The sequence below is a fragment of the Rattus rattus genome, chromosome 5 (assembly GCF_011064425.1).
Source record: "Rattus rattus isolate New Zealand chromosome 5, Rrattus_CSIRO_v1, whole genome shotgun sequence".
NCBI lineage: Eukaryota > Metazoa > Chordata > Mammalia > Rodentia > Muridae > Rattus > Rattus rattus.
Genome location: NC_046158.1, coordinates 156,967,789 through 157,110,422, shown reverse-complemented (window position 1 = coordinate 157,110,422; position 142,634 = coordinate 156,967,789). Strand labels below are relative to the sequence as shown.

General features: G+C 49.2%; 2 protein-coding genes across 2 annotated transcripts in view; one reads left to right on the top strand and one right to left on the bottom strand.

Annotated features, from left to right (window-relative positions):
• Positions 1-42,597: 42,597 nt before the first annotated feature.
• Positions 42,598-107,511, top strand: Taf4 (TATA-box binding protein associated factor 4). The gene is given in 21 exon segments (XM_032902658.1): positions 42,598-42,912; positions 42,979-43,249; positions 43,537-43,677; positions 43,680-43,931; positions 43,934-44,020; positions 44,023-44,171; positions 44,173-44,404; positions 80,793-80,953; positions 82,050-82,169; positions 84,539-84,658; positions 85,378-85,500; positions 87,481-87,570; positions 87,986-88,231; positions 90,710-90,857; positions 94,057-94,171; positions 96,021-96,190; positions 96,496-96,626; positions 97,543-97,668; positions 98,528-98,584; positions 99,007-99,126; positions 106,086-107,511. Coding segments are annotated over 21 exon segments (3,342 nt in total). The 3' UTR covers positions 106,254-107,511.
• A 16,082-nt stretch (positions 107,512-123,593) lies between these two features.
• Positions 123,594-142,634, bottom strand: part of Cdh4 (cadherin 4) — a 471,463-nt gene continuing 452,422 nt past the window's right edge. The window contains exons 9-16 of the mRNA XM_032904917.1: positions 138,423-138,608; positions 134,484-134,737; positions 133,755-133,897; positions 131,236-131,469; positions 129,801-130,034; positions 128,396-128,532; positions 127,521-127,685; positions 123,594-125,819 (exon numbers count right to left, since the gene is read on the bottom strand). Of these exons, the coding sequence (XP_032760808.1) occupies positions 125,613-125,819; positions 127,521-127,685; positions 128,396-128,532; positions 129,801-130,034; positions 131,236-131,469; positions 133,755-133,897; positions 134,484-134,737; positions 138,423-138,608 (1,560 nt within the window). The 3' untranslated portion in view covers positions 123,594-125,612. The remainder of the gene's footprint in view (positions 125,820-127,520; positions 127,686-128,395; positions 128,533-129,800; positions 130,035-131,235; positions 131,470-133,754; positions 133,898-134,483; positions 134,738-138,422; positions 138,609-142,634) is intronic.

Below are 142,634 nucleotides of genomic sequence, written 5' to 3'. Positions count from 1 at the left end.
GACCGTGCTCACTCAGACATCCAGGTTGTACTTGATGGGGTGGGTGGATGGGTGGGCCTGTAGGCACTTCAGTGACCTGGCTGGGAATCCCTCTGTGTAGCCCCTACCTTTCAAGATCACAGAGTCACAAGCCTCTGGGTTGGAAGTGTGTGCATTCTTCAGTTAACATAGGCTGATTCTTCCTGAGTTCTAGAACTTGAGATGGAGGAAGGGGGTTTGGCTCCCAGCTACCTCAAAGTGCCTGCCAGACTCCTGCATCTGCAACTGGGTGGTTCCCGGAGGACAGTAGACACAGTCTAGATGGCCAGAGTGCAGAGGCTAAAAATACATACACTGCCCAGGTCTAGGAATACAGGCTCTGCCATTGATTCCTGATGTCCTGCCCAGCACCAGGAATGGAGGATCCTTGCACAGTCCCAAGAAAGGGAATAGCTGTGCGAGATTGAAATTTGACCCATGTATCCACTGGAGAAGTGTTTCCTAGCTAGCACATCTGCCCAGTACTGCTACAATGTAGCTCTTCAAAAGTGTGCAGGTCGGGCTGGGGATTTAGCTCAGCGGTAGAGCGCTTACCTAGGAAGCGCAAGGCCCTGGGTTCGGTCCCCAGCTCCGAAAAAAAAGAACCAAAAAAAAAAAAAAAAAAAAAAAAAAAGTGTGCAGGTCTTGAGAGCCTGCTGAGCTCACCCATTTGATAACTGTAGAGCCAGTGAGTGGGGAGTTCTACAGAGAGAAAGCAGGGCTTCTGAAAAACTCCGACCATGTCAGATTCCCTAGCTCAGTTTCTCCTTTCCCCAAATGGTGATTTAGCTACTCTGCCCATCTTACTGGAACACTAGAAGTCCCAGAAGATAATGCCCGCAGGAGGCTTTGAGAGTGGCTAGGTTAGATGTGTGTAGAACCTGACGTAGCTGCAGAAATCTGCACTGTAGCCATAAGCTGCATGGGAGTAGGGTGCAAAAACTTCCAGGGCGGTTAGAAGGCAGGAAGGTGAACCCCCATCCCACACTTCAGTGCTGGCCAGCTGGGGTTACACTAGCCAGTAATTCGGTAGCAGGTGATTGTGTGTTGCCACAGAAAATCATTCTGTAACTCAGAAGCACACCTGAGAAAGAGTGGCCAGCTCACCGGATCTCACAGGTATACTTATTTCAAAGAATACAAAACAAGAATTAGAGAAAACCATAGCTAGGCTGGTGGTCCACAGGTAAAGGGGAATTTAGACCCTGGTCTGATGTATAGAGATATGCCAGTCTTGACCCGGCCCCTCCCCACATTCAGAATCTCATCACCGCAATGCCAGAAAGTGTTCTGTGATCCCCAGTTGGTGGAGATGGAACAAGGAGGCACAGGTGGACTGGGCAGGACGCAGAGAGAAGAGGGTGAGCAGCCCAGGGTGCCTGCCTCCTAGGTGCCGCATGTGCGACTGACTGCACTGTAAGGAGGAGGTCTGCATAAGCAGCAATCCTCCTGAGGTCTTACCTGCTGACCCTGGTTCCAGATGAACTCTAGTTCCCACTGTTCAACAGACCTGCTATCCCAGAGTGTGCACAAGTAGGTCAAAGTTCAAGTGTTTGACCCGCCCCCCCTTTGTACCCCCTTTCTCTTCCCCTTTCCAGTCCTGTATCCTTCTGTGAGACAGAGCCTCTCAAGTAGCCAAGGCTGGCTGTAAACTCAGTAGCTCAGATGACTTTGAAACTCTCGACCCTCCCGCCTCTGCATCCCGAGGTCTGGGGATCACATGCATCTGCCACCACATTAAACACAGGCTTGACCCACACTAGGCAAGCACTCTGCTAGCTAAGCAACACCCCCCAGCCTTCCTGATGCTCTTTCTGACCCTACCCTTTAAAAAAAAAAAAAAGGTTACACATATTGATTGTATGTGTGCATGTGAATTTGTGTTGGGGGCCACTGCACATGTGTGATAATCAAAGGACATTGTGGGCTTTGGCTCTCTCCTTCCGCCATGTCGGTTCTGAGGACTGAGCTAAGGTCACCAGGCTTGGCAGTTGCCTTTTTGCTAAGCTCATCATTTTTCTGTCCCTACTCTTGCCTACCTCCTCCCCTCATCCCTGGTGGCTTCTTGTCCTCTTTGTTGCCTTTTTCCTCTTCCCACCCCACTTCCCCGGCACCCAGGTTTTCCAGGTTTGGAGCAGTGCAGCGATGAAGCCATACTACAGGGAGGCAGAGAGAAGCAAGTGAAACTCTTGACACAATCACTAAGGCTCGGCTACTCTCACAGGTGCAGCCGTTTGGGGCCCGGCCGCCGGTCCGACCTGATGGGGTTACAGGCAACCCTAGGTGCCGAATCTCTAAATGTTGGAGAGGCAGAAACACAAAGTGCTTAGAGAGAGCACTGCGTGGACCGAAATGGACCACTACTTGGAGGCAAGCCTCTCTGAGACCTTAGGAACAGCTTAGGGTGAGGGGCAAATTCCTTGGGCCTCTGTTGTTCTTGGATAGAAATAAAAGCTCACTCAGAGCTAGTCTCCCAAGCGCTTACTAAGTGCCTATCAGCACACAAGAGCCAAATCTAAACAACCCCATATACGCCATCTCAGCACACCTGGCCACATGGTCTCCTTGCCAGCCCTCTGAGGTGAGGTATCACGCACAGTTTCCTCCTGAGCTGGGTGACTTTGCCAGAGTCACACAGCCAGGGATTGGTAGGTAAGGGCAGAATTCTGATCCAAATCTTCTGACCTCTGACCCTTGGTTCTCGGCCTCTGGGCATTCTGACTTGTGGATCTGTGTAATTAGATGACAGAGGCCAGACATGGCTTTGCCTGAACACAGGCTCTCCCGATGTCCAGAGGCAGGCTCCCTGAGGCTGGAGCAAGACAGTGAGAAAGAAGCAGCAGATTCTCCAAGTGCTTTCTCTGGCATTTCATCCTAGCTTGGCTCCACAGGAGACGCAAGATGCCTCCCTCCTAGGTAGTTGCCATGACAACCCAGAAGCCTACCTGGGAGCATTCCAGCCAGCCTGGGCACTCTTGGCACCTGCTTGTTGGGGAAGGAGCACCTGCTGGGTAAAACCACTACCCAAGGAACAAGGTCATGTAGATGAGAGATGTCCAGCTTCCCCCGAGCTGGTCCTCAGCTGACCCAGAGCACTTGTCCCCTGTTCCGAGGCTCTGTCACTCAGCCCAAGGCTGGCACACAGGGAAGCGGAAGATTCTATTTTTACTCATAAGCAGGTCTGACTTAACAAGCACAGTCCTTTCCTTCTGTCCCCACCCCAAGAGCAAAGGGCGAATTAGTGCTCCTTGTGACAGAATTGTCATGCGCCAGCAATGGAGGCCTACAGAGTAGGGCACTGTCTGTGTCTGGGAAGCCTGGTCAGGAGTAGGCAAGGTCTGAGAAGAGGGCTGTCACCAGAGGAGACTGGTTTCCCAGCCCAGAGCTTCTGTGCTGTTTCAGCAGGTACCAGGCACTAGACAGGAAAGGTAGCCATGGGGAATATGTTCCCTACGTACTAAAACTCTTGCCTTGAAAGTCCTGCAGAGTCAGAACACTCAAGGGACGGTCATCAACAGCGGTGACATTTCTTTCTCCACACTAGGCTGGACCTGAATAATTTCTGACCTACCAACGGTTTTACTGAGAGAGTACTTACTTGCTACGCTAGTACTCGGGTATACGGTTCAGTGATGTTTATGTTCAGAGTTGTATAACTGTTACCCCGAATAGAAACCCCATACTCAGTAGTTTTGCTCCATTCCCACTTCTCCTAGTACCAAACAGCTTAGGTGTTTTTGCTTCTGTTGACTTGCCTAGTGTGGACGTTGAATAAAATTCCGTGTGAGTGGAATCATGCACACCCCTCCCCCCTTCACTTGGCATAGGCTTATGTGATTTCCAGGCTCCCCTGTGACTGATGACAGGATAATGTTCTGTTTTATGGCGTTGCTTGACTCGCCACCACCTGACAGGCATTTAGGTTATTGCCACTGTTCAGGTGTTACAGTTCTGCCGCGAACACCTGTGTCTCTGCCCGGCCGTTTTCTTTTCTAATTGATTCTCTTTACATCCTGCTTACTGCCTCCACCCCAGTGCACCCCCCCCCCACAATCCTGCCCCCCTGGGCATCCCCCCAACCCTGGCACATCAAGTCTCTGTGGAGCCTAGGTGCATCCTCTTCTGTTGAGGCCAGACAAGGCAGCCCAGCTAGAAGAATATACCCCACAGACATTGTCTAGCGGTTTTAATTGTTCTCAGGACTACGGATTCCGGATCACGCGGTAATCTATACTTCACATTGTGAGAAACTGCTGACTATTTGCCAAAGCATGGAGTCATTCCTGCTCCCGTAGGTAACCCCCTCCCGTATTCCTGAAAGCAACCCTGGTACAATGCATATCCCACCGTCAGCTCTGTGTGAGATGGATCCGGTTTTTACAGTGCCGATTATGGTGGAGGACAGGGTGTTGACACCTTAGTGACCTATCCTTCCTTCCATTCAGGCACAGGGCCTCCTGCTCATCTGAGCATCTCAGAACTAAGCGCCCACTCTCCCCGACCACATTTTGCCAGGCTCAGGTGACCGAGGCAGATGGAGGCTTCTCCCCTGGCGGAGACAGGACTTGAAGCCTCTTTCAGAGCTGACTCCTTACTCTTGCTAGACAATCCTCAGGGTTTCTCTTTTACGTGCTCGTGTGGGAAGTGGGTAGCAAGATCCTGGAACCCAAGGACTCACAGACACTTGAGAGAACTCCGTCACTATACTACCTCTGGTCATTTGTCCCTGTGTGAAGAGAGATAACCCTTACGTGGCAGGCATCTCTCATAGCTGTGGGCAGCTCAGTGTCTGGAGCCACAGCGTAGCTCCTGTTTGATAGACTTCCCCTCCTATCTCCGTTCTCCATGCCCCACTGTAACCCAGCTGTTAGCACCGCAGTCCTCCCGGTCGAGCTTTGGTCACTGTACCAGACTAGGGAAGCCGCACTTCTCCATCCACAGGAAGAACTTGTGAGGGAGACCTGTGGCCCCCGAGGAGCCCACACACCCTCAGAGTCCAATCCCACAGTTCTTCACCACCAGCCCAGCATCTCACCTGCCGGATTGTGCCTGGACAGGTCTGACTACAGAAAGAGAATACATACAGCGACTCCCACCTAGAGAAAAGGTTGTCCATAGTTAGTCACCCCCACCTGGAGCGGGCTAGACAGGGAGAGGGGCCTGCTTCTGTCGCTCATGGGCTTCAGGGGTATCTGAGGGGTCAAACTATAAACTCCTTGGGATGTCCACCTATCTGGGCCCCCTACTCCCCTGTTGGGTGGCCTGACTTTGGCCTAACAGCTGTGCTGATTGAGTGCTCAGCCATCTTTGAAGTCTGAACTTGAATTTTCTCTGTTCTTTCTAGGGGTGGGGGAAGAGGTTTGCAGTTGGGAGGTAACTGGCTGCTCTTGCCCTCAACTTTCAAGTTGTTAGCCGATTGCTCTCAGTTCCTCGTTATCCAGCTGCAAATGAGTTAACAGCCCTCCAAAGCCATTATCCTTCCCTCCACACAGTCCTGGGTTGGTTTGACTCTACTCCCTGGAACAGCCCCTCGCACCAACCCCTCCCCCGGAATAGCTCTTAGGCCATTCTCAGGAGAACTGTCAACTTCCGGCCTTGGCTTCGAGGTATGACCACCACCCGCAACCCACTGCCTCCCTGATACAGTCGTGGGCCACCTATCTGTGGTGCAGAGCCCACCTCATTCCATCCCCCTAGTTCCTGCCTTCCCCGAAAGCAGTGCGCTGAAGCCACCAGAGGTTTCTTGGGAAATCACATCTTTGAGAGGAGGAAGGAGGGACATGAAGATAGTGACTGGAACCCAAAGAAGTCTGAAGCATCTCTCCCTGTGTGAAGAAGCGCAGGCTGCCAGTCAGAGAGGCCATGTGGGCAGGGAGACTGCGTACCGCTCCAGCTATGCACAGCTGGTCTCTGGGGACCCCTCACAGCAGGGCAAGCACGGCATCTGTGTCCGCCACCAAGGGCATGTTCAGGCACATCCTCCTGGGAGGACTATGAGTACTCCCTCCCTGAGTTACTCTGTGACACTTACAGAGAATCCAGTTGAATATGGCTTCCAGGGATCACCTCCTCAGATTCTCCTGGATGGGAAGGTAATCTGACCTGGAGCTTTTTCCTAGGTCAGACCTGCCAGATCTCCAGCCAGGGAAGGGTAGGGGTCGATGGCTGAGGTCACTGTAGCAGGGCCCCCACACAGAGAACACCCAGTGGAACTGTGTCAAGCAAGGCCTCATGGATACATGTACTACGGAGCAGCAGAGAGGCCCTCAATCAGAAGAATGAGGGGACGTCCCACTAGCTGTCACTCCAGATGAGGGAGAGGGTATCACTGAGTACAGTCCATGCCACCCAGCTGGCAGCAGCATTCAGCCTGCAGTGGCCTTCAATGGCACTTGGAGTCTTCACAACCCAGACCTCTGGATTGTATACCTAAGGGCAGAGTTCGTTCTGTGTTTGCAGGTCGCTGCTCTTCAGCATCCCGGATAGATAACAGATTGCTGTTCCTGTAACATTTGAGCGTCCAGGAACCACAGATGATGGTGGTGATGGGGGATGTGTCCGGCCACTCTGACTGCTCCAAGACTGGGCAGGTCATAGATACTGGCTCAGGTGTGTGGACATGTGGTGGAGGAGGATCTGTGACTTTTCCCACTCAGATGAGGTATAGCTTCTCTCCCCATCCCCAGGGTCTTGGCAGCTGGTGAGTGAGGCTGGAACTGCACTGGGAACGAGGCCTCCCTAGGTAGGATACAGCCTCCAAGCAGACGTGGGCAGAGACCTAGAAGCAAGTGGCTGCCCCAATCCAGCAGGCCCTTGCCACTTTTGTTTTGAGATGGCTGGCTGGCTGGTGTGTTTCCAACTGTGACAGGCAAGAGTTCATTGTCAGCTTGATAGAATCAATCGCCTGAAGAATGGGCCTCTGGGGTGGGGGATTATCTTGATTGCCATGTGAGGACCCATCTTCTGTGCGGGCAGAATTGTGTCCTGGGGAGGGGATTCTGGACCTCGTGAGAAGGTTTGACCAGCTGTTTGGACCTCCTGACACCTTGGCTTCGTGGCCATGATGGACTGTACTTGGAACTGTGAGCTAAAGCAAACCCTTCCTCCTTTATGTTGATTTTTATTTTCTTGTTTTTCTATAATTTATTTTATTTTATGTACATTAGCATTTTGCCTGCATGCTTGAGGGTGTCAGATTTCCCCTGGAACAGGAGTTACAGACAGTCGTGAGCTGCCATGTGACCTGGTCCTGGAAATTGAACCTGGGTTCTCTGGAAGAGGAGCCAGCACTTTAACCACTGAGCCATCTCTCCAGCCCCCTTAAGTTGCTTTTTAAAAAATTATATTTATTGTTGGACAGTGGTGGTGTACCCCTTAAATCCCAGCACTTGGGAGGGAGGCAGATGCCAGCAGATCTCGGAGTTTGAGGCCAGCAAGTTCCAGGACAGCCAGGGCTACACAGAGAAACTCTGTCTCAAAAAATCAAAAACCAAAAACCAAAAAAGCAAAAACAAAAACAAAAACAAAAAAACCCCCCAAAACCAAAAAACCCACAAAGAAAAAACCCATATATATAAACATGTACGTGTATATACATATATGCATATATATACATTTATTTGTGTGTGTTTTTCATATATTTGTGTTCACATATTCCATTTATTTGTCTTTTTCATATATAAATATATATGTGTTTATATATACCATTTATTTGTGGGGGTGGGGACAAATGTGTCAGCGCATGTGTGGAGGTTAGAGGATGCCTTGATGGAGTTAAGTTTTTCCTTCCGCCACACAGGTCCTGTGAGAAACAAGATCCTCATTTCCTATTAAGAGTCTGGGGACCCAGAGGAATACGACCACGGCATTTCCTCAGTGAGCAGCCTCAACAGTCTACAGACTGGAGCACAGTATCTCCTCTGTTCCTGTCTTGAATAATCCTGGGTGACAATCTTGGAGCCACCTAGCTCTTACCTTTCCCTCTCTTGGCTTACTGTGTCTTTTCCTCAACAAAACCTGTAGCAAGTTCATCTCTGCATTTTACTTCCTGTTTGTTTTAGAGCCGATCAGACAGGTGATCTTGTAGTTAGCGTTGCTGACTTTTCTACTCTAGACTTCTAGTGATTTTCTTTTTTGTTTCATTTATTGTATTTAGCAGGGGTCTGTGTGGCTAGACTAGCAGGCATTAAGCAAGGGGCTTACTGTTTTCTACTCATTTGTAGCTGGACCTAAGCTAGCTCAAGGCACATTTGAAAACGAGCGGTCAGATTTTACTTCTGACAGTCCTGGGTCTCAGACCCAGGTTGTCTGGCCTGGTGACCATCACCCTTACCCACTGAGCCCCTAAAATCACCCTTTTCAGAGTATTTTGTCATAATAACAAGAAAAGAAACTAAGATGTCAGCGGAAGAGACTCATATGACAACCCTCCTGCCACAGCCAAACCTGACCTCGGGGATTGCCCAGGAACCAGCCTAGCCTAAAAGACTTAAAATGATGAAAACTTGATCAGCATTTAATTCAAATACACAATAACAATAACGTACCCGTTTAAAATAAACACTTCAATGTCTTGGGACTATGTTGACCACCATTATGGTTTAGAATGGTTTGCACACCCAATCAAGGAACCCAGCACCGACCCTCAATGTCTCTCCTCAGGCCCCTCCCACACCAGGCCACCCCCACACCAGGCCGCTCCCACACCAGGCCGCTCCCACACCAGGCCACTCCCACACCAGGCCACTCCCACTTGTCTACTCTCAGGTCTTTATGGAGCAACTCCTCTAGACATTTTGTGTAAGATGCGGGTTTTGTCCCAGGCTTCTTCTTAAAACATAAAGGTTTCCAGGTGACTCTTTGTTAAGATGTGTGTCAGCAATCCATTCCTTCACATGGCTGGACAATAATCTATCATAGTGATATGCCATGTCTTATTTTTTTGTTGTTTTAAGATTTACTTTTGGGTTGGGGATTTAGCTCAGTGGTAGAGCACTTGCTTAGCAAGCGCAAGGCCCTGGGTTCGGTTCCCAGCTCCAAAAAAAAAAAAAAAATTTACTTTTAGTACAGGCATGGTGGCACACACCTTTTAATACCAGCACTTGAGAGGCAGAGGTAGGTGGATCTCTATGAGCTCAAAGCTAGCCTGGATTACACAGTGAGACCCTGTTTTAACTGCCTCCCCTCCACCAAAAATTGTTTTTAATTGGTACTTAAGTATGTATACAACATGGTATGGGTACCCACAAAGACCAGAAGAGGGCATCTAGATACCCTAGAGCTACACTTACAGTTGGTTGTGACCCATCTGATGTGGGTGCTGGGAACCACACTGAAATCCTGTGAAAGAGCAGAAAGTACTCTTAACTGCTGGGCCATCTCTCAAACCTCTAGGTTTTTGGTGGTGTTGAAATTGTGTGTGTTTGTTTGCTGGTTTGTCTCATTTTATGACAGGGTCTTGTTTTGTATCCCAAGGTGTCCTGAAATTAACCATGTAGCCCAAAGTGGTCTCAAACTCGTGACAATCCTCCTGCCTCAGTCCTTTCAAGTGCTAGAGTGACAGGTGTCCTCAGCAGCAGTGTTGTGCTGGCTAGTCTCCTGTCGACTTGACATACAAGCTAGAGTCATCTGAAATGAGAGCCTCAGTTGTGAAAATGTCCCATAAGATTCAGTTGTAAGACATTTTTTAAATTGGTGATTGATGGGGGTTGAGAGCAGCAGCCCATTGTGGGCAGAGCCATTCCTAGGTTGGTGGTCCTGGGTTCTATAAGAAAGCAGGCTGAACAAGCCAGGGGGAGCAAGCCAGTAAGCAGCACCCTCCATGGCCTCTGCGTCAGCTCCTGCCTCCAGGTTCCTGCCTTGTTTGAGTTCCTGTCCTGACTTCCTTTGATGATGAACAGTGATATGGAAGGGTTCAATAAACCCTCTCCTCCCCAACCTGTTTTTTTTGGTCATGGTGTCTCATCACAGCAATAGAAACCCTAACTAAGATAAGTATGTATTTTTTTAATATAAAGGACTAAAAAGAAAAAAATTTAATTTTGTTTTATGCTTATGTTTGTGTACCTACCTGAGTTCATGTGCACCACATGCATGCATGCGATGCCCATGGAGGCCAGAAGAGGGTGACAGAAGCCATGGATCTGGACTTACAGATATCCGTTAGTTGTTATGAGGATGCTGGGAATTGAACCCAGGTCCCCTGGGTGAACAGCCAGTCATTCTTAACTCCAGAGACATTTCTATAGTATACCATATAACATTATCTTAATTTTGCTTTTAATTTGTTCATCAGGACTATATAGAAGTAAAACTGATTTTTTTTTGTATATTGATTTTATACCTTGCAAACTTGTCAAACTCATTTATCATTCCTATGAACTTTTGTTAGTTTGTTTGAGGCAGGGTATCACTTTATAACTCTGTCCTGGAACTCACTCTGTAGACCAGGCAGGCCTTGAACTCATGGAGATCTCTTCTTGCCTCTGCTTCCCAAGTGCTGGGATTAAAGGTATGTACCACTATGCCCATATTAATAGATTATTTTAGTGGATTCCTTAAGATTCTCATCTCTCATCATATTTTCATTCTCTCCCTCCCTCCCTCCCTCCCTCCCTCCCTCCCTTTCTGCCTGCCTGCCTGTGGTGGTTTGAACAGTATGGCCCCCATAGACTCATGTGCATGAATGTTTGGCCCACAGGAGTAGCACTGTTAGGAGGTGTGGCCTTGTTGGAGGAAGTGTGTCACTGTGGAGGTGGACTTTGAGATCTCACATGCTCAAGCTAAGCCTAGTGTGTCTCACAATCTCCTCCTGCTCCCTGTAGATCAAGACGTAGAGCTCTCAGCTCCTCCAGCACCATGTCTGCCTTCATGCTGTCATGCTTCTCATCATGACTAAGCCTCCGGAACTGTAAGCCCATCCCCACTAAATGTTTTCCTATAGAAGAGTTGCCATGTTCATGGTGTCTCTTTTGAACAATAGGAACCCTAACTGAGACACTCCCCTCCACCTCCCTTTGCAATAACAGCAATCTAAGCATACTAAGCAAGTGCTATCTTACTGAGCTATATTTCTGGTTCTTTAAAAAAAAAATATATATATATATATATATATAATGTTTTGCTTTTGAGACCCAAGTCACTAAGTTGCCTGGGCTGGCCTTGAACTTGAAATTCTCCTGAGTTAGTCTCCTGATTAGCTGGGATGATAGACCTGCTACACCAGGCCCACTTTCCCGGGGTTTTCAGCGTAGGGGATCCTATCCTCTGCAGGTGTCTTGCCTTCTTTCTTGTGTCTTAGTCTTTGTAAGTTGGGGACTTGGAGAAGAAGAGAAACTCAATAAGGTATACTCCTTATTGGTGTCAGAAACAACACCTGAGCCTGAAGCCCTATGGAGCAGGAGACGATGGTGTCTCCCTGGCTGGTTCTTCCTGCCCAATCTGGGGCTGCTACTTATCATTCCTGAGCTGTTTTCTGGCACCTGGGGCTCAGACCAGCAAGTCTGAGGTCTAGTTTGGTCATAGGACTAAGGTTGCTTGGCATTTTTCCGTGAAATCTGTGAAGGCCCCTCCATTCCACCTTAACAGGAGCTTCCCTGATCTGAATGGCCTGCCCTCGGGAAGCTGGCCCTTCCTTGTCTTCTCAGAGCAGGTTGTGTCCTCAGCAACCACGGACACCTCCAACATCTCTGAGGCTCCTTAACACGGAACTCTACAACTCTGGTCAATTCAGCGCCAAAGTGTTTTCTTTTCTTTTCTTTTTTTTCTTTTCTTTTCTTTTTTTCGGAGCTGGGGACCGAACCCAGGGTCTTGGGCTTGCTAGGCAAGCGCTCTACCACTGAGCTAAATCGCCAAAGTGTTTTCTTTGTCTTCTTGGAAGCTGAATCAGGGTCAGAAGCAGACCTGAGCCTGACTCTGGGAAGGCAGGGCTCAGCAAGAGCATGGAGCATCCTGACCCTCCCCTCGCTCCTCCCCTTCCCCATCCCCACTCCTGGCCCAGGAGCCAGACAGCAGCAGAATCCAGCGCAAGCTTTCTCTCTTTTCCTCAGGGGCACAGAGTCGGGGAGAGCAAGCTGGGACTGCCCTGGGGAGGGGGTTGGGTCTAGTTGAGAGGAGTTTGGGAAAAAGATGGAGGAAGCAGATGGTCACCTAAGTGACTGGGATGAGAGCAAAGAGCAGGAGCACACCTTGGCCTGATCCTGACTAGGGTGGCCCGGATGTGATAGCGGAGTTGCAAACTAACATATTAACCAAATAAAGATGGGATTACAGGGACGGGGTTAAAAAAATGGGATTACGAATGTGAAGTCCCCACGGAAGGAAGCAGACAGGCGCGGAAATGCGAAGGAGCTCGGTGCCATCACTTAAGCTACTTCAGGAGGATTTATTTCCGTGCGTGGGTGCTCTGACTTCCCCCATCCTGGTGGGGAAGTCATGGTGGCAGGGACCTGAGGCAAAGGTACCTGAGAAGCAGAGAAAGAAAATGTTGTCACTCAGTTCATAGTCTCCTCTTTGTTTAGTGTGCGAGCCCAGCCCATAGGATGGTGCCAATCACACGCACGATGGGGTTTCCCCTGCTCGGTCAAGCCTCCCTGGAAATGCCCTCACAACACACACCTAGAGGTATATTTTCTAGTCCTTCCAAATCTAGTCTAGTTGGCGGTTGAAATCGCCTACTGTGAACGCTCACCCAGGGGTTCGCACAGCTGAGGGGGATCATGATAGTGTCAAAGACACACACAAGCATCTGGCTCTCTGAGGATTGCATTACTTGAAGGGATTATGCAGCCAGCAGGAAGGTGGTGGAAGCAGAATGGGTGGGGGGTGTCCTTCATCGGGATACCTGAAAAGGGTTTCCTGAGGAAGGAACCAGGGGCGAAAGGGCTTCCTCACAGGGTTCTTTGGGAACCCAGATGCCTGGGAGAGACCAATCCAAGGAATATTCAAAGCTGCGTGAGGCTCTGGGACCTCTAAGCCGGAACAAGGGTGGCCAGAAGATGTGAGATAATGGACCTCAGAAGGTTTATACTTAGTCTCAGGCCAGATGGGGCCCCGAACAAAGCTTAACAGACGAGCTGTGGACTCGGCATACTATACCGAATTCGATCCACAGGCCCCAGAACTGGCCCCAGAGCACCTGCTGGCAAACACTTCACAAGGAGGAGCAAGGTGCCCCAGCAAGCAGGTCTCCTTCAGCTTAGCACCGGCAGGTGGTCACCGATACCCTTTTCTTCCTGCATGTGCAGTGATTTTGCCTGTAGAGCTGAGGAGAGGCACTGAGTATATCTAGCTCTGTTCCCATAGGCAACCTGTAGACCCAGCCTAGGACTGCCCACAACCTAAACTGGTCTGTCTAGTCTCCAGTCCTTCCACTGGGGGCTTTTGCTTAGCTCATGGTCCTGCCTGGAAGGGCAGTCTCTCTTCTTCCAGGAAGCCCTCCTTGACTAGCACGTGGGGTGACCTGTGTATCTCAGAAGCTGGGAGAAGTTGGTGACTGGAAGAAAGCTGCACTCTCTTTCACAGGCTGTGAAGTGACATTGCCTTTGGTTTTGTCCCAGGCTACCATTTGGTTCTGGTGAGCTTCAGTTAAGTTACACCTAGGTATGTGGTGGCACCATTTCTTGGATTGCCTGGCACCTGTCCGAGGCTAAGCCCTTTTTCTCTCTTCCCACCATGAATGTGTCCTCTCCCAGCATTTCCAGCTTCCCTTCTCCACAGTCACCCTTCAGTTTTGGGACTCAAATGTTTTCCCACTGCTCCCTGGCTAATTTGCCTCATTTCTCTCATTCCTTTACAGAAGTGCTCCTCCAGAGGCCACACGGCTCTCCTCTGTGACTGCCCACCCACCTCCACTGTTCAAAGCAGGCTTCTACTAAGACAGATATAGCTGTCAAGGTTACCAGTGACCTCCAGGATGCTAAGCCCCTTAAGCCCATCTCCGGGGAGGGAGCGGGTGCCCAAGCATGCTTTTCCTCTCCTTGCTGGCTGCCCTGTCTCTCCTCCTCCTTGGATTTCCCTGGAACATGGTACCCTGTCCTAACCTGGCCCTGATGCTTGCTGAGAGATCTCTCCTGTGGGCAGACAGCCCTGCAGCTCCCAGGATGCAGGCTTCTCATTTATGACTGGTACACAGGGGAATCATACAAGAATAAGGACCCTGAACTGTCTTCATTACTTTTTCTTCTCTCCAGACGAGGAAATCCCAGTGTCTGGCTTTCTATGTGTATCCAGAATCACGTGGACCCATCTGAGGGAAGGCTCCAACCTCACTTTTGTTTACATCAAGTTACATTGACCTGGCCTCTGCCCCTCTGGGTGTGGGTGGGCGTAATCAGACTTTTGCTACTTTGTGGGTTCTTTGTTATTATACCCTTCTCCATCCTTTCAACCTCTAAACACTAGATAGGAGAACAAAATGACTACTTCCTTATGATTAGGGAAGTCAAGTTCCTGGGTCAAGTTTGATCTTCACTATCAGGATATCTAAATTCTTCTTTCTTGTTTCTTCTTTGTGCACAACTACTTAACAGACTATAACCAATCAGCAACCGATACAACCTCTCAGGGCCCTAGCATTACATACTTTCTGAGGAGTCCCCAGAATTCCAAACATCTGTAGCTGGCAAAATCGCAGTCCTGCTAGAGCACTGGGCGAATCATAGTCAGCTGCTGTGGGCGGTCTGAAGCAGCCCCATATCCCACATCTGGGATTAAAATGAAAACACATTCTTAAGAAACCAGAATTCTGGGGTTGGGGATTTAGCTCAGTGGTAGAGCGCTTGCCTAGCAAGCGCAAGGCCCTGGGTTTGGCCCTCAGCGCAAAAAAAAAAAAAAAAAAAAAAAAACCAGAATTCTCACTACAGGTGAGGGTCACTACAGGTGAGGGGGTGGGAGATTCTTACAAAGACTTGTTCCCTTGGATTCTTCTTAGTCACACAGCCGTGGGCTGTCCTAGTCTCGGGGACAGGGGCTTCTGTCTCTGTTTCTTTTTTCTTTTTCTTTCTTTTTTTTTTTTTTGTTTTTTGTTTTTTTTGGAGCTGGGGACTGAACCCAGGGCCTTTCGCTTCCTAGGCAAGCGCTCTACCACTGAGCTAAATCCCCAACCCCGTCTCTGTTTCTTCATGTGGTGTTTCAGGGATGGCCCTCCTCACTGGGGTCCTTCCCCTTTTGCCTACCCCATTCACTGGCATAGAAGTCCTGTCTGGGTCCCTCTCTGCCCACCTAACATCAAAGCTCTGGACATTAGGTAGCTCATCAAGAAGATTTTACTTAAGGGCTGATGGGATGTCTCAGTCAGTAGTTGCTTGACTACATGCTGAAGGTGACTTTGAACTTCTGCCTCTGTGTCCTAAATTCTGGGAGTACAGGCGTGTGCCACCAGGCTGAGTTTACGTGATACTTGGCTGGTACGCAACTGAGTACATGCCCAGACCCTCGTGGATTCTTTAATGAAATAGTATGTGTTTGTGTGTGCACATGTGTGTGTGTGCACATGTATATGTGTGTGTGCACATGTGTGTGTGCATGTGTATATGTGTGTGTGCACGTGTGTGCACATGTATACGTGTGTGCACATGTGTGTGCATGTGTGTGCGCACATGTATACATGTGTGTGTGCACATGTGTGTGTGTTCCTGCTTCAGAATATATCCATACCATGGCACACATGGAAGTCAGAGGACAACCTCAGGTGTAAGTCTTTGTCTTCCACCATGTTTGAGGCAGGGGCTCTCTTGTTTGCTGCTGAGATATGTATTCAAGTCTTGCTGACAAGATTCTAGGGGATCCTTTTGTCTCTGCTGTCCATTTTTCCACAGCAGCACTTGGGTTACAGACATGAGCCACAGCGTCTGACTTTCATGGATTCCTGGAATTGAGACTTAGGGCATCTGGCTTGCCCTTTTACCTGCCGAGACATACCCCCCAACCCCTGGTCCTTTGACTTCTTTTCTATTTTGTATTTTTAATGACGTTTTTATTTTATGTATATGGGTATTCTGCCTGGATGTATGTCTGTGCAACCGTATGTGCTGGGTGCCTATGGGGGCCAGAAGAAGGCATTGATCTACTGCAACTGGAGTTACAGGCAGTTGTAAGCCACCATGTGGGTGTTAGGAATTGAGCCCAGGTCCTCTACAAGAGCCAAGTGCTCTTAACCAAGGAGACGTCTCTCCACCATTCACCTTTTATGTTTCATACTCAGCTCTCCTGTCCTCATTGAACCTGAACTTGCCTCAGATACCCTGAGTATTCTGGAAGCCAAGGTGACCAGCATGGTCATGTTTTCTGGTCCTGCAGGCTGAGTCCTTTGCCCTTTGGGCCTCACTGAGCCACCTCAAGATCCTTCATTGTTCGAACACTTAGGGAGCTGCCCAGAGTTGAATGGATGAAACTACCATTTATTTATTTTCACTTATTTTCCTGCTTCATCCTGTCCTCATGATATCCTCTCACATCTACTCTGGGACCGTGATTCATCCAGTCAGTAGTTCTCACCCTGTAAGCACAGCCTCTGAGAATTGACTGCATGGCAAGGCTAAGCTCCTCCCCTGCAGCTGAAGGCTCATCGAACATTGCCTCCATAAACATGCAAACCACTTCCTCATTATGCCTAGCGTCAGGGACACAAAAAAGCTTCGGTCAAGGTTGGGCTGCATGGACAGTGGAGGTACCATGAGACTATAGGGTTGATGAAAAATCCCTGCAGCCCAGTGATATCATAACCATCACAGGACAGTGCCATCCTTCAAGTTTCTGGTGGTTTAGACCTTTCACATTGGCTATTAAAAACACATGTAATTTGGTACAGTACCTAGTCTTTGATAATGATAATAAACATTGGTTTATAATTTACTATACTGCACATTTTGCCACTAGCACACATCCCTTCTATGTATAAAAACTAAATATGTAAATAGCTTGTGATATGATATAAGCAGTAACCTCATGTATCCATATATGTGACATGTCTCAGTATCATGGGTTAGCCTAATGTCTGGGAACATATGTCACAACACACACACACACATACACACACACACACACACACACACACACACACCCCTTATGTATCCAATAGCATCTACACAATAAAGAAACGATCTAAGGATGCCTTGCTCAGATTGCACCCCTACTACTTCTGGGTCTCCTGTTTATTCTGAAGAACCCGGTGATGGAACTTGGTTGTTATCTTGCTTGAGTTATGACTAAAAGACTAAAAAGTCGACTAAAAGACACAGCTCTTGGAGGGTAGATGCCCTAGTTTACCTTTTACTGTTAACTTGACACAGCTTAAGAAATGGTTCTGGGGTTGGGGATTTGGCTCAGTGGTAGGCGCTTGCCTAGGAAGCGCCAGGCCCTGGGTTCGATCCCCAGCTCCAAAAAAAAGAACCAAAAAAAAAAAAAAAAAAAAAGAAAAAGAAATGGTTCTGGGGTCTCAAGAAAATGACCACACAAACCAAAGTATTTGGTAAGACAAGTTTTATTTCTGCAGAAGGGTGTGTGGCCATGCTTATGCAAGCAAGCACACCCAAGAGACGTCCGGCCAGGAAGTGTTAGCCGTACCTTTAATTCCAGCACTCAGGAGGCAGAAGCAGGCAGGTCTCTGTGAGTTCCATGCCACCATGGTCTCTCTAGTAGGTTCCAGAACAGCCAGGGCTACACAGAGAAGCCCCGTCTTGGAAAACAAGAGAACTCAGTACATTTCCTTACATTCTCACACAGCTTCCAGTTATCTGGGAAGGGAAGCTTCAACAGAAGAATTCTCTAGAGCGGAGTGGCCTGAGGGCTTGCCTGAGAGGCGCTGGCTTGATTATTGATGCAGGAGGGACCACCCCACCGTGAGTGGCACCATTCCTCAGTCAGATGGTCCTGGGCTAAATTAGAAAGTTTGCCAGCAAGCAGAATGCCTCCTGCTTGAGTTTGAGTTCTTGTCCTGGCTTTCCTCAAGTGGGATCTCAAAGTGTAAATAAACCATATAACCCCTTTCCTCCCTAAGGTGCCCTTGGTCAGAGTGTTTAATCACAGCCACCAGAAAGGAAGTAAGAACAATATGGGAAGGTAATTTCCGGAAGGATTAAGTAAGGAGGAAACCGCCTCCCAGAGGGTTCCTGTTCCTGCTTCTATTATTCTGAAGTTAGAGCCCAGCTTCTTCAGCCTTCCCACAAAGACCAGCTGTAGGTCTTCAGCACCTGCCTGGGACCTCTGAGACACCCAGCCTTGTGGACTGAGGAGATCCTCAGTCTCTCCAGCATGCAGATAGCCACTGTTGGACTATGCAGGCTGTGTGTGGAAGCCAGCTTGATAAATCTCTGTGAGATGTTCATTCTATTGTCCTGTTCTTCTCGAGAACACCAACTAATACAAACCCTATCATATCATACCACCTTTATGCCTTTATTTTGATATACCATAGACCTGGCTCATTCCCGGATGCCCTCACCTTCTGTTATGTGGTCATCATCATCATTGTTTATTGAGTATCTATTAGTCACGGCTCCCAGAGATACAAGTCAGGAGCTTTTCTGTGAGTGTGTTAGCTGAGGAATAGCAGAACGGACAGGGAAGATGGGAGAGCCTAGGTGAATGCTGAGTCACCAGCTGGAGGATGGAATGGTTTGTTCAAATCATACAGGGAATCTTATCCAACGAGTCCAGACTGACCTGTCATTCCTTGGCTTCCAGCTCCCATTGGCCAACACCTCCCATCTTATGTAGTGCCTAAGTCACACTTTGGTTTTGGTTTGGGAATTAGGGTAAGAAACGATGGCAGCAGGACTAGAGGCTGCAGCTGTGAGAAACCATCAGCAGTCTGCTTTCAGTTGTCCTATGCAGCTGTCAGGGGAATGCAGGGTGTGGCCATGAGAATTTGAAGAGGTGCCCAAGAAATGCCAACCAATAGTTAATGTTTACTTACATGTTTATGTGCCTATATGACCTGCATGCTTATTAGTAAAATTTCAATATGAAGAAGGAAGGAAGGAAGAAAGAAGAGGAGGAGAAGGAAGAGGAGGAGAAGGAGGAAGAGGAGGAGGAGGAGGAGGAGGAGGAGGAGGAGGAGAAACAATTATTCTTTTACAGTTCTGGAGGCTGGAAACCCCAGATCAGTGGTTGACTCATACTAAAGGCCCTGAAGGAGAAGCTATTCCTTGAGTCGCCCAGCACCAACCACCAACCACTCAGGCAGGGACACTCCTTGAAGTCCCTGTTAATCTTATCTCTTTTCTTACAATAACAGCTGATTCTCTCTCTCTCTCTCTCTCTCTCTCTCTCTCTCTCTCTCTCTCTCTCTCTCTCCCCCTCTCTCTCTCTGTGTGTGTGTTTAAACTTTTTTTAAAAAAGATCTATTTTATGTGTATGAGTACACTGTAGCTGTCTTCAGACACACCAGCACACCAGAAGAGGGCATCAGATACCATTACAGAGGGTTGTGAGCCACCATGTGGTTGCTGGGAATCGAACTCAGGACCTCTGGAAGAGCAGTCAGTGCACTTGACTACTGAGCCATCTCTCAAGTCCACTACAAAATTCCTTTAAAATAGCTAACAATAGGGGCTGGGGATTTAGCTCAGCGGTAGAGCACTTACCTAGGAAGCGCAAGGCCCTGGGTTCGGTCCCCAGCTCCGAAAAAAAGAACAACAAAAAAAAAAAAATAGCTAACAATAATCCTATTTTCTAACAGGTAATTTTCCTGCTGCTTCAGCATTTTCCCCTCAGACGACACGAAAGTTTTAGAACTGAATCACTCAGACCGTTTTTCTCTGTTTCCCACAGTTCAAGCACCACATCTCTGAAGGCCAGCATCTCTGGGTCTTGCAGTTGGTCTGGACATGATCTTCTCTGTAGTTTTGGGCTTTTTTTTTTAATTAGCTTTGTTTCCAGGCCTACCACAACCACTCTGCATCCATATTCCTTGGGTCATTTCATGAAGCTGATGCTTCTGATACGTGCCACATTCCTTATAGGAGCAGCTTTTCCTCAGGTTTTGGGTACATTGACCTTCTTTGCAGTGGAGGCTTTTACAGGAAGCAAAAAGAGACTCAGTGACTGGGATCACCACCGGCAGACTGCTTGCACTGAACATGAGCGATCTCAAAATTGATAAATGAGGTGCGACGGCTAATGCTTATAATTCTAGTGCCGGAAAGGCAGAGGCAGGAGGATTGCTGTGAGTTTGAGAGCAGCTTTGGCTACTTGAGACCTTGTCTCAAACAAAGCAAACAGAGTAAAATTTGCAAGAACATCTACAAACAAGCCCCTGTTCACGGATAACAGAGTTAGGACTTGGAGACTTTAATATGTATGTATGTGTGTATGTATGTATGCATGTATGTATGCATGCATGCATGTATGTGTGTATGTGTGTATGTATGCATGTATGTATGCATGTATGTATGTATGCATATATGCATGTATGAATATATGTGTGTATTTATGCATGTATGCACATATGCATGTATGAATGTATGTATGCATATATGTATGCATGTATATGTTTGTATGCATGCATGTATGTATGCATGCATGTATGCTGCATGTATGTATGTATGTATGTATTCTCCTCCTCTTGGTCCCTGTGGATCACAATGCTGTTTTATGTTTCTATGGATCTGGTGACCTCAGACACTGCTTTAAATCGCACAGTGTGTGTGGCTTGATGATTGGTTTATTTTACTTCAACACTCAGTGCTTATTTTCTATTTCTATTATTTTCTATTTTTTTCTTTTACTGAAAATAGATTTTCCCCCACATAATATATCCTGATTATGGTATTTCCCCCCTCCACTCCTTCCAATACCTCTCCACCTCCCTCCCATCTGGTTCCAATATCTTTCTGTTTCTCATTAGAAAACAAACGAGGCTTCTAAGGAATAATAATAATAAAATGTAATAAACAGATGAAACAAAAACTAACATGTCGGAATTGGACAAGAAGGAACAACCCGAGAGAAGGCACAAGAAACGGAGACCCACTTATGTGCACACTCAGGAATCCCATAAACACACCAAACAAGAAGTCGTAATATACATGCAAAGGGTCTGGTGTGGACCTGTGCATGTGGCCTCTGTCCCCATGGATGCCCTTTGGTCACGTTGATTTAGAAGACCATATTTTCCTGGTGTCCTCCAGCTCTTCCGCTGCTCTCTTTTTTTTTTTTTTTCGGAGCTGGGGACCGAACCCAGGGCCTTGCGCTTGCTAGGCAAGCGCTCTACCACTGAGCTAAATCCCCAACCCCGCTGCTCTCTTTCTGACTCCTTTTCCACAGGGTTCCCTGAGCCTCGAGGGGAGGAATTTGATGGAGACACCCCACTTAGGAGTGAGTGTTTGTACTGGCTGGTTTATGTGTCAACTTGATACAGGCTGGGGTTATTACAGAGAAAGAAGCCTCCCTTGAGGAAATTCCTCCATGAGATCCAGATGTAAGGCATTTTCTCAACTAGTGATCAAGGTGGCGGTGCCATCCCTGGGCTGGTGGTCCTAGGTTATATAAGAAAGCAGGCTGAGCAACCCGGGAGAAGCAAACCAGTAAACAGCACCCCTCCATGGCCTCTGCATCAGCGTCTGCCTCCAGGTTCCTGCCCTGTGTGAGTTCCTGTCCTGACTTCCTTTGGTGATGAACAGCAATGTGGAAGTGTAAGCTGAATAAACCCCTTCCTCCCCAACTTGCTTCCTGGTCATGATGTTTTGTGCAAGAATACAAACCCTGACTAAGACAGTGTTCCAAGCTGTCTCATTTTCTGCATAATGTGTGGCTTCGGGTCTCTGTATTGGTTCCCACCTGGCGCAGGAGGAAGCTTCTCTGAGGGTGGCTGAGAAGGGCACGGACATGTGAGTGCATCAGGGTTCAGCACGAGTCATTGTATCGCTGTGTCTTTGTTTTTGTTTTAGGACAGTAGCATTTGGTTTTACCCCAGATCCCGAGACTCGGGTTCTTGGTCACCCCATGCCATGTTGGGTGTGGGTTCCATCTCAGGGAGTGGCTGTAAGTCAAATCAGTTATTGGTTGGTTACTCCCACAGGCTTTGTGCCACTAGCACGTTATCTTTCAGGCAAAACGCCATTGCTGTTCAAAGGTGTGGCTAAGTCGGTGTTGACCTTCGTTTCGTAGCAGGAAAATTAACCTTCTTGTATGCTTCTTGACACTAGGACATGGTGGTGAAGGCTGTGTGGGCACTAGTTCAACTTCTCCACGTTCAATGAGTTGTGTAGATGTCTTCAGCAATGGAACCTTGCTGGCAGTTTGTAAGAGAGCAATATATAATCTTGGCAATAGCCTGGATTATCTGGGGATTCATGGGACCCCTTTGGCCAACAACTTAATTGGATCGCCGTGTGTGTGTATGTGTGTGTGTGTGTGTGTGTGTGTGTGTGTGTGCGCGTGTGCGTGTGTGTGCGCGTGTGTGTGTATGGAAGCTTCTACCATATTACCATATGTAATGGTAGAATGTAATCCCTTCGGCTTCCCCCTTTTCTCCTGTTCCCCACTTGCTCCTCCCCTTCTACAGTTGTTCCTCCCCTCCCCACTTGCTCCTCCCCTTCCACAGTTGTTCCTTCCTTTCCCCACTTGTTCCTTCCTTTCCCACTTGCTCCTCCCCTTTCCCACTTGCTCCTCCCCTTCTCCACGTGCTCCTTCCCCTCCTCACTTGCTCCTTCCCTTCTCCGCTTGCTCCTCCTATCCCAGCTTCCATTCCTCCCATCTAGCTGTAACTATTCCATCTCTCTTTCCTAGGGAGATCTGTCTGTCCCAGCCTAGTCCATTACTCTCTACCTAACCTCTGTGTTTCTAAGAGTTTGATTATCATTGACTTAACACCTAATATTCACGTATAAGTGAATATATACCATATTTCTCTTTCTGTGTCTGAGACCTCACTTAGGATGATTTCTTTTTTTGTTTCACCTATTTATCTGAGAATTTCATGACTTCTTTTTTTTCTTTAATTTTAATGACTGAGTAATACACTATTGTGTAACCGTACTACATTTTCTTTATTTTTCTATTGAGGGATATCTAGGCTGTTTCCAATGTTGGCTATTAAGAATGGAGCAGCAAAGAACATGGTTGAGAAAGTGTCCTTGTGGTAGGATGAAGTGCGTTTGGGTATATGCCCAAGCATGGTATAGCTGGATCATGAGATAGGACGATTCCCATCTTCAAGAGGAACCACTACACTGAGTTCCATAGTGGCTGTACAAGTTTGCACTCCCACCAGCAATGGGAGAGTGTTCTCTTTACTCCTCACCAGCGTGATCTGTCATTTGTTTTATTGATCTTAGCCATTCTGATGGATGGAAGATGAAATCTCAAAGAGGGTTGATTTGCGTTTTCTTGATGGCTAAGGATGTTGAACATTTCTGTAAGTGTTTCTCAGCCATTTGAATTTCCTCTTTTGAGAGTTCTCTGTTTAGATCTGTACCCCATTTTAAAAATTGGATTATTTGTTTACTTAATATTCAGTTTTTTGGATACTTATATATTGTGGATATTACCTTTCTATCAGGTGAGTAATTGATAAAAAAAAATACTTTTCCCATTTTATAGCCTACCACAGTGTACAAACGTCAGTGTCCTTTGTTATGCAGAAGATTTTTAGTTTCATGAGAAATTTTTGGTCTAATCACCTGTGCTAACAGTGCTCTGTTTAGAAAGTCATCTCTTGTGCCAATGAGTTCAAAGGTATCCCCTACTTTCTTTTCTATCAGGTTCAATCTACCTGGTTTGTGTTGAGGTCTCTGATCCATTTGGAGTTGAGTTTTGTGCAGGGCGAAAAATATGGATCTATTTGCATTCTTCTACATGCAGACATCCAGTTACACCAGCACCATTTTTTGGAGATGCTTTCAGGTTTCCACCATATATTTCTGCCCTCTTTATAAAAAAGTCAGGTGTCCATAAGTGTGTGGACTTATGTCCGGGTCTTCAGTTGAATTTCCTTGACCAACTTGTCTGGTTTTATGCCAACACCATGCAGCTTTTATAGCTATTGCTCTATAGTACCACTTGAAATCAGGGATGGCAATGTTTCCTGCAGTTCTTTTATCATTCGGGATTGTTTTAGCTATCTTGGATTTTTTCCATATGGACTGAAGATTGTCTTTCAAGATCTTTGAAAAATTGTGTTGGAATTTTGATGGGGATTACATTGAATCTGTCGATCGCTTTTGGTGGTGTGGGCATTTTTACTCAATTAATCCTACTGGTTCATGAGCATGGGAGATCTCTCCATCTTCTGATGTCTTCTTCAATGTCTTAAAGTTTTCATCCTACATGTCTTTCACTTGCTTGGTTAGGGTTATCCTGAGACATTTTATATTATTCCATGCTATTGTGAAAGGTGTTAATCCCTGGCTTTCCCCCCTCAGTCTCTTTGTCATTTGTATCTAGGAAAGCTATTGAATTTTGGGAGTTAATTTTGTATCCAGTTACTTTGCTAAAAGTGTTTGTTAGTTGTAGGAGTTTCCCAGTAGAGTTTTTAGGGTCACCTACATATTCTATCATATCACCTGCAAATAAAGATACTTTGTCTTCCTTTCCAATGTGTAGCCACTTGATCTCCTTCAGTTGTCTTACTGCTCTAGCTAAGACTTCAAGTACTGAATAGCATAGGTGTGGAGAGTGTGGACTCCCTTTCGTTGTTCCTGATTTTGGTAGAATTGCTTTGAGTTTTTCTCCATTTAAGTTAATGTTGGCTATAGGCTTGCTGAAGCTCCCTTTATCATGAGCTATGTCTGTTGTTTCCCAAATCTCTCTAGAACTTTTATCATGAAAGGGTGTTGAATTTTGTCAAAGGCCTTTTTCGTTCCTAATGAGATGATCGTGTGTTTTTCGTCCTTCAGTGTGTTTCTATGGCGGATTATATTCATGCATGTTTGTATTTTGAACAATTCCCCACATCTCTGTGATGAAGCCTACTTGGTCATAATGGATAATCTTTTTGGTGTGTTCTTAGATTTGGTTTGTAAATATTTTATTGAGAATTTTCATATCTATGTTCATGAGGGAAATCGGTCCCTTATGATAATTCTCTTTATGGTCCAGTCTTTGTGTGGTTTGGGTATCAGGGTAACTGTGGCCTCATAAAATGAATTGGGCAATGTTCCTTCTGTTTCTATTTTGTGGAATAATTTGAGGAGTATTGGCATTAACTCTTCTTTGAAAGTCAGGTAGAATTTCTTTGCTTTGCTAAAGCCATCTGGCCTTGAGCTTTTGTTGTTGTTGTTGTTGTTATTGTTGTTGTTGTTGGGAGATTTTAATTGCTACATCTATTCATTAGGGGTTATAGGTATGCTTAAATTGTTTATCTGACTTTGATTTTATGTTGGTAAATGGTGTTGAGAAAATTAATCATTTCTTTTAGATTTTTCAATTTGGTGGAGTACTTTTTTTTTTTTTTAGTACATCCTTGAGATTCTCTGGGTTCCTCCATATCTGATACCACGTCTCTCTCATCATTTCTAGTTTTGATATTCTCCCTCTGCCTTTTAGTTAATTTGGATATGGGTTTGTCAATCTTACTGATTTTTCTCAAAGAACTAACTCAGTTTCATTAATTCTTTATAGGTATTTTTTGTTGTTGTTTCTATTTTATTGATTTCAGCCCTTAGTTTGATTTTTTCTTGTTATCTACTCCTTTGTGGTATGATTTCTTCTTGTTTTAGATCTTTCAGATGTGTTATTAGGTATGAGATCTGTCCAATTTTTCTTTTTTCCTTTCTTTTCCTTCCTTCTTTCCTTCTTTCCTTCCTTCCTTCCTTCCTTCCTTCCTTCCTTCCTTCTGAGAAATGTTGTTTGATGATAAAGCTCAAAGCATTCCATCACCAGGACTGTCATGGAGTCACAGCAGCCTAGACAGCATGGGTGACTCTATGGAGCCTCCATGGGGAGGACAATGAGGAAGACAACCGTCAAACAAGAGCTCCATGGCCTCATATAGGACAAAGCCCAGACTGGCATAGGAGAAGAGCTGCTGCTTGAGAGATGGGTTCCTAGCATAGCCAATCTCATCAAGCTACCAAATACTGTTCCAATGACAGTCCCTGATCTAGCCACACCAACTGTGGTGGCCCTAGCACCAATAAACTTGGCTCCTGTGTCCTAGAAAATAACACTGGTCTGGGATTCCCATCTGGCCACCTAGAAGAGAGCTACTGCAGGAAGGTTGTTTAGATGAGGCCTCTGGTATACCCAGGGGGCAGGCAGACAGAGGCCTGATTACACCCTGGCACAGGATCAGATCAGAACTGGAGAAAGGAGCAGTGCCTTGGTAGTCTGCATCTTTTAATCTGCAATCCCTGCTCAATGACTTTTTCTCTTCTCTTCTCTTCTCTTCTCTTCTCTTCTCTTCTCTTCTCTTCTCTTCTCTTCTCTTCTCTTCTCTTCCCTCTCCTCTCCTCTCCTCTCCTCTCCTCTGCTCTCTCTCTCTCTCTCTCTCTCTCTCTCTCTCTCTCTCTCTCTCTCTGTCTCTCTCTCTCTTGAGATAGCATCTCACTATGTAGCCCAGGCTATGCTGAAACTCGCTTTTAGATTGGGCTGGCCTTGAATTCACAGAGATCTGCCTGCCTCTGGGTCCTCAGTGCTGGGACTAAAGGTATGTGCTACCATGCCCTTTTTAAATGTATGTGCTTAGCCCTGTTTACTTGCTTACTTGAACTTGCCTCTTCATTGTACCCCGTAGGTTTGGGCCATGGTGTTGTGTATCCATTTTCATTCAATTCTAAGAAGTTTTTAATTTCTTTCTTGATCCATTTTTCATTCATCAATGACTTGTTCAGATTCTGTGAGTTTGCAAGTTCTCTATCGTTTCTGTTGTTGATATCCAGCCTTAATGTGTAGGGGTCAGATAGGGTGCAGGAGGGTATTTCAATTTCCTACTATCTATTGAGACTTGCTTTCTGTCCAAGTATGTGATCAGCTTTGGAGAAAGTTCCATGAGGTCCTGAGAAGAACTGGCATTGTCTTTTGTGTTTGGGTGAAATGTTCTATAAATAACTCTTAGGTCCATTTGGTTCATAACGTCAGTTAGCTCCAGCATTTCTGTTTAGCTTTTGTCTGGATGATCTGTCTACTGGTGAGAGTGGGACATTGAAGTCTCCCATTTTCAATGTGTGAGGGTCAATATGTGATTTAAGCTGGAGTAGTGGGGTTTTTTGTTTCTGTTTTGTTTTTTGAACTTGGCTGCCTTTGTGTTTGATGCATAGATGTTAAGAATTGAAATACAAGCTGGGTGGTGGCATATACCTTTAATCCCAAGACTCATGAGACAGAGGCAGGCAGACCTCTGTGAGTTCAAGGATAGCTTGGTCTACAGAGTGAGTTTCAGGACAGCCAGGGGTTATACAGAAAAAAGCCTGTCTCAACAAAACCAGTCAATCAACCAAACAAAAGAACAGAAATGTCAGGGTTGGGGTTTAGCTCAGCAGTAGAGCGCTTGCCTAAGCGGCCTTGAGGCCCTGGGTTCGGTCCCCAGCTCGAAAAAAAAAAAAAAAAAAAAAAAAAAAGAAGAAATGTCCTTTTTGGTGGATTTTTCCTTTAATGAGTATGTAGTGTCTTTCCCTGTCTTTTCTGATTGGTTTTGGTTTAAAGTTTATTTCATCAGATATTAAAATGGCTACATCTGCTTGCTTCTTGGGCCCATTTGCTTGGAATATCCTTTCCAGTCCTTTACCCTGAAGTAATGTCTACCCTTGATGTTAAGGTGTGTTTCTTGGATGCAGCAGAAGAATGGCTCCTATTTTCTTTTTTTTTTTTTTTTTAAGCACTCTTCTTCTTCTTCTTTTTTTTTTTTTTTAAAGATTTATTCATGGGGTTGGGGATTTGGCTCAGTGGTAGAGGGCTTGCCTAGGAAGCGCAAGGCCCTGGGTTCGGTCCCCAACTCCGGAAAAAAAAAAAAGAAACAAAAAAAAAAAAAAAAAAAAAAAAGCAGACAAGATTTATTCATTTATTATGTATAAGTACACTGTAGCTGTCTTCAGATACACCAGAAGAGGACATCAGATCCCATTGCAGATGGTTGTGAGCCACCATGTGGTTGCTGAGAATTGAACTCAGGACCTCTGGAAGAGCAGTCAGTGCTCTTAACCGCTGAGCCACCTCTCCAGCCCGGCTCCTATTTTCATATCCATACGTTAGCTTTTCACTTTTGTTTTTAATTGTGGAAAGACCATTGATATTTAAAGATATCAATGAGCAGTGTTTGTTGATCCTCATTGGTGTGTGTGTGTGTGTGTGTGTGTGTGTGTGTGTGTGTGTGTGTATGGTTTTCCCTCTTGATTTCCCCGTTTATTTTTTGTGTTTTCTTGGGTGTGGTTGTTGTTCTTTCTACAACCTTCTATAGGGCTAGATTTGTGGGTAGATATTGCTTAAATTTGGCTTTTTCATGGAATGTCTTATTTTCGCCATTCGTTGTGATGCAAATTTTTGCTGGGTATAGTAGTCTGGCCTGGCATCTGTGGTCTCTTAAGAGTTTTTTTTTTTTTTAAGATTTATTTATTTATTATATATAAGTACACTGTAGTTGTCTTCAGACACACCAGAAGAGGTCATCAGATCTCTTTACAGATGGTTGTGAGTCACCATGTGGTCGCTGGGAATTGAACTCAGGACCTCTGGAAGAGCAGTCGGGGCTCTTAACCACTGAGCCATCTCTCCAGCCCTGTCTCTTAAGAGTTTTAAAAACTTCTGCCCAGGTCCTACTTACCTTTAAGGTCTATTTACCTTTAAGCACTTAATATTTTATTTCTTCTATGAGTTTAGTGTTTTGATTATTATCTGCCAAGGGGGCTTTCTCCTCCCTTACCTCATCCAGTTATTTGGTATTCTGTATGGTTCCTGTGCTTTGTGATAGGCACTTTCTTCTTTAGGTTGGATATATTTTAATTTCCAGATTTCTCTCAGTTAGGGTTTTCTTTATTGATTCTATTTCCACTTCTGGGTCTTAAATGGTTTTAATTCATTTCCTTCCACGGGTTTTGTTTTCATAGATTTCTTTAAGGGATTTATTGTCTCTTTAAGGACCTCTGTCATAGTCCTAAAGGCTATTTTGAGGTCTTTTTCTCGTGTTTCAGCTATGTTAGAATTCTCAGGCTCTGCAGAGACATGGTGTCCTGGTAATTGTTGATTAAGTTTTTATGCTGGCAGCTGGCATCTGGTGTTGGGATGAATGTAATTCTAGTTGCTGACATCTAGTCTTTGTTGGGTGGTTTTTTGTTGTTGTTGTTTGTCTGTTTCTTGGTTTCTTTTCTTTTTTAAATATTTATTTTATTTTATTTTTTTTATTACAGCACACTGTAGCTGTTCTCAGACACACCAGAAGAGGTCATCAGATCTCATTACAGATGGTTGTGAGCCACCATGTGGTTGCTGGGATTTGAACTCAGGACCTCTTGAAGAGCAGTCAGTGCTCTTAACCATTGATCCATCTCTCCAGCCCCTGTTTCTTGGTTTCTGTTGACCACTTTGTCTTAGGAGAGTGTGATGGCTGTGTGTTGCTTGGTAGGAAATTCTTCTGGGATCCTTATAGGTGTTGCCAATGGGGATTCCATGTAAAATGTGCTTGTATGTTTGCTGACATTTAAGAATAGGGATGGGATCAGGGAGACACTGAGGGGGTCCCCAGGAGGGAGGGAATCAGGATCTGCTTAGTTCCCTGGGAATGGCAGTAGAAAGTGAGGAGAGGATGAAGCAGAGGGTCTGTTACAAAACTAGGGATGAGGATGGGGGGTCGAATCTGGAGGAGCAGGGGGCTCTGCAGTTAGACCACCCGCTTTCCTGGCTAGAGTGGCCTAGTAGGTTCCCAGAGAGTGCCTGTTGGAGTTGTGTGTGTGTGAAAAGAAAGCCCCCGGGCTGGAGAGATGGCTCAGTGGTTAAGAGCAGTGACTGCTCTTTCAGAGGTCCTGAGTTCAAATCCCAGCAACAACATGGTGGCTCACAACCATCTGTAATGGGGTCTGATGCCCTCTTCTGGTGCATCTGAAGACAGCAACAGTGTACTTATATATAAAATAAATAAATATTAAAAAAGAAAAAAAAAAAAGAAAAGCCCCCTTGGTGTACACACACACACACACACACACACACACACACACACACACACACACACGAGTGCAAGTGGTAAATTAGGAAGGAAAGGTCTGTGTGATTCACTGGAGGTAGGGTGGTGGTGGGAAGAAGGCTGCACTGAAGCAGGTTCATTGTTGCCGAGCTGGGGGATTAGAAGGGAGAGGTGAAGGCCTGCACTTAGTCAGCCTACCTGCTTCCATGGCTGGAATGACATTTTCTAATTTTTTTAAAACTGCTAAAATTGTGGCTGTGGTGATGGCTCAGTTGACAAACTGCCGGCCGTGCAACCATGAGAAGCCAAGAATGGACCCTCAAAACCCATTCAAAGAGCCTGGCAAAGTGGCTAGTAAAAAAGTTAGACCACTTAAGCTCACTGGCTGGCCAGCCTTCCCCGCTCAAAGAGGTGCCATCGGGTTTAGTGAGAATCACTTTCTCAGAAACAAACAAACAGAAGTGGAGGGGTGGAGAGATGGCTCAGTGGTTAGGAGCACTTGTTCTTGCGGACGGCCCAGGTTGATTCCTAGTACGTAGGTGTCAGCTCACAACCGTGCATAACTCTGGCTCCAGGGAGTCAGTGCTCTCTCCTTACCTCTATGGCCACCAGGCATGCACGTGGTACCCAGATATAGATGCAGGCAAAACACCTGTATACATACTATAAAGTGTATCTAAGAGAAATAAAAACAAATGTAGACAACGATCGAGGATAGGCACCTGTTGTCAACATTGGGCCTCAACTCGTGAACACCCACAGGTGCACATTCAGCCAGGCTCACATCCCACACGTACGCAGCCCTCCACAATATAAAACTGTGATAAATGTACAGAGAGTTTATCACCCTCACGGTGGCAGTTCTCCTCAGCCGTAGGGCCATTACACGGGTAAGGTTTCGTATTTGATCCCCTGCTCCCATACAAGGGAAGGACAAAACCCTGGCCGCGTTGAGCATCTAAAATTCTATTATTGTATTTTTAATCGTCAAATAATAATTGCATGTTCTTAGGAGGTCACAGTGATTGAGTGAGGTTAATTAACCAGATGATCGCCTCTTATGCTTGCCATCCCTGGGGTTCGGTTGGGGGATGTTTTCCTGCACTGTGTATTCAGATGCTGATTGCGGTGCCCAGGACGTTGGCATTGTCATGATATCTAGAGTGTCTCCTGTCTCAGTGATGTGTAAAAATTCTTTTCTATCACCTCTAATTGGCTAAGAAAGAGCTGATTCAGCCTATCACTGGGCAGAAGAGAATAAGGGGAGGGGGGACTTCCAATCGCAGTCAGGGGGTCCCAAGCAAACAGAGGAGAGAGGAAGAAAGAGAAGGAACCAGAGGGTTCTTCCCTCGGGGAGAATTGTTGGAGTAGAACAGCCAGGGCAAGACCAAGATGGCAGACAGTGCCACGAGGCTGGGAAGAGGAAGCAGGCATCACAGCCCCATTATAACAGATGGATATCTGTCCAGCATAGTGCCTGCAGCTTGTTAATAAATTGATTAGATCTCTGTGCCATTTATTGGGGAGCTAAACCGAATGGTCAAGAGTCTATAGAAATGCCATCACCATCTGGGCATAAAGGGGTGAAGAACCCCCAGAATTAAATACACACACACACACACACACACACACACACACACACACACACACACACACACACACGGATACATATGTATTTCCTTAGGCTTCTCTAAGGGAACAGAATTGATTGAATATGTGTGTAGGTATAATATATACATATATATGTATATATATTCACATATATATGATTTATTATACTGCCTTTCCGTGGTCAGGGTTATCCAATGATGGTTGCCTCATGATGGAAAGGCTGTGAATCCCATAGTTCAGTTCATGAGTCTGGATGTCTCAGCAGCCCCAGTCTGGTGCTGGAGTCCCAGAGGATTCCAGAGAGCTGCTGGTCTTCAGTCTACATTGGAATCCTGAAGAAGTGGGTTCCAATACCCTAAGGAATGCTTGAGCAACAGGAGAGAGGGTGAGGGCAAGCAGGCAAACAGCAGATGCTGTTCCAGGTGACCCCAGATGTGGTTCCCGACCAAGGTCAGTCATCATATCCAGCTTTCCTCTCTCAGGAACATTCCCTGTAGATGCTTTAGTAGAAATGGTCTCCCTTTCTTGGACTGCCATCTGGGAGAGGGATTAGGAGTGTGTGAGAAGTGCTTGTTTAGCCATTTAGGAGGTCTCCAAGTTGTTTGAGATCTGGACCTTCCCCAAGTGGGTGTGATTGGATCTCCTCATCCTTTGGGAGGTGCGGGTGGGGTCCTCTAATGTTGGCCCTGGTGGGTGTGTAGTGAGTGCTGTTGTACTGTGGTCTTAATTTGGTTTCCTTGCAGACCAAAGGTGTGCAGTATCTTTTCATGTGCTTGACTCATCTTTTGTGAAGTACTGGTTTCAATCTTTGGCCACTGTTTTAAAAAATGTGCTTGTTGGATTTAGTAAGAGTTGTTTAAATGTACTATAAATCAAGTTCTTTGACAGGTAGAATGGTTTTAGCAATACTTAGCCTGTATTTCCTCTGTACTGACTTCCCATATGCCTCAGAGTTTTCGACTCTGTCCTGTTTATGGATTTCCTTCTGATTTGGCTATGTCCTATCAGCTTGTGCCTAATTCAAAGCACAAGGGTTTTCTTTTTGAGTTTTCTTTTAGAGTGTTTATGTTTTTGCTTTTCTAGGATCTGGTTTGCAAGAATCTTGTTAGAATTGTAAAGTAGGGTGGGTTGCAGTCTCTCCACAGTGTGTCCAGTCTAGCCCTGTCTGTTGAGAACAGTTTCCTCCCATTGGTGGCCCACTGGCTACAGAGGAGGATCCTTCTTTCTAGGACCCTGAGTTTTTACCCCTCTGCCTTTTTAAGACTGTGTGGGGCTATTCTGGTTCTTTGCCCTCATGTAAGCTCTAGAATTAATGGATTTCTGCACTTCAGTGCTGGGACCACAGGGACAGACCACTATGTCTGGCCTGTGGTTTGGTCATCATTGTGGTCACCATCCTGGTCACAGGTCACCAGGACTCACACCTCCTGCCTAGGTGGATTCTGCTCTAGCTGTCTGTTCTGCTCTCAGTCCCTTCTCACTCCCAGGTGCTGGAAATTCCTCCACAGTCCTCACTTACCTTTTTGATTGTCTTTACATTACATATCTGTGTGAGACTGTGTGGTTTTTGTCCTTTTGTGTTTGGTGTATTGTCAGCTAGCGTGACACACTTCAGGCTCACCCATGTCGCTACACTCACAGAATTTTTTTCATAATGCTGAATAGCATTCTATTGTGTGTATACTATATTTTAAGGGTTTTTTTTATGTTTCATTATGTATGTGTGCGTCTCATTGTGTGTGCACGTGTGTGCAGATGCCTAGAGAGGCCAGACGAGTGTCAGGTCCTCTGGAGACCGAGTTACAGGTGGTTGTGAGTCATCTGACATGGGTGCAGTAACTGAACGTGGGTCAACTGACAGAGCAGCCAGAGCTCTGAACCACTGAAGCATCTCTCCGGCCTTCTGCCTCATGTTTGAGATAGGCTCTGTCATTGAGCCTGGCTTGCAGTGAACCCCTGGTATCTGCCTGACTCTACCCTGTATCCATCACTGGCTTTTAAATAGGTGTTAGGATCTTGCAAGGTACTTTGTCCCCTGACACACATTTGTACCACTGAGGAGAGTAGTTTGTGGGCCACGAATCCTGAAGCTTCGGGTTGGGTCATAGCCTTCTGTTTCATCTTTAGGCTCAGGTTTCTGCTTCCTACAAAATGAATTTATTCTTGACTTTCCAGCTCAAAAAGTCAGTTTGCACAGAAGAGCTGCAGCCTACAGTGACTTTCATCCAAGAGTAACACACTGAAAAGTGTATACACAAACACACTGAAAACTTCACTCACAAACACATTCAAAACTGCACTCATAAACTCAAAACTTCACTCACAAACTCAAAACTGTACTCACAAACACACTGAGAACTGTACTCACAAACACACTGAGAACTGTACTTACACAGTCAAAACTGTACATACAAATGATCTTTACGAGAAGGAAACCCCTCACCACAGGCTGAGCAGACAGTTTCTCCACTGGCTTTACTGCTGGCAGAGACCTGGGCTGTTCCCAGTGTGTGGCTATCAGGGTGTGAAAAATGCATGTCTGTTGGGTAGATGTCCAGTTGCTGGACTAGACGTGGGTTTATTGGAATCCGACAGGCATAAAAGGGCCTATAAAGTGGTTAAGTAGATGAAACACGTAGGCAAGAGGACCTGGGTTTAAAACTCCAGAACCCAGTGAAGTCAGATTTGGTAACGTGTGTATCTGCAATCTCCGTGCTCCCATGCTGAGGTGGAGACAGGAGAATCCATGGAACCTCACACAGAACAGCAAACAACAAAAACTGTGAATAGGGAAGACAGACCCTGAGACTGTCCTGACCTCACACAGATGCTACAGAAAAAGAGCCCCCCCAACCTATGCACATGCACACGCTCGATCAGAAGCACACATAAGCGAACACACACACACACACACACACACACACACACACACACAGAGAGAGAGAGAGAGAGAGAGAGAGAGAGAGAGAGAGAGAGAGAGAGAGATCTTACAAACTGCAGCGATAGTGCCTGTCCTAGAGACATTTTAACCGTGACAAAAATAGCAGACCGTGTTTCCACTGGGTGAGAATGTGTGTGACCTGCAGCTTAACGGCTAACGCTCCCCTAGTCCCTAAGTCTAAGCAGCACGTCTCATGACATTGCCTTTCAAGAAATATTCCACTTTACTTCCATATGTGGATGCATGTGCAGGTAACCAGATAGGTCAGAAGCCCCTGGAGCTAGAGTTATAGGAGGTTGTGAACCACCCACCCAACTTAGGTGCTGGGAGCTGAACTCTAGTCCTTTGCAAGCCCAGTATGTGTTCTTTACGGCTGAGGTACCTCTCCAGCTCTGAAAACAAATTTTAAAACATCCTTCATTACATTTTGCTTTCTCTCTCTCTCCGAATGTGTTCTGTCTTGGGAACCCACTAGGTGGGAAGGATCACAAGATGTCCTCTGACCTTCACATGTGCACTGTGGCATGTGTATCACACACACACACACACACACACACACACACACACACACACACACACACACACAGAGGAATGCAACTGCAGAAGCCTGTAGCCATATCTTTGGTGTGTACAGTCCTTTTTCCTACGTGTCTCTGGGTCTAAATACTTAATGAAACCTACACCCGATAACTTTGCTTCAGCAGAAGCTACATGGCCCTGACTTCCTTTTCTGCACTGACAGTCCAGGATCTAGCTTTACTCAAAGGGAAGTTCGAAAGTGGGTGGGTTTCTTCAGGCTGGTGACAGAGGTGTATGGAAGGACTCCTTTCTTTTTTTTTTGGAAGGACTCCTTTTTATTTTAGGTGTTCGTGTCATCACTGCAAAATTGCCATAATTCGCTGCTGCCAGTTTTGCTTTAAAAAGGCAAGTGCGTTTCAAAAAAGTGAGGAGAAAAAGTGTCATTTTTGCTTATTCTAATATTCAGCATTTCTGAGACTTAATCATTTGCGTCTGGTATCCCTTTGGTCTAAACAGTTTCCTGGAGTATTTGGGGGTCTGCTGGTGGTGACTTAGCCTCATTCTCCCCCCTCTCCGCCCCCTGTACTGGGGATGGAACGCGTGGGGTGAGTGCTTCACACTGAGCTTTGTTCGCAGCCCCACACTTGTCTTTTATTTTGATAGAGTCTTACTAAGTTGGTCAGGCTTAAACCTATGGACTCCCTGCTGAGCTGGATTAAACTGGGATTCCAGGTCAGTGCCACCAGGGCCAACTTTACTCTCAGTCTTCCAAGGTCTGATATATCTAAATTGGCCAATGGGCGTCTTTCTAACACTTCAGTTTTGTTCTTTTGAGGTAGGTCTCATTGTGCAGTCTTCGGTGGCCTGGCACTTACACAGTTCAGCGTAGTACACTTACCTCTAGTTTCCTGTTAGTTTATTCTTGTGGGAGTTCGGAGAACTTTATAAAAATGTAAGTGTATATCTCTCATTAGACAGAATTCCAGCCATGATTCCCTTCAGGGCTATCTCCCTCTCCTGTTTTCTCTGTAATTCTAGTAACGAACACATAGACACTGTCACACATAGACATTGTTACACAGTAATGCACACAGACACTGCCACACAGCAATGCACACATAGACACTGTGACACTGCAATGTGCACATAATCACTCAGTAATGCACACATAAACACTGTCACACAGCAATGCACACATAGACATGGTCATACTGCCCCAACTGCTTATCTCTCCTTTTCAGATTAGATGAGTTCTATCAATACATGGTCTAATCATTGAGTTTTATCTCAGTTCCAGAATATAAACTTACAATAGTTTCTACTTATGTTGTGAAAAAAAACTTTCATTGTTTGAAAGCCTACTTTTTTTTTTTATGCCGGATATTGGTTTAGCAGTCCTTTTATAATTCAATTTTAATTGTGTTCATATTTGTGAAGGGGTATGACAGAGGACAACTCCAGGTGTTCCTCAGGTACTGTCTAGCTTTTAAATAATATTAAAAAAATGTGTGTAGAGGAGCATGTTCACGTGTGTGTGTGTGTGTGTGTGTGAATACACATGCAGGCCAGAGGGCAACTTCAGGGCTCTTCAGGACAATTTCTTTGCATGCATGGAGACACGCATGTGTTTATGATATGCACACTTACATGCCCAGGTGTGCAGAGGCCAGAGGAGGACTTTGTTTGGACCTGGATCTAGTATGTCAGGTCACAGGCCATCTTGTCTGTGTCCCTCAGAGCACTGCAGCACAGGTGTGCATGGGGACATGCCTGGCCTTTTTACATGGCTGCTGGGATCCAAACACAGAGTCTCATGCCCACATAGCATGCACTTGTACCCACTGACTTCTTTCAGCCTTTGTCTGTCTGTCTGTCTTTCTTCCTTTTTTTTTTTTTTAAATTCGGCATCTACATCCTGTGGCAGGACACACATTTTTTTTAAAGATTTATTTTATTTATTATATATAAGTACACTGTAACTGTCTTCAGGCACACCAGAACTCATTACTGGGATTTGAACTCAGGACCTCTGGAAGAGCAGTCAGTGCTCTTAACCACTGAGCCATCTCTCCAACCCAGCCTTTGTCTTTCTAAGACAGGGTCTCTCCATCATCTAAAAAATCTTAAGCTAGGCTGACTGGCCCGTGAGCCCCAAGGATCTTCCTGTCTCCAATTCCCCAGCACTGGATTATGAGTTTGTTTACTTTTAGAATTAAAAAAAATATTTATTCCTTTGTCTTTTTGAAACAAAGTTTCACTATATAGACCTGGCTGGCCTCAAACTCCTAGTAATCTACTTACCTCTGTCTCTGAGTGCCTGGATTAAAGGCATGTGCTCCCACCTCCACTTTAGGATATTATTATTTTGGTACTGGTTCTTTCAGGCTTGTGGCCTGTACATTGTGACAGTGTTTTGTCAGCTGATGGCTGACTTGTGGGACTGAGACCCAAGTCCTCATCTGTCACTGGGACAGCTGTTCATATCTTATTCTGAGCTGTGCTGTTTGGAATCTCCCCAGTATATGGCTCCGAGTCCAACTGGAGATGGAGACAGCACTCGTAAGCCTGACTTTATCTCCCCTTCGCAAGCCTTTTCTTTTCTACGATGCCCTGCACCTTCTGGAGAGGGGTGACATCTGGCTTTGACATCCAGCAATTTGGGGTTTCTTTCTTCCTAAGTGACCTGGAGCATGCTCTGACCTTAGTGGCTCCCCAGACAAGTGCTGGCTCCTTCCTAGAACCTGAACCTGAGGTCGTGCTCTGGAAAGCTGGGCAAATGTTATATCACTTCTCCCGGAGTTTGAGGTGTGACCCAAGGGAGAGCTAGTCTTGCCAAGTGGGAAACAGAAGCCCGGCTTGTCAACTTTTGTGATCAATGATTTAAAAAAAAAAAAAAAAGCAAAACAATTGAGGGTTAAACTGCATGTTTGTACCAGGTCTGTAGCTGATACTGGGGAGAAATGACCTTTTTTACAATGAGACTTCTCATTCTTTAATTTGGTATGTCCCTCTAGGTATCTACTGTGTACAGTGTAAATGTTTGCATGGGTGTGCAGGCCTGAAGTTGATGCTTTCCTCGGATGCCTCCCACTTCATTCACCGAGGCATGCTGTCCTGATGAACCCTGAGCTCACCAATTCTGGCTAGGAGGAAGCCAGCTTGATCTGGGAATCTAGTCTGCTTCCCGAGTTGGGGTTACAGGTGGCTGCCACACCTGCCTGGTTGGCTTTGTGCAGATCTGGACTCTAGCTCAAGCTTGCCGGGTAAGCACCTGGCTCACTCAGGCATCTCCCCGGCTCTCCTCCAACTTACCTCAGTTACGTTTAAGATTATCCAACTATGGATCTCGTGTTTTTCATTCGTTTCATATTGAGTTTTTTTATTTTTTATTTTTTATTTATTTTTTATTTTACATGCAACTGGGTCCTCTGTGTACCCTGTCTGCCTGCCTGCTTCTGCTGGGATTCAAGTCACCACTCAACTTGCGTTTCACATTCTAAGTGGCCGATCATTTGAACACTTGGTCCCCAGTCGCTGCTGCCTGTCAGAGGTGGAGTCTAGGTAGATGCTCAGAGGGTGGACCTTCAAGTATGGCAGCCAGGCCTCGCTTCCTGTCTTGTGGGCTACAAGCATCCTCAGGCTCTGGACACCGCAGTCCATGGGCTGTTCTCTACCATGTCTTCTCCACCATGCTGCACCAGAGTAAGCTTTTCCTCACTGAGCCTCTTTTGTCAGGCCCTCTGTCACAGCGAGGGGAAGCTCTTTTAGGGTGTATCCTCAGTGACTTAGGCATCTCACTAGCTCCCGGTCCTTCCCAACACTGCCATGACAGTCACTAAGCTTTGAATGTGATCATTCAACGTGTAATGGCACTAAGTTTTCAGGGGCGTGAGCTGAGTTTTGCTGGGGTTCTGTTGTTTATTTTTTATTCATCTTTCAAGACAAGAGTTCTTTGTGGACCAGCTGCTCTCCACATTACTATGTAGCTGGGCTGGCCTCGAACAATTTCTACCTCCACTTCTGAAGTGCTGGGATGTACACCACTATACTCTGTTCTAGATTGAGTTAGGGTTTTATAAACTGGACACGTGAGCTGAATGGGGGGCAAGTTGTATTAGAAACCATCTGATAGAGCAGACCAACACTGCACCTTGCAGGAGGTGCGGCTGGCTTTCTCTGTGAAGTGAGGCTGATGCTGAAACACTTAGGGGAGGTGCAGCCTCGGGAAGGCAGGTGCAGGCATGCTGTCGGGCTGGGCTCCCCCATGCACTCTGAGTAAGCTCCTCTGTAAACTGTAAACCCGGTCACGCAGCTATAGTTAGTCCTTTGTGGGAGTCAGCCAAGAGAGTGTTGTCATGAGTCATTCTGGAGTTTTGTAGACAGCTGGCTCTGGAGACCGGGGTCAGTTTCAGAAGGAGAAGGCAGGAGGGGCAGGCACCAGCCCCATGATGTCCATTTGTGTATGACATGTGGACAGAAGGATGGATGACCTCAGCATGAGAACAGAGTGCCGCCAGTGCCCAGGGACTTTAGTGTCCGAGACTTGGCTTGTGAGACGCAGCCATGGACTTAGCCTTCTAACCTCAGTTCCTCTCTGGCCTTGCAGAGAGCACACAATGCCTTAGTCCTAAGACTGGTGGCCACCCAAGCCTGGTTCCAAGCAAAGGAGTCTTGACTAGGCATACTTGAATGCTGTTACTTGCTTGGGAATGCAGGGCAGCAAGAGGACTCTGGTCCAGATGCTTAGGCCTGTGTCCTACTCTAGCTGCCTCAGGCTTCTGTGCAAGCATGAGAGACTGGATAGGCCAACAAGTGTCTTCTGGCTTCTTTAAGGCTTTCTCTTCTTACAGGGTCATAGCGGTGTAGAGGGATGAATAATGGCCCTTCCCTCAACTCACACCCACTCATAACACAAATAAACTTCTCTGGAGGAGAGATCTTTGCAGTTCTTATGTGTTAAAAACCTTTTGAAATCATCTTGGATTTGGTGGGTCCCAAATCCAGGGACTGGTGACATTCGAAGATCAGAGGTATCAGCTATGTGACAGGTTGACAGGATGGAATGAGCCTATCAAGGCTGGCATGTGCAACACAAGACACTGTGTCAAAACAAAATAGAGGAGAGACCATAGCCAGGTGAGTCCAGAGATGGCTGAAGCCACCACGAGGTAAGGGTGCCTGACACATTCACCTAGAAAGCAGGAACCAGCTCCAGGCCTCCAGCTACCATCTAGTCTGTCTGTCTCTCTCTCTCTCTCTTTCTCTCTCTCTCTCTCTCTGGTATGTGTGAGTGCCTGGAGGTTAGAGGTCAGCATCAGGTATACAGGTGTATTCCTCAATCATTCTTATTTCTTGAGACAGGGTGTTTCACTACACTTTCTGGGCCAGTGAGACCCAGGAATACTGTGATCCCCACCTCTCCATAGCTGGGATTACAGATGCATGCTGCTGCACCCAGCATTTTCATGTGGGTGCTGGGATTCAACTCATATCCTATCACTTCACCTTATCCCTTGGCTGTGTCTTTTTTTTTTCTTCTTCTTTTTTTTTTATTAAACAAACATCTTGAGGACCAGTGAGATGGCTAAGCAGATTAAAGTAGTTGCCATGTTAGCCTGAGATAAATTTGACCCCTTGAACCTACAGTGGCGAGAACCTACTCCTAAAAGTTGTCCTCTGCTTCTAGCAAAATGAGTGTTTTTTACTTTATACTTAGTGGTTCTTCTTCCTTTTCTCTTTTAACGCTAGTTCTGGGATTGTCAGCTTCAAACTATGGAAGTCGTAATGGCCTGTGACAATGTATGAGAGGGAGAGACATTTAAAGGAAATTTGTCTCCAGAGTGACAAAGGTTACGTCTCTAATAGTGTTTACTGCCCCTTGCATATATATAGGTTTTGAGGAGGGGAGATTTTTCAGCTCCACTTACTCCAGTCTTAAGGGCAGTATACTTGAAAACAGCTGCCTGCATTGTGGCTCCCAAACTGGGCACTGCAGCAAGGAGTGAAGAGTTTGGTGGCACAGACCCTAAACCTACACCTATAACTTAAGTCTTGGTGGCTCGGGGGCTGTGTTATCAGCAGATGCTTAGGCATGGAAGGAGGCTTCATTCTCTTTTAGAGGCTTGGGACCACACTGGAGATGTGTCTGGCAAGCCTATGGAGAGGACAATGCCTGCTCTCATGAAAGATCTTAGTACCATGGCAGCAAGGGACATGCAGGGTAGGGGTGTGGCACTGGGAATCACCAGTCACCCGAGGGCCTGTGTGCTCCAGAGCCTGGGCTTTGCTATAGGTGTTCACTGTTTTGCTTCCTGTCACCTAAGGGTTTTGGGGTACAGGCTGCTGTACACCTAACTGGTGGTTCCCATTAACCAGCATCAAGTGGATGAGTAAGAACCCGCTGAGTGTTTGGTCCACTTTAAAATCTTCAAACCATCAAGAGTGAAAAATTCCGATTTGGGTTTGGGGGGCTGTCACTAAGTGGTGCCCTACTTGCTTAGGATGCTCTTGGCCCCAAGTGTGTTCTCCTGTGTCAGAAGAAGACGCTTGGGTTTTATTCACAATTGTGAATTTCTGTTCCTGGTGTCAATCCTACACTGGCTTGTAGCACCCTACCTGCTTTCTCATTGTCTCCTCCATTTTACTGGCTTTCCAAACCTGGAGGCTGATGTTCAAGAACAAAATTTCTGTTGTCTAAGGGTTCCCAAGCACACGTTGCAAATGAGGGCACTGTGTTTTGTTATGTTTTGTTTTTTGGGGGGTGGGTGGGGGTGGGGGTTTCAACGTGTACAGTTCCTTAGGTAGACTATTGCTTAGAGAACAGCTGGGGTAGGGTGGGGTTTGTTGTATAGTAGTTATAACTCATTTAGTTTAAAAGGCTGGGACAGGATCAGCACACAGGCTGAGAGTTAGAGAGCAGCATGCTTTAGAGAGGAAGAGTCCTCACCTCACCTTTTTGATATAAGTGTCTCATGAGACCCCAAGCTGGCCTCCAACTAAATATATAACCAAGGTTGAACTCCTTATTAACCTGCCTTCATTTTCCAAGTGCTGGGATGGTGTGTATAGGTAGTACGGGCTGGTAGGAAACGCCTCTTTCAAGGCACGAAAGAAAAAAAAAAATTACAAAGTCACATTCCTCATTCCCCAGTGCTGGATCTGTGCGGACTGTGGCAAGTCTCTTCAGAAGTGACGATGATTCTGGGAGGGTCAGTTGCAGTGAGGTCCCAACAAGGAGCTTTGCCATCTGGAATTTGTTTTTGGGGCCTTTTCAAAAAATGGAAAGACGAAATCATAGCAACGTTCAATAAGACGGCCTTTTGGTTAAGAAAACACCCAGGAAGAAAGGGGCGAAATGGTAACGAAAACGTCCCCACAAAGTGCTTGCAAGCATCAGTTTAGAGGATTTACTACCCCCTCCCCCACGAGAAAAGTAAATAAAGAACAAATCAGCTTCCGGATGTCCAGCTTCGGTGTGCACGGCCGTCTTACTAACCGCTGTAAGTCAGAGGAGCTGACCCGTGGCGTCCGTGGCGTCCTCTGCGCACCTCTCCGCCCCGAAAGCGTTTTCTTGCCAGGACTCCTGCTCCTCACTGACCGCCGGGGCCCCGGGAGCGCCCGCGCAGCTGTCGCCGCCCGCCCTGGCCGCAGCCATTTTGGAAGGGTGCAGACAAAGGGCGAACCCCGCAGCCGGCTGCAGCGACCCACCCGGCACCGAGCGCCGCCGCTCTCCCCGCCCGGCTGCCATTCCCACCAGCGCTCTAACAGCCGACCAGCACCCAACACCTCGCCTGCTCCCCGGCCTCTGGCGCTCGCAGCCATTGGCCGCGTCTTTTAAGAGCCGGCCGCAGCCAATCAGAGGCCACAGAGGCGCGGGCGGGGGCGGTGCGTGTCGGAGCGCCTGCGCACTAGGCCGCCCCTCCCCTCCCTGCGCGCCGCGCCCCCGCCCGCCCGCGCACCGCCCCCCGCCCGCCCCGCGCCCCGCTGGAACCTCCTCCTGCCCAGGCGCGCTCGGCCGAGCGGCGGCGGCGGCGGCGGCGAGGAGGAAAGATGGCGGCGGCTCGGATCTGCTGGACGAGGTCTTCTTCAACAGCGAGGTGGACGAGAAAGTGGTGAGCGATCTGGTGGGCTCGCTCGAGTCGCAGCTGGCGGCCAGCGCGGCCCACCACCACCACCTCGCGCCGCGCACGCCTGAGCTGCGGGCCGCGGCCGCCGGCGCGCTCGGGAACCATGTTGTGAGCGGCAGCCCGGCCGGAGCCGCGGGCGCAGGGCCGGCCGCCTCCGCCGAGGGCGCGCCCGCAGCGGCGCCGGAGCCGCCCCCGCAGGTAGAGCGCGGCCGGCGGGTGGGGGCCGCGGCGCCTGGGCTCCAGCTCACCGCGCCGCTTGCTTGTCCCCGCAGGGCCCGCGCCGGCGCCCGCCAAGCTGAGGCCGCCGCCCGAGGCCAGCGCGGGGCCCTGCCCCGTCGCCGCCGCCGCCGCCACCGCTGCCGCCGCCGCGGGGCCGGATCCCGCCGCCGCCGCCCCGCCCGCCGGCCCCGGCGCCTCAAGCCCGGCCCGCCTGGCCCGCCCAGCCCCGGCGCCGCGCAAACTTTGAATGGGAGCGCCGCGCCGCCCACCGCGCCGCACGCCGCACCTGCTGTCAGCCCGGTCAACAACGGGCCCGCGCCGCCGCCCGCCGCCGGCTCTGTCATCCAGGCGGCCCCCGCGCCCGCCGCGCCCTCGCCGCCCGCCGCGCCCGCGCCCGCCGCGCCCCCGCCTCCCGCGCCCACAGCGCCCGTCGCGCCAGCCCGGCCGCCCGGCACCCCGCCGCGCCCGCGCCCCCCTGTCACCCGCTGCCGCCGCCGCCGCCGCCGCCGCCGCCCGCCGCGCAGAACGGGGCCGCTCCTGCCCCGCCGCGGCCTCCGGGGCGCCGCGCGGGGTTGGCCAGCCGGGCGCGGGCGCGCAGGGGGCTAAGGCCGAGGCGCCTAAGCCCGGACCGGGGCCCGGGCCGGGGCCGGCGGCGGCGGCGGCGGCGGCGGCGGGGTCGCGGGCGGGGCGCGGCGGGCGGTGTGCTGCTTGGGCCCGCCATGCCGGGCGCGCTGCCGGGCCTGCTCCCGGGACCCCCGCGGGCTGGCGAAGGGCGCGGCCGCGGCGACCCCAGCCTGCCTCGGACGCCGGCGGCCACCACCGGCGCTATCCGGGCCACGCTGACGCCCACCGTGTTGGCCCCGCGCCTGCCGCAGCCGCCGCAGAACCCGACCAACATCCAGAACTTCCAGCTGCCCCCAGGTGAGTGGCAGCGCGCGGCGGGAGGCGAGGGCGGGTGCACCAGGCGGCCCTGGCGTTCCAGGAAGTTCTGGGCTGCATTCTGGGGCTGTGTCCTGGTAGGGTGGCACGCGAGGCCGAGGGGCGGCCTCTGCCCAGGTGACCTGACAGTTTTGAGGGCTTCCCAGTTCTGGAGCTCCAGAGCCCTCAGGGAATTCTGGTGTCCCGTTGGGGTGCTATGGGCTACCACTGTGTGGTCGAGGGGCCCTTCTTTCTCCTTCCTCAGGTGAGGTCAAGAGAGGGCGAACTAACTCAGGGGCAGGATGGTGAAGTCTGTGTGGAAGGCGTGGGCTTCCCTGTTGTCAGGGAAGCTGGTTAGGGACTCCATGCAGGGAGCAGGGGTTTAGTGGTCATCGGTGCCTGAAAGAGGACCCTGGGTTTTTTTGTTGTTGCCGTCCCTGGAGGTCAGCAGGACACTCACTGCGCAGGGGTCTGCGAATGCAGGAGATCATGGAGATGTGGATGCTGGGGCTCAGAAGCTGTCTCAGAGCTTGCAGATTCCATGTAGGCTCTGACTCTGTTGTTCTCAAATTCCTCAGGGCCCTTGGGTTTGATGAGTGACTCCTTTCCCCGCTTGTAGACTGCTTTTGTTTGAGAGTCCTCTGCAGAAGTGTTCCCACTGAACCCTGGGCCGGAGCGAGCACTGAGCGCTCCACTCCTCCCGTGTTACACAGTGACATGTGCAAGCGGTAGTAGCAGCGCCGCCCGCCCGCCGCGGTGGCAGTAGTAGAGAATTAGAAAACATGCTGCTACTGTGTCCTCCTGCTTTCTGAAAAGTGGTTTGGGTCACGTTGAAAGAGCTACAGCATCTTTAGAATTCAGTTTTGCTGAGGTCAGTGAGGACCAGGAAGGCTCCGAAAAGGTTCAGAGATACTTGCCCTATCTATGGGGATACAGGACCCAGAATAGTTAGTGAGGTTGCAGGGGCTGCCATGCTCTGAGGAGGCGCTGGGTGTGACATAAGGCCTAGGAGCTGCAGATGTCTCTTGCCACACATCTGGGGCAGGGTGTGTGTGTGTGTGTGTGTGTGTGTGTGTGTGTGTGTGTGTGATTGAAAGGTCTTGTTCATTATCTTCACTCTGACCTTTGGGTGGAAAATATGGCTGATGTTATAGTTTAAGATTCATTCTGTGCTTGTAGTCTATTATTCGAATAGACTACCCAATGCAAGGATGTGCCCAGGTTGTCCTTTTATCAGGAAAGCTGTCGTAGTCAGGTGCCATGGCATCCTTCCATAGCGTCTTGACTTTCCCTGGTTCCATTGCCTTTGAGTGCCATACAAGTAAAGTCCATCTCCCCGAGAGAAATGACGATGCCATTTGCAAAGGGCATTGGCTGCCGTCTCCATCACAACTGCCTCCTTTTCCAGGTCAGGTTCAGGGTTGGTGTTTGAGCAGAAGGTAACTCCTTGGGGAAAATGTAAACAGGTCCATTATTCGCACTTCTCTGCATCTGCATCAGCCCCATGCTTGTGTCCAAGAGTAGGGCAGAGTCTGTTGTCTTCTGGGTGGCAGACACCCAGCGCTCTGCTTCAGAGTGGGCACATGCTTTCTAAGGAGAAGGCCCATCCATACCCATCTTCCCAACCGTCTGGCTCCTGTGGCTGTTTTGATAAGGAATGCTGATTGAGGGAGAACCTTACTTTAAAAACACCCAAAGCTAAGCTAATGTTTGGTGCTTAAAACTTCTACCACCAGTGCTGGAAAACCAACTTCTTTTTAAAACAGGACAGGGAGACATGGTCAGAGGACACAAACATACTAGGTCTATCCTGTATCTGAGCAGTCAGGACTTTCTCTAACTGGTGTTCCTCCTCTACTGATACATTTCATAATGAGATATATTCAGAAAAGGAGAAAACAGTTTCTAATAGAACTTTGTTTAGCCAATAGCAGCCTTTGCAGGGTAAGGCTGAGAGAGGGGAGGCAGGTTTCAAGGCTACACATAGGTGTCAAGTGGACTAGCATACTATTGGCAGAGGAGGGGAGTGTGAAAGGGGCTGAGTCCCTCCCAGTGCCCTCGAGATAGAGGTCATGCTGGGGGAGGGGAGGAACACAGGTCTCTCGAGGACTTTGACAGTTCATAGGAACTTCTAATATCATGTTGAACTTGTTTTCTTTAGCAAGCGGAGCCCTGATCTTCCCTGTCAGGACAGGCTTGTAAAGGGACAGGGCTGCTACTGTGCCTGTGATTTGCTGCTGGTTTGCTGGTGCCAGAGTCTAAGTTTGATCCACAGCTTTAGAGAGGGCTGGATGGCAGGTGCACATGTCAGGAGGAGTCCACAGTGTGACTGACGACAGTTGCTGAAGGGCAGGTGAGAGGACCTCAGAATTAGTGTGTGCTTTTGTGGCTTTGAAAGATCTGGGTGGAGGATGTTGTCCTGCCTGTCCCCCCATCCCACCCCATGGCAATTAGCATTTTCTTTTGTGTGCTCATTCTACCTTCATATTGAATTTACTCTGTGTTGCCCTAAAACTTGGCTAAATCATAGGTTCTCTGTCTAAGAGAAGACATTGCTTCTGTTGTCCTGGATGCTGTGGCTCTGGAGTGAGCACAGGTGTCAGGTGCTGGTTCCCACATGTGTGGGTTGTGGATTAGTGGGTCACTACATTTGGGCGGATTCTCAGGCTTAGACCGAGAGCTGCCCATGGACTCCATGGGCTGGGGTTCTAGACACCAACTTTGTTAGCAGCAACCAAAGGGACATTCTTGGAACTTTAGCTTTTCTTACTTAAGGTCACAGTTGCTGTTTGCCTGGGAAAAGTTCATTGCTTATGGAGCCTCAGTTTGACTGTAAAGTGACTGACTGTGAGGAGGAAATTCTGTCAGAATTAGACATGGATGGGCACAGCTGCTCTTTATTCCTAGATCCCTGATCCTTTCCCTGCTTTAGGGGTGGTGTTGCTGTAGAAACAACAGTCTGAAGGTTAGTTTTATTCCAGTGAAAATTCTTACCCAGGTGGACAATAAGTTTGGGGCAGGTTGTCTTGCTCTCAGTGGAAGGAACAATGGGCCCATGCTGGGGTGGCCACCACTCACAGAGCCACATGCTACCTACCTGTGGGAGGACCTCACCAGGGCCTGGCTTTAGGCCAAAGGTTGTAAGGTGGTTTTGCTGCTGCTAGTGGAGGAGGAGGAGGAGGGGGTGGAAGAGGAGAAACATTTTGGTAATCATAACTCGGGTAGTGGTGCACTTTGGAAGACTAGGGGTGGGTTTCCTTCCCCATCAGGTTCACAGCTGGCCTGTCATTATCATCTTTGGGCAGTGTGGTGACGGGATGATGACTGGAGTTTGCAGGTGTTTTTGGAGCTGTTCAGCACTGTATTTTGGTAGTAGTAGAGGCGCCTGTGAACATCAGAATGGTGGTCTCATCCACACTGCATGCTGTGTGTTCAAGCAAAGGCTCTGAGCTTAGGGAGAACACATCATCTCAGCTCAGCTCTGTTTTGGTTTTCCTGAGGCAGGGTCTCTCTCATTAGGTTGTCTGTCTGGGACTCTCATTCTGTAGCCCATTTAGGCCTTGCCTGAGGTCCTTCAGCTCCAGTTTCCTGGGTGCTAGTGTGTTGATGTCTGTCAGATTTGGCTTGTTGATGTCCACATACATGCACTGCACTTCTGTGCAGAGCCCTGTATACTAGGGCTGCTAGGAAGAGGGAGGGTAGATAGGTCACTGGGAAACCTCCTCACAATTGCCCCAGAGTTGCCACTGAGTGCCTACCTCACTCAGTCCCTGCCCTGAATGGAGTGAGTGGCTTGGTAGGTGGTACTTAAGTCAGGGTGTTCCAGGATGCTTTCAAAGTCTGCCTCTGTGTAAATGTGCACTTTCTTCCACCTACAATATAAATTTGGAAACAGCTTTTATAAATAGCAGGTTATATCCGGGTTGATTAAATCATAATAGCTTTTTTTTTTGCAAATCTTGAAGCAAAGATGTAAAGTTTTGTAGAAGCTCCATCAGGTCAGAAGCGGTTTGTGGAGTCTGAAGAAACAACTTTGCTTTCCCATGGCCTCTGCTGCCTGGTCTGGGACACAGCTGATGTTCAGGGCTGTTGCCAGAGTCTTCTTTTAGTCAGGCCTTGGCTATCCATAAACTGCTAGATTAAGCTAAGACGACAGAAGAGGGGGCTTTTGCATAGGCAGTCTGGGTGCTATGCAGCTTTGTGTCTGTGCTGAGGCCAGGGTTACCTGGGTGCTGGTTTGAGTGCAGTTGGGCCAATTCTCTTAGAGCATCTTGCTTGGCAGTGTTGTTTTGCAAGGCAGATCAGGCACTGCAAGGTTATGTCTAAGAATTAGGAGTTTTGTATTTTATGATAGGGCTGTGAAAGTTTTGGTTTTTATATTCTTTTGAATATTTGCACCAAAGACAAAAAGCTTGGAGAAATTTTTTTTTTTTCAGATTTATTTAGTGTATGTGAGTATACTGTAGCTGTCTTCAAACACACCAGAAGATCCCATCACAGATGGTTGTGAGCCATTATATGGTTGCTGGGAATTGAACCCAGGACTTCTGGAAGAGCAGTCAGTGTTCTTAACCTCTGAGCCATCTCTCCAGCCCTTTGAAAATCTTTAAGAGCTAAGATTGCACAGTTAGGATCTATCCTTTTCCTGTTCTTTTGTTACCATGCTTGCCCAAGCACCTTGTTGCTGCTGTATGGGGCCAGTGAGCTGCATGCAGACCTGCAGCTTGCTCCATGGTCATGTTCTGGTAGGAACTTAGGGAGGGAGGGAGGGGTTGCTGGAATCTAGGGCCCTTTTGCCATTCTGAGAGTCTGTGAAGCTAGGGAGAACCTTGTCCTTCCTGAAGCTTTAAAAAATCTTTTTTCTTTTTTCATTTTTATTAACTTGAGTATTTCTTATTTACATTTCAGTTGTTATTCCCCTTCCCGGTTTCTGGGCCAACATCCCCCTAGCCCCTCCCCCTCCCCTTCTCTATGGGTGTTCCCTTCCCCATCCCCCCTCCCACTACCGCGCTCCCCAACAATCACATTCGCTGGGGGTTCAGTCTTGGCAGGACCAAGGGCTTCCCCTTCCACTGGTGCTCTTACTAGGCTATTCATTGCTACCTATGCAGTTGGAGTCCAGGGTCAGTCCATGTTAGTCTTTAGGTAGTGGCTTAGTCCCTGGAATTTAAAATATTATTATCATGTGTGTACGTGTGTGTGTGGGTACAGACAATAGTGTGTAGAGTCCTATTTGTCCTTGCCACCTTTCTGTGGGTTTTTTGGATCACACTCAGGATTCTGGGCTTGCACAGTGTAGCACAGCCTTCACTTACTGAACCATCTCTGTGGCTCCTTCCCGAGGTTTTGAGAGACCATTTTTTTTTTCAAGATTTATTTATTTATTATATGTAAGTACACTGCAGCTGTCTTCAGACACACCAGAAGAGGGCATCAGACCTCATTATAGATGGTTTGAGCCACCATGTGGTTGCTGGGATTTGAACTCAGGACCTCTGGAAGAGCAGTCAGTGCTCTTAGCCGCTGAGCCATCTCTCCAGCCCAAGAGACCATTTTTTTTTAAGGTCCTATCCTCTGTGTGTGGTAGAGTGGCACTTGAGGAAGGCACTTACTGGTTTCTGTGGCCCCCAGACTTTTGCTGGGAGTGCACCCATGACGTCCAGGTGGGAGGTGCTGATGACCTTAGGTTTTGGAGTCATTGCTCTGAGGGACTAATGATTCTTGTGACACACCGAATATCTGGCTTTAGAATGAGACCTTAGTAGTGAGGCTGCTCTGTGGATATGAAAGCATTTGATTTGAGGGTCTGAGGTCTTAGTTGATGCTCAGGAGCAAAAAGAGCTGAGCCCACCCACCCTGTCCAGGGCTACTGCCCAGCGCATCCTGCAGGGTCAAAGTTGGGGAATGTGGCCCAGAGCAGCCACAGGGCAGAGGCATCTCTTGATCTGACAGCACTTTTGAGAAGGTGCCAGCAGGGTTGAAGGGTCCTTGGCTGGTGACCTTTCATAAAGTGGCAGAGAAGGGAAAGAGCCTACTTTTTTACTTCCTGTGTAAAATACACGGGTGCAGGGGCTCAATTATCGTTTTTTTCCCTGTGTGTACCAGTTTGTGTTTGCATGTGTGTGCATAGTATATGGTGTCTCCCCACCCCCTTAAAGACAAGGTTGCTCACTGAACCTAGGAGCTTGGTAAAGCTCTAAACTTGCTGGCCTGCAAAGCTCAGGGGTCCTCCTTTCTCTGCCTCACCAGCAAAGCTATAGTGAAGCTGCCATGCCTGACTTGTCCTAGAGTGTGCTTTGGGTTAAACTTAGGTCTTTCTGTGTGCACAGCAAGTATTTTACTGCCTGAACTGTTTCCCCAGCCCCTTGCTTTTAAATTAGCTCCCCCTCCCCACTGTGTCATGTGTGCGTGTGTGTGTGCATATGTATGTCTTACACCTTGGTAGAGAGACCAGCGGGGATTCTTGGGAGGTGTTCCTCGTGTGCCGACTACCTGTTTGAAGAAGGGTCTGGCTGGCTGGAACTCAGCAAGTAGGATGGACTGGTTGACCAACAAACCTTTGAGATCCACCTGCCAATCTATCTAGTGCTGGGGTTACAAGTGCCTGCACTGGCTGTTTATGTGGGTACTGGGACTGAAACTCAGATCCTCACACTTGTGCAACCAGCCCTCCGGATTAGTTTTTGAGAGACTTTGAGTCTTTCATAGGGAGTCCTGACTTGATGGCTGCTTCTGTAGTCCTCTGGTAAGCCTTGTGGACGAGCTCCCAAGTCACAGGATGAGGCCACTTGGTGCTCAGCTGAACCTTGTGAAATGGTGCAGAATACTACTCCCTTTGCAGTGGTTATTTGAAGGTGTTTGACGGAAAGTTGTTCTGGCTGGCTTGTTTGACAGGGTCTCCACGTAACTCAGAATGCCTTGAGCTTGCAGTTCCCTTGCCTCTGCCTCCTGAGTGCTGTGGTTATCCATATGTATCACCCCACATCTGGCTGTTTTCCCCTCCCCCAGTGTTGCGGGGCATTAGTATTTTCCAGCCTGCCTTTTCTGATTGTAACTTTGTATTTACTATAGGAAGTTGTGAAGTTCGTGGGAAGAAAGTAAGTCTTTTGTGTTGCTCCTTCCTTGCCCAGACATTCCTGTCAGGGCTGACCATTTCTGCCTCTTCTTATGATTTATTTGATTTCATAAAGTTAGAACCTTCCCACCCTGCGGAGTGTAGCTGTCCTCTCCCTGGGCTTTTCTGTGCTCTCACAGCCCTCTTTGGCTTTTGAGGCTTCGCTGCACTGCCAGCACCTCAGCCTCTGCAGACCCCATGCTGGGTTTCCTGACCTGCTGTAATGGCCCACCCTTCTGATAGTTGAGCATTTTCTAGACCTTGATAGAAATTGCTTTGCAGGGGCTAGGCCAATTTACACTTAGATAAGTATTGCCAAAATCTGGGAATCGGTAATACCGTCCGTATAGGGTCTGTGTAGTTGTGGTTTGATGGTGTCTGTGACTCAGCTGGTGTGGGTCTCATTAGTGTGGATGGGGCTGGCACTGGCTGACCTCACTTACTATGGCTTACTCACAGAACTGCACCTAAAACTACACGCTAACCGTGAGCATGCTGAGCAGGGTGCTGAGGCGCCTACCTCGGTCTCCAGCTGCAGACCCTGCTCTTCTGGCATGCCCTTGTGTGGGGCCAGGCACCTGACAGAGGAATTTCAAAATATACTTCTGGCTGTGATGGCTGTGATGGCTGTGGCTGAGAGGCAATGCAGGGCAGGGAGGACCTTTCTGGGAAGAGATGGGCCGGCCATACAGTCTGTGCAGGAAACAAACGACTGGGAAAGAGCAGGGGTGTGGGGAGAAGGGTAGTAGGAGGTGAGGCTGTGTTGGTTCTGTCTAGGAATTGAGATTTTTTTCTCACCTGGGAACCAGCTGTTGAAGGTTTAGTCAAGGCAGTGACAGAATCAAACTTTGATTTGTGGTCCCTTTTGGGTCTGTGAGCTGTGGAATACAGAGTTGTTTGTTGTGGGGGCCGGGCAGAGGCAGGACATGGGATTGGCAGGATCCTAGTGGTGGTGTGAGGTGAGCACTAGTGGGGCTTGCTTATGGCCTCGGTTCTGGGGACTGGTTAGGTGGTCTTGTCAGTGAGTCTGATGAGTGGGCCATACTGATGGATGCCCTCTGGGTGGAATGTGCAGGGTTTGACGTATGTCTGAGTGGGAAGGTTGGGTAGTGAACATAATCCGGAGCCCAGTATTTGATAGCCCTTATGGTCATGGCGGGAAGACTATGGAGTCCTCCTCCCAGGCATGCCCTGCACCTGGAAGTACTGGTCTGCTCCTGGAATGGGCTGTGGAGTCCCTTAAGCCTGGGGGTGGCTTGGGAGAAAGGCCTTCCAAGCAGGCAGGGATGAAGAACCCACCCTGGGGGGATAGGAGATGGAGACAGTACAGACACTGGGCTGGGGTTCTTTTTTTGTATGGGGACCAGTGCTGCCTGTCTGTCCCTGTGACTGGTGTGGGTGGGCTCAGGCCCAGCTGCCAGTTGTGTCTGTTGCCTTAGGCTCCGCATAGTGTGCTGATGCTCAAACTTTCAGTCTTCGAGCGGCCTGTCTCCAGGCCTTGGAAGTCTCATAGTAGGGACATTTCCTGTGTGAAGGTGCTGAGTAAGCAGGAAGATGCCCTGCCAGGGACCCAAAGACCACGCTGTAAGGAGACTTGGGGACCTGCTTGCAGTTCACATCAGAGTCTGTTTTTGTGCTTTACACATCTGTGCAGGGCGTGGGCTTCTATAGGGAACACGGCGACATCTGCATCTGCACAGGGGAAGTACTCACTGTGCTTAGGGGGTCAGGGAGCCTGTTTGGTGCAGTGACTCACTGTTCTCTGGCCTTGGCTTCTGTCATTCATTCTGTGAGGGTGCTGGTGGGCTCTGTTTCACAAGGCTCCTTTGACTTGAGTTCTTTGAGTTCTGTCCCATCTTGCCGCTCCTGTTGTAGCTGCTGCTCCCTGGCTAATAGTGTCTGTGAGGTAAGTTATTGTGGTCGTGCAGCTTCAGGAACAGCAGGCAGTGGGCAGGGGCTTCCCTGGTCCCGAGGTCTTGTCCCAGAAGCATCTTAATTTTCTTTCTCTAATTCCAGCTGGGAAAGTCTGGTAATTGGCCGTTTCTAAGTGCAGAGACTGTTGGGGCATTGGACCTGTACAGTGGGGAAGAAAGGGAGGTCTGAGGGCCACGGGAGGCTTAGCTTCAGCTTCCGATCCCCTGTGCTAGAGGTGGAGGAGTGTGTGTGTGGGCAGCAGCGCTCTGTAGTCTGGAGTGCAGTTTACCAACGAGTGTCCTCTCCATCCTAGCGACACTTGGTTAGCTGCGTTCCACAGGGCACGTGAAGTTTTCCCTGACACTTCCTGGCAAGTGGGTGGAGCCACTTTGGTGCCACTTAGGGAAGAATTTAGTTTGTCACTGAGGGAACTTGGATCGTAGAATGTGTATGAAACTTTGGGGTGACTCAGTGAAGTTCTGCTCCTGTGAGGAGCTGTAGGGAATTTCTTACTAGGCTGGTTACATTGTCTGGTTCTGGGTGTTTCTTCTCCTGGCTTGGAGGCCTTGCTAGACTTTAATTGGTTCTCGTTTTACCCTTTGGGTCCCGTGTATGGTCTGTTGCCACAGTGCCATCACTGTCGGGGGCTGATTGAGGGCCTGCTTTAGAGTTGAGAGAAATGACCTCTTCCGTCCTTGGGATGCCTTGTGGGCCAGACTCAGCTCTGTGGGCTCTGAGTTACTGCCCTGAAAGTCCCATTGTTCAGCCTGGCTTTCCCAGAATCCTGGCATCATTGTCCCATGTCTTTCTCGTCCCAGACCTGGCTCCCAGGCTGGGAAGGCCACCCTGAGAAAGAAGGGCTACACTCATGACGACATGTGACCATGACTGTATGGACAGATGAAGCATTGAGCCCAGGTGATAAACGTGCATATGAAGAATTGTGTGTGCATCGGTTGTGCATGACACACATGTACTGGGAGATGTATGAACACCATTCTTAGGTGACAGAAATCCACTAGGACCTGACCTAGTGGCATGGTCTGTAATCCCAGCTACTTACTTAAAGGCTGGTATGGAAGGATCAAGAGTTCATGGCTGCAGTATGAGCTCCTCCTGACTGAAACGCAAAGTCAAAAGAGGGCTTGGGCACAGCTTTTGAGTCTTTGTCGAGCCTGTGCAAGGCATCTTCATTGCCTGGCAGTGGGCTGAAAAGGACAAAACCAATGTCCTGGTGTTGGCATAAATAGGGTGGCCTCCCTACTCAGGGCTGTTTCTGTGAATAGAATTGTGCCTGTTGAGGTAAAAAGACTTCACAAACAGCCCTTCCAGGGAGACGAGGAGCTGCTCAGTCATTTTACTGTGGTTCTCTTGAGGAGACCTGGTGCTGGAGCTGTTGCAGTTTAATTCCCTTCTGCTCTGGGTCTTCCATGTGCACAGGGAGGTGTACTTCCAGCCATGGTGACACTGTGTAGTTACAGGTGTCTCTTTCTCCACTGTAGGGCAACTCTTTGAGCACAAGATGTGTTTCCTCTGCCAGGTACCTGGTCTGCCGAGGAAGCTCTGTGAGTTAGTTCTCTGCTGCCTTTGGTATGAAATTTAGACTCTTCAGTGCAGCCTGACCCCCCAAATTAGTCTGGCTTTCCTGCCAGCTTTGTGCTTGATAGTTAGGACCTTTTCTCTTGGCAGAGCTTGGTGCTTCCGTCACTGTCACTGGGTCAGTTTGTCATTCTGGGTTGGAGACCCAGCTGAGCAGAGTCCCTGTGAAGTACTGTTCCAGGTGGTTGCACTGTTTTAGCTAGTATACACCACTGGAGCCTCCTGTTGCTTCAGTGCTGGACTTGTAGTGGTCTTGTCTGCTGAGTGGGAGCATCCACACACTTCTACACTGTGGTGGTTTGAATATGCATGGCCCAGGGAGTGGCACTCTTAAGGGGTGTGGCCTTGTTAAAGGAGGTGTGGCTTTGTTGGAGGAAGTGTGTTACTGTGGGGCTGGGCTTTGAGACTCTCTTCCTAGTTGCCTGGGAGACAGTCTTTTCCTGGTCACCTTTGGAACAAGATATAGAACACTAAGCTTCTTCTCTAGAGCCATGCCTGCCTGCAGGCTGCCATGCTTCCTGCCATGATGGTAATGGACTGAACCTCTGAACCTGTAAGCCAGCCCCAATTAAATGCTGTCCTTTATGAGAGTTGCCTTGGTCATGGTGTCAGCTCACAGAAAACAGAGTGGCACACCCTCAGCATCTGATACAGCACCCATGTGGCTGAGATGTCCCAGGTGTGATTCAGGGAGTGTAGGATGCCATGCAGCTTGGCTAAGGGTTGATGGCTTGTGTTTAGGAGACTATTAATTAGCATGGGACGCCACACAGGGGACAGGGTGTGTGCTCTGGGATCTCACATTGTGCCCTGCCTGGCCTGCTCTCTTTTGTGTCATTTCACATAGAGTCTGCAGGAGAGCTCGGATTGAGCCGGCATCCCACCCAGGTGAGCATGTATGTCACTGTTGTCCTGGCCTGTGGTAGCGGTTTCTCTGCTTTCCCTTCCCTTGTGCTCATGGGAACTGCCTCTTCAGTATAGTCCTAGGCATGTGTATTTCATCTTGATATTGTCGAGTTTTGTTACCAGTGGCCTTTGAGGATTGAATCTTCTGGTCTGCTTTAAGACCAGAAAAGCAAGAGCTTTTCTGTTGTTGGTGTCTCCTGTGTGTGGCCTCTGCAGGTTTTTCTGTCATCCGTGTTGTTCTCTGTAGAGGAGTGCCCTGTCCGTCACCCAGGGCCTTGCTGTATGGTGGGTAAGTATGGCAGAGAGGCAGCTGTTTAGCCTTGGGCATTGTCAATTGTCTCTTATGTGTCCAGTTGCTGCTGTCCAGCAGTGAAGGTGGCCTTCTGAGAACAGGCCATTTACAGGGAGTGCAAGTTTTGAGCATCCCACAGATACAAGGTGAATCATTTCAGGGTAAGGACTTCTAAAAGATGAGTGACTTTTAAACCATGGGGATGGCCCTTCATTTGGTGTTGGGGAGAGGACAAGAAAATCAGGCTGGAGTCCAGCTCTAGTCTGGTGGGGAGGAAGGTAGGTATACAGGAGAGCCCATGGGGGACACACAGGGTAGCCTGGTGCCAGAGTGTGGTAGGAGGTACTTGCTTGCCCTAAACCTTCTAAGGAATGTGGGAGAGCATGTCACTGTAGGAATGGGGGCAAAGGGCGTTTCCTTAGTTTTTTGTTTTGTTTTGTCCTGTTTTGTTTTTGAGACAGGATCTCATTATGTAGTCCTGACTGGCCCAATACTCTCTGTGTAGACTGGGTTGGCCTTGAGCAGGGTGTCTGCCTCTGCCTTTGAGTGCCAAAGTTAAAGATGTGCATCACCACATCTGACTAAGGAGAACTTTGTGGGGGGCAGTGTTCCCAAGTAGAGACAGAGCATGGGTCACATGGGCAAATTACCATTCCTAAAAGCATATGCAAGCATCTGAGAGACACTGGTGGCACATGCCTTCAAGCCCAGCACGGCTGAGGCAGTGGCAGATTGAAGCGACTCTGAGTTCTGGGCCGGTCAGAATTACATGGTGAGACTATCTCAGCAAACAAAACTACATCACCAAACCAAACAAATGGGGAAGCCAACCTGATCGGTCTGTCCGATGTGACTGCTGTGTCTGCTGTGTAGTATGAGCAGCATCTGCCCTCCATCCTCTCTGGTGAGCCTGTGCTGCCCCTTGTGCTTAGACTTTGTGATGCTGTGTAGCAAACACAGTTGGGTAGAGGGAGAGCTCATGGCATTGGCGTGTGGAGGGAGGCCTCAGGAAGGACATAGGGAGGGCTGTGTAAGCCTAATGTGGAAAGAATAGGGCGGCAGGCAAGGCCTTGTTCTTTCCCTGGATGTATTGATCATGTGGAAACAAGGGTTCTGGGGGCTGGCCTCTGACAAAAGATTGTCCAGGAGAGGAGTGGCAGGTGGTTAGGGTAGAAGTTGTCCCATGAGTACAGACTTCCCGTAGATGGGATCCCTGGGTATCCCTGGTCTCCTCTGCCCAGAACTGTGCTGAAGTACTGCTGGATGGGAAAGGCGGGACAGAGAAGGATCACAGACTAGGAACTAGCACCAGGAGAGTAAGCCGGTACACACAGTTGGTCCCACCTTTCTGATAGGTGATTTCTGAGGTGATCAGGTATGAGGGCATGGAGTGGGGAGCCAACCAGTCTCCTCATGAGGGTACTGAGGACTGAAGGACTCTGTCCCCATGGCTGTGGTGATCACTAGTGTGTGTGTGTGTGTGTGTGTGTGTGTGTGTGTGTGTGTGTGTGTTTCTGTGTAGACTGGACCAGACAGTGAAGAGGGCCCAGGTAGTCAGGTGTGTGGCATAGCCACTGACTCAGGTAGCAGAGCTTGGCTGGTGGCCCCTGGCTACCAAGAGCTGGGTCTCAGTCCTGTGCTTTGCAGGGCCAATGTCTGTCCTGGTTTCAGGTCAGTAGGTGAAAGAGTTCTTACTTAGCAAGAGTATTCTAGAAAGGGTGGGCTGACAGAGACACCTACAGAGGGACCCTTAGCATCAGTCCGAGGTGTAGACAATCTCATTTACCAGGAGCTTTTGCGAGTGTGAAAGGGGCCACAGATCAGCCGAGCAGAATATCATGCTCAGGGCGAGTCCTGCCTTATCTTGTCATGGACATACAGAGCATGGACCCTCCAAGGAAGAGGAAGAACCTCTTCAAGGCCTGCCTCCGTGCTTCCTCCTCCTGCTAGTCTGCGTGGCCCCTGTGGAGGCTGTGAGGATGTGTGGAGAGGGCACTGGCTGTGTTGAAGAGTGGTGGTCATTTCTGGCGTTGTTTCTATGGTAGTTCCTCCTTCATGAAGCTCTTCTCTAGTCTCCAGAGAAGCCTTTTATTTTGGATGCCCGTGACTCCCATGTTTTGCTGCTTTCTCCCCCAATCTGAACATTTCCAGTGAGGCCCTCCCCACCCCTGTTCTCCACCTGGATCCTTCTTTAGACTTGGGTCCTCTTCACCTAGGGCTCACTCCTTCCTGGATCCCACCACCTGCTCCCTATGTCCCTTCCTTCAGTCAGGTTCTCCCTCGTCTACTAGCAGGTCTCATGGTACTTTTGGCAAGAGCTTCAGAACTGCCTGCTAGGTAGACAGCAGGCAGCACCAAGACAGGGGGCACTGAGAAGCTCAGGTTAGTGGTAAGAGGGATCTGCAGAACCTGTGAAGTCTAGGTCACTGTGAGCATGGGAGTGCACGTGGCATGTGGCAGAAAGGATCAAGGTAGGAATGATGGGCCTCTCAGGCAGGACTACAGACAGACAAGCTCATGGACAGCTCACGGACAGCTCTGACCCACACTGTGCATTGCCCCAAATTAGCAAGTACGTGGTTTTCTTTTGGAGATACTTTGTGCTTGTGACCATACTCAGCATGCAAGCCTGTCTTTGTGTGACACAAGGGCTCAGTTGTATCTTCTCAGTAAGTTGTACTCAAGTGACTGGACAGAGCACAGGCAGTGGCTCTGGGTAGATGGGCAAGGGTCTGACTGAGCAAGATGGCATCCACTGTGGTGATGTGGAGGTGGATGGCTGTAGCCATCATTTGGATGGGACCACATAGGTTCGTGGGAAAGTTGTGATGTTGGGCTGTAGTTAAAAACGGGCGAGGCCCAGTGAAAGATGGCAGCGGGAGGGAGGGCACACGGAGGCCACAGACGAGCCTGCGTGTGCTGGGAGGGAGGCCACAGACGAGCCTGCGTGTGCGGGGAGGGAGGCCACAGACGAGCCTGCGTGTGCGGGGAGGGAGGCCACAGATGAGCCTGCGTGTGCGGGGAGGGAGAGTGGAGCAGTGTGCAGGTGTCAGGGCTTAGACCTGAAAGAAGCACGCAGAGAGCCCTGGACAGTTAGTTGTAGAGCCTGGCTGGGATTTCATAGCTCAGCTCTGATGTTATACAGGGGAGATGAGAAGCCAGCAGCATTGCTGTGGGAGCAGGCAGGCCAGGGTGGAGGCACTCAGGATTTGTTTCCCAGGAGGTTGCTGGCAGTCGTGGTTGTAAATTGAGCTTAGAGACTGTAAATAGTGGGCATGGAAATGGGTGCATGGCACAGTGTGTATGGAGAGGCCACAGTAAAACAGGCATCCTTGGATGATGGTGGCTGGTGAGGGGTTGTGTGGCCCGGAGTGGCACCGCAGGCAGTCCGAGAGCTATGTGCAAATAAAGGCCTTGGAAGAGGACACTAGTGAGGGCGCGAGAGAGGGTGAGCCTCAGTGGAGAAGCAGGGCCTGGTTTGGGGAGCGACACTGATTGCCAGATAGCGTAGGAAGTCAGGTTCAGGGTAGTCCTGGGGGGCTGTTGGTGCCACTTCAGTGGAATTGTCTTACAGGGCTCCAGAGGGTTCACTCTGACAGGCATGTTCCTGTCCAGAATCCCCCAGCCATGTGAGAATGGCTTCTAGGTCATTGACAAGCACATTAGGGTCCTTGTGGCACTCGAGCACTGCATGAGCCCAGGGGTTTTAAAGCAGTTTTTGTGCCACATTAGAACCCTTCCATTGGTGCTCGGCTAAGCAGGTGCTGCTCTGCTCCCGGGAAGGAGCTGCCTCAGCTCTGTACTCCTTGAGCTCTCCAGGGTAGCCATCGATTGCTAGTGGACATGGTTGTAGTTGGAAGGAACCCTCTCAAGTTGTAGCTCTTGGTGTGAGGACAGGCAATTTGTGTGTCAGGATTGGGGTGGGGGGCAGTGAACCTGGTAGGAAGAGGAGCCCTGGGGCAGCCCTTCATGAGTGGCTTCCTTGGAACAGGATCACCGTGAGCCCTCCTCTGTCTGTCTTTCCTCAGAGGAATTACAGTACTTATAAAACTGGTTGCTGGCTTCTGTAACTGTGCCACTTTTGGTGTAACTGAAATTTGACACTGCACATGTGGAAACCAGGATGACCTTTATCACAGCAGAGCCTGATGGTTCCCAAATAGACTAAAGGACCTTTGGTTTGTGGCAGGACCTCTGAGTTGGCAGAGAAAGGAGGGGCTGCCTGTCCCAGTGTCTTTAGCAGGTGTCCTTTCTGCCACAGCCAACCCTGTTGTGTGGTACACTAGAGTGTGATCTTCCTAATTGGAATGGAGGCGGGAGTACAGTGAGCTTTCCCCCAAGGGTGAGCTGGCTGCCTCCTTCCTTGTGCCTTCAAGGTAGACTGTGGTGACATTCCTAGAGGGAGAGATCTCTGGAAAGCTGCAGTGCAAGGGGTCATGTTGGCCTCAGGGCTGAGTGAAGACTTCAGGAAGATGCGTGAACTGCTCCTGTGTCTTCTGACTGGGCTGAGGAAAGGCCTCAGGACGTGGTAACATCAGAAGTACCTCAGGGGATTAGTAATCTTGACTTCAAAATTAAAAGAGTTTTGGCAAAGGGTGGGTACAGGTCAAAGCACTTTACTAAGGGCTCCTATAGTTTACTGCAGTGGCGGCAAGCAGCTCTACACAAAAGAAGGCCATAGTGCTTGGAGAGACATTTTCACCATCTTGTCTAACTGCCACAGCGAAAGAAACTGTCCGTGTGAGGGGACCCCACGTCCTGCAGGGACCTGCAGCAGGGTGGGGGCAGGAGAATAATGATGAGAAGTGAGAACTTCCTCACCAGCTCATTACCTCACTCCATGTGCCCCTCCCGTGGGAATGAGTGAGTGGCCTAAAAAGACTCTGCAAGATAAAGCAGGTGTTGCATTATAGTTCTGTGCGTATGGGACACTAGGAAAGGGTGACACAGCTCAGTCATGGTAGCTCCTTGGTTAGTGTGTGCCAGTGCTGGGTTCAGTTCTTAGCACTATAAACCCCGTCCCCCCAAACAATACAAAACTTAAAGTGAACTGTAGTGGAAGTGCTTTCTTAGAGCAGAGAGGTGGCAGTGTGGCCCTGGGGACACTTGGAGTGTATGGGAACGAGTGTTCGCATCACAACAGTGTTGGTCACTGCACATATTTTCCTAGGCCATCAAACTGTGCCCTTAAGATGTGAGTGAGTTGTATTTTTGTGAGTATATTTCAGTAAAGTTGCAAGAAAGTTCATGCTATTCTGTCTTCTTGGTGCTGTGAACTATTGAAGGGTCAGGAAAGGTGTTTGCAGCTGGAACCATATTTGGGTTCAATAACAACAACAACAACAATACCAACAATAATTTCTCCTCCTCCTCCTCCTCCTCCTCCTCCTCCTCCTCCTCCTCCTCCTCCTCCTCCTCCTCCTCCTCCTCCTCCTCCTCCTCCTCCTCCTCCTCCTCCTCCTCCTCCTCCTCCTCCTCCTCCTCCTCTCATTCTCCTCCTCAGCCCCCCTGCTGCCTCTGGAAAGCAGGTGCCATGAGGCCAAGCTTGGTCTACCTGCTTAGGACTCAGTTAAAGCAGCCTTGGGACTGATGCTATCTTGTTTGTACAAGGACAGTATTGAATGTTTTGAGGAGTTGAAGGAGTCTGTTGTGTGGAGAGGAGTTACTCACATGGATCAGTAGGCTTCCTGGGATTCTGTCTCTCTTCGTTCCATCGGAGCAGAAGTATGTGTCTTTGATACCACAGGTTTGATTTCTCCTCAGGCTCTCTGGTTCCAATTGTGGCTGTTATGTGATTTCTACATTGCTCACGCTTGCATGTGATGATTGTGTGTGTGCCTGTGTGTGTGCTTGCACTCGCAGAGGAGTGAGTGTCTAGGAGCCTGCAGCACCTAAGTGTAATAGTGCTGGGGCAGGGCATACAGCTCAACATTACCTACTTAGGTTTTTGACATGGCAGCCTCTGCCACAGGGCTTTTGAAATTGTTCCCATCTCTTACACAGGAAGCCTTGCAAGGGTCTGATAGTGTATTTACTTGCCTGGTTTAACTTAGCAGATGTGAGTGAAGCTCTGAAGCTCTAGCAACAGAGCAGAGTAGGCAAGGCTTTGAGGATCTTTGCCTTAGAGTTTGTCTTGTAAGGGCACTTCTCAGGTTTCCTTTCTTGTGAGTGCCAATGTCTCACTCGCTCATCTGGTGTGCCCGTGTTAGCCTGGCTTGGTTTCAAATGTCTATGTGTTGTTTGTTTTCATTTCATGTATTAAATTTGTAAAGCACATGGTTTGGGAGGGCGTTTCTGAGAAGCACCTCTGCCCTTATTCTCTTTCCTGCCCCCAGGATAGGTTTCCATGTTTTTTTTTTTTGGTAATCTCTAAGCCATTCTTACTGTTTCTGTGTTAAAAAAAAAAAAAAAAAACAAGCCTGTGCAGACATGTAATCATCGACTCCTGTTAGTGTATACATATGTGCCTGTGCACATGTGCACACAAACATGTGCAGACATGTAAGCATTGACTCCTATTAGTTTTAGTTTAGGTTTGCTTTTGAGAGAGGGTCTTGTTCTGTAGTGTAGGTTGGCTTTGAATTCTCCTGTCTTCACTTGGAGATGCTGGGATTGCAGGTGTGCCCCATGGTATCTGGTGTGCTGTGTTCTCTGTCTTCTTGTTACCATTGGTACCAAATAAACCTATGTGTACCTTGGTGTTTTTCTCAACAGATACAGCTTAGAGGTTGTTGTTGGTGACATTTTCTTGTTAAGATTTACTTGTTTTTGTTCTGTGTGTATGTTTTGTCTGTCTGTATGACTGTGCTCCATGTCTATAGTTTAGAAGCCAGAAGAGGGGCTTTGATTCTTGGGAACTGGAGTTATCCTGGAACTGGTTCCCCTCTGGAAGACCGGCCAATACTCTTAACTCTTAAGCTATCTTTATAGCCCTGACATTTCCTTTTAATTGAAATACTTTTGAATTTATATCTAATACACTCAGAGAAGAAACTGCTTTCAGTAATGTTGTATTTTTACATAATTCAGGCACTAAAACTTAAGACTTGATTTCATGAGGAAATAGTTCAGATCATACCATCCTTTTCTAATGTCAGAAGCATGTAATAGGTTTGGTTAGTTCTGCCTGGGTGAATCTGAGAGTGGAAGTGATGGCTTCCAGGCAGAGTGAGTGGGCCTCTGCAGAGGTCTGGGTGGTGGTGAGGCACCCCTTTCTGTCATCTTCTCTTCAGTTACTGTACTGGCTAGTTTTTGTCAACTTAGCACAAACCAGAGTAACCTGGGAAGCGGCAGCCCTGATTGATACGGGAGAGCCCACTCCACTGTGAGCAGCTGCCTGCGGTTGTGTGAAGAAGCAGGCTGGCCAGTGCGTAGGGGACCAACCGCAAGCATTGCTTTCCAGGGACTTTGCTTCATATCTTGTCTCAGGTTCCTGCTTTGAGCTCTTGCCCTGACTGCCCTCAGGTGAAGTGTGATCTGGGATATGTAAGCCAATCAAACTCTTTCTTCCCCTAAGTCGGTTTATGTTATTATTTTAGTATAGCAACAGAAATCAAACTAGGACAGTCACTGTGGACTTGTGGACAGGTGGCATGGTCCCTGGAAGTTTGAGGGGGTTAGGCAAAGTCTTGCTTTATTTTATAGTTCAGGCGATCTTAACACTTAGAATTTTTCTGTTTTAGTTTCCTGACTGATGGGCTTGTAGATAGGTGCTACCACACCAACTAGACACCTTTTAAATATTTATTTTGAGGTAGAGTCTTACTTTGTAGCTCTGGCTGGCCCAGAACTTGCTAGACCAGGCTGGCCTTGAATTTATAGATATGCACTCTTTCTGCCTCCTCAATGCTGGGATTAAAAGGTTTGAGTCATCATGCTCTGAATGGCTACTTTTTTCTTTTTCTTTTCTTACGCCAGTGATGGAACCTAAGGCCTCCTGTGTGTAGCTGAGTATTCTACTATTGAGATGAGTGCTGGACTGAGTCTTCCTTTAAATATAGGCATGTATATACAACAGTTTTTTGAGGGTCATACTTTACATACAGCAACATGTCCTCATTTCAGAGTACAATTTATTTTGAGAAGCAAGTGTCTGTCTAACCACTCATCAGTCAAGACACAAGATTTCACACAGCCCACAGCCTCTCCACTGCCTGTCCTCACAGGATGAATCCCAGCTGCCACCATTAGCACAGGTCAGCTTGCTGCCTGCTCCTGTTGAGCTCAGTGGCTCTCCAGAGGGAGGGACCCGTGTGTCTCCTCTTCAGCTGTGTATTGATTGTCTTATCAGTAGCCGTTGCCGCGTGTATTGAGTAGCTTTCTATGTGTGGACACTCATGTCTGTCCAGTCAGCAGGAGGCATGCTTGGGGTTACTTCTAGCACTTGGCTGTTATGAACTAAGCCTCTAGAGACACCTGCATCTGAACCTTGTGAGAATAGTCTTTCCTCTAGCATAACACTGAGCGTGGACTAGTAGTCCTGTGGCGAGTCTCTGACCTGTTTCCTCCATAACTCACAGGACATCTTCTGTGTCTCTGAGGCCTTCACTCCACATCGTCACCTGTTTTCTAACTCAGTTATTCCCATGGTAGAGTTAGCTTCTTATCCTTTTTTCTTCTTAAATTGAGGCATAGTTGATATTGAGAGACACCATTTTTAGTGTATGGTTCTCTGAGTTGCAATGAACTCAGTTGGCCCCCTGCTGCGAAGGTAGGGAACTGACTGTGACCTCAGGTCATCTTACTGCTGTGGTGAGTGGTTCCTCCCCGTGCTCTCCCTGGCTGCCTTTGGGTCGATGTTGGCACACATGCATGCATGCACAGATTAGAGCGGCTTACAGGCTGTGCTCTAGGTAGTCCTCATGGAGAGGTCAAGAATTCATGTGTTCAGTTCATGAGTCTGGATGTCTCAGCAGCCCCAGTCTGGTGCTGGAGTCCCAGAGGATTCCAGAGAGCTGCTGGTCTTCAGTCTACATTGGAATCCTGAAGAAGTGGGTTCCAATACCCTAAGGAATGCTTGAGCAACAGGAGAGAGGGTGAGGGCAAGCAGGCAAACAGCAGATGCTGTTCCAGGTGACCCCAGATGTGGTTCCCGACCAAGGTCAGTCATCATATCCAGCTTTCCTCTCTCAGGAACATTCCCTGTAGATGCTTTAGTAGAAATGGTCTCCCTTTCTTGGACTGCCATCTGGGAGAGGGATTAGGAGTGTGTGAGAAGTGCTTGTTTAGCCATTTAGGAGGTCTCCAAGTTGTTTGAGATCTGGACCTTCCCCAAGTGGGTGTGATTGGATCTCCTCATCCTTTGGGAGGTGCGGGTGGGGTCCTCTAATGTTGGCCCTGGTGGGTGTGTAGTGAGTGCTGTTGTACTGTGGTCTTAATTTGGTTTCCTTGCAGACCAAAGGTGTGCAGTATCTTTTCATGTGCTTGACTCATCTTTTGTGAAGTACTGGTTTCAATCTTTGGCCACTGTTTTAAAAAATGTGCTTGTTGGATTTAGTAAGAGTTGTTTAAATGTATTATAAATCAAGTTCTTTGACAGGTAGAATGGTTTTAGCAATACTTAGCCTGTATTTCCTCTGTACTGACTTCCCATATGCCTCAGAGTTTTCGACTCTGTCCTGTTTACGGATTTCCTTCTGGGTTGGCTATGTCCTATCAGCTTGTGCCTAATTCAAAGCACAAGGGTTTTCTTTTTGAGTTTTCTTTTAGAGTGTTTATGTTTTTGCTTTTCCAGGATCTGGTTTGCAAGAATCTTGTTAGAATTGTAAAGTAGGGTGGGTTGCAGTCTCTGCACAGTGTGTCCAGTCTAGCCCTGTCTGTTGAGAACAGTTTCCTCCCATTGGTGGCCCACTGGCTACAGAGGAGGATCCTTCTTTCTTCTAGGACCCTGAGTTTTTACCCCTCTGCCTTTTTAAGACTGTGTGGGGCTATTCTGGTTCTTTGCCCTCATGTAAGCTCTAGAATTAATGGAATGAATTTCTGCAAAAGTTCAGGACCCTGTTGCACTTTTAGATCAGTTTGATGATAATTTTTTTGTTTATATACAGAATGTATATAAATGTATGCCTGCAGGCCAGAAGAGGAAGACAGATCCCATTACAGATGATTGTGAGCCACCATGTGGTTGCTGGGAATTGAACTCAGGACCTCTGGAAGAGCAATCAGTGCCTTTAACCTCTGAGTCATCTCTCCAGCCCCCAATAACTGGTATCTTAATGTTGAGCTTCCTGACCCCTGAGCATGGCACTTCCCTTCACGTAGTCAGCTCTTTCCAAGGCCGGGTCTATAGCGTCAGAATACGGAGTCAGGACGGTTGTGTGTCTGAGGCCTCATAGGCCACATAACAAGTGTGAGGTCCACCTGGGCCGAAGAAATAAAGCAAATTTCTTCTCAGCACTGTTTCATAGCTTTCATAGTTCCTTAACACACGTTGCTTATTCGCTCATGTATTCATATTCACACAGTGCACGTGCAGTGCTTTAGATGTCACTGTAGTTATTGTTGTTAGCACTGAGAAACGTCACCTTTCACCACTCACCTGCCACACTGTGTCCTTGCAGGGATACTTCACAGACTGCTGTGTATAAGATTTACTTCTATGTGTGTGAGTGCTTGTGTGTGAGTGTGTGCCTATATGCATGTTTGTGTGCACTTGTGTGCCTGTGCCCACTGAGGCCAGGGTGGGGATTGGCTCCTGGGACAGGAGTTATAGACAGCTGTCAACTGTCTGATGTGGGAATGGAACCCGATGCTGTCTGGAAGAGCAGCCAGTGCTCCCTAGCTCCTCACTAGCTCCTCAGCCAGTCTCTCTAGCATGTTGGCTGGTTTTTATAGCTCTCCTTTGTAGAATCTTATGGCTTTTCTTTAGACCAATGCACTCTGGTAGTAGAGGCCTCGCTCCATCCATTCTGGCCAGCAGGGATGTCACAGGAAGGGACTCTAGCATCACTTCTGCTTGGTCTTCGCTAGTTCTCCTGTAGCCGCCCTTTCTCTGTATTTCTCTCTTACCCCTTTCTAGGCTGTTTGGTCTGCTGTGATAAAACACCAAGGCAGGGCTGTAGGGGGTGGAGGTCTTCCATCTTAGCAGTGGCTGAAACTTACCCTTCAGTCATGGACTCTGGAACTCCACGACCAGGTTCCAGCAGATGGCATGTCTGTTGAGAGCCCTCTTCCTGGTGCACAGAGGGTGCTTCTCACTTTGTCCTGGTATGATTGAGGAAGGAGGCCAGGGGTCCTTTTGAACTTGAATCCTGTTCCCGAGACTCCACCCTATGACCTATGACCTCCTAACACCATCCCCTTGGGAGTTAGGCTTTGTCCTTTTCTGACTTAGTCCATGTGAAGGGCACCAGTGGTGTTAGTCCCTTGCTTCCCTCTTCATGGCATTTGTATTATAGCCAGATTTCAGAGTTCTTCAAATCCAGGGGACTCTGCTTTCCCTCATTCCTGAGCTCAGGAAATGACACCACACTGTCTATTTCCTGCTGCTCCTGGGGCTCCTGAGAAATGTATCTTTCTGCCTGGGTTTCTTTTAAGCAATTTTTTCCTTCCTGCCTGGTTACTTGGTTTTCAGTTTATGGCTCATCCTCACATTCATTCATTCTTCATTCATTCTTCATTCATTCATTCATTCATTCATTCATTCATTCATTCATTCATTCTCCCATTCTCCCTTCCCTCACTCCTTTCCTCTCTTTCTACTCCTCCCCACTCCTGTTTTCCTTCTTCTCACTTCTATTTCTTTGCTGGGTCTTACTTAGTCCTGAACTCACAGTGGCGCTAACTATGACCTTGAGCGTCTGATCTTCCTGTCTCTGTCTCCTACATGCTAGGACTGTGGATGTATGCTACTCCCTCAGATTTCTTGATGCATGTTCTGATGAATAGGCATTCCTGATTTTAATGTTTTTTAATTTGCCTGTTCTTCTTCCCCCGTAGTAAACACTTTTTTGAGATACCTGTAAGTTTTTCTAACTCCAAGACCATCGGGATCCTCTGCATTTTCCTGTAATTTTAGTTTTTGCTTTCCTTCCCTCAAGACAGGGTTTTTCTGTGTAGTCATGGCTCTCCTGGAACTAATTAGAGCAGGCTACCTTCAAACTCAGACAGCTGCCTGCCTCTGTCTCCAGAGCGCTGTGATTAACGGGGTGTACCCTCATCACCTGGCTTAGTGCTTTTTTTTAAATGTATATTGGTGTCTTGCTTGCGTGTATGTCTATGCAAAGGTTGTGGATTCTCTGGAACTAGAAGTTGTGAGCTGTCCCGTGAGCCATGGGAATCATGGGAATTGAAACCCTGGTCCTGGCAGGGCAGTCAGTGCTCTTACCAGCCCTTGCTTCTGGTGTTTTTTTTTTTTTTTTTTTTTTTTTTTTTTTAGAGCTGGGGACTGAACTCAGGGCCTTGCGCTTGCTAGGCAAGCGCTCTACCATTGAGCTAAATCCCCAGCCCCCCCTTGCTTCTGGTTTTAAGCCTTCAGTCTTCATGGTGTTGGAGCCCTGTGCTCTGTGTTGGGTCCCAGACTGCTCCGTGTGCAGCATGTACTGACCACGCTTCTTCTGTGTTCTTCTAGGCTTTGTCATGGAGGGCCTGCCTATGACTCTGAGGTTTCTTGTCACTTGTCTGCTCATCATGTCAACTTGTGCTTATGCGGCAAAGTTCCAAGTCGACTGTGCGTTGCCCCAGGTCGGGGCTAGAGCCTCCCACCCCTGGGCTTTGGAGCTAAGTCCTTAAAGGACAGATGAGTGGGAATGTTGTTGCACATTGTGAAGGAATAATCCAGTACCCATTGAACAGTGGTGTCTGCCTGTCTGTGAGTGAGCATGGCTGTCATTCAGTCTGGATCTTGTGCAGTGACTTCTAGGTAAGCTTTACACTTTCCCAGGTTAGTCTTGCACGAAGTTCTCTAGGTTTATTCTGGGCCCTGTTGAGGTTATTGCTTTGATCGCATCCCCCTAAGCCTCCTGCAGAGTTGGGAACCGAACCCAGGGCCCCATGTGTGCTAGGCAAGTCTCTCCAAACCATCAGTTGTGTTCTCTAATGGAAACATTTCTACCCCACTGAGGTACATAATCAATCCTTGTTTCTGATTGCATGGTTTTGTTTGTTGTTTGAGACAGCCCCCCCCTCAGGGATGGTCTGCAACTTACGTTTATACAGCCCAGGCTGGCTTTGAAATGATGGTAGTCTTCTTGCCCCTGCCTTCTGAGTGCTGGGTTCACACATTGAATTCTCTTTTTTGAGATATATGTGTGTATCAGTGTGCATGCTAGGAGCAACATGTGTGTCTAGAGGTCAGAGGTTGATACTGGCTGTTCTTTCATTGCTATATATTTTACTTGATTTTGAGACAGGGTCTCTTACTAACCCTGGAGCTCACAAATTCAACTAGAATGACTGGCCAGCAAGCTTCAGCTCCTCCGTGGTGCTGGTTACAGAAGCACATCGCCATGACTGGCTGTCCAAGTCGTTTAGGAAGAGGGAGCCTCAGTTGAGAAGATTCCTCCTCAAGACTGGTCTGGAGGCAGGCCTGTGGGGCGTTTGTAAATGGATGATTGTTGGGGAGGGCCCTGCTCATTGTGGGCATTGCCACACCTGGGGCAGTTGGTCCTGGAGTGTACAAGGAAGTAAGCTAGGCCATTCCCCCATGGCTTCTGCCTCTTCAGTCTCTGCCTCTGGTTTTCTGCCTTGACTTCCCTCAGTGATACCTCATGAGTAATGGCTGTACATCATGTTGTAAGCCAAAATAAACCATTTTCTCTCCAAGTTGTGTGTATTCTTGGTGTTTGATCGTAACAATAGACCCTGTCTGTTTACATAGTTTCTGGGAATCATAGACAAGATGTTTGTGCAGCAAACCCTTTACCAGATCTAATATTTTAGAGCTTTATGTGGTTGTCATGAGTGGTTGTTGGGCTTTATTCGCTTTCTTTGTGTCTTTTTACAATCTTAACAGTGCTATATGAACTGCAAACTCTTCTATCCTCCTTGGTTGCTCTCTTTTGACCTTCTCCGACATTCCAATCCCTGCAGGTCAGTTCCTTCTTTGCTACAGGAGACCACTAGAGCTGTTCCCAGCAGCTGAGGTTGTGATTAGCGTAGTCGGGGAGTGGAAGTGTGTGTGCCTCCTTGGCCCCATGTTGGTCCCAGGGCATCCGCTCAGCCTCTTGTTTGTTTCCTTTCTTCCCTCTTAACAGCCAGGTCCTATCCACCCTGTCTGTGGCCTTCACTAGAGGTCTAAGGGTTCTGTATTGTACAGAGTAGCTGTCCTTCCCGATACACACAGAACATACGGGATCTATAACATTGGTTGGGTATAGTGGGAACTGTAGAAGGGAGTTCCACGTGTGTGGGGTTCTGATGGTTGTTGGAGACCAGCCAATGAGCATGTAGGGTGGCACAGAGCAGGTTGGATGTGTGTGTGGTGGCACATGGTGGCACTTGAGTGTGACAGTAGGTGTCAGTGTGTGCTGGCTGTCAGGATGATGGGAAAGCCCATAGCTGTGTTCTCCCTATCATTGTTTGTTAAGTGAGGTTGCCAGAGAGTCAAGTTTGGAGAGTTGAAGTTTGGCTGCACATCATTTCAAATGCATTATACCCAAGTCTGGCCTGTTTTCTTGTCAGTGGCAGGGACAGAGCACCAGTTTAATACATTTCATTTTTGCCACAAGCAGAACACAAATACAGGCTTGGAACTCCTTCAGCCTGCTCTCAGATTGCCTCTCCCTACTTCTAGCCTTCTTGGGTAGAGGCTACTTTTAAAAAAAGTCAGCATGCAGGGCTGGAGAGATGGTTCAGTGGTTAAGAATGCTGATTGTTCTTCCAGAGGTCCTGAGTTCAATTCCCAGCAACCACATGGTGGCTCACAACCATCTGTAATGGATCTGATGCCCTCTCCTGGTGTGTCTGAAAACAGCTACAGTGTGCTCACATACATACAGTAAATAAATCTTTAAAATAAAGTCAACGTGCAGAAGGACAGATACACCCTTCACCTATAAGACCTTTGTCTCCAGTGCTGGAGACAGGCAAGTGTCCATCAGTGAGCTTTCCTGCCCTGTGTACTTCTTTATCTGGAGGCTGTAGCTGAGATGATCTGAGACATCAGAGGGCAAAAGTTACTGAGCCCAGGGACCTCAGGGGCTGTCACTCACTGGTCACTACATGTGAAACCCTGTGACTGGCCTTAAGTGCCAGTCAGACTGTGTCAGATGTGTTCTTCAAGTTGTAGGTAAGACGTATCAAGACACGGTAAATCCTAAATGGTACAACAGTTTCTAGAATGGAGAAGAATGGTAGTTGGGGCTGGGGCAGGTTCTCTCTGCCTGCATGGAGAGGAGTTCAGATATTGTCAGAGATGTATGTGAGTGTCCCTGTCCTGTTCCTAAGCCCAGCAGAGACGGCAGCAGAGACCCTGGCTGCCCTTTGGGGCTTTTGTTTTCATTCCATTCACACACTCCTTGCTTTAGTCAGAATGCAAGTAAGTACCTCAAACACATAGCAGAAGTTAGGGTTACTGAGAGAGTCTGAGCAAAGGGGGATAGGGAGTAAGAAATGCCTCACCTCTGTTCCCTGGCTCCTGCCAAAAGGGCAGTCGGAGTGACGACTGGGTGAGTTCTGACTTCAGAGGACAGAACAAGTGATTAGATCCTGTAGCAGTAACAGGCCTGTGACACTGACAGGATGGACACTGAGCAGTGTGTGGCCCATTGTGCTGGTGTAGCCACCCCTGGACACTTGAGACAGATGGTCCCTCATTCTGCCAAGGCACTTAGGGTCTAGGAGCTCACTCGGTGGAAGAGAGGCTGAGTTGGAAGGCAGCTGTGTAGAGGGAGTGCAAGCCACAGGTTTCCTTGCTGGAATGTGTGTATGAACTCTGGAGATGAGATGCACTGAGGGAGGGCAGCCCAAGGCTGTGCAGGAGGCACAGAGCAATTGGGAAGAAGAGTGCACGTTCTTGTTTTGTTTTGGGACAGGGCCTTCCTGTGTAGCCCTTAGCTATCCGTGTAGATCAGGCTGTCTGTGAACCTGGAGTGTGTGTCATCATGCCTGCCTGGTCCTCTGCTTTCAGTGCTAGCCAGTCACACTGCGGTGCACACCTTAATGTTAGCACTTGGGACACAGAGGCAGACACATCTCTGTGAATTTGAGGCCAGCCTGGTCTACATGTAGTGACTTCCAAGCCAGCTAGGGCTGCATGGGGAGACAAGTCTCAAATAAGTAAGTAAATAAGTAACTGATGGTCTTCCCGTGGTCTCAGAGAGACATAAACTGTACAGACATAGACTTCTGACAGTCAGAGCCCTGTCGGGTGACTTAGATGTCACCTTACTACATCTTAAAAGTGTGCACCTAGGACGACCTGTTGGTTGTGTGTGGGGACAGTTGCTAGTGTTGTACACCAGGCAGGTCTTTCTGCTGTAAAGAGTGGAGCTTCAGTCACTGTGTGTAAGATGAGCCTGTGCCTGCTTCTTCTGTGTGTAGTCTGCACATAACTTGTAACAGAAGCAGATGTTGGAAATTAAATGCAGTTTCTGCTAGCGTGGTAGGTAAACTTGCCCTCTCAGTTTAACTTGCTGTGCTTGCTTGTTAGTAACGCAGTACAACCTTGCCGTTTGGCCTTGCCGTTTGACCTTGGTTACTTCTGTGGTACTCTCTAGCCAGCTTTTAAAGTAGACAAGATTATCCACTAGCTTAGTGAAGTGGGTAATCTTATATGTACACACACATACATGCAGATGTGTGTGCATTGTAGGTAAATGTTGGTGTCTTCAGTTGCTTTCCCCTTTAGTTTGTTAGGACAGGGTCATGTTGACCCTGAAGCTTGCGGTCTGGCTAGGCTGCCTGGCCAGTGAGCCTCGGGATCCCATTGTCTCCCTCTTCCTCAGGCTGGGTTACATGGCCGACTGCTCTACCTGGCTTTTTACACAGGTATGAGGGATCTAACTCAGACTTCTGTACTTGCATGGCAAGAACTTTATTGTCTGAGCTATCTTCTAGTCCCTTTAAGTAAAATTTTTCAGTAAAAAAATTTATTTTTGAAAAATTGTTACTAGCTGGGCTTTGGTGGCTCCAGGCTTTAATCCCAGCACTCAGAAGGTAGAGGCAGGCAGATTGATGTGGGTTCAAGGCCAGCTGGGTCTACAGAGTGAGTTCCAGGACAATCAAGGTCACAGAGAGAAACCCTTTCTTGAAATACAAAAACAAACAAACAAAAATTGTTACTATGTGTAGTGTGGGTTTTTAGCTACTCTGCTCTGTGCTCTCTGTGGGCTGCACTTGCAGCGGTCCATCCGGGGAATCTTTGCATCTTGAATGAAAGATGCACACACATGAGCGTATGGTTAATATGCTGTCTAGTAGTGGCTGGGCACTTCTAGTCCTCCACCTGCTACCCTAGACCCAGTCGGGGAAGTCTCGCATAGCTGGTTGGCTTTATTAATCCTGAGCTCCTGCGTCCATCCGTATCCCCCTGCTTCATGATTGCTCCTTCTCCTTCCCACTGCGTCCTAGCTCCAGCAGCTCTTAAAGGTCCCACCCTGTCTCCCTTTACCCAGCCATTGGCCACAGGCATCTTTATTCATCAATCAAAAACCAATTGGGGACAAGGACCTTTAGCGTTTGGACATGCAGATTCCCAATTGAATCAAAGCATTAGAACCAATCTCCAACAACTTTGAGCTGGGTGTGGTGACATATGCTTGTATGCCTGCATACCTGTGCTCCTAAGTACTGTGGAGGTTGAGGCAGGAGGATCACAAGTTTGGAATCAACTTAGTTTACGTCATGAGACTATTTTTTAAAAAGTTGCTGTAAACATCACTGGAAACTTTGGTCCTGAGTGGATATGTGATGTGAGAACATATGAGAGAGAACAGCAGGAACATTCAGTGTTCTGGGGCCGCGCTTGTCACTCCCTGAGATTTAGGAACTTGCTGGATTCGAGGTGCACTGTGCCTCCTCAGGGCCCAGCCGTTCTCTGTTGTGGTCTGGAGGGCATTTGTGTGTGGACTGCAGCAGGTATCACGGAGAGGCTGCCTGAGCTTTCGGAAAGCAGAAATCTTGGTGCTGTCATATTCTGACAGAATGTCACTGTCTTTGTTAGCCATGGTGGCTTTGGCCACTTGGTTTCTTGTAGCCTTTGCATTGCTTGGTTGACTTTCTTGCTTGCAGCCTGGCCTAGGGTTTGAAACAACCTCTTTGAATGCAGAAATAATTCTGCCTTTTTAGCTTACTCTCTGAGAAGAGGCATGGTTAAAGGAAAGTGGGTGAGAGTGGATGCCACGGGGCTTGAGGTGGAGAACTGTCATCCCTGCCACAAGGGACATCTGTGTCTAACACGTTAGCGGATCTTACTTAGCATGGACCCTGATGTGAGCAGGTGTGGCTTTCCGCCTTAGAGTGGCCTGGTCCCATTGGCAAGGCTCTGTGTTGGCCATCCTAATGTCATACACAGAAGGCCAGCAGTCACTTGACAGCCATTGTATTGCATATTGGTGCCTTTTCATGCTTCTCTGCCCTTGTAGTGGGGGACTTTGGTTTGCTCATGTGTGGCAGTCTCTCCACTTGCTGTACTGCCTGCCAGAGTCCTTACCTCTGCTTGGCTAGGTCCAGACATTTAATGTTGGTTGCCTTTGCTCTGCCTGTTCTCCATGGCTCTGCTTTCGTCCAGGACCCTGACTGGCTCTGGTTCTTCCCTCTAGGTCATCTCTTCTTGCTTACCTCTTCCCCCAACAGATCTGCTAGGTGCTAGGGAGAGAGCAGAGGTAGGAGAAGGGGAGGCAGAGCATGGAAGGGGGTGGGGGTTGGAAGGGAGCCTGCATAAGTGTACCTGAGGTACAGGGCTTCTGAGATAACTGACTTCTTAGGGAGCCTGGGTCAATCATGGGGTCACCAGTCAGACTTCTGCTCTGCTGCTCCCCACGCTCAAATGCACTCATTTCACCCAGGTTTATGTCTACACAGCAAAACAGTGCTAGCTTCTAAGTCTTCATTTTTCAAAGTCTCCAAGGGCTAGCACAGTTTCTTTTCTTGGGTCCAGCAGCTCCTGACAGTTACAGCAGGCCACTGTTGCTCTGTAGCCATGGGCTCAGTGTGTGTGGGGAATAAGCCCTTGCCTTTGGTTGGATGCTGTTGAGATTTAGGTGACTCAACACCACAGTCTTGACTGTGCAGCTTTCTGTAGGGAAGAAGCCACTTAGAACTGGGTGGGTATTGATGGAAGGATGTTGGTTTGCTTAGTTTGTAGTGTGAACCTGTATACTACTGACATGTACACTCCTGTTTGTGAAAACACAAATTAAGGTACAAAAGCCATCTTACCAAAGTCTGTCAGCTGTTTAGAATTGAAGAGAATTTAGGGCTAATGCTTTGAAGGGTACATTTGACTTTAGGGAACTCTAGTGTGGAGACGGGACCACAGTACTGTATTTGCCCTTCCAAGTGGTACACTTAGCTTCTCCTGCAGAGCAGCTTCCTGTCTGGGGCTGTAGGCTTCTACCTCAGATCTGAGAGAGCCTCAGTTTTAGTCATGGAGTATGCTAGAGGTGAGCTGCCTGCCAACCACTGGCCAGTTCTGTGGCTTAGGAGATGCAGAAGGCCACAGTACCTGGGCACTTCCCCAAAGGCCACTCCCAACCAGGAACGCACACATGTATCACCCTGCTCCCTGCCCCTTTTTCTTTTCCAACCTTGTTTCTTTTTTGAACGGGCCTCATGAAGCTGAGGCTGGCCTCTAATTTATGAGGTATCTGCAGATGACTTAAAGTCTTCCTGCCTTCCTCAATGCTGAGGGATGAAACCAGGGTTTTGTAGATGCTAGGTACACCCTTATCTGCAGCCCAGCTTAGACCTCTTCTGAGGTCCATTTCGTGTCTAATACTTGCAGATAGAGTTCATAATAAACACTCAATTGAACAATATGCAATTTAGATGTTTGTAAACATGGTATTAATGGGTTGTTGGGGGGTCAGCCAATGCATGAAACAATTTATCGTCAACTATATTTATCCTGCTGTGGGAAGAGCAGTTAGAATTTGTGGTGGGAGGAGGAGAAATGCAGATAAGCCGAAGTGGCTAATTGTAGGGAGCAGAGGTTTCTGTGAGTTCCAACCCTTGCCCTCAGGGAGCCGACTTGGAGAACAGGCATAGCTAGTGATTGTGAGGGACCATCTGCAGAGACTGCTAAGAGGTTCTGGCAGCCTGAGAGAGTGCAGAAAATACTCCTGATGCTTGGAGGTTGCCTTGGAGAAAGGAGGCAGAGGGCCATCTCTGCTCTTGGCAGCTGGAGCTCAGGCCTGCCACAGGAGGGAGGCATTGGAGACCTGCTTCTGACAGGTGACAGGCACTTACACTTACAGCTCAGGCAGGTGCAGAAGCTGAAGTGGAAGCTGACTGGTTGTGTGACAGTGGAGTATGGAGAGGAGGGACAAGGAAGCCTGGAGCAGTTGAGGTTGGGCAGGCGCAGCTCTGCAGTGGTCAGCTGGGATGAAATGTGTGGTTTCAGTGGAGAGCGAAGGCTGGGGACAGTTGTTGGGAGAGAGCAGAGTAGATTCGGCATCAGGACCTAGATTTGGGGTTCGGGACGAGTCACCAGGAAAGAGTCTGCAGAGAAGAGCTGCTGCTAGAGGGTCATAGGTCCCAAGTGGCAGGGAGACCTGTGGCAGCAAGTCTTTGGGATGAGTTTTGAAAGCTGAGGCAGTGATAGTGAAGGCCTGTTCAGGTGCAGTATTGCCTTGTGGGATTCTGTGGCATACCTGTGAAGCACAAAGCTGGATTCCTCTTGACATCATGTCCGTTCCAGATTTGCACATGGGACACTGCAGTCTACACTGGCTCCTTGACTCTTTTACCCTGAGATGTGAAAGGACTGTGGAGTGTTGTTACTTGTGTTGATGTGCATGGCTTTTCCTTGTGGCGTTGTTTTGCTGTTGTGCACACACACTGCTGAGTTAAACTCCACAGGCTGAGTGAGGGTCTTTCTGTGGAGTGGGCTTGATGGGCAGTCCTGAGTACGCAGACTGCTCTACAACCAACTGTCAGTTCTCCGGTGATCGCAGAGCCCAAGTCTAGGGAGAGTGCAAGCTGGAAAGACAAAGAGGTCTGGTTGGACTCTTCTAGTACCTACTGTGTGGGCTCCTTGGGTCGGCAGATGCCTGCCGTGATCTCCACTTTCTGGGCTCTTGATGCCATCCTTCTGAAGAGGGAAGAGGCACATGTAGGAGACAGCCATTTTTCTGGCCCTCTCAAGTGGACTCTGCCTGGCTTACTAGGTGTGTTCTCCTGGGGCATTTCTGGGCCCTCTGTCATTAGAGGACTCCAGAGCCATTTGGCACTTTGACTTGGAGCCTCACGCTCAGGTTCTGGGCATCCTCCATGACTTTTTACCAGCTGAGCTGTACTGTGAGAGGTGTCATTAAGAAGGAGCCCGGAAGGCATAGTGCACTACAGGGTCAGCTTTCAGTTTCCGTGTGTGAGGGCAGCCTGAGCTAACAGTCCTAGCCAGGTTTTGTTTGTTATGGTGATGGGATATGCTTCCTTATCTTTAGAGCTTACTTGGTTCTTGTTTTGTGTGCTTGTGTGCATGTGCATGTGTGTGTGCATGCATGTGTGTGTTTGTGTAGGGCTTTATGGAGGTACAGTTGACATACAGGAATCTATGGTCACAGTTTGCTGGTGCAGTTTTGTCTGTGGCTCATTTTCTCTCTGAATACTTTCCCATTATGCAGATCCTTGCATGTTGTCTCTGTATTGGCATACTTGGTTATTCCTAGTGTTAGGCTGTCATAAATAAGACTGCTTCAGTTAGTTCAGATCCAGGTCCAGATCCTGGAGTAGAGGGCTACACCCCATCATGGGGCAGGCCTAAGATGGCAGGACAGTGTCAGGGGCTCCAGTGTGCTGCTGGGGGTTCTCTGCCCATATCACCAGTTAGGTTTGGTCTCCTTTCAGCTGGGGTGTGGTTAGCTGCACATGGTGGATTTAATTTGCACTTTCCTTGCTGGTCTGCGACACTGAGGTAATTCATTGGTGTGGGCTGTGTGTCTTTCATGCAGGGAGGTACCTGTTCAGATATCTTGCCTACTTTTAATTTTCTTGCTGAGATATGAGAGGTCAGTGAGTGTGCATGTTCTATGCGCCTGCCTTCTCTGTTTGCTCTGGGTTGGGGACCGGCACTTCCTTTCCGCTTCTGGAGAAGAGCTACACCTGGAGTTTGGGGTATGTGAATTGTCCACTTTTTCCTTTGTGGACTATGCTTCTGGAATGATTTCTAGAATAATGGTGTTGTGTTCTCTCTCCTGAGCTGGTCTTATGTGCAGAGGGTAGATCCAGGCCTTCTGCATTACCTGTCTCCTGAGCTGTCTTACGTGCAGAGGTAGATCTTCTGCGGTACCTGTCTTGGGACCTTGCTCACTCACACTCTGGGCTGTGCTGAGGCACTGCGTGGTCTGGAGATTCTGAGGTTCCTAGATCTACCTTGGGTACATATACATTTCATGTCCTAGTGTCATTGTATTTCTTCAGAACATACATGTTTGAGGCAGGGCATCTGAAATGCTTTCCTTCCTGTTGCAGTGGTGTGGCAGGCAGCAAGTAGCAGGCCCGTAGGGTCTCGTGTATGCTATAGAGCCTCCAGCTGTGCCAGCTTAATGTGAGTTCTGGGCTTCCTTCCCTGAAGAGGCCAGTGCTGTTGGCCCTGGCAGTCTAGGGTAGGCATCATCTCATCTCCTTACTGGTATGGCACAGCTCTGCTTCCAGGGCCAGGGGACACCATCCAGGACACACTATCTTTCATGGCTGCTTTCTTTTTCTCTTGTTACGTGGAGCTTCTGGGACAATCTCCTCAACTTTATCATACCCTCTTGACCTGTTCTCTTCCTTTCTGCCATGTCTTCTGCATGGTGCGGGTACCTGCCCTTATCCATCCTGTGGGCTTTGGGTGTTTGGGCAACACTGAAGGGCCTTCTGATTAATTCCTACTATTCTTAGGCAGGCATTTTCTAAAGAGGGATGGCATGCGTGCATTTGTCTGTGTAGATCTGTCCCGGGTATCTAGGATCTTTTGATTGTTACTTGCCTGGTGAACAGCTGGAGGAACTGGGTAATGTTAGCTTTTAGTCAGAGGTCAGGGATGCAAGCAAGGCAGGGCCTGTGAGCCACCATGGGCTGGCTAAGCTTGCCTATCAGGCTCCACTGTACCTACTTACTACATTGGGTATATTTACACCAGGCAGTCAAAGGAGCTTCGGGGCTTGAGGGTGGAGTGGTATTGAGGTCCCCTTAGACCCCTTATCTGCTAAGAAAATAGAGTCCCTTTAGTCTGTTTTGTATCAGTAGGTAAGAGGTGCCCTTGAGGAATTCTGAAGGATGTGGCTGGACCACATTCTGCAGTAACAGTGGGTATGTGTGACAGTTGGCACATGGGTAGTCAGACAAACCTCTCAGGACATGTTGTCTGTCCCTTGTTAGGTCCACAGAGAAACACCGGCCTACAGTGTGCTGATGCAGATTATGCAGGGTAGTTCTAGAGGGCGTTCATTTCCTTCATGCCAACAATAGGGCGTTCTGAATTAAGAACTCATTAGTGAGACTGTCAGAGAAGCCCTGCCACGGTTTCTGGTCTACTCAGAGCTTGACAACGTTAAGACCCTGGCTGTGGAGTGCTCTGGCTTAGTCCTGGCAGAAGGAAGCCCGGGGTTTCCCTGGGTGTGGAGCTGTCTTCGGCATCCCCTTCCCTCAGGCGTTACTTTGTAGCTGTGTCTTGCTGGGCTGGGTTGTTGCTGCGGGTATTTATAGTTCTATCGTGGAAGTTAAATACTGTTACTGTTGCTTTTAGGACTTAGGGTACAATTAGTTGTTAGTTTTAAAGCCAAAATTAGTCAAATTTGACTGGTAGAATTTGCTTTCCCAGAGTTTCAAGAACTTTGAAGGTTGAGAGACTATAGACTCTTCTATACCTGTTCCTGTGAACGTCTGTGTTTTGTCGTGGGTACATCCTGGTCACTAGGGGAAAGCCCAGCCCTTTTGTCTGACAGGAATGGTATTCCCATGAACAGAGAGGGCCACAGTTTTTGGTTTGGGTTGAACATTCTGGGTGCATCAGGCTGGGGAAACTCGGCTGCACTCAGAGTTGTGACCGCAGCTCTGTAAGCAGACTTCAGTGTGGAAGCGGAGAGTTATGGAGAAGGTGCAGAGTAGCTCCCAGGACACAGACTCACGGGTGTTGGAAGCCTACGGTGAGTGGGTACCTGCCACTTCGTGAGTGTAGACAAGGCAGAGGCAGCGTTTCTCATGCGCTCCCACATCTGAAGATGCTGGAGGGCACACATCTGGGCTGAAGCTATGGCCACTGAGCTTGGCTTTGCCACGTGTGTTCCTTGTGAGAGGAGATGCGATGTGGTCTTAGTGTATTTGGACAACCCTCCAGCATCCTGTGCTCTCTCCCCCCACAGGAGCCAGCTGCTCTGCAGCTGCTCACGTACATACGTCTCCTGTAGTAAGTAGTTCCCTGTCAGGGTCTTCTGCGCTGGAGTAGGGGGCACTTCCTGATGCTAAGTCTCATTTGTCCCCAGGAATGGTCCTCGTGCGGAGTGAGAATGGGCAGTTGTTAATGATCCCTCAGCAGGCCCTGGCCCAGATGCAGGCCCATGCCCAGGCCCAGCCTCAGAGTACCATGGCACCCCGTCCTGCAACCCCCACAGGTGCTCCACCTGTCCAGATCTCCACCGTGCAGGTGAGTGCGTGCATGGTGAATAGGCTGGTGTGGAGTGCCACTGGCTCAGCCCAGCTCACCTACTCCCCACTGCTGCATACTGGGGATGTTGCAAGCGTGAAGGTGTGTCTTGTGTGAGTGGACACTGAGGCATGCATGTGTTTTCAAACCCAACCAGCAGGTAGGGTCTAGGATGGCTGTGGTCTCCCATTCTCCTGGCAGAGACCATCTGCTTTTGAAAGCCAGCTCTTGTGGCCAGTGCTCAGGCTTGTTGACTGAATGTGGCTAGAATAGACACTTGGGGTCAGCTGCTTTGACTGAACCCTGGCTTTTCCTCTTGCCACCGGTAGATTTAGCTTTCTGGGTTCCTCTGTCAAGCGCATATCTGGTCGTGCACAGGTGGTCATGAGGACTGAGCTAGGAGTGCCAAGAGTAAGAAGAAGGCAGAGAGCAAAGGCATACAGGTGTGCCCTCGCTCCCAAGCCTTGAGGTTGTTGGTCTTGATGCCAGGAGTAATCCTGATACTCCCTCTGGAGTTGTGCTCTGTCATGTAGCTGGGGTGTCTGTGCTGGAGGAGGGCAGAGCTCCCCATAGGGAACAGCAGAGAGGACCGCTGCTGTGTTTCCTGAGGAGGATGCATATGGACTGCTATGGAAGGTCCTCTGTGGTGGGTGGTGCCTCTCATCTGACCTTGGTGTCTGTACTCACACTATGCTGTGTCACCTCAGGAGTCTAGGTATCTCCATGCTACTCCACCCCACCTTTCCTTTTGACACCCTCTGTCTAGGACTCAGGCATTTCCACTTTCAGTTCAGGCCAGTGTCCCTAAGAGCACTGCCACAGCTGGGTTTCCAGATGTCTGCTTTAAAAGATGGCATTTTGTAGACTTCACTAAAAGAGACTGCCTTTAGGATTTTCTATGAAAAGTTTCTCATCATAAATTTTATTTTGGGCTTTGAATGATTTCATTGTGGGTTAGTAGTAAGCAGTGAATTACTTGAGTGCAGTAGTGTATTTTTAAGACTTTGTTGTGTGCACATGTGCACACATGCATGTGCACAGGTGCCTGTGTTACTTACTGTAGCTCACTTTAGATGATTTCTAACTTATTTTCCAGGCTCCAGGAACACCTATTATTGCACGGCAGGTGACCCCAACTACCATAATTAAGCAAGTGTCTCAGGCCCAGACGACGGTACAGCCCACTACAACCCTACAGCGCTCTCCCGGGGTACAGGTAAGAGGACTGCAGCCCAGTGCATCAGTAGGGCTGCATGGCTGGCAATGCATGCTTTTGCTTTAATGCGAAGACTAGGCTTTAGGGCACCAGGTTGAATTTGAGGATTCAGGTTGTCAATGAAGAAAGTGATTTTTCTGTGAATGCAGGCTACATCCTTTATTTAGCATTAGCAGCACTCAAAGCTCTTTATAAAAGGTAATTAGGAGTGTCATCTCATTAATGTTTGACTCAGGGCATCTTTGAGGAGAGAGTCTGTGCTGAGGAGTTTGTGTCTGTGCTGTGGCCCCATTACATGCTCATGGACAGTGCTACTGGTATGTGTGCAAGGTGCCCTCTCAACTTTCTGTGGCAAATTTGTAGACGAGCTGGGGAGGGGAACGTGAAGGAGGGTGTTCTCCCAAGTCTTGCTTTCCTAATATCAGTGTTCTAGGTAGCAGTAGTGAGAGTGTCCTGATCAACCTGTGTAGCTTCTAGCATGTAAAGCCATGGGGAGCTTTCATGCCAGGGACTCCTGTGGGGTGAAGCAGATATTAAGAGTGGTGGAAGGGGCTGGTCAGGCAGGACATAGCATGTTTGGAGAGTTGCACTTGGCTATGCAGACATTCCTAGACAGGAAGACACATCTGGTCAGGGAAACACTTGCAGGGAGGATGTCATTGGCTGGGGAGGCAAACGTGGTTAGGGAAGCTCTCTCTGGGCACTCATTTGGGAGCAGGTGGGTAATCAAGAGCCTCGAAAGCTCCTGATGTTGAGTTTGTGAGCTTGTGGGCAGTCACACAGTGCAAGGCTTTGAGCTGTGCAGTGAAGCACGGGCCTGGCTGGGTTCTGCGCTCACTAGACATGATCTGAGCTGCAGAGTTCCTGCATATGCATACCTCTGTCCCAGCTGCGTGATGGACTATAGGGCGGTCCACACATGGGCTTTTCTATCTAAACTCTTCTGATCTCTTGGAGTTCAGCTCCATTTTCTTTGGTAGTTGGGCAGAGCAAGAACATCTTGGAGAACAGTTCTGTCCCAGGCAGCTGTAAGCCAGGAGAGAGACCTGTGTGTTTCAGAAGCTGGTGTCTGGGAGACCTGGGGTTTCCTGAGGGGAACTTGTAGTGCTGCCTGTGTCTGGCTCCAGTGTCTGCTTCTCTGAGGAAGAGGGGACTCTAGAAGGTAGTGAAGCGCTTGGTAAATTGTGTGTCATACTTAGTGGTGACAAATACTTTGAGGTCGATGGACAGTCTCCAGTCAGGGTGAGTGTGTTCTGGTCATAGCTGTCAGCTGAAGTGAAGGAAAGGTGTCTAGGAGGGTCCCTGGGTTCTGCTGTCCCTGGCTTGTTGAGTCAGTGCTTAGTTTGTTTTCACACATTACCTTCCCATGATGCTTTGGTTTGGTGGGCAATACATGCTTATCATACGGAGACAGTTATCACCCCTAAATCTGTCACGAGCTGCAGGGTAACCTGGGGGCCAAGAGGCTGGAGGTTGCTTAGCTTCCTGTGCAGCTCACTCATAAGCACCTGTGGCTGCAGTGCCCCAGGCTTTGCTCTGCGGAGCTGAAGACACCTGAAGCTGCTCCAGAGCTCTCCTTGGTGTGGGTGTGGGGAGCAGCATTTAAAAACTGGAGTGAGGAAATGTGGGCAGCTAGACTTGTAAATTGGAGAGGTCCTAACGTACAAACCAGTAAATATTTCATTGTGATTATTCAAGAAGAGAGAAATCTTAGGAAAGAGACTGAGGGCCAGTGGTTTGGAGAATCTGAGCCTGATGACATCTGAGTGCCCATTTGCTTTGCAAATGTTTTTATGTTTGGCCAAGGAGCACCTTTTCCCAGCTGGGTCAGTGCCTGTGCCCCTGCCCCAGCTTTTATGCCTGCCCCTCTGCATGCTGTGGCCTCTTGTCAGGCTTCACTTTTGGAAGCAGAGCGGGCAGTGCAGGCAGTTGTGGGGAGTGGAGACCCTCGCTTTGTCTTGGTGGCCTGTACGGACCCTGTGGGAGGTGCCATGTGCTGGAAGGTCACAACTGCTTTTTAGCCAGGGCTCCCTGAACAGATTAAAGGGTTCTCGGGAGTAGTGTCTGAGATGGGAGCTCAGTGTGTATCCTGTCCTCCGTGCTTATCTCTGACTGCCATCAGTCCGTCTGACAGCTTCTGGACAGGTTCCAGCCCATCGGGTTTAATTGTAGACACAAACACACCTTTGCGCTATCACTGATGCTCAGGTGTGGGTGGCCAGGGATGCCCTTGCCCACCTCACGGGGCTGCAGCACGTGTGACTTCTGGCACTTGTTGAGCCACTTGCCCCCTACTCTTTGAGAAGCCGTTTTACTTCCTTGGGCTTTGCTGCCATTGAGATGCATTTACCTGTGTTTTGATCTTCTAGCCTCAGCTGGTTCTGGGTGGCTCCGCACAGCCAGCCTCACTTGGAACAGCCACAGCTGTTCAGACAGGGACACCTCAACGTACAGTCACCGGGGCCAGCACCACCTCCACAGCTGCCACGGTAAGAACTCTTTGGGACCCTAGGGGCAAAGCCTGGCCATTGGTATTAGTGGGGAATGGATCTGGTATCCAAGGGGACTTGAGAATATTTTGGGGCCCACAAGCCAACCAAGAGCAGTGACACATTGAAGGGACCCATGTGAGAGCTTGGGCTCTGCCTTCCCCTTATGGGATGATTTGAGGAGCCACTAATGAATGATGGGAAAGAGCCCTGAGCATCCTGCTTGGGATGGACGACACTACAGATACTTGTGGAAGCCATATATATGCAGCTGTTGAGTACCTGTGGTCTGGACATCAGCTTCTTTGTCTGTGTGTCTGTCTGTCTTCACTGCTTTTCCCTTTCTGTACCTGGAGCTTTAGAGAAGCTAGGGCCACATTTTGCAACTTCTCTTTTTGTGTTTTTTGCCAAGTCCTTTTAACCATTTCTAGGAGCTGCCTGGGGCTTAGTGGGCGTGTGCACATTTAGTCTCGTAGCGGCCCCTGCCCTGATACAAGGGCAGTGTCTTGGTAGATACAGCCTACCATCAAGGGCTGGTTGACAAATGCAGGCTTGGTGACCTTCAGAGTGTCTGACCGCCCTTCTGAAGAGATTGTGGCTTGTGCAAGAGGTAGTGCTTTGTGTGCTTTTGAAGGGGCTTTGTCTGCTGCGTTCACATTGCACTGCAGTGAGACCCTGTGGGATCTCCTGTAACTTAAACCTCTTTCATTTCAATACAGGAAACTATGGAAAATGTGAAAAAGTGCAAAAGTTTTCTATCTACATTAATAAAGCTGGCTTCCTCTGGGAAACAGTCTACAGAGACAGCGGCTAATGTGAAAGACCTAGTACAAAACTTACTGGTAAGAAACCCACATGAAACTGCTTTAGAGCATGCTGTGTGCCCATGTTCAGTCTGTGAAAGTCAGTGGAAGGATCTGGAGAGGGATCTGCGCTGTGGCCAGGATGTGTGGATTCTTGGCATGAATGCTCCTGGGGACTTGGCTGATACCCCACTTCCTACTGCACTTAGATGGTCACCTGAGGGGTCCTGCCAGCACTAGGAAGGAAGGGTTAGAGGGCTCCTTAGAAGCACCTGCTCGAGAGTCGCAGAACTTACATCTGACAGCCAGTGTTCCTTCAGGAGGCAGCCCACCTTCTCCTTCCTTCCCCTTTTAAAACTGAAGGAAACAGGGAGGCTCCTTATACTCCAGTTTGTAGACAGGTGGTCTCTGCTCTGCCCAACCCTGCTGCGCTTCCCACCTCTTGAACATGCTATGCTGCTCTCTAAAAGGTGCCTGTGCTACTGCTCTGCAGAACTGAACTTTGCCATTGGTTGGTGCTCCTGTGTCCCTGGCTGTCCCATGGATATTTTATTTTGGCAACTTGCTGGGGTCAGGGTTTGAACTGGGCTCCTTGCCTTGAGTTGCAGTTAACTGTCCCTCTAACCTAAAGCATCTGCTTCCTTCCTTGCCTTGTGTTGCAGTTAACTCTTTCCCTCTAACCTAAAGCATCTGCTTCCTTCCTTACCTTGTGTTGCAGTTAACTCTTTCCCTCTAACCTAAAGCATCTGCTTCTTCCTTACCTTGTGTTGCAGTTAACTCTTTCCCTCTAACCTAAAGCATCTGCTTCCTTGCTGTTTCTTTTCTGTTTCTTTGATCAGGAAGCATAGAAATTGTAAGAGTGTTGTTTTCTGGTTCCTGGCTGGTGGAGTTTGTTGGTTCCCCCCTGCTCTCCTTGTCCTTACCCTCTCTGAGGGGCTTGCAGGCCAGGCAGGGGTGGCATGCACTGCTCTGCTGCCAGCAAGCCCCATCCCTGTCCAGCGTTGTCTTCCCCACCTCCTGTTCACTCCTTAGCTACATCCAGCTTTCAGCAGGGCCGTGGGGCCTCCTCCTAGCTCATTCTTAGGTGACCTCTTTGTGGCCTTTGATTTCATAGGCTGCCCCCTCTGGCCTTTGCATCAGTCAGACTGGGGTTTCGCTGCCTGCAGTGCATGTCATTCCCAGGATCAGAAATACTGCCATCCTGTGTGCCATACCTTGGCCACTTGTGCCCTCCTCAGAGCCCAGTGAGGGTGTGCTCCTCACTCACAGGCCAGCTGCTGACGCTTTGTGCTCTGGTGGTGCTGATGGCCTCCCTTCTCCCCTGCCAGCTTGAAATCCAGCTTTGTGTTACTCTTCGAAGATTGCTATTACAGAGCTGCTCGCAGCAGTCCGCCATTGCTCTGTTGCTGCTGCTTTATCTAGGGTTTGCCAACCTTGGACAGATGCTGTAGCAGTGTGGGGAGCCCCTCTTCATGGCAGCATGGCTAGGCCTCTGCCCCACTTGGGGTGTCTAGTTCTCCCCCATCTTAAGTCTAGTCTAAGACAACTGTGAGCCTTACTTGTAGACTCTTATGCTTCTCCTTTGGTGCTGTGTAGGCCTAACTATGGTGCTACTTTCCCCTGACAGGTGCCCTGCTCCCCGACTGGGCAGAGCTGCCCTTGCCACTCTGGAACACATTGGTTTCCTAGCAAAATGCCTGGCACTGTAGGTGCCTGGTGGGACCCAAGTGAAGACAAGTGGCTGAGAAGTCCGTGGGAGGGTGTTGGAAACTGGACCAGTATCTAGCCAGCTAGAGACATGCTCACCAGCTGCTGCTGGGGTCCAAGGGGGCTCGAGACATGTGCACCTAGGGAACTGCGTCTGTTACATTGGGCAATGGCATACTGACACACTTACTGTCAGAAGGGCTGCCAGGCCAGTGTGGTGCTGGGGTTCATGGTGTGCCGTGAGGTTGTGTGGAAGTGTGTCGGCAGCTGCCGTGTGGCATCACTGCAATGTCAGTGTGGTTTGTTTTTCAGGATGGGAAAATCGAAGCAGAAGATTTCACTAGCAGGTTATATCGAGAACTGAACTCTTCACCTCAGCCTTACCTTGTGCCTTTCCTGAAGGTGATTGACAGCTTGTGCTGCAGTATTTGTGGTCCAGTCAGGGGTGGGCATTAGATTCCACCTGGTGTGGTTGGGACAGCACTGGCTTTTTTGTAGCTGAGTCCCCAGATGTGCCCCAGCTCCAGCACACTCGTTAGGTAGGGCCAGTGCTCCCTGGGGGAGGGCTTGCTCCCAGCATAAGCCTGGGGACACTGACATGGGTGCCTCTAGGTGCTTTGTAGCCAGTTCTCTCTAAGAAAGTCCTGGTCAGTGAGTGTGTTTGGAGTTGAGTGACAGGTGGGGGATTAGTACCCAACACTGTAGATGGAGTGATATTAGCCACAAGGCTTTTCTGAAGGATGCTTCTGAATTTTGAAGATACTATAAGCAGTAATGTTCTAGCTGTGCCTGACCCTCCATGTCTGTCTGTCCTCAGAGGAGCTTACCTGCCTTGAGACAGCTGACCCCAGACTCCGCGGCCTTCATCCAGCAGAGCCAGCAGCAGCAGCCGCCTGCCTCGCAGGCCACGACTGCACTGACGGCTGTGGTGCTGAGCAGCTCAGTGCAGCGCACAGCTGGGAAGACAGCTGCCTCGGTGACCAGCGCCCTCCAGCCCCCGGTCATCAGCCTCACGCAGCCCACACAGGTTGGCGTTGGCAAGCAGGCACCGCCCACACCACTGGTATGAAGGCTCGAGCCTGGCATGGTGCTCTTGCCAGCCGCCATGCCATTAACTCGCCAGCCCTGGCTCGGAGCCCATTTCTGGAAAGAGCAGGCAAGGAAGCTCCTGCTGGAAGGACGTGTGGCTGTTCTCTTAAGTAATTGAAGTGTGAGCTGGAGGTTGAGGCCCATGACTTTGTATTGTACTTTTCACAGAATGAAGTGAACTTCTTGGCTCACTTCCTGGCAGGCCCTTAACCTGTGGTTGGGGTTTCCTGTACAGGAACACAGTGTTTAGTGGCCTCTTAGGAGGATAACTCTCTGGACCTTGAGTGATGCCTAGGTGTTCAAACCTTTGGGATTGGGAAGGAGATGGGTCAGTCAGGCCTTTGCCTTCCCAGGGTAGAGCTGACTGGTGGCGACGGTGCTCAGGGAAGGAAAGCTGAGGTGCTGGCAGGGGGTCTGGCTTTGTCTGATTGCGCTCTTCCACTGGAGGTGGGATGGCTCTTCACTGTGAGCTGCACTTAGAGTGTATAGACCCTGCCGTGAACACATAAAAGGCAAACTTGAAAAGGGGGCTGGTTGTACAGAACAGTGTTGTAGAGCATTTACGAGGTCTTAGGTTTAATTCACAGCTCTGGGTGGTGGTGGATGACGGATGACTGGAGTTGTTGTAAGGTGAGTAGTCGTAGCTGGTACAGTGCTGTATGCAGGCTGGGTGTGTAGGGAGGCCAGACCCCTGGGTGCTGGCTGCCCTGTTGGAGCTTGGTTTTGTCTACTCTGTGGGTAGTGAGGAGAGTTGAGAGCAGGCATCCTTGTGTCCTTTGCTCTCACACGGTTTCAGTCGGGAGTTGTGTTGTTCAGCAGTCAGCACACTGACTTACCCGGAAGACAGCTCTGTGGACAAGCAGGCTGTCTTTGTGAGGGTTTCACCTCTGGTCCTGGTGTTCAGTTGTGGCCTTGAGTGCTGGACTGCGTGCAGAACCATTTCCATTGTGTCACTTTTAACTCTCAATTTGGAATACTGTAGAATCATCTGGAAAGAGCGTTCTTAATGAGAAGTCATCTAGATCAGAACGGCATGTAGGTATGCCTATACGAGATTGATTTTTGATTGATGTAGGAAGACCTGCCCTGCATGTTGGTGGCACTGTTTCCTGGGTCCTGAACTGTGTAGCAGCTCAGAAAGCTAGCTGCACACAAGGGCACAGGCAGGCAACATGGATGCATTTGTTTCTCTTGACTGTAGATGTGGTGTGACAGTCTTCGTTGTTGCCTCTGTGATTTCCCTGCAGGGATAGACTGTGACCCGGAATTGTAAGCCAAATAAACCTCTTCCATCAATTACTTCTGGTCAGGCTGTTTAATCAGTGTCAGAAGTTATACCAGAATAGTGGTGTTTCTTTTCACAAACATGAACATGGTGTGTTCAGCCACCTGGTCATTGCTGTGTGCTGTCCTGATCCCCCCTCTTACACCGTCATTCTCTGCTTATGCCTGTGTGTGCAGCTAAGGCAGATAGGTCAACTTCGTGCAAGCCTGGGCCTGAGGCCAGAGGATCCCAGGACCCATGGAATTGAGCCACTTTTCTGTATCTTCTCAGTGGAAAGCCCTAGCCTGAGTTGCCATGGGCTTGCCCATCCTGTGGTGTGAGCACCATGGTCTGTTGCAGGCCTCGACCCCAGTCCTTCGCAAGTGTCCTATTACATGTGGTGCTCAACAAAAACACAGCAGAGCTGGGGTTCAAGTCCCAGAAGTGATTCAGAATCCTGCAGACACTGATACTGTGCCACACAAAAATGCTTCTTTATAAAAAAGAGGATTCTTCCAGGAAAGCTCTTAGCCCAGAGACTTATGGTCTGGCCATCTTGGGGCTTCCTGTGGGCTCTTGGAGCCTGTTGTAGGCCAGGGCAGTACGCAGGACAGCAGAGCTGAGCAGGTCCTGAAATATCAACCAGCCGCCCTTGGGCTAAGTATGGTTCAGAGTGATGAGGGGGACAGGCTGTGTTGGGACAGAGAACCAAGGTCAGGGCAGGACTTGGAGATCCATCTTCACTCCAATAGAAAAGTAATCTGATCCTATAGAAAACTGAGACTAGAAACAAGTCATTCGACATAGGCCCTCAGGCAGCAGAAGTCATGTTCCTTGTGGGGCCTGAGCTTAGCAAACTTTGGTTTGCTGTTGCCCTCTAGGATATGTGTGGGGTCCACTGCAGGTCCTGAGTGTCGTGTGCTCCGTGTACTTGCTCTACTCTACTGTGGCCTGGTGTGGTACCATTCTGTCTTTGTCTAAATCTTTTGAAGCTGTGTGCAGAGGCTTGTTGGAGACTTGTTGGGCCAGGCTCTTAGATTTGGAGTGAGGTATACATTTGGACTTCCTAGAGCTTCTGGCAGGGCAAGGTTGGGGTAGCGCTGAGGAAGCACATAGCTGGCTTCATGGGTCAGTGTGGTGGCCCCTAGGATGTGTGTGTGCTCATGCACTGTGCTGGCTGTGCCCCAGGTGATCCAGCAGCCCCCGAAGCCTGGAGCCTTGATCCGGCCCCCGCAGGTGACCTTGACGCAGACACCCATGGTCGCATTGCGGCAGCCTCACAACCGGATCATGCTCACCACACCACAGCAGATCCAACTGAACCAGCTGCAGCCAGGTGAGGCCCCGGCTGCTGCCACCTAGGACTGGCTAGTCCCAGAAATGGCCAGTTGTGGGACTGGTACTTGATTTCATTTCATCATTGTGATAAAATTAATTTATGCACATTGCTCAGTGACTTCATTTATGAGGTTTGTGCAAGCCATTACCCTTGTCAACGTGGTTTTTAAATTATCTGAATTATATACATTACACTGCTGGTATCTATTAGATACTTCTAGTTAGACCTTCTAGCTGCCTGTCTCCCTCTCCTCCTACCCCTTCCTTTGGCTTCCCTCTTCTCCCAGTTGCCCTGTTGTTCCTAGAGTTAGTCTAGATTGTGTGGTATAAATGTTGTTCCCATCCTCTAAAACCATAAAAAACAGAAACCTGCTTTTTTCTTGGGGCTTGAAGGGAAGGCCTCCTCTCTTTTCAAGGTCCTATCATGCTGCCTATGGTGTGGCATTGCCTCTTCTGGGTCACTTCCCACTTCAAGGCCTGGCCATGATAAAGTTTATTCTGAAGTGTAATTCTGTATCGCTCTTTTTCACCAGACTTAGGCCTTTATATCATAACAGTATTCCACCTTACCCCCTTTTCTCCAAGGCAGCCCCACTGTGTTACCTTGGTCTTAAACTCCTGGGTTCCAGAAATTCTCATTCTTCAGTCTCCTAGGTGAGACTTTAAATATATATAGCATATGTCTGCTTACTGTTAGTCCCTCTCAGGAGTCATTCCTGTATTTCAACAGTTGGAGGGTGTCGGGAGTGTGGTGCACACCTTTAATCCCAGCACTCAAGGGCAGCCTGGTCTTCAGAGTGAGTTCCAGGACAGCCAGGGCTACACAGAGAAACCCTGTCTCACCACCACATCCTCCCCCTAAAAAAGAATGTGAAGAAATACAGGCAAGTAGATGCTTGGAGGATGCAACTAAACCTTTAAAAAAAAACCTTAGGGTTTAAACATTACCTACATGTTAAACTTTTATCTTAAGCCTTGTAAATGATTGTATCTTTTGAGATTTCTCTCTCTCTCTCTCTCTCTCTCTCTCTCTCTCTCTCTCTCTCTCACACACACACACACACACACACACACACACACACACACACACTACGCGTGTGTGTGTATATATATATATATGGCACACATATATGACACACACATATAACACACATACATATAACATGTGTATAGATATATGGCATATATATAACACACATGTATATATGTGGTCCACACAACTATATGACATACAACATATATATGACAAACATACATATATACATATGACACATGTATATATAACACATACATATATGATGCGCACATATACACACATATATAAGATATACATATAACACGTGTATATATTGGCACATAATATACATGGCACACATAAATATACATATATACATATATGACATGCACATGACACATATATACATGTAATACATGTGTATATGACACACATATATGCATACATACATATATACACATAACACACATGTATGACACATATATGGCACACAATGCACACCACACACATATATATGGGACATATATAATACACATGTGTATATATAATACACACATATATATGGCACACATACATATATACATATAACACACATGTATATATGACACAAACACACACACATAAGAATGCTTCTGTAGAGTCTGTGCTGGTGAGGAATGGATGCAGATAGGGCACAGGGATGGGCTGTACCGTGATCAATGGCACTGTCTTGGATTTGCACTGTAATTTTCCTAAGACTGTTTTTCTCTCTCCTCATGGGTAAGCATGTATACAACATGCTTTGACAAAAATCCACCCTTCTGCCCATCTCCTCCTCCTTCTAGACCTTCCATCTCCCTCTCAATTTTATGCATTAAAAAAAACCCAAGCCCTCTGAGTTTGTCAGTGCTACAGGTTATGTACATGGGTATAGGACTGTCCACTGGAGCAGGAGCAGCCTGTCCAGGGCCGCATCCTTGGAGAAACGGCTAGGAGCCCCTTCCTATCCATGCTAGAACTAAAAACAAGACAGACAAAACACCACAATAACTTGATCATTGTTTTCTGTGTGGGAGTGTTTTGCCTGCATGTATGTCTGTATTCCACGTGCATGCCTGGTGTCCTTGAAGGCCAGAAGAGGATGTTGGATCCCCTGGAACTGGTATCAGCCATTATGTGGTTGCTAGAATCGAACCTAGGTCCTCTGGAAGAGGAAGTGCTCTTAATCACTGAGCCATTTCTCCTTTCCCCTCCGATGCTGGGATTTTAATGGGCTTGATCTTAGCAGATGTTGAATAAGCAGCCATAGCTGCTTTGAATTTATATGTGCAAGGGCCTCTCATATCTAGAAAACAGTTTCTTAGCCATCTTCCAGTCTCTTTCCACCTCCTCCTCCTGTGATGATCCCTGAGCCCTGAGGAGGGAAGATGTGGTAAAGGTGTCCTGTTTAGAGCTGGGCATTCTCAGCACTCTGACCAGGGGTGTGTGTGTGTGTGTGTGTGTGTGTGTGTGTGTGTGTGTGTGTGTGTGTGTGTGTGTGTGTGTGTGTACAGGTGTCCACAGAGTTCAGAGTGAGTGTGTGTGTGTACATAGGTGCCCACAGTGTGTGTGTGTGTGTGTGTGTGTGTGTGTGTGTGTGTGTGTGTACAGGTGCCCACAGAGTTCAGAGAGTGTGTGTGTGTGTGTGTGTGTGTGTGTGTGTGTGTGTGTACACAGATGTCCACAGAGTTCAGAGTGAGTGTGTGTGTGTGTGTGTGTGTGTGTGTGTGTGTGTGTGTGTGTGTGTGTGTGTTTGTTTGCACAGGTGCCCACAGAGTTCAGAGTGTGTGTATGTGTTGTGTGTGTTGTGTGTACAGGTGCCCACAGAGTGTGTGTGTGTGTGTGTGTTGTGTACTTGTGTACACAGGTGCCCACAGAGTTCAGAAGACAGCTTTGAATCCCTGGAGCCATAGTTGCAGGTGTTGTGAGCTGCTCGATGTGGGTACTGGGAGCGGAGCATGGGTCCTCTAAAGAACAGTGCGAGCATTTAACCACTGAGCAGCCCAGCCCTGTAACTTAAGTACAGGTGCACTATAGAGCTCAGAGTTTCGAGAGTGTCAATGTGATGAGTGAAGAGATGGCAGTTTCCCCCTCGGCTTGTGAAGCCATCAGAGTTAGTTCTCCAGTAACAGCCTCTGTGTCCACTGTGTCTTTGACTTTGCAGTTCCTGTGGTGAAACCCACCGTGTTACCTGGAACCAAAGCCCTTTCTACTGTATCTGCACAAGCAGCCGCTGCACAGAAAAACAAGCTCAAGGAGCCAGGGGGAGGCTCCTTTCGGTAAGAACTGAAGCCCTGAACACTTTAGAGAGCACGGGAAGGGCTCAGGTTGTCTGCTGACTTCACTACGAGGCCTTTCCTACTGGCTCTTGGCCCTGGTAGTGTCAGGACTGCTTGTTCTGCTTGGGTCTGACCACACCTCTGTCAGTGTGAGCTCCTGTTGTGGATGCAGAGGAGTGGCTTGCCTCATGCCCTCTGTGGAAATGGAGAACAGGTCATCTGACTTGGTGCCAACAGAGTGCACCAAGGTAACTACCGTTTATAACACAAATGGCCCGCATCACCCTGCTCACTGTGACTCTTGATGAACAGAACAGCCTTTCTGGACATTACTATGTCTTGAGATTCTTGTGTGCAAACACCAGAGGCCAAATTCTGGCCTTCGCTGTGACTGAGCAGTGGTGGGGTGGTTTGAATTTCAGGGAGCCTCCTTCATCCGCGAAGCTATTGAATGGGGCTGGAGAGAGTTGGGAACTATATTGGCTCTGTATGGTAAGGAGCAACCAGGCAGATCAGGACATGTCACCTGAGTGGATCGGGAGAGAGGCTAAGTGTGTATGTACAGCACAAACGCCTCTACTACCCGCTTCTCGGTGCTGTGGCCAGTGTTGATGAGGGAGCTGGAGCTAGGGACATGGGTAAGCTAGGGTTGGCCGCAGTCTTGGGTCCCAGCTGGGCAGGGAGGAATGCTTAGGAATGCAGTGGAGGCTGGGGCTCCTAATTGGTCTGTGGGAATAGCCTAGGCACATTCCTGTCACTCATATCTTACCTACTAGAAGCCATTTTCCAGTATAAAGGCCAGGGCTGCCCTTCAGGGGAGAGTGGTTAAGAGCTGGAACAAGCAAACGACAGTGTGAGCTGTGCCCACTTCATCACGTCAGGACAGGGCTCAGGTAGTGACATGAGTTGGGCTGGACTCCTTCCTATAGCCCAGGCTGCGATGGTCATCTGGATGGTCAGCACTTAATCAAATAGGGCAGGATTAAAAGGCTGAGTAGAAGTGAGCTACTGATTGACTTGTAAGCAATAGGAAGGTTGCGTGTATGTGTGTTCAAACTTCAGGATGCTTCCACAGTACTGGTTAGCACTGGGGTGTCACTCTCAGCATACACACATAGCAGGCAGCAGGGTGGGACGGGCAGTGAAGACTTCCAAGGTTCAGGCTTCAAGGAGGACTCTCCTGTCGTCCTATGACTGAGTCTACGCCAAGGGCGTATGTGTTAAAGACAGGCTGAAGGATGTTCAGTGAGGGACACTGGAGGGCCTGTTGCTGGATGTAGACCTCCCCAGTGAAGAGGTTGGTCTTGCGACAGTGGCCACATGTGGACAGGTTTTTAGGCTAGTCCATTTTCACAAGGAAACATCTGTCTGGGACTGGCTGGCTGGTAGTACTCTGTGGTGGCTCTGAGTGAGTTTTGTGCTCTTCTAACTCCTCTGAAAGCTGTGACTGAGAGAAGAAATTTTTTTCTTTCTTTGAGAAATTTTCAGGTAACATGGAGTCTTCAAAGCAACAGATGGTGTTCTGGGTTTTGTTTTCTTGGGACAGACTGTGGACGGTGGGCACAGAGCTCTCTGTGGACTCAGTTTAGCTGTGACCTCACACAGTTCTTCCTTTGAACACTTCAGTTTTCAAACAAGGCAGCAAGACACTGTCAAACAAAGGACAAGGCCAGTGTAGGAGCCTGGTGTGTTTGTGTAACTGTGTGTGTGTGTGACTGTGTGTGTGTCTGTCTGTTCATCTCAGTGCCCTTCTGCTGCTCCCTGCCCCTTGCAAGATGCCACTGAATTGGAACCACCTGAGTGAGCTGTGATTTCCTTATGCCACAAGAATGTTCCTCTCTTCTCACAGGGATGATGATGACATCAATGATGTTGCGTCAATGGCTGGAGTGAACCTATCTGAAGAAAGTGCAAGAATATTGGCCACAAACTCTGAGTTGGTGGGGACATTGACCCGATCCTGTAAAGACGACACCTTCCTCCTCCCCGCGCCTTTGCAGAGGAGGATACTAGAAATAGGTACGGCTGCAGCAGGTGACGCCACTGGGACGACGAGAGTCCCTGTCTGTCTGATGTGTTCCATGACCCTGGTGAGACGCAGTCCGACCTTTCTGCTGTAGCCCCACTGCCTTGTCTTGGGCTCACCCTATACAGACTCCACTGTTGGTTGGCAGGTAGTAGAAGGTGGACAGTGACAGTCTGCTTCCTGCTTAGACTGCCTTTGATTGTACAAAGCAGTAACTAGTGGGTGAGAGAAGCCAGGGCCGTGATAAAGAGAAGCTGGGTAAGTACCATAAAGTGCTTTTTTTCTGCATGGCCTGCAGGTAAAAAGCACGGCATCACGGAACTGCATCCAGATGTAGTGAGTTACGTGTCTCATGCCACACAGCAAAGGCTGCAGAATCTTGTAGAAAAGATATCTGAAACGGCTCAGCAGAAAAACTTCTCTTATAAGGTAATGAGGCTATTTTCCTGGGGAGAATGTTCGTGTTCTCACCTCCTGACCTGGGCTGTCTGGAAGCCTTGTTGTCCTGGTTGTTCCTGTGCTCACTGTTAGCCACACACACTACCTGCAGGTGTGCTCAGTTGCTCCTGCGTCGGGGCTGCAGAAGTGCTCTGCAGTTATCCTGCAGTTATCCTGCATCGGGAGACAGGGCTGTGAGCGTAGGAGATTATGGAGTCTTGTGCTCTTACTCCATCTAAAGAGCCAGGTCCTGCAGCCTGGCCTATTCGAGCCATAAGCTACAACTACAGGCTGTCTGCCGTGCGTGCGTGCGTGCGTGCGTGCGAGCGTGTGTGCGAGAGAGAGGGAGAGAGGGAGAGAATGAATGAATGAATGAATGAATGAATGAATGAATATGAAGTGGGTTTTCAGCCAGAATACATCTTGAGCACTTGCACAGATGAAGGAGTCTGTGTCTGAACATTCAGAGCAGCCCGTGGTAAATTGTCAGCTTTAAAGCACTTCGAAAGTTGGACTTGGTGGTGCACACCTTTATTTCTGGTACTCGGGAGGCAGAGGAAGATGGATCTCTGTGAGTTCAAGCCCAGCCTGGTCTAAAATTGTGAGTTCCAGGCTAGTCAGGGCTGGACAGAGAACCCTGTCTCAAAAACAAAAATAGACAGACACTTCTATACAGAAGGACTTAAATATGGCTTCAAAATGCCGAAGTGTATCAAGTAGGGCCTTTCGTGGGTTCCTGGTAACTGGATGAGACTTCCTGTCTTTGTGAGGTCGGGATGGAGCAGTGGGATGCGAGCACCACCGTGGAGCTGTGTGCTCTGTCCAGCCGTGCCAGGCACATCCATCTTGTTGAAGTACCGAATCCACCGCTGACAGTGTCTGCACTAACTTTTGGGTTTTTTGGCAGGATGACGACAGATATGAGCAAGCGAGCGATGTCCGGGCGCAGCTCAAGTTCTTTGAGCAGTTGGATCAGATTGAAAAGCAGAGGAAAGATGAGCAGGAGAGGGAGATCTTGATGCGGGCAGCAAAGGCAAGTTAAACCCCATCTGCAGCTCAGGCTCAGCTTGCGGCCCCCTCCTAGCTGCTTACCAGGCACTGGCTTGTGCTCACCGCCATTTCTGGCAAGAGTGGAAAGAAGGGTGTTGTGAGTGAAGCTGGGTAGGTGAGGCAGAAGCCTGGCTCCAGTTAGAGATTTGATAGAAGAGATGTAGCTCTCTCATTCTGTTAGTTAATTAATTAATTTTAAAAATGTTTTGCTTTATTTTTGAAATAAGGACTCATTATGTAGCTCTGGCTGTCCTGGAACTCACTGTGTAGACCAGGCTGGCCTTGAACTTACAGAGATCTTCCTGCCTCTGCCTTCTGAGTGTTGGGATTAAAGGTGTGTAACACTATGCTTCGTGGTATGGGCTTAAATCTTAGAATTCTGACCTCTTCCCTTCCCTGTGGGTTCACATTGCCTTTCAGTCTAGAGCATTCAGAGCTAAGTGTAGGAACTTTATGATTAGAGTCATCCAGAAATGTTAATTCCAGTGTCAGCTTTTTGTGCAGTAGGAGGAGTGGTAGCTGAATGCCAGCCTCACTAGCTGCTGAGCCCAGCATGGCTGGGAGCTCTGTCCCAGCTCTTTCCCAGTCTACACTGAGTCAGAGGCATATGACAAACTGGTAGCCATATGTCTAAGACTCTCTTACTGCATCTGGATGGTATCAAAGACATTTTTTTCATGGCCCATTATTACCTAAATTTTTGTCATTTGGATGTTAACATGTATAGAATTTGCAGGAACTCTGTCATCTGGCTAAATGATGCTGTAGATGGACAGGGTACTGTGGGTTCAATAATGTTCATGGAAGGCATGACTCTTGTTTTTTCCTTCTTTCAAAAATAGTCTCGATCCAGACAAGAAGACCCAGAGCAATTAAGGTTGAAGCAGAAAGCAAAGGAGGTGAGTTTCTCTGTTTGGCCTCTACTGCACTTGCAGTTCGTGGTCATGCTTGGTGCCCATAAAAGAGAATACTTAGAAACCTGGGGGTTTGCCAATGTGGGCATCCATTGCTCCTTTGCCCTCTTGGGGGACCCGTCAGCCCAGGCTCTTTCTGTGCTGTCTGCATTTGGCTGGAGAGTACCTGTCCCTCTCTGTGAGATTAGGCTCCCTAAACCCCTTCTAATTGTCTGAGCATTTTAAGGTAAGCTTCTGTTTAAAAAGTTTTGTAAATATTTTTGGTTACAGACATGTCCTTAGTTTTAAAAGCCTCAACTCTAGAGAAGTTGTGACTTAGGAAACTTGAGGAAATTCTTGGTAGCTGTTGCTACATTTGCAGTAAGAGCTCTCGAAGCAATGAGTTTTGTTTCCTTCCCAACGTGAAGATGCAGCAGCAGGAGCTGGCACAGATGCGACAGCGAGACGCCAACCTCACTGCACTGGCAGCCATCGGGCCCAGGAAGAAGAGGAAGGTGGACTGCGCTGGGCCAGGATCGGGAGCAGAGGTACAGCAGAGCACGAGGCTGAGGTCTGCAGGGTGTGGGGCGTGCCTTCCTTCAGTAGGCAGGGGAGTTCCTGGCCTCCGTGAAGGTGTGGTCTTGGTTGGACACTTGATTTTCAAGTCACCTTTTTGTGCCTATAACATGAGCTAAAACACATGGTCGGCTCTGCGTGGTTCAACCTGGCGGAAACGCATGGGGTGGAATTCAGGATTGGCTCTGGTGGAGACAGTGTGAGGCCATCTGTAGGGCGTGTAACCGAGAGAAGTTCTCACCTGTTCCCTGGGCCCAAAGTCTGAGTGTCTTATGTGCTGCCCTAATGCTTTATGCTTTAAACCGTTGTCGTTTGCATTTAGAAGAGCAATGGCAGACCTGCGTGTCCACTCAGTGGTCGTCACTGCTGCTGCTGAGGATGCTGGGTCCATGTGTCACTCGCATGTGCACTCTGCACTGGTTATAGAGTTCTAGGGTGCAGGTGTTGTCACTTTTCCTGTCCTTGCCTCTGTGTGTGGTAATCTGGTCTGACTGCTGACAGTTTGGGCCTTTCTTTAAGAGATTTTCCGTGTCTTAGGTTCAGTCTCTGGGCGGTCAACCTGTTTCTTCCATTTGCTGAGCTGCTTAGACTCACATGTGAGACTGCCTCAGTGTACATTTGCACCACATTGGCCATTGTTTTCTTCAGGTGTGCTCTCTTCCCATTTCTCTTCCTCTTGGTCCCCAGTCTCACATGCACTGGATCGTGCTGTGGTCCCAGTCACACATGCACTGGACTGTGGTACTGCCCGTGTTCGTTGCATCACCGATTTCCTCTGTGCCCTTCAGACTGGGTCCTGTTCCTTGGCCAGATTGGAGTTGTGCCAACTCCTGTTGGCTGTTGAGCTCCAGTGCAGTTCCCATTTACAAAACGTTGATTTTAGTTGAGCGTGCCTACAGCAGTAGGTCTCCACCTGTGGTCAAGATCCCTGTGGGGTTGCATATCAGATACTCTGCATGTCAGATGTTTACATTAGGATTCATAGCAGTAGCAAAGGTACAGTTATGAAGTCACAGTGAAATAATTTTATGGCTGGGGTCACCACAGCATGAGGAATGTTCTATCTATAGGCTATGGATTTGCAAGCATCCCTCTAGTGAGTAGCAGACGTCCCCTGTCTGCCACTTTATGATGGCTAGATCTCTCCTATGTTGTTGAACATATATATTGAAGCTTCCAGCCTCGGTTTCCCCTCACTGTTCTCCTTTCCCTGTTTCAGTGCATGTCTAGTGCCTATCACTGAATGCTGGGCATCTTTGATCAGATGTGATGAGGCCCCTGGCTGGTTTTCTACACTCTGAAGAATGTGGGCTGGACTTGTTTCAGTTTATTCTGTTCCTATGGCTCTGTGCAGACGTGGGACTTTTTTTTTCTAGTCCAGTACAACACAGCACCCCTGTCTGTGTGTTTGTGTTTGGCTATTTTTTACATGAGTCTTAATGGAGAATGACCCTTCATCCTGGGGAAACTTAGCTAAAACCTTGGTTGAACTCTTGTGTTGCCACCAGGCCTCTTAGTCTATTTTGCCTTTATCCCCATAGAAACTGCTGTCTGCTTTGCTTGGGCAGTTCTGTCCTGCTGTGGAGCAGGCAGATTGGGTCAGCTTAGGGTAGTGGCTTCAGCAGGGCAGTGCTGTCCCTGCCAAGGACTGCTGACCCATCTCCAGCCCTGGAGCCAGCAGTGACTCCCTGTGCAGCAGTCTTTGGGTGTGGAGACCATACCCTAGAGGTACAGGGACATCCCTCTCAGTTCAGGGGCAGGTAAAACGTCTGAGTGTGGCATAGGAAGAAAATCTCAGCCAGAATCTTTATGTAGATGTGTTCTCTGAAAAGCTGCAGCAACTGGGTCTGCTGTTCAAGTGTACAGGCCTCCAAAACTCACACAGAAGTGAGGCCAAGAAGTGAGTAAAACCTTGGGTAGCAACTTCACACTTTGAAAAGGACACCAGGGGAGTTAAAAGACACCAATGAACTTTTTCTGCTGTGTGTTTTTGTAGCTTGCTGAATTATTGTAAGGTGTAAGCCCTTGTAACTTATCAGCTGAGGCACAAAAAGCCAGGTTCTGTAGTGTGCACTACAGTCCAAGCACTGGGCAGGAGAACAGAACCCAGGGCTTGCTAACTGCAGTATAGCTGAGTCAGTGAGTGAGTGAGACACCGTCTCCCACGTCAAGTTCCTTAGGGCAAGTTTGATCTTCATCAGTATTCTAATTTCTTCTTTACACACAACTACTTAACAAACTGTGACCAACAGCCCAACAACAACAACCAACTCTCAGGGATCCTGACATTATAGGATCTGAAAAGTTTCCAGAATTCTAAATGTTCCTCAACTGCAGAAATCATCTGCAACTGGCAAAATTACGCCCTTGCTAGAGCATGAGGCAAGTCATAGCTGCTGTGGTCAATCTGAAGCAGCCCCACACCTGGGATTAAAAGAAAAACATTCCCAAAGTATTTCTGTCTTTTTCAACCAGACCAAAATTCTCACTATACAAATAAGGTAGCCATTAACTTGTGGCCTAGCATGCATGCACATGTGCATGGGCAGTGCACAGGCAGTGCACACACACATGTGCATACACATCCATGTCTCCCTGGCACCTTCTGTTTCTTTACCTGTGCTTGTGACTTTGTTTGAGACAGCTCCTGCAGCCCAGGCTGGACTTGAACTTGTGTTGTGACTAAGCATGACCTTAAACTCACCTCACTCTCCTTACCAAGTTTGGGGATTACCAGCATGTGCCATGGTGGCCCACCTCGTATTCATTTTTATTTTTGTTGTTCTTGTTTTGGTTTGAGACAGGTTTTCTCTGTATAGCCCTGGCTGTCCTGGAAGGGACTATGCAGACCAGGTTGGCCTTGAATTCAGAGATGCGTTCACCTGCTTCTGCCTCCAGAGTGCTGGGATTAAAGGTGTGCACCAGTATTCTCTGTTTCTTTAGTCTTTCGATTGCATGGCTGGCCTTGAACTCAATCTTTCACCTCCCAAGTGCTGGGGTAACAGGTGCTCTGAGGGAACAGGTGCTTGTGGCCACTCTTGGCTTCTTTGTGAAGGCTCTTGTCTAAGGAAGGTTTTGTCTGTGTTCTTGTGGTTCCTTTTGTCCTTACACAGTTTGTAACGACCCTGGTCTCACAGTGGTTTCTGTAATGCTACGGTGCCTTATCTTCACACCTCCTGCCTCTCTTCTCACTTGCTATCCTGTGAGGCTGGCCTCCTGGAGATGTTGCTTTTCAGCTCTAGGCTAATTGAACCTGTGTCTTAAGCTGCTTGGGGGAAGATGAAGCCAGCATCCAGCAACTCAGCCGCGTTTCTCGCTGCTGCCATCCAGTGGTGGCTGATCACGCTGTCCTGACTTGCAGGTTGGTTAAAGGCAGAGGTGCCTGCCATGCTTTCTCTTGCCTTGGTAAGTTAATCACTGGGAGCTGTTGTCACTGTCGTGGTGGCCTGGGCCCTCTCTGTGCTGCAAGCCTTGGTTTATGTAGTTTACAAAGTTCAGAGCTTCTTTTGCATGGTGGCCTATCTGACCCTTATCACTCTTTTTTCCTTCCCTTTTCTGACTTTCCTTCTTCTCTTTCTGGACTTGCTTGAAACTCCTTTTTGTGTGTCCACACTGGCCTCTTCTGTCTCTCCACTCTGCAACAGCAGTGCTTTTGAGCTCTGAGCTCATAGGCACAGTGCTGCCCTTGGACTGCTTGACCAGGAACTTGTCTGGGGGTGTGCTCTACCTCAGATGTGGCACCTAGGTGTTTTGTTACTCACGGGGTGATGGCGCCCTCTCCTGGCAGTACTGGAAACTCTGTTTAGGCCGTACCAATCTTGCTGTAGTTGATTGCTCAGGGCCTGCTGGTGTCTGCTGACTCTGTGCATGCTTATTTTGTAGACCCTGAACCCCTCATTTCTGTCCCTTCGTTCCTCCTGTCTGGAAGGTTCTGTTCTGCTATCTAAGGACCTATTGAAGCTTGTAAGTCTCCTTCCTCACTGCCTGAGTTTGGACTACTTGGGTACATGCCCAGATTCCGTCCATTCTTGTCCTCTTGGTGTGTCACTTGTTGTGAGCCACTTTTCTGAGAGTGTGGTCATGCTGTAAGGTGGCATCCTCTCTTCTAACACCCCTGGCTTTGCATAGGGGCAGTTTCTCCCAGGAGTTTCATTAGAGTTTTGCACTGGAGAGGTGGCCAGGCTGCCCTGGTGCTGAGCCTCTTAGAATTGACCTCATTTCTTAGCAGAGTTCTGAGCGTCTGCTATGTTCTTCAGATGTTTTGTAGGTGAGTATGGCTCTTGTGGGGCAGTTCACAGATTGAGGACAGAGTTCCATCTGTAAGGATGGTAGCCATGATAGGTCTGGTCCTATGTAGGCTGCTTTCCCAATGCTACTCTGACCTAATGGCTAGTCTTAGAAGTTTCCCAGGAACACTCATACTGTTTTGAGGTGCAGAGCTCTGGCCTGTTCTTGAAGGGGACTCCTTGGTGGAGAAGAGTCAGACTACTGCACTGTGACCCTGTGACCTTGGGGAAGAGAGGAAGCCCAGCACTTCCCTTAGAACATAGGACTACATAGGCCCTGTGTGTAGCAGGCTGGCCTTAGTAGACGACACTAGATAGATAAGTAGACTCACCTCTTTATTCAGTTGTTTCAATAGCCTCGGGTGGGGCCAGGTGGGTAGCCACAGCAGGACAACCCAGGAGGCCCAGACTCATGTACCAGGAAGAATTTTCCTGGTATTGCCATCAGGTGTGTCCATGTCCATGTGTGTATGTATGTTCATGTCTGTGTGCATGTATGTTCATGTCTGTGTGCTTGTGTGTGCACCTGCACGTGTGTGTGTGTGTGTGTGTGTCTGTCTGTCTGTCTGTCTGTCTCTGTGTCCATGTTTGTGTCCATGCTCACCCTTGAAACACCTTTGAGTCCTCTGAACTGTAGTTACCATGTTAAAGTTTCAGCTTTCATGTGGGTACTGGCAAATGCCTTGGTCCTGTGGACCCCTGTATTGGGCTCTGAGCAGAAGCTTTAATTGCAGTAGCAAAGGACTCCCAGGGGGCTCTGAGACTCCACAGGTTGGATGACTTGTGTGTGCTCCCACAGGCCAGGAGGGTTTTGGATACACTAAGTGCCATAGTCTTCTGAGGACCATTCACTCAGGAGAGCTGGTCACGGTTCTGAGGTGGGGGGTTAGGCTCCTCTTGCTGTGGCCAGCCCTGAATGTGCTCAGAAGTGACGTAGCATCCATTGTGCTGTGCCTCAGCCTGCACTTTTGGTTTTACAACTGAGTCACCTCCTGTGGCGTATAAGGCCCACAGAACACAATCGAGAATCTGTGTCCTGTTTTCACCTGACTGCTGGCCTCAGGTTTGAGCAGTGACAGCTGTCCCACCGGGTTGGAAGCCCAGGCTGGTGTGCTTACATGAAGCTGTGGGCCTCATTAGTGCTTGTCAGAAAGTGTGGGTCCCAGGTTGACCCTGTTTGTCTCAGTTTCTAACTTTTAGAACTTGTTCAATATTGTGCCTGAGATGAATGTTCCCCGCTCCTCCCAGCCCTGTTGTTGGCCGTTGAACCTAAAAGTAGAGGCATGAACTACAGCCTGGACACTGGCCACACACCACCCTGCTGCCCAGGCAGGGTCTCAGTGGGCCAGGGCACCATGTCATCGTCACCTGGATTTCTCTCTTGGGCCTGTAGTCAGGTGATTTAGATCAGGTTTATTAGCAAGTGCAAGAAGAGTGAAGTCACTGCTGAAAATGGAGAGGCAGTTTGGACCGACCTCAACCTGCTACAGGGCTCCAAGACCTGCAGACTCTGCCGGTCTCAGCAGCCCCCTCTTGCTGCTTCTGTTGGAGCCCTCCGCTATAGACTTTCTTCCCAGAAACTGGTTTGTTGCTCCTTTCCAGATCACCAAGACCCTCTAGAAGGAAGCTCATGGGTATGCCGGCCCAAGCACAGCCCGAGGTGGCTTTTGGGAGACCAACGGTTTCCCTCATTCCTACCAACTGCACATTTTCACTGTGGCCCTTTAAGAGGCACCACTAATCTCAGGGGTGAAACACTACTTAGAGCTGTTGCTGCCAACAACATCCAAGGAAATTGTCCACCCGAAACGACATGGCTACTAAGGTGATGGTGGAGGCCAGGCCACAGATGGACAGTGGTGTCTCCCCGCATCTGAGGAAAAGTACCCTCTCTTCAGTTGGACTGTCATATGCATGAAGAAACTGTGGCCAGGTCATGCAGGCACACTTGTACCTGACCTGCCTGCCAGCTTCCTATGACTGCCGTCTACTGGCTCCTGGGCCCCTGTGGCCTCACGAGTAGCAGGTGGTACTTGAGTTTCCTCAGCTTTGACTGTGGAGGCATAGTGAGGATGTCACTGCAGCATGGTTACTTGAATACACATGAGCAGTTTAACCAGCAGGACACATACCTGGTTCTCTACTGAGTCCATGGGGAGCTTGTGGTTTGAGCCCAGCAGGGGTCAGATGGAGGCAGTGATGAGATCAGCCAGCTAGGGGAGCAGAGAACTCCCTTCCCTTGGCCGTCGGCCTCTCCAGCTGATCAGCAGCCCACCACCCTGTCCATGAGTTCAGGCCTAGTGCCTCTGGCAGCCAAGGAGGGAACGGCACAGTCCAAGTGTGGTCTTTGGTCTCCCCTCGTCTGAGCCTCTTGGGCAGTACTGTGCTGTGTGGTATGGGGAGTGGGGGCACTTCAGAGCCTTGGCTTTGTCTTCTCTCCCTCTCAGGACCAAGCCTGTGAGGACACTGGAGCGGGTGGGTATCCTGAGTGTGCTGTAGAGTGGGGACTTAAGTAACAGGACAGTGGAAGGAAGGGGCTTGTCCATGCCTGTTTCCTTCAAATTCTTGGGATACTTGAATCTTCCTCTGCCTCCTGACTGTTCCACCGTCACTAATGCACGTGTCTTCTCCCTTCTCCTCACTAGGGCTCAGGCCCAGGCGCAGCAGTCCCAGGCGGCTCCGGCGTGGGAACCCCCAGACAGTTCACACGGCAAAGAATCACGCGGGTCAACCTCAGGGACCTCATATTTTGTTTAGAAAATGAGCGTGAGACAAGCCATTCACTGTTGCTCTACAAAGCATTCCTTAAGTAACAGGATGAGCCGGCGTTTCTGATGGGACGCTTGCGGACGTTTTTATATATTTGCAGATTACGCCTTTTTGTAACAAGCAAATGGGATATTGTTTAAAAACAGCCACCTCTTTACAATGGAGCAGTTTTATACTCCTGTTTATAAATCAGCTCTTCAGTGCGGCAGAAACCGTGTCTGCAGCAGAGAGAACACAAAGGCCTGTGGATGCTCTCACAGGACAGCTGACCCGAGCTCATCCTCGGCTGAGTGGCCTTCTTGCCAAACAAGCCATATTTAAAGACTGATGGAAGCGCTTAGCAAATAATTAGCAGTTGCTCATCCTGTGTGCGTTTTGGTTCCGCTCACCCTGACTCACCCGCTAGGTGTCCGTCTACAGCCGATGACCTCATCTCTTATTTTACGTTGTAGCAGTCAGTTGGCGAAGCAAACTGATTTTTTAGACTATTTATCACCCCACCCCGCCCTGTCCCTTACCTCCCTTCTACATGAAACTCCCCAGGATCATAACCTCCAAGCAGGGTCCCATTTCTGCTAATGGAGGCCGGGGTGCAGCACCTGTACAAATATGTTTTATTTGCTGCAGTTTGGAAGCTGTAAAGTGGAAGGAAATGAGAACCTTTTCAGCATAAATATATTTTACTTGCACTGTGTTTTTAGCTCAGAGTGAAGACTTAGATGAAATAAAATCAGAGTTGAGAAGAATCAACAGCAGACTGTTTCTCAGTGTGGATCAAGTGTTGGAAATGGTTGGTGTATTTTGTCAGTAATTGTACATAATTTTTGGCACATAACATAAGATGGCTATGTAAACTATAATTATTTTGCTAAGAGACTGTATGCAAGCTGTGGCCAACCTTACAGGCGTCCAGAGCAAAGCCCCTTCTTTGTACCTATTTTTTTATTACAAATATACTAATTGGTTCTTTATATTTTCAGAGGTTATTGTATTAAATTGTCTATGATAGTACTTTTATGACTGTAAATACTTGGCTTTCTCCGTGTGGATTCTCATGTTAGACTTCAATTCGCACGTGTGAACTGAACGCTGATCAGTATTTTTTATGACACCCAAGAACTGTTACACCTTTCATTTTATCTTTTAGGAAATCCCCGTCTTTCCATTTTTTCATGTAAATTTTGCACAGTTACTTGTTAATATGTAAATATTTTACTTTCAGAAATGAAGTTTTTAATTGCTATTGTTTTATATAGGATTGAAAGAAAATTAACTCCTTTATTAAAAACAAATTTATCTGTATTTGTCATGCCTATTTTTCCCATTTCTGAGTCTCTCTCTGGTCTTTCTGAATCATGGACTTAAACGAGCACAGGCCCCCTTCCGGACTGGCTTCACCCAGAGGACACCAGAGAGGCTGTGCTCTTCCCATTCTAGGCCTTATCCTGTACACCGTGGGGATGGGTATAGGGGTGTGTGACAGACAGATACCCCTGTAAGCCTGGCTGCCGAGGCGGGGTGTGAGCTCCGTGCCACACTCAGGCCTGCAGCCAAGTTGTAATCCTGCACTCCAGGGACGAGAAAACAAGTGGTTAGAAAACTTGGAGCATGTTGTTAACAGTAGCACCAAAACAGAGCACGTGTCGGGTGCATGTGGTGAAGGCTACGTACGATAGTGTTTTCCTGTTGCTGTAAAAACTAAGGGAAGTGACTGAAAGGAGACAGGGTTTATGCTGGCTCAGAGTCTGTCAGGGCGGGTGAGTCAAGATGGCTGGAGCGTGAGGCAGCTGCTCTTCTATCCAGAGTCAGGAAGCAGAGTCAACACTGCTTAGCTGCTGTTCTCCTCTTAATCCAGAATCCCAGCCATGGAATGATGCTACCCACTTTAGGGTCTTGGTGAAATCAAGATAAGCACCCACAGGCATTCCCAGAGGCCTGTGTCTCAGTTGACACTGATTCTGCCATGTTGATGACATCATAAGATCCTCACGCCAGATTTGAGAAGATCTGCCCAAAAGTCTGTAGGTCGAGACCCCAACAGGGGATACATATCAGACATTCACAGTATAATTTATAGTGACAATTTGGTAATTTTGGTTTCTTTCAAAAACAGAAATAATAAGACTGTGGTTCTGGTTTAACCCCAGGTGTGGGGATGTGTGGCTGCTTCGGACTCTCTGCAGCTCCCTGATTTGTCTCATGTGCTAGCAGAAGTGTGGTTTTGCCAGCTGCAGATAGTTTCTGTGATTGTGTGACACTTGGTGTTCTGGGAACTTTTCAGAAGGTATGTAAATGCTAGGGCCTCATAGGTGGGGTGAGGTGGTGGCTGGTTGTTACTGTTGGGTCCAGGAATTACCTTACAAACCACACAGACACTGATCTCAGTCAGACAGGGATAGTTTACTGAGCAGACATCTCAGAACTGGGGTCCAGGTCCAGGAACCCAACCATGACCCTGAGTTAAGATCTTATAGGGTTTTTTAAGCCCCAAATCCACAAACATCTGTGGTAAGTTGTTTCGCCAATCAGGATTTAGAGATAGGGGACTTCCTTAGGATCAGGTACACTTACCTTGCTCCTATTGGTTGGGATATTCAACTGTGGCAGGGGACTTGCCTGTCTAACATTCATGTCTTGTTTACCAGGATGGGACTTGTCTAACATTCATGTCTTGCCAAACAGAATGTCAGTTACCTGTGCACATGACTCTGGTCGTCAGTTCCCAGGGAAGTCTTGGGAACTTAAACTTTACTTGACTACTACTCAAAATGGAAGTCTTATTTTAAATAGTTTCTTATATTTCTTTTGTTAGGGTCCATTCCAGGGAAAGCTTAAATCATACAAACTTATACACATGTATAGGAAGTACTGCTGGGTGGTTGGTTTGGGTCCAAACTTACGGTGAGTAACTATAAAAAACAGTTCTACTGACTTCTATTGTGACTGGTTTCCAAGGGCACAGAACATAATAAAATATGTAATCAATATTAGCATTGGAAAGTTTCCTAGGAACAGCAGAAACATGAGAAAGTTTTCTTATGGTAGCAGGCCAACCATGTAACAGTTACCCAGGCCTTAACATTCCATCTAGGCCTTAATATTTTACTTAGATCCTAACAGTGAGTAGCCCTGGTCAAAGAAGAAACAAAAGGAAAGAAGTTAGATTCAGGGGTTTTCCTAGTCTGCTCTCACTCTTATCCTTGTTTCTCATGTGTTTGTTAGGGGATGAAGGGTGGGAAAGAGAAGAACCCACAAAGTAGCAAAGATCAGCTACAACAATTCGTAACAACAAAATTGGAATTAAGAAGTAGCAACAGAATAATTTAATAGTGGGGTCAACACAAAGTAACATGTATTAAAGAGTTGCAGCCTTAGGAAGGTAGACTGAGCAGTGCCTTGAAATCTTACAGAACTGCAGTCTGGACTAGAAAGTCATATGGAGGTGAGGGCTTAGAGTAGCTAAGAAGACCTACTCTCCTGCCTCATGGTAGCAGCCTCATGGTGCTGTGATGGGTGAGGGACTCTCAGACTGTGATCACTTGTCCTTTACCCACAGCGGGTTGTGTAGGTCACAGGGCTCTGGGTGATTATGACCACCATATGCAGGGCAGTTGGCATCCAGCCCACTGTGTCCTCAAGTCTTTGGTTTCTGTATCTGTTTGCTGCTCTTTCTTAGTCTTACTTAGCCTATTTGTGGCATCTACTGATCTATAACAAACAATTCAAATAGTGGAAACAGAAGACAGTGGACACATTGAATCTCTCTGTGAAGTGTAATTATTTCTGAAAAGTGACATGTTACTTGGTGTCTTGAGATTGTTGTATCATTGAGAAAGGCTAAAAATAGAGGGGAGCATAATTCCCTTTTAGAATGTGTTTAAAAAAGATCCTCGGGAAAATAAGGCACACCACAGACTTGGGAAAGCATATGCCTGACAAAGGAGTAAGATCCCACAGCTTGTGGCAGATAGGGTGGCTGAGTGGGTAAAGATGTCTTGACCACCAAGCCTGCTGACCCGAGTTCAAACGCTGGGACCCACATGGTCCCATGGGAGGTTGACTCACAAGTTGTCCTCTGACCTTGAGGACATGTGTTCACCCCTTCCAACACACACATAGACACACAGACACACATAGATATATACATATACACAGACACACTATGCAGAGACAATGCATACACACACAGATACAGAGACACAGACACACACAGGTACATACACATAGATACACACATATACACACATACACACACATGCACAAACAATGCATACACACACAGATACAGAGACAAGACACACAGGTACATATACACATAGATACACAGACACAGATACAGAGACACACAGATACACAGATACAGGCACACATACACAGATGCACACACAGACACAGAGATACAGATATACAGACATAGGCATGCAGACACACATATAAACACATAAGCACAGATATACAGAGACACATACACGGACACACACAGACACATACAGACACACAGACATAAGCACACAGACACAGAGACTTGCAGACACACACGAGTATGCAGACACAGATATATATACACACATAGACATGCAGACACAGACACAAAGGCATGCTGACACAGATACACACACACAGGCATGCAGACACAGATACACAGACACAGAAACAAATATACGGACACATGCACATACATGTACACATGCACACAGACATAGATACACACACACGCTGACACAGATACAAACACACACAGGCATGCCGACACAGACACATACACACAGACACACACACACACACACACAAGTACGCAGATACATATATACACACACATAGACATGCAGACACAGACACAAAGGCATACTGACACAGATACACACACACAGGCATGCAGACATAGGCACACATACACACACACACACAGGCATGCCGACACAGACACACACACACACACAGACATAGATACATACACACAGACAGAGTCATAGATACACACACACAGATATAGATACACACACACACACATACACGAGCTGCTGAACATGGTGGATTATTTTTCACTCTTCTCATTGCATTGGCTGAAATACACGACAGAAAATGATTTAAGTAGGGGAGAGTTGTTTAGGTTTTTCAAACTCTACTTCTAATAAGGGTTCTTAAACACTTTAACCTCCCTTCTAGCCCACTACCCACCTGCAGTAGTGGAAAAGTAAGGTTATTAGACTACGAGGAAGGGGACTGTTTCGAAATCGTTCTTTGTAGCAAATCCAATCTACGTTGTCAGGAAATCAGCCGTTTAGTTCACAGGTCAGCAGCGGCAGCTCCATCCACTCACAGATATTTCATGAATATACCAGCGGTCTAGTTCAGTACTGTCAGGAGAGCAGCAGTGTTGGCACAGCCTAGCAGAAACAGCCAGGCCTCTGCTGAATCGGCATGAATCAGGAGGAATGACCAGGACCAGCAGGGACACCAGGAGAAGTTCACTGCTGTGCCTCTCTCAACAAAGAGATCATTGAGGTGAAGACTCAATGCGTTGCAAAGCTAGCTATGCACGTCCACCATCCATGTCCGCTGGGTCCTGTTTATACTTCCTCCAAATGTCACCGTGTCCTCCCCCAGGTCTTGCCTCCCTGCGTGAGTCTGTCTTAGCAAAACTCCATGTGAGTCTGTGTCAGCTGGTATCTCTCTGCCAGTTCTCCTGAGCCTGGTGAAGTGGCAAGAAGCCACCTGCACGCCCACATGTTTTGATGTGTTTATCTCTATGGAGTCATGACCATGATGGCCGTTAAACAATGGTACGGCAAACCGATACATCCAGCGTGGTCCGGTGGCGTCTGCCGTCTGTTGGGTCCTTCTTAACGTCATGTGTCCTCTCACACTCCTGCTTTAGCAAAACCCTTTCACCTGTGTGCCCCAGCAAAGCATCATTCGACACAACCGACTTTCCAAAGAAACCAGAAGTTTCTACTTCAGAGGGTTTATTTTGCCTTAAGGTTTGTGGGTGCACTCTATCATGGCATCATGGGTGTGCCATGGCAGTACCATCATGGTGTCAGGAGCTGGATGCAGCTGGATCCAGTCAGGAAATGGGGAAACAGATGCTGGGCTCTCTTTCTCCTTTTGATTCACTACAGGAACCCGGCTCAAGGGGTGGTGCTACCCGCATTTAGAGCAGATCTTTCTACCTTAACCTGATCTAGAAACCCTGTCAATAGAGAAGCCCGAAGGTTCGTCTTCTAGGTTTCCCTAGATCATCCTGCAAAGTTGGCATTATATAACCATTACCCAGCTCCTCCCCAGCTGGTAGGACAGAGCTCAGAGCTCAGGAGTCATTGGAACCTTTTGTACTTGATAAAGCTCAGAGGGAAGTTCCCAAAAGGCTGAAGATGTTCAGGTGACTGAAGTGTCCCATAGCAACACCCAAGAACATTTACAGGGACATAAATATCCATTAAAGGTTGATGTCACGACATCTGGTCACCATCTTGAAGAAGCAAAAACATCTACAGTGAGGAGAAAAAAACTGCCAATTAAAATGGACCTAGAAATGTTGACCGGTATAGTGGTACGGGAAGAAACCCAGCTACTGAGAAGTCTCAGTGTTGGAGAGGCGGAGAGCAGGCTGAGGCAGGCAAGGGCTTCCCCCGCTGTGAAGCACAGCGTCTGGAAGGAGCTGCTTCCAGTGATACTGTGAAGACAGGTGGGAGTGGACAGAGTCACCCAGCACCCAGCACACTGCGGGAATAGAGCAGGCTGTGTGTGGGCAGCTCCAGGAGGACAATGGCAATTTCCTAAACTGTGGGGTGAGAGTGAGAAAGAAGTTTGGATAACAGTAGAGGCTGTCTTTAAAAAAAAAAAATTACATGTGTCTGTCTGTGTGTTGTGTCTGTCTTTCTGGGCACTTGGGCATAGCAGCCTGAGGAGGTCAGAGGTGTCTAATTCTCCTGAGGACCTGGAAACTAGACTCTCAGTTGTCGAGCCATCTCTCCAGCTCCGAGAGGTTTCGTTTTGTTTTTCAAATTTGATGAAACCCAAGCTCAATAAAACTCAAACGTGTGAAATAGGAAGGGAAAAGCAATAGCAAGGCACGTAAGACATTTTTGTTGGGAGAAGCGCAAGCGAAGACAAGGTAACACTGAAGAAAAAAAAAGGAATCTGGGTTTTTACCCAACGAAATGTCTTTTTCAAAAAGGGGTAAAAGGCTTGCAGAAATGCAAAAGCGGAAAGACTTCTCAGAGGGCTACCACACAAAAATTTGATGTCACTTCAGATATCGAGTAGCGGGGTGTCCCCCCAGAGTGGGGCCCGGAAGGGCTGGAGAAATGCGTTTGAAGGTCACTGAATACCAGACCATAAAGAGGAACACTGAAGTCAAGATCTGAGCAGAAAAGTCATCAGAGAAGATGCCCTGAGGGCAGCAAGCTTACATAGAAAGATGTTTGGTCTCCAACCACTAGGGGGATGTCCATTGAAGCCTCAGCAAGGTGCTTTGCACACTGGAAGAATGACGCTGGGCAGAATGGTTAAATGCTGGGAGGAGCGCAGCTCTGTGTGTGTTCCAGAACTGTGGAACAGCATGGAGGGAGGATTCCTGGGAAGTTAAGCACAGGCCACCCCAGAGAAAGTCCTATACCAGCAGACACTGCAAGTGGATGCTCACTACAGGGAGGTTGAGTCATTAGTGCCCCACACTGGGGGCAGCCAGGTGCCCTTCAGCAGGCGTGTAGGAAACAAATGGTTAGTGTGTTCTCAGACTAGGAAGCATAGTGAGGAGTGCTGTGCACGGCAGCCTGGGCAGCTCTCAGGGGTGTCCTGTTCACAGAGGTCAGACGGTCTGGGGACAGGGAACCTCACTGACAGCAAGCACAGTACTGGGTCTGGAATGTGGCCTAGGGTGGCTGCAGGGGACACAAGCAGAACATGCTGGACAGACCAGAACAGACTACGCAACTGTAGAGGTACCCAGCAGAACATGGCCATAAACACTCATCAAATTGTTATATAAGACTGGTGTTGGGGTTGGGGATTTAGCTCAGTGGTAGAGCGCTTGCCTAGGAAGCGCAAGGCCCTGGGTTCGGTCCCCAGCTCCGAAAAAAAGAATCAAAAAAAAAAAAAAAAGACTGGTGTTACACTGATGTGCTGACTCATGTCTGTAGTCCCAACACTTAGGAGACTGAGGCAGGAGGATTTCTGCTAGTTGGAGGCCAACCTGGGATATATAGTAACCTCACAGACAGAGCTACAGATCCTGTCTTTAAAAAAAAATATCCAGGGGGTTGTAGAGATTGTGCCTTAGGGTTTCTATTACTGTGAAGAAACACCATGATCACATCAAGTCTTATAAAGGAAAATATGTGATTGGCTAATTGGGACTTGCTCACAGTTGAGAGTTTTAGTGCCAGTCCCTACGGGCATGCAAGGGACCATTTTTATTCATACCACCAGAGATGGCTCAGTGGGTTTTTTTGTTTCTTTGTTTCTTTGTTGTTGTTATTTTTGTTTTGTTTTGTTTTGTTTTGAGACAGGGTTTCTCTTTGTAACCTTGGCATTCCTGGAACTCTCTGTAGACTGACTTCTATGGGCAGCAGACAGGCATAAGGTACATTACTTACATGTAGACAAAACAAAGGAATCTAGAAAATCCAGTAAGTAAAATGAAATTGGTGAATTTCATTACAGGCACATTATATCTCCAATACAGCTGATTGGAAAAATTAAAGTGAAAGGAGCCAATCTTGGCGTTGAAGGGATGGCTCACTGGTACCAGGCAAGCATGCAGAACACAGACGCACTACAAGCAAACATCCACACACATAAAGTAAAATAAAAACAGTTAAAAAGAAAGAGGGAGCTGAAGTGGAAATTTCTGGTTTATTTGGAGACTCAGTTGTGTCATGTGATGCTTTTCTGGAAACTGTCTTACAAGAGGATGTTTTTGCTGAAGCAGACATGTGGGTGAATATTTCACTGTGAACAGACACATGGTGTTTTTCTGGAGGGAGCCTGGAGAAAGGGCATGCAATGTTTTGCTAGAGGGGATGCTTAAAGAACACGTGATGTTTGGAAAGGGTATAAAAATAACCCAATGGACAGTGTATGATGCTGGATGGTATTGGTTCGCCTTACCAGTCTCTGCTGGTCATCATTTGTTGTGACTTCATAGAGAGAAACACAACGAAAAAGAACTTACTGGTGGTGTTCTAGGAGCTTCTTATTGTTTCTGTGGTCTCAGGCCAATTGGCAGAGCCTTGTGGTTTCCTCTGGACTGACCTGCTGTTGCTGATTTGTGAATGGTGTTTGCGAGTGGATCCAGCTGCCATTGTTGATTTGTGTGAACTGAACTGTTGATATCCTAACAACGAAGATTGAATTCGCTCCAAGGAAATATTTCTAAATGGGTCCACATCTTCCTTTGCTCTATTAACCTTTCCTTTCCACTATGTCTGGTGGGTGGTGGGCTAAAAGGGAGGTTAAAGCATTTAAGAACTTTTATTAAAAGTAGGTTTTAAAAAATCTAAGCTTAAAAAAAAAATCTAAGCTTACAGGAAAACAGTCTTGAAAAAGTCACCACAGTGAGTACTGCATCAGGGGAAGCCACAGGGCAGCTTCAGGGCCACAGTTCCATTTGGATGAGGAGCCAATGTCATGAGCTGATTCCTACCGGTGTGAGGGGGTGTGGGGTAAGAGGGGGTGTGAGGGGGATTTGGAGGTGTAGGTGTGTGGGAGGGTATGGGGGTTTGTGGGATGTGTGGGAGGGGGTATGAGGGGGTATGAGGGTGTGTGTGGGATATGAGGGGATGTGAAGGGGTGGGAGGTTAGGGGTGGGGCTGGGGAGGGGTGTGGGGGTGTGAGGTATGTGAGGGGATGGGAGGTACAGAGGTGAGGGGGGTATGAGGGAGTGGAGGGGTGGGGATGTGTGAACGGGGTATGAGGTGGTGTGGGAGGAGGTGGAGGGAGTTTGAGGGGGTGAGAGGGTGTGGGGATGTGGGAGTGTGTGAGGGTGTGTGTGGTGTGTAGGGGTGTGGCCCCCCCATGCTGAGGGTTGGCCTTGAGCCTTGAACACATCTTGGTCATCATACATATCTGTGCTGCCTGTGACATGAAATGGGGGTATGGACAGGCACTTGGTTGTGGAGAGGGAGGGTCTCAGACATGCTTCCGTGAGTGGCAGTTACAGTTGGCTTTCTGGGCAAGAGAATGTATACCAAGTTTGACCTGTTATGGCTGGGCCCTCTTTGTAGGACAGCCAGGTGTGTGTGGGACACCCTGAGAGGTCTGGACAGAGCCTTTGATCACACTGGGCAGCAGGGATGAGGCTATCCTAGTGTCTTGGCCATCTTGTGAGAAGCTGGAGGCTGGGCTCCCATTGGCCAGGCAAAGGTGTGGAGTGGGGAAAGGGTTCACCTCCTACCACTTCCAGCCAAATGATCCAAGCAAACACCAGCTTCGTGGCACCAAGGCCGTTGCCCAGAGCCAGTCAAGTCCCTTCCAGGGTGGTACAGTACCGAGCCCTGAACCTGGGCAGCTGAGAGGTGAGGCAGGAAGGCTGACGGCCTGCTGTTGCCCGTTAATGTCCCTGTGGGAATCCTGAGTCCTCACGGTTTTTATCGCTTTGCCTAGTTTGTGATTTGCATAAATCATATTAACAAATTAACAAATAAAAACCAGTGGCTGGGGAGATGGCCCCATCGGTCAAGGGTCTAAGCCCAGGGAGCTGACTCCATCCCCCATGCCTGTGGGAGGAGATCATAGCAAATACTTTGTAAACCCAGTGTAGAAAGGCACTTAATCAAATAAGCCATCTTCCCAGTCCCGGGGCTTTAAAATACCTTATTTTAACACTTTATTTATTATTACGTATGTGCTTACCTGTGGATGTGTGCATATCATGACACCCGTGTGGAGGTCGGAGGGCAACCCTGTGGACTCTATCTCTCCTACTGTGTGACTTCCAGGGATCAAACTCAGGTTGTCAGGTCCGAACAGCAAGATTCTACCTGCTCAGCCATCTCAATGGCTATATGGTCTTTTGTATGTATGTATGTATGTATGTATGTATGTATGTATGTATGTACGTACGTATGTATGTATGTATGTTGATGATTGTGGCTGGCTGAAGAAATGGTCCTTAAAGATGCCAGGTCTGGGTGCCTGAGCCTGTGAATGGAATCTTGTTCAGAAGCAAGGACTGTGGATGGAGTCAGGGTCAGTGAGGGCGTTCTGGATTGGCCATCGACAAGTGTTCACATGAGAGAAGGGAGCTGGAAGAGGGGAGACTAGAAGCATAGCCTGAAAGACTGAGGCACGACCCCTGTGTCTATAGTATGGCATGACTGTTTAGGGGGCTCCATGGTGGTTACCAGGACAGCCTCGGCAAACTGGAAATGTCCACACTACCTCAGCAGCACCCAGTCTGCTGTTGCCGTCTCCAGTCAAGCCAGTCAGTGTGCTCTTCTGCCACAATGGGATGGGAGATCTTTCTGACCCTCCATTCTGCTTTTCTTGGTGTAGGAGAAGCTGGGCCCTGCAAAGGGAGGCTGCTCAGATGGAGTGTCCCAGTGTTCCACCCAGTGCCTCCCTGTGCTCCTCTCAGCCATGGGACTGCCTCAGACGGTGCTCATCATCAGTCTGTGGTAGATCTAAGGAAGGGTGTGTGTGTGTGTGTGTGTGTGTGTGTGTGCGCGCGCGCGCGCGTGCATGTATGTCAGTGGGTATGCAGTGCCTGACAGCCTGTGATAGACTTGAGGAGGACAGAGTGTGTGTGCATGTGTACACGGTTTGTGTGTGTATGTGAGCATGTCAGTGCATTGTACATGCGTGCACATCAGTGTATGTGTACATGTGTGCTCGTCAGTGTATTGTACACATGTGTATGTCAGTGTATTGTACACATGTACACATCAATGTATTGTACACATGTGCATGTCAATGTGTATGTACATGTGTGCATATCAGTGTATGTATATACATGTGCACATCAGCGTATGTATGTATATACATGTGCATGTCAGTGTATGTGTATACATGTGCATGTCAGTGTATGTGTAGATACCTGCACATCAGTGTATGCACATGCGTGCACGTCAGCCTGCAGGCCTCCATTACATATGCTGCTGCTCAGTTTGTTGATAGCTTCCTCTGAAATCAATCTCACAGTTAGGGGGGCTGTGCCCAGTGCAGACCTGTGAGCTGGTGGCTCTGACTGAAGAGGACAGAAACTTTTGTCTAAGGAGATGTAAGAGTCTCCGGGCTTCTAGAAAATGGCCTAAGCTGGACATCACATGTCATTTCCCCAAACTCTGTCTCTGGACCAACCAGTCTTCTTCCCCAGACCTGGAAGAGGGTCCCCACCAAATTCTCCAACTCCATCTACATCCTGTGGCTGCACCCCAGGAAGTTGGTTGTAGGAGTGCGCTCCCCACTGTCCTTCCCAGCCAGAGCGGTCGCCTAGTTGTAAATGTCATGAGCTGCTCAGCACCCTCAAAATGTACATGTGGCTAATCTTCCTGCAATTGCCAGCCGCACTGTAATTAACTGTGTGAGTGATTTTTATTATTACGCAAGTCTCTGTGAATGCAAACCTGTTCCCAAGCAAAGACTGACCTCAGGTCTGAAGAACGACCCTTTCCCAGAGATAGTAAAGGTGTTACCTGCTGGGTATGCAGGTCTGAGCCATCTGCTCTAGGAGCCTAGGAGGAAACATTTTCAAGGAAGGCTACATCTTCAGGAAGAGATTTGAGTCTGAAGTGTCATTACCCAGCGGCCGATCCCGGTGGGGCAGTGTTCTCAGACTCTGAGCTCTCTCCAGTCAGGGTCTAATCTCTGTGGGTTCATGTAGCAAGGCATAGTTGTGTGACTCCAAAGGTATAAGCTGTTGTTGACTGGGCCAGCAGGGAGAGCTCATATGACTGAGTCACTTTGACCCAAAGCCAGTTAAGGAACCAACAATGGCAATCAGAGGCATGCCGGTGTGGCATGGAGACCCAGGTGAGCCTGAGGTCCAGGATACCCTGAGTTACAGATACACTTGTGCTTGTAGGAGAATAGGTGGCCATCTTGAAACAGACAGCTGCTGGTGTGGATGTGCCTGTGCTCACCATGAGCCTCTGAAGGAGAAACATGTTGATTTTCTCATCAGTCTGCTTTTAGGAGTGGGTTGGGGGATAGTCTCCTCCTTGCTTTTGGAGGACCCCATGCTACCCAGGAAGGTGAAGCATTTCCAGTGGACCCAGTGGAGTCACGTGTTAGGTGAGGTCCAGGATGTTGAGAAGGGACTCTAGCTGGGAAGACTTGTGTGTCAGGGTCCTGGAGAGGAAGAGATCCACCTATAGCTAACAGGGGATTCCTCTATGACAACTCGTGGTACATGTCCTGCCCGGGGTATCACCCTTACTAAGGGTTGGCAAAGAACCTGGCTACACTGGTCAGGTGTGGGTTGCTGTGTGGCTAAACCCTGACTTTCCAACTGAGGAAGAGTTGAAGTGGAGGCCCTGCCAAGTCTCCAGTCAAGATCAGGCCCAGGACTGCAGGACTTTACCTGGTATTGTAAAAGAGAGTATAGGTTTGGTACCCGCAGGAAGCCTGGGCCACAGCATGAGTTCACATCCAAGCAGTTCCTCTTGTCCAGCCCACAATCCCCATCTACCTCTGAATGCAGCCACTGGTGGCCCATGGGCAGCTGGGGACCAAGATTATGCAGACACGTCACGGAGGTAGCCAAGATACCTGTTGGTGTTTGTCTCAAAGAGATGAAACCTGGGAATGAATATTTCTGTGCAGGGGTCCTTGTGGGGACAAAGAAATGCCAAATCAAGTGCTCACAGAGCTGACCACTCAGCTCTGTGCTTGGCAGACAAACAGGTAGACAAAGAGAAGAGAAAGAGAGGTCAAGCCCCCCCTCCCCCCGAGAGTGCTGCCAGGAAGAGAGGGGTTGCCAGCGGTGGGCTGGAAGACATACTAGGATCGGCCTCCTCCATGATGCTCAGGTATCTGGTTCTTTGGCTGGTGCTGATGAGAAGGAAGGAAGGGAAGTTAAAGAGATACTGTAATCAGGGAGACCCTGCCTGTTGAGACACTTGCTTCTCTACTGGATGTGACTACACACAGGACTCCCCTCTTCTGGTACGACATCCACAAAGCGGTCTGGCTGCAGTCTGGTGAGTGTAGGTGGTGTTCTGGCCTCCTGTGCTGGTGCTGTCTCTGTGTGGCTATAAGGAAATGACTGGAACTAAATTCTCACAGTTCTGTCAGCTGCCAGTTCCAAGAGCGGGCCCGGTAGATTGGTGTCCCGGCAGGATCCCCGTGAGCGTCCATGTTGGTGCCTGCTGTGTCCCCTGGTGTGACACTTTGTCCTTCTGGTAAAGGGTGTGTGGTGTGTGTTTGCTCTCTGCACTGTGTGGGAACAGACCCTGAGTTGGTGGCTCTAGTGAACTCTGTGGGTGTCATTTAGAGCTGGAAGCTGTCAGGATCCTCTGCTGGCTGCATCCTTGCCTGGTCACCAAGGGCCACAGGGAGGCCTTGTGCTCCTCTCTCAGCCTCTGGCTTCCCATGGCTGGTTCTTTGGGACTCACCGAGGAGCCTGATGTGGGTGGTCAGAGGTTGGAGTTTCTAGAGTCCTTGGATGGGACTGGAGCCTGTGAGGAAGGGTAGGACATCCCCATTCACAGAGCACCATGCTGGGAAGTTCTGGAAGCTACAGAGAATGAGGCCTCGACATGGCTCCCAAAGTTGCTCTCTGGAGACCAAGAGTGACAGCCCCAGCTGGTAGGAGGCTGACTGACTGGTGCTAGACCTGCTATAGGGCATGTCGGCCATCTAAGTCCTAAGAGTAGGGGTGTGGTTGGCATGATGTTCTTGTCTTAATAAGGGGAAACCTCAAATTTTAATGGCGGCCAGAGTCCTGCCTGACCTGCCCAGGAAATCCTGAGAACACAGATCCTTTCACATCTGTGCCTGGGACAAGGCAGGGACAAGTAGGAAGCTGTGAGGGAAGAAGAGTGCAGGCAAAGGCTGAGGAGGAAATGAGGGCCCAGGAACAGGCTGGGAGGGGTTAGGTAAAGGGAGGAGGACACCCGGTGCAAGGTGAGCTCAAAGTGAGGGCAAGAGATGCTCAGGGCATTCAGGCTTGAGCGGAAAGCTGGGTTGAGCTTCCTGATAATGTCAGTGATGACATGATAATGGCTAGGATGGGTTGCACAGAAAGATAACAGGGGCTAGAGGCCTGCCTATGTGCATGCATGTGCCTCCCTATACATGCATATGAACATGCATGTGCACACCTTTACATGTGTACATACATGCGTACATGCAAGTGTGTGTGCATGCATGTGCCTACCTATACATGCATGTGAGCATGCACATGCATGCGCTTGTGTGTGTTTGCACATAGGCATTGTATACATGTGTGCATACATGTGTACATACATGTGTACATTCATGTGTGTGTGTGTATGTGTGTGTGTGTGTGTGTGTGCGCGCGCGCGCGCGTGTGTGTGTGTGTGTTGGCACTTTAGGACAGATCTGACTATGCACCACAGCAGTGTAAAGAATCTACAGTTCCCAGGGGCCATGCACTTTTCTGCAGTCCACTGTTGGCCACAGATTATCCTCAGCCGGTACAAGCTCCCTCAGAAGACACACTTTAACATTGTTTTACAAAGTGAACCTGTCCAAAGCTCCAAGGGATTTTGGGGGCAGGAGTGCTGATTGGCCAGGTGCAGACTGGAATATCTGTCCATGTACAAGCTGCAGCTTTCTTGCGTATCAGCCAGTGCAGGAAGGCAGGGTGGAGGGTAGGCCATGAGAGGCCCTGGATTTGACAACCAGTGCCAAAACCAGAACTGACTGCTCTCAGCCTAAGTGGATTTTCTTGTGCTTTCACAGCGGCATTTGCGGAGCATATCTAACTCTGTGCCTGATCCAGCCGCCCTCAGGTCACCTGCCCACAGCCCCAACTCTGTCAGATCCCGGAATTTGTGGAAAAACACAAGCAAGTCAGAGGCCAACTACTTCAAAGGGGACTTTATTTCCTCCTTTGGAGCAGCGTGCTAACGCCCAACTCCACTCCTGGACACGACAATTCCGCAAAGCTGCGTTCCCTCCGGAACCAAGACTGCCTGGCACTAAAAACACATCGAAAAACATCAACTCTCTTCCCTTTTTGTTCTTGTTTTGTTTTTTTTTTCTTTTTTCTTTTTCGGTACAAAATGATACAAACGACAATACAAAATATTTGTGCTGTTGACGATTACAAAAAAAGTCGGAACGTCTGTCTCACCGCATGGCGCTCAGAGCTGCAGTGTGAGCACATCATACTCCGGTATCTCTCCCGAAACAACCACGGTCATGCGGGCTGCTACACATTTGTCCATTTTCAAAAATAAACATGCAGAAAATAAATCAGAATGGAAAACAGGAGAGGAAGGAAAAGCAAGATGCGTCCCCGGTGTACACGGAGGTGGTTTCCACCGGCTGACTGGTGTGGTAGAGCCTGCTAGGTATGTGGTCTATGCACTACCACACCCGGTGCTCTGTGCAGGGAGATTCTGCTGTGGGTTTTTGGTTTTGCCTTTCGGTGTGGGTGGAAATAGAGACTTCCCCTCCTGTTTACCTTAGAGAGCACAGAGGTGTCGTCTCAACGGACCACATACTCACTATGGGGAAACTGAGGCATCTCTGAGGGCCTGATGTTTGGCCATTACTCTGACATTTTGGTGGCAGGAGACCCAGCATTTTGGATGTGCTGAAAGACATGAGAGAGAAAAGCTGCCGGCCGGGGAGTCAGGTGTGACCGAGGCTGACCGTGGCCAGGTGTTCTTCCAAGCCACTCAGTGGTATAGGTTTCTCCTTAAAGGAACCAAACCACACCCTCACACTGCACAGAGCTGGCCACCAGCCTAGGCTGGCTGGGCCCTGACCATAGACGCGTTGTATCTACAAGCTACAGAAGAGAAACATTTGACACTGACTGTATGCTTGGCTAATGCTAACTTGTTGGCCTGGGAACGGAGTTCCAAGATGGGTCTGGGGGTGTGTGTAGAACCCTATCTTCCTCTAGCCCTAGGGGCTCACTGGGGTGTAGGGTGAAAGGGACAAGCTGTCCAGCTTTTAGGAAACCCCACGGATGCTCCTGCAGGGGCCTGGCAGTGACAGAGGCCTTGGGGGGTAGGGAGAAGGAGGTGGAGGCAGGTGAGACGTGCCTCCAGGTAACTGATGGGTTTGGTACCTCCTGTCCTAGGCTTCTAAGAAAGCCTTGGGATTTCAGGAGAGTTCTTGGCTCCCATGCCTACCAAACATATGCACACTTCCAAGAACCTTCTTGGGTTTTCTAAAATCAAACCCAGAAAATCATTTTCAACTCCCCAGCCCTAACCCGAGACAGTCCATCCCAGCAGTGGTCACGCCAAGCTCAGCACCACCCGATTCGAGCAATTTGCATAGGACAGCCCTCCCGACCCCCTTCACGAGCACTGCTGGCTGTAGGCAGGGGGACTCCCAGGAAGGGACAGAGGCCCCTATTCATCCCCCCTCCTAGGACAGCGGTATGAGGAGTGAGTAGACACAGCTGAGCTAGAAACCCAGCTCAAGTCCAGGAGTTCAGAGGTGGGCATGGGTTTGATTTGGGAAAGAACCCTGACATCCAATGGGTCATACCCACGAGTTGGGCACCTGTGAGTTCACTCAGGTGCATCTTTGAGGCCAAAGCAGTCTGGGAAAGGGGATCTAGCCACGGAGTAAAGAAGCCAAGGGGAGCCATGGATTAGAGACCCCTGGCAAGGGAGCATGCGATCTCCTGGGGACCCCCAGCCCTTTTGAGACCTCCCTGACCCCCCAGTTGTAGGTATGGGTTAGAGATCTGGAAGAAACTTATTTCTCCTCAATGCCGGGACTTCTCTTGTCTCCCCAAGAAGACTCAGACACCAAGGCCTCCCAAGCAATCAGCACTCTTCAACCCCTTCCTTGGGAGTATCTTATAGCATGGGGTAAGCCAGGAAGACTCAGCACAGGATGCTTCATTGGTGCCTGCCTTTCTGCCCCATCCCAGGGCTCTTTTGGGCCCAGACATGTGAACGTCCTAGGTCTGTTTTCCCCTCCAGTGAAAAGGTAAGCTTTGCCATCTCCCGTAGGTTCTTGTACATGGCCTCTTTGCTGTCCTGCAGAAGCGGTCACCCTGCCCAGTTCGCCCCATGCTCAAGCTGCCGTGGTTAAGTGCCCCACCAGCTCCAGAGAACAACAGAAATACGGGTCCATCTGTGGTCACAGGGGCACAGCAAGGTATTCTCGCCGGCCTCTTGGTAGGTCCTCACATCCATAGCAGTTCATGGGACCAGGTGGGAGTTCAGGTTAGCCGGGCCCAAGGAGGCCAAGCAGCTGCCAGAGTCCGGCCAGGCTCTGCCTTTTGTGTCTGCATCTGCACAGCCTGGGGAGGGTGTTGAGAGCGTTCAGGGGTTCCGTTGAGTGGAGGGTTTGTGATTGCTATGCCTTCAACGGGATCCCTCGGGGTCTCACCCTGAAGAGCGGATGGCTGAACTAGGGTTCTGCAGGATGCTGCAGCTTCTTAGACAACGGACTGTCCTGGACCAAAGCAAAAAGGGGACTTTGGTGGGATTGGGGGCGACAGCTGGTCCAGAGAGAGGCTTTATGGTGGACTTGAGGGTGTGGCAGTGGCCAAGTGGAGAGGTGAGGACTCCCGGGAAGGTCTTCAGGCATCACACCTGCCCCAGCTACTTACAGTGTGTAGGGGCAGAGCAAACATTCAGGTGAAGGCCTAGTCCACACAGAAGTGGCTCTGCTGATGGGGTTGGGCTGGCCCAGTGCTTTTTTGGTGCTGAAAAGCCTGATCCTCACCTAACAGCCTCAGGGAGGCCAAAGGGCCCAGGAGACGCAGGCTATGCCTAACAGAAGCTGTTGAGATCTGTTTTTGCAAATAAGTTACCTACTTTCTGTTTCTTAATAAAAGGCTTTAAAAATAAAAAAGGACATTGTCTCCCATTGCTCACCACCTTCAGAAGGTACCTGATGGGGCTGTGGCTGTGGGGCGGGGTGGACAGAGGTGGGGGTCTCGGGCTGTCTCTCCTCTTTCAGTCACTCCTGAGTTAGGGAATCTGTCATGTACCAAAAGGCACTTTTGTTTTGTTTTGTTTTTTTGTTTGTTTGTTTTGTTTTAACAGTGCTTTTGTGGTAAGAAATTCAAGTTAGGGCTGTGCCTCTGGCTCTCCCTTCGCGGTACGTGGCTGTGGCTACCGAGATGCCGCAGCGATGGTGGGTGCCCGGTGGCCTGTGTCCGTCCATACTGCAGAGCTCCGCGCGGGGGACGGCAGCGGGGAGGGATCTCTCGACACCAGATGGCTCTGGCACCTTGGCTCAGTTCTGCTGCTCAGCCTCCAGTGCCCTTCTCACGATGGCGGTGAGGTCGGTTAGTCCTCCTCGCCACCCCCATACATGTCCGCCAACTTCTTGAACCGGGGCCCCCAGTCATTCAAGTAGTCATAATCTTGATCCCCGGAGCTGGAGGAGTTCAGGGAGCTGACAGAGCCTGCAGTAGAACCGCTGCCCTCGTAGTCGAAGACCAGCAGGGAGTCATAGGGGGGTGCGGTAGGGTCATTGTCAGCAGCTCGAAGTCCCTGGAGATCACAGAGATGAGGGGTTAGGTGTGAGCACTGTGTCAGCCCAGAGGAGGATGGACCCATGCGAGCCAGGGTGGGGAGGGGTGGGGGAAGGAGGATCTTGCATACAGTAGGCACTGTAATCGCTGCATGTTTTTATCTGTAGGATACCTCCAAGGACCAAATAAGGATGTATGTTTATAAGGAACAGACATGGGGGGCGGGGGTGTGCGTGCTAGCAAGATGGCTCCGCTTTGCTCTTGCGGTACCCACATGGCAGCTCATAACCATCTGCAACTCCAGTTCTAGGGGAGATGACCCCATCTTCTGACCTCCGTGGGCGTTGTACACAGATGGTGCACAGACATGCATGCGGGCAAAGCACTCATACACATAAATAAAATAAGATAAAACCTGTAAATGCAAACAATAACAACAGCGCAGAGTGTAAGGGCAGGAAGCTCAAAGCCGTGGGCAGCTTCGCCACGGATAAGACTGGGGGCTGGGCTGGGCTGGGCTGCGAGTAGTGTTCTGCTCCACCAGGGGTTAGGGTTGGAACAGGGTTAGGTCTAGGATGAAGCTCGGGGCTAGGGCTAATGTTAGGGTGAAGGTAGGGCTTGCTGCTGCTATTCTGGGTTAGGTCTGGGGTAGGATTAATGTTACGGCTCCAAGCTAGGCTTGGGGTTAATGCTAAGGTTAGGGTTGGGGTCAGAGTCACAGCTACTCTATGGCTAGCATGAGGATAGCTATGGTTTGGACTGGTGCTAGGGCTAGAACTGGGTTGAGGAGTAGGAGGAGGTTTAGTTCACAACCTAGGTTCCAGGTCTCCGCCCGCCAAAAACAAAAAAACCAAAACCCAAACCAAACCAAACCAAAATCAACCCCTAAACTGTGCTGTCTTGCAGTTGATTGATCGTTTCCTTTTGCAGACTTTGTAAGAGGCAGGGGTGTGGTGTGACATGGGGCCGGCCTTTCCTGGCTCAACTGTAGAGACTAAGCTTCTCGCCCAGTGTGAAGGTCTTGTTGCTGGGTGTTTTATGCAGCCAAACGCTGACAGGGCTCAGTGTGGTGATGCTTGGGTGCCCACCTTCACGTCGTGATGGGGACAGGGAGCAGAGTGGGGCTGAGACATGCAGGCCAGTTTGCTCTGGTACCAGGACTCCAATGTGGGCTGGGATGGCCATTCACAACCTCACTGGCTTAGTGTGTCTGATTCTCCTGAGAACAGTTCTTCCTGCTGTCACCCCATTGTGTCACAGTGACCCAAATGGCCCCCAGTTCCCACTGAGCGTCTGCTGAGTCTTAGACCTCCTAAAAGTATCTGACTCAGGAGCTAATGTGCTCACGGCCACAAGCAGAAGGGCGGGCCTGGCCTCAAGTCCTAGTCTGAGCCACCTCTCCTCACAAGCTCTGTGTGTATGTGCACACACGTGTGTGCGTGTGTGTGTGTGCGTGCGTGTGCATGTGCATACATGTGTGTGTGCATGTGCGTGTGCGTGTGCATGTTCATGTGTGTGTGTACATGTGCGTGTGCGTGTGCGTGTGCATGCATGTGTGTGTGCATGTGCATGTGTGTGCATGTGCGTGTGTGTGCGTGTGTGCATGTGTGTGTGTGTATGCATGTGTGTGTGTGTGTGTGTGTGTGTGTGTGTATGTACGTGTGACAGGATTTAACTTTTAAAGGAGACGCTTTTGCTCAGGTCCTCCCGAGGTTCGTACCTCGTTGATGAAGTCTCCAATGTCTCCTGGGTGTGGCACCACAGGCCTGACCGGGTACTGGGGTTCGGCACCTACTGGCCGTTCATCCACTCGCCGCACACCAGGGGCCTTGCTCAGCACATGCTCCATGGCTTCTGGCTGTTGTAGCTGGCTGAGGTCGTAGTCCTGGGATGGAGACAGAGCGAGTCAGGGAAACTGGAGTGTGGGGGCAGCAGGCAGGGCAATAAAGAGTGCGGAGAACACCCATGCTCAGTTTTTTCACCTGCCCACCACACCAGTCTCCAAGCACACTGATTGCCCTACTCTAGGCCTGCCCCTTCCCCACACCGCCTCTTCTCCATTTGCCCCAGCCCTGCCTGACCTCAGGGTCCCCATGGACTCTATACCTGCCAGCTGCCTTGTGGGGACCTGGACCTCCTCCCTGCCCCCCAAAAGTGACCCTCCTGCCTGCAGCCCTGTGCAGCCAGCCACCTGCACCTTTAGCACTGACAGAAAAGGGCTGGGCCCTCCTTGCCTCCCTCCACGGGGTAGCTCTGTGTGCTCTCCCCATCCTGGTCAGAGAGCCCCACCACCACTGGGAGTGTCCAGTAGGTGGGTGTTGGTGACCCCACAAGACTCTGGACTGCTTTCTTTAGGGCACAGAACAGCAGCAGGTTGGTCTGGGGGCTGGAGAGGGAGGATCTTGTGAGGAGGACCGATCTGAGGATGAGGACAGTCAGCCCAGGCCTGAGCACACACGTGGGAGAGGTTGCGGCCTCTACCCAGATCTGTGCCTCTGGAAACGACTATGCAATACCTTTCCCTAAGGAATGGGACAAGACAGGTAAGGCCCCAGCACGAGCCCAGCAGGGCCTATGAGACACTCGACCTCTCACCTGGTCCTCCTCGCCGCCTTCCTCGTCGTACTTCAGGATGTTGTCCCTCACGTCGTCCTCAGGGTCGATGAGCAGCTGCTTCGTGTGTCTCTCCTTTTCCCTCCGCTTCATCCACACGACGAACAGCAGGACCATGGCTGTGAGAGGAGCCGCACTGTGAGCAGTGTGTGCACACACGGGCGCGCCTGTGCATACGTGTGCACGGGTGTAAACGTGCATGCACGCCCGGGCGTATTGTGGGCATACGATGGTTGGATGCGTGTGGGTTCTGTGTTCGTCTGTGTATGCATATGTATACATTGTGTGCATGATATATTCACATGTGTGTCCGCATGTGTACATATGTGTGCATGATGTGTGTGCATATGTGCACATTGTATACATGATGTATGTATATACATTCCAGGAAGGAAGGCTGACTGGGGAGGGATCCCAGAGGTTCTTTTATCCAAAGGATTTGGGTGCAAAATAAGAAAATATGTGTGGATATGCCTCCTTTGCCATCTGCCTTGGCCACTTGTCTGTGACATTCTGCTTATCTATGGGAGCTTTGCATGGTCTTCCTGGATAGGTCTCTCTTCCTGCCTGGGTTCTAAGGGCAGGGCTCCTGTGAATTGGAGACAGGAGACCCCGATTATCGTGAAGGTGTCTCCAGGTGTGCTCCCTGCGGCCTCTGCCATCTCTTCACTGTTAGACATGGAGGAGGAGGTGTCTGTCCAGGGCACAGGGAGGGGAGGGTGTCAACAGACAGACACCTTGTGCAGAGGGAAGGGTTGCAGGCTGTCTGAAGGGTGGCCAGTTTGATGAGGTGGTTTGGTTTATTGCTGGGATGAGAAAGACTACAGCTAGTGTAGGCTCAGAGGCCAGACCCCTGCAAGTGACAGATAGCAGATAGCATTCCTTTCAACCTTTCAACAAGGTGGTAGCCAGGGGACCTCTTGATGTGGTCCATGTTGTGGACAGGGAACTGGAGAGAGAGAGTGAGAGGACCACTCTATGAGCATCGAAGCAGAAACCAGACACCTTGGGCCACTTTCCTCCAGATCAAGTGGCCGGAGAGGCAGCTGTGCAGCTGGTGTCTCATGTCACCTGAGGAGACGTGGAGGGAGCTTGTGGAAGAAGGGATGTGCTCCCCCACGACACCATATGCTCCACTCTCAGTTAGGGCCACAGGGACACCTGTATTCTGACCCCTGGCTTCGCCCTCCCTGCAGGCAGGAGAGGGAGATGGTAGGCCCGCTCACTCCACACGGGTACTGACTATTCTCCATCCCTGTCCCTTGTGTCTGCAGAGGAGAACGCTGGCCCAGCTCTGCCTCAGAGTCAGTCACCTCTCCCCACAGCGGGGCTGTTTCTGGCCTCACATGAAGAGGGTGTTAAATACGGAATACTCGCCAGCACTCACTTAGCAGGATCACGATGCAGATGAGGATCGCCACGATGGCGCCCGTGCCCAGGCCAGCTGCAGCCACTGCACCGACCGTGGTACAGTCGCCATTCTCATCGCACGGGCACACCTTGACCTTTATGACGGATGTGTTGGACAGGGGAGGGTTGCCGGAGTCCGTGACGATGATGGGGACGTCATACACCCCCGCTTCCAGGTACAGAATGCGCAAACTGAGCTGGGCATAGTCACCTGGAGTGAGGAACAGCAACGTGCAGCCAGTGGGCACCTATCCTTCCCAAGGAAGACCTCCACAGGCACTGAGATTGATGGCATGAAAAGCTCTCTCTCTCTCTCTCTCTCTCTCTCTCTCTCTCTCTCTCACACACACACACACACACGTGCGTCTGTGCGTGCATGCATGCATGTACATCATACACACAATGTACACACATGCATACACGTCACAATATACCATGCAGTCACACACACATGTGCACATACATACATCATGCACACAGTGTACACATATGCACACATACACCACACATCACAACATACCATACAGACGTCCCTGCATACACATCATGCACACATATGTACACATGTAGACACATACACATGTAATACATCATGCACACGATGTACACATATGCACACACATCACAACATGCCATGCACACACACACACAGGCATAAACATGTGCATGTACATACATCATGCCCACAATGTACATATATGCACACACATCACACCACACCATACAGATGTGTATGCACACATATCATGCACACATATGCATACAGGCACACACATACAGACACACACACACACACACACACACACACACTCTACCACCATGCCATTAAGTTAAAGATATTGTTTAAAAACAAAAAGAAAAACAAAACAAAACAAAAACCTCCAAAACCCAACTCTCCTGAAAGGCAAAGTCATTGAGAGGAACCCACACCTCAGTGAGCATGGGAACGCTCTCCACCAGGAGCCCAGAGGCAGAGGACAGTGGTGGCTTTGCTTATTGAAGCAACACCCTGTTACGTTGCCATGGGCCTGAAGAATCGGCAGTTTTGCTGGTGGAACCATAAACAGGCATCGCATCTCTAGGAAGGTGTAAGGCTCCTAGCACTGGCCACACAGGAGAGGTGCCTCCTAAGGGGTGCGTTCTCCAGGGGCTACAGACGACCCTCAATGGCTGCCAGCATGGTCCAGCTAGGCTCTTTCTAGAACAGGGAGGCGCTAGGAACAAAGACAGCCTTGTGGTGGAGGCACAGATAAACAGGGCTGTATCTCCAGCCTTGTGTGTGAAACATGCGGAAGGCAAGGACTGTCTCCCAGCTCCATGGCTCACTGTTTCTTAGTGATGGATCCTGGCTGGATCCTAGATCCTTAGATACTGGTTCTGCCGGTGGCTAGCGCACTGCTGGGTGGACTCACCGTTTAGGCGGGTGATGGTCCAATTCTTCCTCACCGTAGTGGGGATGAAGGGCAACTCAAAGACGTAAGGGCCGATGTTGGGGTCCATATCGGCGTCGGCTGCGGTGATGTTGATGGCGTTGAGGCCGGGCCTCTCGCAGATCTGTGCCTCCTTGGGCAGCAGCTGTGGTGCGTTGTCATTGATATCGATGAGGTAGATCTGCAGGGTCCCAGTGCCACTGGCTGGGGGGATCCCTGCAGGACAGAGAGGGGTGAGCGCACAGGGCCGTACATAGGACAGGCAGATACATGAGGTCCTCGGCAAGACACACAGCTGCACACGGACTGGAGTTCATACTCCATCTGCCGTAGGAGGGAACACCTTCTCTCCTACAGGACAGAGGTCTCTGCACCACATTCGGGCAGTGCTCACAGAGGCCAGAAGAGGATGTCCGACCCCTGTAACTAGGGTTATAAATGGTTGTGAGTTGCCATGTGGGTACTGGGATTTGAACCTTGGTCCTCTGTTTGAGCGGCCAGTGCCTGCACAGCCAACTTTGTGGACCACAGGAGCACAGGGCCTGGGGGAGCCAGTTGGATTAGGGTTCAGGTTTCTCAGCCATTTACTATGGGATCAGCTTCGGGGCCACAGTAGTGCTTGCTCTCGAGATTTCAGCTGCTCTGTCCCCCCAAAACCCACCATACAGCCCTGCCTCGGGGCCTTTGCATGTGTTCCTTCCAAGAGCAGAACTCCCCCTCTTTCCCTGGCTTCTCCCACCACCTTTGTTTCCTCCCAGCTCCTCTCGCTACTAAAATAGCCTGGGCTTTCCCTCTGTCCTTGTCTTCTCTTCTCTGCTCTCTTTAAGAGAAGAACCACAAGCCTAACTGTTAGCTCAGGTTATCGCTGTCCACCGGGAGGTTACACGTCCAGCTAGTGCCATCCCATGCCTAAGTCTGAGAAAGAGACCTAGTGTGGTGCTTCCTGGAAGTCGCGGGAGAACGCAGGTGAGCACTACGCTCTTCCTCCTCTTCCTGCTCTTTGCCAGAATGGGGTCACAATGCTTGGGGTGCCCATCCTGGACCAGGCTGTGGCACAGCGTGGACATGGTGTGAGTGCAATGGGTCTGGTTATCAAATCTCACCCTGACTTCTGGACTTCACTTTCTTAGTTCCTGAGGCTGGCTGGGAACAAGCTCTATAACCCAGGTTGACCTTGAGATGGAGATCCTCCTGTCTCAGTCTCTTGAATAACTGGATGTGGGTATGCATCACTAGGCCTGGGTAACTCCTCCTCTTCCCTCCCCCCTCCCTCCCCTCCCCCCCCCTCCCCTCCCTCCCCTCCCTCCCCTCCCCCCTCCCCTCCCCTCCCCTCCCTCCCCTCCCCTGACACCTTTGCAGACTGGGAGGAACTCAGCCTCAGACATGCCAGGCCAGTGCTGTATCGCTGAGCTATGCCCCTGGTTTCCAGGCCTCCTCACTGTGAGAGAAAATCCCTCTCAGTTTTGTTGACTGTGACCCCACAGCTGAAGTGACCTCTACTGAGAAAACAGGCTTTGCCAGACAGGGGCTTGTTCTCTGTCTGAGCACCAGGCGCTCAGAGAGTTAGGTGAGGCTTGTCTTTTCTGACTCCAGGTAGGTGCCTGGCCTTCAGTGGGTGACAGGACAGCCGTGGTCAGAGCATGGAGAACCCAACTCTGGCTTACTCACAGGCCGGACATCCCTCATGAAGGACATACCTGTCAGAGCATTAAGCTCCTCCCATTCTGCCGAGGAAAAAGCTGAGGCCCAGAGAGGCCAAGGCTCTTCCCAAAGCAGTGGTGATGGACGGATGTCTGCCCAGAATCTCCTTCACACACGGCTAACCACCATCATACGGAACCCATGAGAGCGCTCAGCTAGACTTCACGGTGCTGTGGGTCTTGAAATGGGCCTCTCGGCCATAGGTTCCATCTGCTCTTGCACCACAGCCCTCAGAAACCTCCTGAGAACCTGCGCTGTCTTCCTCAGGATGACCATTGTCCTTCCTGCTCCTCCTCAAGCTCCTCCATGCTGCCTGCCCAGCAGCCACCTAGCGCCCTCCCTTGCTCCCAGAGTCTCAGGGCTAGGGTAGACATGGGCTTTCTTGCTTTTCCTGGCTAGGGCGCCAGCTAACAGTGTTGGGAGAGCGGCAAATCTGTTCTCTTCACCCCAGTTCATACATGGGGAAGTTGAGAAGCTAGTAAAGATAGGCTGGGCCATCGGCCACTAAATTCCTTGGTTCATGGCTACCCTGGAGCTGCAAGTGAATGTGTAACGGTTGGAACATTGTGGGAACATGGGCAGGTAAGCAGGTTGTTAGGGGAGTAACTGGAGTTTCTGAGGTTGACACGATGGGTCGACACAGGATGGGGACAGAGTTAAGTGTTCATGGCTGCCTGTACAGACTTCCCTCCACCGAGCCCTCTAGACCTCTCTGTGGCTCTCTGGGTGCCTCTGGCCTCCCTCAGGAGCACCCTCCCTTGCCCACAACCCCAGGACACTGCTGCTGGAGTGGGACTTACCATTGTCAGCAGCCAGGAAGGTGGCCTCATATACATTGTTCTTGGTATAGAGGGACTCTCGGTCCAGGACTGCGGCCGTGGTGATCTGCCCATTGGACGTGTTGATGTGCAGCCAGTTGGCGGGATCAGACAGTTTCGAGTACCTATGGACAGGAAACCAGAAGCAAGGTCAAGGTCTCAGTGTTCTTCTCCCAGCCAGCATCCTGGGTACAGCATCCACAACCCAGTGGCATTTCTGTCCTCCCAGAGTGCTCAGAGCTTTCATGCACCTCTGTGCCCCTTCCACAGAGGCACAGGCCACAGCAGTGGCTCATGTCCCTGTGGTGGACGGTCTCAGATTCTGGAGGACTCCAGAGGGCTGTTCCCACATCCCCTCCATTTTGCAGGTGGATGGGTACTCTGAGGTACAGAGACGCTAAGCAGTTTGCTCAAGTCACTTGCTGCTGTCAGGGAAGCCATGACCTGCCCTGGCTTCAGTCTAACTTGTCAGCCTGGAGATGGTGACACTGGTCAACGATGCCCAAGGCTATCCTATTGGCTGATTCTCTGGGGTGGGTTGCCTCTAAATAGGCCAACACCTCAGGTCTGGACATGGCACCCCATCCTCCTCTCTCTACTGGGTTTCCTGCTTTTCAGGCTTTTCTGGGCATTCTGGGACTCTTCTGTGTGGTACACAGGACTGGATCCTGCTTGAGGGTCAGATAGGGCCAGGCTGTGCTGAAGACTCACCTCACGGCTTGCTGCATGAATCGGTCAGGGTCCACTGCGGAAAAAGTGGTGAGCGCGGTCCCGGCAGGCACACCCTCTTCCAGGCGGATCAGTTTGTGGTTGGAGGGGAAGTAGGGGGCTTCGTTGACATCGGTGACAGAGATGGTTACCCCCGCTGTGGACTGGAAGGACATCTGGATCCCGCTGGCCAGGGGCGCCTGGTTGGACACCATTACGGTCAGCATGAAGGCACGGTTCAGCTCATAGTCCACTGCCTGGAAGAAGGGACAGGTTAACGGAGTGTCCTACAGTGGTGGGGTTGGCCATTCCCACTGCCCAGTCTCTCAGATTCTCCCTGCCCTGCTTTGTATGGTAGCCCGGTTTACACTTTCCCTTTACAGCAGACTCTTGTCTCCGGCTTCTTCTGGCTTCTGGCCAATGAGAGAGGAGAGGGGTTGGGGTAAAGGGTCTCTAGCTAGTAGCCCCACACCACACTCCGATGAGGCAGAAACTGGGTTTCTTGGGGCATCGATCTTTCTGCCTTAGCTTCCTGGGTGTTGGGATTACCAATGTGTGGTCTCCATGCCTGGCTTCATGAATCTTCAAGAATGCCTTTGTTACTGTGTGGGCTGGAACAAGTGAGCTGAGGGTCTTGAGAGTCGAGAGCAATGGTGGCCAAAGGTTGATTGGTTTTAGGGTGGCCACGATGGGTCAGTGAGCAAAGGCATCTGCCACCGTTCCTGAGGATGAGTTTGATCCCCAGAACCCAGAAGGTTGGAGCAGACCGCTGGCCCCGCAAGCTGTCCTCTAACTGCCTCCTGTGTGAGTAGCACACGTCTTCCCCCACCCCCAACCAAACAAAAGTTAGTTTCTGCTGGACACAGTGGCACACGCCTGCAATCCTAGCAGTCAGGAGACGAGACAGGAGGGCTGCAAGCCTGAGGTCAGCCTGGAATACACAGGGAGGCTGTCTCAAAAGTCCAAACCAGAGCCGAACAGCAACATTTAAGCTTTTACTCCTTCAACATATCCTTGTACTTGTTGCTGATTTTGTGTCCCCAGCGGGAGACTTAAAGTAACTTAAATGTAGTTCTGGGGGGCAGAAGTAAAATGGGCTAGAGTCCGACAGTGAGGCCAGTGGTGATTCCCGTCTCATACATGTCCACTCTGGAGAGGGGTTTGTGGGGTCCGGTCCCTCTTCAGAGCCACATGTGGCTTCCTGCCTCCAACTGCTTCTACCTCTGCCGTCACACCTCGCTCTTCCTTCGTGCTGGTTAGTTTTAGGTGGACACAAGCTAGAGTCCTTTCAGGAAAGGGCACCTCAGTTGAAGAAAAGCTGCCACCGGGTTGGGCTGTGGTGCTCCTTCCTCATTGGTGAATGATGTGGGAGGGGCATGGCTCTCTGTGGGCGGGGCCACCTGGGGCAAGTGCGACTAAGCAACCGGGGCTAGCCAGTAAGCAGCGTTCCTCCATGGCCTCCACATCAGCTCCTTTCTCCAGGTTCTTATTCTGACTTCCCTCCATGATAGATCATGCTTGGGACATGTAAGGCGAAACATGTTTGTTTCAGATTTATTTTATGAGTGCTCCCTCTGCATGTACATCTGCGTGCCAAAAGAGGGCATTAGATCCCATTACAGATGGTTGTGTGGTTGCTGGGAATTGAACTCAAGACCTTTTGAAGAGCAGCAAGTGCTTTTAACCGCTGAGCCATCTCTCCAGCCCTGTTTTTAATCACAACAACAGAACCTTTAACTAAGACACTCCCTAACCTTCATTCCCTCTTTTAAAGACTTCTGAGGTTGCATTGGGCTGACCCAGATGGTCCAGACTCAACTCAAACCTTAAGACCTTCAACACTGTTACATCTGCAAAGACCCTGCTGCCTTCTGGTCACAGGTTCTGAAGGCAGGTACAGGGCTTGGGGGTAGATAGTACTACAGTGCTTCCGTGCCCCTGATGTTGAGAAAAGCACCTGGTTGGAACTTAGGCGAGTGCTAGACAGTGGTTCTGAGAGTGGCCCCTGTGAGAATCGACTGGGACCCTGAGTTACCATCAGCAGATGGATGATGCAGAACTCAGTGTACCACCAGAGAGGCTTGCTGTTATTCTGTGGGAGGAGCAGGCTGTCACACCTTAATAACCATAAGCAATACGGCCGCATAACACAGCTCTCCAGCTACCAGTCTCTCCTTGAAGGACCTTCCTGGCTAATTTCCTCAAAGGAAGCTCCAGAGAACAGGCCTAGGACACTGGCTCAGATGCCATCAGATCCCAATGTGGAATCAACCACAGCCGAATGACTCAACTTCTCCAACAGGGCAAAGGTAGGCAGAATGTGAAGCCCGACAGTGACTGGGGGATTCCTGCCTCAGGTCACATGACTCACTGCCCCTTCCTGTAGGCTTGCCTGAGTCTTCATGAACTCCATTAGGGGGAAGAGCTTTCCTGGCGGAGCCAGCTTCCTACTTCAGCCTTCCATCTTCAGATGTTAACCCTCGTGTTGGGTCTGACCCCTGGATCTATGGCTAAGGAGATCAGAACCCGGCCTCCCTCTGGATTTCGTAAGCACCTGTCATTGGTGCCCAGGGTTGTCACTATGCTGAGTATTATCTATGCATGGACAGGAATTACAAACGAGGTAATCAATATGGCCACTGGTCCTGGGAAGGAAACAGAGGCACTGAATCTTGAAGGCTCTAGAGAGGGTGCCAGAGACAATGCTGGTCCTTGATGGTGACCTTGGTGAGCCCTCCCTCTCCCCAAGCCTGGTTTTTATACTTGCCTGAAGGAGAAGTGGATATACAAGTTCTGAGTATGATCTCGCCTCTCCATGGCACATGACGGTGTCCAGCTGCCACTGGACATGGAGCATGGCTGGGACTGTGCCTCTGTCTCCCTAGGCCCAGGTATGGCTGGTGAGTTTTCCTGTACAGTCGGGGAATGAACTGGTCTCCTCTCCCTTGCTCTACCTCTTCCCCGGTTTGTACCATGTCACCGGACACTACACAGGTGCATTTTTATAGGTGGTACCTGTGCCCACAGGGTCACCTGGCTGGACCCACAGCTACCTGAGCTGGCTGCAAGTCTCTCAAGGCACCCAGGGCAGAGTAATCTTCACCCTTCCCTTGAAAGGTCTCACGGAGGCTTCTAGGCCAGACAAGGTGAACCTCCTCCAAGCCTAGTCTTGGTTCCTCTGTACTTAAACTCCAGGTGCCACCAAGGCCCGAGAACTGGCACCACACCGTGGCAAGGTCTTCCTCTTGCAGAACCAAATGCCTGCCGATGCCTGTAGCCCCTCCTGGGAGCCTCAGGAAGAGGCCAGGCCAGTCTGCTTTAATGGGCTGCTTCCTAAAACTGTGGAGGGAAAGGTCTCTCTGTGTTTATTGGCTCATGTCCTTGTGGGACACAGAATCACATTGTATATGATGTACTAAAAAATTCTTGTCACCAGTCCTTCTAGAAAGACTTCGGCCAATAAAACCTGCAGGCAGGTAAGATAAACTACACCTATAATGTGGAAACTGACAGAAAAGCTTGCAGTGACAGTTTCAATTAGGGTGCTGGACATACTCACTAAGGTGCCCTCCTCAATGACCCTTGGCCCAAAAGGGAGGCTTAAGTGCACATTGGAGAGGTAGGCCCTAGCCTCAAGCGGAAGAGGAGGGTCACAGCACATCCTCCTGCACCGTATGTCAGGGTGTGTGCATGGTCTCACGAGAAGGGGAGTTTTGTTCACAGGAGAAGGCCAGGATTTTTCCATTCCCGGTGGAGAATGGTTGGTGAGATTGGAGTCAGGAGGATCAGGAGTTTGAGGCCAGCCTTGGCTGCACAAATTTGAGGTCAGCCTGAGTTAGGAGAGACACTGGGGAGGCTGTCACTGGGTTTGATCCTTGGTCCTGATAGCCAGCAGACATTCGTGTTCCCAAACCAGGGAATGTGTAGGCAGCAGCCACCTACCTTCACCACGGTGACCATGCCCTCATTGGTCACAGGGTCTGTGCGGACACTGAAGTGCCCGGAGGGGTCTCCACTTATGATTCGGTAGACAGCATTCCAGTTGGGTGAGTGGGGCTGGTCTCGGTCCATCACTGTGAGGTTGGCTACTACTGTCTCTATACGGTTTTCGGGGACCTCTCCTGCAAACTGCAGAGTGCAAGAAAGAACATTAGGACCTCATATGGAGCCTGGGTAGCCAGACTCCCTGCCAACGCTGGCAAGCATCAGGGTCTCTGCTCTCGATGGATGACCTAGGTGGACGGGGATGGGGCAGCCGCTGTTCACTGTGCAGGGGGATAGCCCTGGCTTCTCAAGCGTCTGCTCCAGTCAAGCAAACTCTTGCTCTCCCTATGCTCACGCTTTTCTCATGTGCACGGAGAATCGATGGCAAGTAGCCAGGAGGGATACATGATGGAGAGTGGGTAGAGCAGGAGTCTAGGAGTAGCAGCTGCAGGAGGCTCCTGAGAGAAGTGTGCCCTGGCTCCTCCCACCATCTCGTCACTGCCCCAGGTGGCTTGGAGTCAGCCACTGTGGCCAATGATCCCATATCTCTCTCATGTTAAGGCACAGTGAGGTTGCAGTGTGCACCTACGAATGCCCCTTGGGGTGGGGGAGAGGGTGTCTGCTTTAGGAATTCAAGTTCTCCCTGCCAACTGTGGCCCGCTGCTGAGGCTGGCTTCTAGGCTCTGTGCTCAGAAGTTCTGAGCGCACATGCTCTGTTGTCTTGCAATTCACCTTAGAGCAAGATAAATAATTGTCGCATCCATTCAGGATCAGATGGGAACCCACTGTACGGATCCTAAAGGGTGTCCCTACAGTGCTCCCCAGTGTGGTTCTGGAACCTTCCTCTTCCTGCCTTTCACTGGAAGCAAAGGGTTGCTGTAAAGCAGTCTTCCTTTGATTTTCAAGCCACGTTCAGCCCAGCTACCTTGGAGCAAAGAGGCCTGAGGCTGCAGAAGGATCCCCACCCCCTGCCCAGGAAGCACTAGGAGGGGAGTTCAAGAGAAGTAAGTGGGGCACAGCTGGTTTCCAGAGGATTCTAGGAGATGAAACCCTACTTTCAAATCTACCACCATTCAGCACAGAGGGGCACAGGGCAGTCCCAGAGAGAACAGCAGACCTGAGTCGTGACCACATATGTCCAGTGTCTGGCTTCCTTACTGGGCTCCTGGGTGGCTGGGTGAGGCTGTCATTGCTGGTGACCCGTCTCTCCTCCTGACACCAACAGTCCACATCAGCAATAGGGTTACCTTAGTGTCTGAGGGTCTGCACCCCATGATATGGGGAGCTTTCCTTGGAGGGAGATCACAGGTGCTCAGAGGCAGTGTTGCAGGCAGAGCCATGTCACCCAAATTTATGTGTTGAGGCTCTTAGCCCCAGCATCTCAGCCTGTAACCTTGTCTCGAGAGATGTCAGCATGAGGCTGGGGGTTGTCCTGACCCAGCCTGTGTGACATCCTTGTGAAGAGTAGTCCCCAGTGGCACACACATTGAGGGTGTATTAGTTATTTTCCTTACTGCTGTGGCTAAGTACCTAACAAAAGCAACGTAAGGAAGGATGAGTTTATTTTGGGTCACAGTTTGAAAGTTCAGGTCATCATGGCCAGTAAGTTGTGGAGTCTGCTGGTCACCTTGCATCTGTAGTCAGGAAGCAGGAGAAAGATGGATGCTGGTGCCCTTGCTGTCTCCAGCCCAGCATCGATGGCATTGCCCACATTCAAGGTGGCTTTTTTCTTAGTCAAACCCCCACTGGGAACTCCTTTATAAACACACCCAGATGTGTGCTTCCTTGGTGCCTCTAAATCCAGGACTTTTCAGGTTCTAGGAGAGATGTTCTCTTGTAGGCCAGATTTCCAGTGTCCATTTAGACTGAGAGGTTTTCCCAGATCTTCAAGAATGTCCAGATTCCCTCACGTGCTTTCCAAAAGTGGGCATCTCTAGCCACGACAGTAAAACAAATTCTGCTGGGATCTGTTCAGAAAGAACCCTAGGTTCCAGATTCTAAATCCACTTGGAGGCTGGTTTCTTTCACCACTGATAAACTGTTTCATTATTGTAACATATGTGTTACAATACACATGAAATCATAGTTACAGATGTAACTATAACAATCGTTACAGATGTAACCATAACAATAGTTACAGATGTAACCATTGATACATCTGTGAGCCTGAGGCTATCAAGTTGCAGACATCTAGGTGGTACACAGGCCTGGCAGGCTCAATGAGGTAAGAACAAATGGGAACTGGAGTTATGGTGGGCTCTGGGATGGTCCCTGGCCAGCAGCTGGTTAGTGGGTAGCCAGGATGACACTGGCTTGGTTTGCTTCCTTCTTCCAACCTAGTGCCTTCACCTTCACACACTGCTTGGCCAGGTGGGGATCCAGGGACCCAAAGCATAAAGTACTTCTGGACACAGACCTTGAAGTCTTGGTTCCAGGCTGAGGGGTGACTTGTGTGTCCTATTCTTGGGTACCCTTCTCCTGTGAGCCACCTGCATCTCTGCCTTCTAACCAGGCTCCTCTCCTAGGCAGGGCCTGGGTCTGGTTCACTGTATTCTGACCTGTCTGTGGGGTTCTTCAGGGGCACTGGAGGCCTCCGTTGTCTGAGGGTGGACCCTGGAGGGAGGGTTGAGGGAGTGTAGGTGAAACTGGGAGGTTAGGGATGCAAGCTCTGGGCTCAACCCTGTGGCCATCACCTCAGAGCATGAAGAAATAGCACCCAATTAATGATTTATGGTCTGTGCCTGAGTGTAAGGGCAGAGTCTATTCCAATTTTTTATTGGATATTTTATGTATTTACATTTCAAATATTATCCCCTTTCCACTCTCTCCCTTTATCTCCTCCCCCTTCCCCTACTTCTATGAAGATGCTCCCACTCCCACACACCTATTTAAGATGCTAAATTTTAAGTCCTAGGAACTTGTGCTGGATCAAAATCTCTCTCTCCTCCTGAGTTTTCATGCTTAGTTGAAAAGTTGAGAACTCAGGGCTTTTAGAGGTTGGCCATAGTGCTTGCTGCTAGGATGAGAGGCTGGCCCATCTGGCTAGATCATGGAAGGTTCCCAGGTTAGCCCAAATCTAACCTTAAAGTTGAGTAGCCTTCTCAGGCAGGTAGATGGCTCCAGAGGACAGCATATGCTATACTCCTGGTTATTGGGGTAGATGTTTCTGCAAGAACCTCAAAACCTTGGAGGCCACAGTTACACGTCCTTGGCTTTAAAGTTCAGTGGACTTCTGCTTCTGGGGAAATAATTTCCACTATGATAAGTGAGCCATCTGCCTCTGATTGCTACCTACCTGGTTTGGGTAGGAGTTTTCTGAATTCCCAGGTGTTGAAGACCTGGTGTCTAGACTATGCAGTGTTAGGGGCATAGTGGAAACTAGGGTAGGTATGGGTTAGTGGGAGGGAGTCAGATCAGGGTAGAGTTGTGCCGCTGAGGGGCTGTGGAGACCCTGGCCTTTTCTTGTCTCTGTCTTTGCTTCCTGGCAGTTTCTTCTTCATGCTCCCCACCATGATTTGCTGCCCAAATACACACAGGTGCACAGTGACCATGGATGGGACCCTCTGAAAACATGAGCCAAAACAGAGGTTTCCTCTTTGTGTACCAATGACATCATTGTCATAGGGACAGAGAGCCAATACCATATGTGTGCCAAGAGCTCTTCAGAGGCTCACTGCCCTGCTATACGCTGTCCCTTGTCAGACTGGGAGGTGACCTATGGGAACACCGTGACCTAACCCTCTTTCAATCACTTAACTGGGTGTCACTCCTATGAAGGGACAGATCATCTTGTACAGGCAAATAGCAAACACCACTATTGTCATATCATGCTTATTGTTCAGGTGTGAGCTTCTTAGAACCAGCTATGCCCCCATCTTGGCATCGATCATACACGAGTGTAAAACATGGACAGGTCTTCTGGGCTCACAGAGGTCTGGACATCACAAGGCCACACAGCAAGAAGGGATCAAGAGTAGCTAGAGGATGGCTATGTAAGGGCGGGGTAAGGCTTAGAGGAAGGTTGCTGGGTCTCAGGGATCCTTTGTGCCCATCGGGGTCTGTGCATGAGGCAGGTTGGAGGCTTCTAGGGCATGCATGGGCCGAGGGTTGCTGCTCCAGTGGGGGAGTGATGGTGGCAGGGTGGCCCTGCATGCGTTATGTGCTCTGTCC